Source organism: Myotis myotis, unplaced genomic scaffold (assembly GCF_014108235.1).
Source record: "Myotis myotis isolate mMyoMyo1 unplaced genomic scaffold, mMyoMyo1.p scaffold_m19_p_8, whole genome shotgun sequence".
NCBI lineage: Eukaryota > Metazoa > Chordata > Mammalia > Chiroptera > Vespertilionidae > Myotis > Myotis myotis.
Genome location: NW_023416390.1, coordinates 55,543,847 through 55,663,736, shown reverse-complemented (window position 1 = coordinate 55,663,736; position 119,890 = coordinate 55,543,847). Strand labels below are relative to the sequence as shown.

At 40.4% G+C, this 119,890-nt stretch overlaps 1 protein-coding gene across 3 annotated transcripts; it reads right to left on the bottom strand.

Moving 5' to 3' along the window:
* Positions 1–290: 290 nt before the first annotated feature.
* On the bottom strand, positions 291–113,295 carry PLA2R1 (phospholipase A2 receptor 1). 3 transcript variants are annotated; one of them, XM_036319998.1, is made up of 30 exons: positions 112,975–113,295; positions 92,789–93,169; positions 90,178–90,351; positions 75,620–75,793; positions 71,416–71,529; positions 70,657–70,800; positions 65,125–65,319; positions 63,575–63,732; positions 60,701–60,799; positions 57,073–57,185; positions 47,714–47,883; positions 36,554–36,756; positions 34,545–34,690; positions 29,943–30,027; positions 27,403–27,535; positions 26,797–26,832; positions 26,172–26,329; positions 23,388–23,452; positions 22,284–22,387; positions 20,289–20,428; positions 14,271–14,388; positions 13,481–13,611; positions 12,981–13,128; positions 9,618–9,856; positions 7,900–8,068; positions 6,036–6,176; positions 4,733–4,849; positions 3,317–3,493; positions 2,522–2,554; positions 291–2,394 (listed from the first exon to the last, which is right to left on the bottom strand). In XM_036319998.1, the coding sequence occupies exons 1-30, from the start codon at positions 113,057–113,059 to the stop codon at positions 2,177–2,179; spliced, it is 4,368 nt and encodes a 1,455-aa protein (XP_036175891.1). In that variant the 5' UTR covers positions 113,060–113,295; the 3' UTR covers positions 291–2,176. The 3 variants fall into 3 exon arrangements, with proteins under 3 accessions (XP_036175891.1, XP_036175892.1, XP_036175893.1); XM_036319999.1 differs by lacking the exon at positions 112,975–113,295 and adding an exon at positions 102,426–102,742; XM_036320000.1 differs by lacking the exons at positions 90,178–90,351; positions 92,789–93,169; positions 112,975–113,295 and adding an exon at positions 75,360–75,434 and having other exon boundaries at positions 75,620–75,660.
* Between the last annotated feature and the right edge of the window lie 6,595 nt (positions 113,296–119,890).

Sequence of the window (119,890 nt, the reverse complement as noted above, 5' to 3'; positions counted from 1 at the left end):
AATAACTGATTTTTTAAAGAGGGGGCACATTAATTATGCATAAATGTGTTTGTAACCCTGCTACTTTTTTCTTTTCAGGCTATAGCTGTGAAATCAATTTCAGATTAAAAATAGATATGGAAAAATATTTATTAAAGTGCACATATATGAATAAAACATACTTCGGTACTTTCTATTTTTGAACTTGCAGGATTCAGTATCAAAGTACAGAGCATTGACAAGCAGTATAGTTTCTTTCTGCAGAACCACTTTACGAATGACATACTTGGTCAGCTTGTTATGTGTGACTATTCCACTTCAACATAGCTTGACTGGAAGGATAATTGATTAGCTTTTTTTTTTTTTTTTTACCAAGTCCATTGAAAAGACCAGAACAGAACTTTAATTTCACTTCATAAATTGTTATATTGGGCTTTTATAGCATCTGGTTAGTTCAAGCCAATCATTCTTTTGAGTCATAAATATAAAACTGTCACATAATATAATATCTTTAAAAAAATGAAGTCTTAAAACTTATAAAACTTATGGAAGCTGATTGTTCCAGTGTATAAACTACACACACAACAGTAGCAAAGAGCTGCTTTGGGAAGCTGTATTTACTGTTTCAAGCTATGGGGACTTCATTCTGAGGGCATGCTCTTCAGATGTATTTCTAATGATGATGGTTTGCCACTTGGAAATGTATTCATACCTTCTCCCGGAGCTCCACCTTGTGACTAGTGGCCACCAGCTTTGAGGCAGTTGGTTGTAATAACTAAAATGCACACTCTAGGAAGACCCTGATAACCCCCAGTTTTTCTCTATCATGGGACCTTACTGAATATTCATAACCACCTGATATTTTCTGCTCCTGCATTTCTTTACTGGTTTACTGTCCACTTTCCTTCATTAGAAAAGAAGTGCCCTGAAAACAGAGATCTCATGGACATGCTTACCCCAGTACCTCCAGTTTGTAGAGTGGCACTTGGTTCTTAATAGAAATTCAATAAACATTTATGGAATGAGTAAACCCTTAAATATTGATGGTGAAGTCATGTTTCTTTATAAGAAATTAATGAAGGAAGATAAAAAGCAGTGATTTTAAATTTATGGACAGTGGCATGCTTTTAATCATTATTTACCGACTGCACTTACTAGTTCAACACAATGGAGATGGTTCCCCAGAACCACAGTTTACCAAACAGAACACTCCAAATAAACTCACTTAAATAGCAAAGGGGTCTAATTACTGCTGAAGAATAATTTACCTAGTACTGCTCAACATATTCTTGAGCCTGGTTCTAATGGGACTATAATTCAGATCTTCAATTTTTCCCCTTTAAATTCAAGTTACATTTTATATTTTTTTGGTTGTTAGGGGTGTTAAATATTATTTTATACCTTTAGTTTTTAATAAAATCCATGAGTTTTAACAGAGTTAGGATCTCAATAAATTCCTTTTAAGCTTATCTCTAAGATATTTTTAACTATCAAACTTAGTCATCACTTAATGGAATATTTTGGGCCACATTGTGTGGTTGTTTATGAAAGCACACTGCTAACCAAGATTTTACTATTTAAAGAAAAGTAAATTTTCTTCTCCTTTGGTTTGAGAAGTCAGAAGTAATAAAAATGAGTCACCTGAAGTATTAGGTTAGAGCCCAGAACCTGTGACTTTTAAGCTTAGAAATCAGTACTTTCCAAACCCTGCTGTTAAAACTGATTGGATTAAAAAGATTGCATTAAAAACAAAGAAGAAACCTCTCCGAAGGTTTTTCCTTTTCCTATCACATATAAGTTTATGGCTTTACATTTTGTTTTACTTCCTCTCTTTTCATGGAATGAAAGTGGTTAAATGTCTAAATAGCTGAGTTTTAAAATTCCCCCAAAAATATTTGGTAGAAACAGTAATGCAAAAACTGTAATTAACATTGGTTTGAGAGTTTTTGAGAAGGAGTTTCTTTTAATAGTTCTTGTTTTCAGAATAATAACCATTGTGTAATTTTCCCTTTGAAAGAATAGGTCATAGTTGCGGGAAATGAATAAATCAACACCCTTCTAATTTGGTTATAATTCACTTTGAGATTATCATGTTTAGTGACACAATTCACAGTATAATGGCATCTGGTCTGTAAAGAAAAATACAGACAGGCTCTCCTTGAGGTCTTCTTTACTCGCCCACATGACTGTGGCTTCCTCACTGTTGGTCATTTTTCTCAAGATCTGAAATGAGAATATTTTCTTCCAAATGTCCTGCACTGAAGTTGGTTGTGGGATAGTAAGGATTCCGAAACTCCACAAGTCTCCTGAAGGCACCACTCCTGTGCTTGTTTATGTAGAAGGCAAGTGTGGAAATGGCCAAAATTGCTATCAGTGTCAGCGCTACTGCCAATGGTACGATGCTGTGACTTGGTCCTGAAAGAAGATGAAAAAAAGGGAAAACTTCAATGGCAATGAAGTACAATAGACACCCTCACATAGTTACTTTCTATTTTATTACTTCTAAGAAAAATCAAAATGTTCTCTACTGCTCCAAACATACCTTTTCCTGGATGTTCCTTTGCCATGCGAATATCTAAAATTAAATATAAAAGAAAATGAGATGAAGTTTTTCTTTTAAGTCAGTAAAATGATGTCATTGTTTGTAGCAGAGCTCAGCAAACTATGGCCCATGGGTTAAATCTGGGCTTCTGTTTTTATAAGTAACTAGAGGCCTGGTGCACAAAATTCGTGCAGGGGAGGGGTGTTCAGCTCAGCCTGCACCCTCTCACAATGTGGGACCCCTTGGGGCAGTCAGACATCCCTCTCTCAATCCGGGATCACTGGCTCCTAACTGCTGGCCTGCCTGCCTGGCTGATCGCCCCTAACTGCCTCTGCCTCAGCCCCTGCCACCGTGGCTTTGTCCGGAAGGTCTGTTTGGCTGTCCAGTCTAATTAGCATATTACACTTTTATTAGTATAGATGTTTCATTGGAAGTCAGCCACATTTCATTTCCTCATTGTGTGTGGCTGTTTCATGCTACAGTGGCAGCAGGACCGAGACCATATGGCCCCCAGAGCCTGAAATAGTTCTATCTAGACCTTTACAGGAAAAGTTTGCTGACCCCTGATTTACAGTAATCATTGTTAGTGCTTACAAACACATACATTGCCTTTTTTAAGCCAAAGAATTCCCATTCAGTCTCAGCACTGTGCATTTTGTTTGCAATAAAAATGTGAATAAACTATATCTGTACTCCCTGAATACTTGGATTTTAAAAGCTTTAGATGCTAAATAGGTGGGTCAATATTACATAGGGTGGAATCAAAATGAAGAATCACCCTCTGACTTTACCCACCTGCCTCCAGTTTACATATAAATCCTTTTTTTTCTTGACACCGGGATAACTGCCACACTCCTTCGGGGATCCTCAGGGCAACACACAGAGGAGGTTTGATGTGGTCCATCTCTGGCTTCCGAATGCCCCAGTTTGATTGGTCTGTGGGAGTTCCATCAAACCACTTCATGGTTTTATCTGTGGAAAAATTGCCGATTTTAAAATGACTATTGGTTATCTAACCTACGAAGACTGGAATAAACCATAAAAAGCAGCCCCTAAATTTAATGAGATTCTCTCCTTATCTGGAGCTTTTAACTCAGTAAATACAGTTATGAACTCAACATCACAAGGTAGGTATTAGTTAACTTGCCTTGTGAACAACTCTCGATTCATTTTAACTTAGTTCCAATTTAGTTCACCAAGGATTTCATGTTTGCTAACGTAAGTGTGGGTTTTGAAATATTTCTTATCATTATAAGCAACTTAAAGAAATCATTTAATAAACTAAACTAATAACATAGAAAAAATCCTTTGAAGTCCTAACATCTATGTCATTACAAAATGGCTCAATTTCTAAAAGAATTTTACAGTGAGTTTCTTTAAATAGCAAGCCAGTGGTATACCAAAGGGCGGGGCCATGGGAGAGTCCATCCATGTGTAGGAAATGAAGAGGTGCATTGTCCAAAAAGGATTTAAAATCAACAATAAAACTAACTAAAAGTCAGGCAGCTTTTTATCATCACGTGCTAGAAATTCTAAATGATGTCAGTGACTGAAATAATACTGCTTGCCAGGGTAGACCCACCCTCTACTTTGGCACACCACTTCTTTTATAGGATCTAAGCTGTCCCTGCCACTTAAAATAATTGTATTCACATGTGCTTTCAATAACCATCGTTTAAATAAAGGAAAAAACACTATGCTCTCATTTGAATATAAACTTTGGTTGTTATGGGTAGCAAATAATTTTAATAGCATAATTCATCACTGAAACATTAAACAAATTTAATACTATTTATTTTTCAATGCTTTTATGACTACTAAAATGATTAAATCATCAGACAAAAAAATTAGATTGCTTACTAAATGTTACCATCACACTCTATTGTGCTTTTTAACACCCAGGAACCTGGGGTATTTTCAAATGAATATGGTTTGGTGTCTATGACTCAGTCTGTGAACCTAAAGATCCAGTCAAGCATCTTCATGCAGATAAACTTGTTTGTTTTCATTTGGGGTTATTTCACAGGAAAGGATAGTATAGAGAAAAGGGTTAGCAATGTTTTTTTGGAAGAAATGGCTTTAACACTTGTGCTATTTTTCACAGCCACTCTATTCAAGGAGAGTTTTCTGGTTTGTAGAGGCCATTTTCACCAGCCTTGACCACCATGTGCCTATTTTTGCTCTCTCCTCTTTTCTACACCAATTACTTACTGTCATCGTCAAACTGAGCATTCAGCCAAACCATCTGGACAGAAGAAACAAAAACAGAGAGCTCTTCTAGGAGAAATGAATTTTCAGCCTCATCCTTGATTGTTAAAAGACTAGATCCTGTAAAAGACAAACAGCAAATGAACAAGTACTTGTGTTCACATGTAAATACAATTTTAAAAATGTTTCCCATACCATAATTTGTAAAGCTCAGGCTCTGAAAAGTGAAAATTTCCAGTGTATGTAAGTGATTTTTGTTGAAAAATGTTAAAGCAAAACCACATTTATTAAGAGAAACAAGCTTTAATCTCAGAAGTAAAAGCATAGAATATTAATTTTAGGGAACATAAAAAATCTGTAATTCAAAAGCATTCACATAGTTACTTTCTATTTTATTACTTCTAAGAAAAATCAAAATGTTCTCTATTGCTCCAAACATGCCTTTTCTTAGATGTTCCTTTACCAAAAGAACATTTTGTTTGGGAGAGGAGGGAAGTAGAGTATTCTGAGACATCATCTTAAGTTTTATACTGGACATTTAATCCTATATAATAAAAGCCTAATATGCTAACTGTCCGGTCTACTGGTTGGCTGTTCAACCAATCAAAGCATAATATGCTAATGATATGCTAAGGATGCTCAACCACTCGCTATAATGTGCACTGACCACCAGGGGGCAGACAGTTGACCAGTCACTATGATGTGCACTGACCACCAGGGGGAAGATGCTCAATGCAGGAACTGGCCTCTGGTGGTCAGTGCACTCCCACAAGGGGAGCACCACTCAGCCAGAAGCCGGGCTCACGGCTGGCGAGCACAGTGGCAGTGGTGGGAGCCTCTCCCACCTCCGCTGCAGGCAGGCAGTAAGAAGCGAGGGGTTCCGGACTGTGAGAGCCCCGGACTGCGAGAGGGATGTCTGACATCCCCTGGGGCTCCCGGACTACAAGAGGGTACAGGCTGGGCTGAGGGACTGCACCTGTGCACAAATTCATGCACTGGGCCTCTAGTTTCATACATGAACCATCCTCCAAATAAATGCAATACTATTTATTTTTTCAGTGTTTTTATTGCTGCTAAAATCACTAAATCATCAGAAAAAAATTAGATTGTTTACTAAAATATCATGAAGGAACACATTGACATAGCCCATGGACACAGACAATAGTGTGGTGAGGGCCTGGGGTGGGGCGGGAGCCGGGTGGAGGGGTTAAAGGGGGTAACAGGGGGACATATGTAATACTCCCAAAAATAAAATTTAAAAAAGAAGGAACACATTGAAAGTATGTTACCATCACAAAAGAATTACCTTCCTTTTTGCAAAATTCATGAGCAGCTTCAAAACTCATACTGTCTAGGACCGTAGAAAAACTGTAGCAATTACTTTTGAATTTTATCCAGGGAATAGATGTTTCAGAGCACAGCTCTGGGTGTCCAAATGGTCTTGTTTCTATAAACAAAAATCAGTTATGATTTCAGTGTGGTGACCGAGTTGAGATGAGTATTGCATTACATTCTATGAAAGACCAAGATAAATATATGTAATGAGATTTTCATGGTAATAGTTGGAAGAGTGGTTTAATATACATGATTACAAAACCAGGACTGGTTTATAGCATTTCTGGCAGAAATAACCTTTACCTGCACATCACAGGGTATAGAGGCTTAGTCTGGGTGCTGCCTGGGTGAGGTGGCTGACTTTCATGTTTACCATTAATATCACATTGAGGGATATGATTCTTAGAAATACTGGCAGCTGAAAGAAGCTGGCAAAAGGCAATTCCAAAGGCAATGTACAAAATTTATTACATGCAGTGCTGCATATTATAGATTTAGCAAATCCTTACCTGCTAATCAACCTATTAGAGAAAATAATGCATTCAATAGTGTATCATATAACATCACATCAGATCACATAACACAGGGAAATTTGGGGTGGACTTTGCTTCAGAGGGCTAGCACAAGAGTCAGGCACGTCACGCTGAGATCCTAGGTAGATGGCTGTGGGCCTGATATGTAACCTCCCTATACTTTGGTTTCTTTATCTACACAAGAGATCTAACAACATCTTTCTTACAGCTTGAGAAGTTCAAGTGAGATAGTGCCCGATGTTTCTAAAGCACTCAATAAATGCAGTGTTGTTGAAAGGGAAGGCTAACTCTTATGGTGTTTTAGAAGCAGGATTGGCTTTTCCAAAGTATATGACTTTCAGCCTGAATTATTTTGATCTGAAGGTACATAATGTGCACTCTATTTGACTTATCATATCCAGAATGTAAAAAGTAAGTGCACTTTTACTAAATGAGAGATTCAAAAAGAGACCAACTAGTCTTAAGGACTCTATATACACTGCAGCAATCAAGGGAACGAGGATCTGGTGTGATGGATAAACATCACACCAGAAAGCAAGGAAACTTGTCTGCTATTATTGGGGCTGTTGATGGACATCTGTGAGATCTTCAAGAAGCTATTTAATGTTCTGAATTTGTTTCATCTTTAAAATAAAGTTCACTTGGCCTGGCCTAGCCAGGTGAACTTTAAGTATAATGAGATGTTATTATCATCTTAACATTTATATATATATATATCTGTGTGTGAGATATAGACATAAATATCATTGCTATTATTATCACAATAACTCTAGGATCCTATTTATTGTTGACTTACACATAAATCCCCAATCTGGCATTCAAGGTCGTTGATTCTCCTAACCCGCATTTCTAACTGATTTCATACCTCTCCCTTAACCATAATTTGTGATGTAGGAAAATCTCAATATCAGCTCTGCCTTATACATGCTCAGTACTTCCTTCCTTCCATGTCTTTGCCCAACCTTCTCTGCTCAAAATGTCCCACCATTACCTCGTTTATATCCCACCAATTCTTCAAGGGAAATCTCCACAGTTAAGTCCTTCAAGAAGTCTTTCTACATTTTCCAAGTGGATATGATGTGTTCTTTTCTTGCTAACCCCCACAACACTTGCTACCTCTCATATTGTTTGGTAGCCCTGCCTTGTATAACAGTTATTTGTCTGTACATCACCTACCAGACCAAAGGCTTCTTGAGGCAGACACTCCTTACTACTCTTCCTCCTAGCTCCTGCTTAGCACACTGCCTGGCATGCAGTAGGTGCACAGTACATATGTTTTTAGTTGAATAGAATTGAACCTACCAGCAGGTACATGACAAATGGCTCCTTGCAGAAATGTCTCACAGGCTGTGATACTCCAGAACCCACTGGTGTCAGCAAAACCACAGTCACCCAGGAAGGATGGCTCATCCTCTTTCCAAAAAGTGAAGGAGGATTTGGCGCCATCTAACCACTCAAAACTGAGACCATCCTGTGGAGGGAAACGGAGCCATCATTTCCTTGCCAAGACCGCTGTTTGGGCATCACCCAATGCTGTGTGGGCATCCCTCACTCCATACACAGATTTGTATTTCCACATCTTAGATTTCTATTTCAGGGGGTCTAGGACAGCTTGTGCATATGGCCTGACAAAAAAGAACATCTGCCTGAGAGATGTCTTCTTTAGTTTTGGGGCATCCTTGGCTCCCTGCCACCGTAATTTCCCAGCAAGCAATCAGAGTGAAGTTGGATCAATACCTTGTTCTTTACACCAAAATAAATTTCAGAATGATCAAAGATTCAAACATAAAATTGAACATACAGGAGTGCTAAAGAAAACTTGGCTACATATTTTATAGTCCTAGTGTGGGAAAAATCTCTCCAAGTCTGATAGAAAATCCAGAGGCCATAAAGCAAAAATCGACTACATAAGTTAAAACATTCTGCAGTATGAAAACACAGTCAGCCATAAACACCATCCTTTTACCTATCTCACTGGCAAGGATTAACATTTTGAGATACCCAGTGTTGGCAAAGATGTGAAAAAACTAGATATTTTCATACACTAATGTTGGCATGTAAATTGCAGGGACTACTTGTTACAATTCAAAGTGTACTGAGCAACTTCATTTCTGGGAACTCATCCTACCTGCACAGGATATTTGTTGTGCATTGTTTGTTATTGTGAAAACTGGGATGAACCCAGCTATCCATTCAGGGGAGAATTGTTTAATAAAGTGTGATGTATCCTTACATGTGTTAGATTTTTATATACTGACATTGAAAGCTGTACAAGGTATATTAAATAAAAAAGCAAGTTTAAAGATATAGCATATCTAGCAAGTTCTCATTTATATTTAAAAAACAATATACATGTTCATCCATTACATTTACATATATGTGCCTGTGCAGAAAATTTCTAAATGACACACCGGAAATGGTTAACAGTGATTGACTTTGGGGAGTAGCACTAGAGGTCAGGATAGAATTGATTTACTTTCACTAATTTGAGTGTGTGATTATTTTTATTAAAGACAAAAGGAAACTTAAAAAAAAACACCCCACCTTACTCTCCAAACTACATTCCCAGAGGAGAAAAATAACCTACATGGTAAATGTCAAGGGATACTGAAGTTATTAATGGCCAACTTTCTAAACAGGAAGCATGATTTGTTTTTCTTGGGAATTTCTTAAATGCAACAAATTACCCAAATAAAGGTGCTTGAGTGTAGGATGTGTTCCAGTGCATGAGGAAGCATCTTGAAATTTCTCAGAAAATTTCATAGAAATTTTGAAGGGCATTTATTTACAGAAACTAGGCAAGTGGATATTTACTCTAAGAAGGTGTCCATATTTTGTGGTCACAGGCTGCTCATAAGGTTGGTCAGTAGTTACTGCATAAACCAATGGCCTAAATGTTACATTTACTATTACTTCTGGGGAAATTTTTTTCTGTGCTAATTTCAGTGGCTTGCCTCCTGAGGAAGTAGATGTGAAACGAGGTGAGGTGAGGATTGTCCAAGGGGTCTGAGGACACGTACATCTGCACTGAACAGTCCAATCCAGTGGGCATGTCCTAGCCGGTTGAGGATAACAGTGAGGAAGGACTGGTGATACTGATCTGTAATGCTGGCCAGTTCCGCTCCGTGCAGCATGCAGGCTCTCATTGCTGTGTACCACGACATATTTGCACTGATTATTTTATAAGTTTTGTTTCCATAGTCTAAGATGTTGGGGATGGGATACATATCAGATGTATTTACACCATGTCCAGAAGTATCTAGAACAAGAACAACAACGAAGATCATTTGCAGCATCTGGAGGAGGCAGGGGGAGGCAAAGCTTAGCATGGGAACCTGTCACAATGGTCCATGCTGTTGTTAACAGCAGTGTTTTTCTTCTCAGAACGGACGTCTTCAAACCAAGGACACTACCTGAAAGCACAGGTGATGCTAAAGAATTCAAACACTTAGGACATTTAATGAATGAGTTTCTTTAAAAATATAAACATATAATAAATGTCATTTCTAGAAGGTTTCCCATTTGAACATTTTTTGTCAAACTGACCACGCTGGTGGAAGGCATGAGACCAAGGTAGGTTTCCTTCTGCTGGCTCTCCTCGTTCGGCCTAACACATGTGCTCCTGCAGAACTTGATACTTACAAGAGAATATTGGCATATGCCACGTCATCATATACTGCACTGCAGACATAATTTACAAGTGAGCATTCTTAAATATAACACTTTATTAAACTTTTCAGACTGTATGATCGTTATCATGTTTAATGTTTACATGTATACATACATAAAGAAGCTTAAAAATTAATTAACACTTAGAAATACAGCCTAGCAGGCATGACTCAGTGGTTGAGTGTCTACCTATGAACCAGGAGGTCACAGTTTGATTCCTTGGAAGTCAGTGGTTCTGCTTTCTACTTCTGAGATCTTTTTTAGGAAGAGATAATTTTATTTATTTTTAAAAATATATTTTTATTAATTTCAAAAAGGAAGGGAGAGAAACATCAGTGATGAGAGAGAATCATCCATCGGCTGCCTCCTGCATGCCCCACACTAGGGATCGAGCCTGCCTTTTTGTTCTGTATCATATTATGTGCTTGATAGGCTAAATTTTGAGAACTTAAAATACAAAAACAAGGTAAGGGTTTCTTAAGTGTCTGATCTAAAGTGGCTTGGATTTCTTTCTCTACACTGGTTTCACTCCATTTGGGCTTGAAAAGGAGCATGATAAGGTGTGACTCAACTCTAGTCCTGACCCTACATGGCTAAGAAACCTTGGGAAATTAGTTAATCTCTTAAAACTTCACATTTATAGTCTGTAAGGTTAGTAAGACTTCCTAAGAGGGGTGTGGGTAGAATTCATTGAGATTTCTACAAGGAGCACTTACTCTGGTACCTGGGATATAGTAGGCACTCAATAAATGTTGTTGCTTCTTCTCCCCTCTCCTCCTGTTGTCACAATATTCCAAATAAAAATGACAAAGTGGGACTTCAACTTTTACCTGAAAATGTTACCTCAATGCATGTTGTAAAACCAAAGTGAAATTAACCAAGTAAATTGTGATGGACCACACTTTTATCATCTGTTGTTGTTTTTTTCTTTCTTTCTTTTTTTGCTAGAAGTCTGTATGAAGTGTAAGGTTATTTATATAAAACCAAATATCTATTTTAAAATTTTAACAGTTAGTAAAGTTAAAATGACTAAAATTTCTTGTATATGTGATCCAAGCACCCATTTAACTGTGCTCCCCCACTAATGTTATACATCTGTATTTTCACCTATATGAATTTCTCCTTATGTAGTTAATTCCATCAGGTTTCAAAACATAAGTGACTTTGAGCAACCTGATTTTGCCACTCATTTCTGTGAAAAAGAAATTGGAAACCAAGTTCCAAATTGGGGGTGTTGACTTTGCCCTTGACTCTTTTTATTCAGACATTTTATCTTTCGTGCAGATAAAATTTGAGTAATCACTGTAGACTATAAGAATTTGAGTAGTTGAATAATATGGTTTGGAAATAACAATAAAGAGAGTCATTATTTATTAAACATATATAACCCAATATATACAGAGAGCCTGTGAAATAGTTTTATTCCATTTAATAGATGCAGAAGTAAAAGTTCAGAGAAGAAAAGAAACTTGACTGACCATTTATTTACAGAGGTAGGGCAGGAACCCAGAGCGGTGTGAGCTCCAGTGCCCACGCTCTCCACCACCACTACCCTATGCTACCTCCAAAAGAACATATACATTGTTCACCCCCAAATATCAAAGAGAGAAAGTGGTCAGGAGTACATTTCTAGAAGAGATCAAACTCAAGGTCATGGAATGAAATAACTGTATTTAATTTGAGTGCGTTACTTATCTTTTCTGATCCTCAAGTTCCTCATTTGTAAAATGGGGAGACTTTTATCTACTTCCTAGATTCGTCATGAGGATTTTATGACATAATGCAGATAAAGCCAAGGCACAGCGCCAGGTACATCATAAGTATGCAAAGACATGGCATATTGGAATTATTTCTCTCCCTGCAAGACTCTGCTCTTCTCATAATACTCTTGCTATAACTGATCTGGTATTTTCTTTCAGTTCCCAACCACTATTGTGATTAAGTGATACCGGTGAACCCAGGAAACAGGGTTTCCCTGGAGCTGCTTTTCCAAGGATGGGTTAATAATTAACATCATTAAAGGGTCCAAATGTATGAAACAGTAAGAGTTATAATTCCTATTGCAAGTAAGCATATATACTAGGTTACCCAGAGTTCCACACAGCTCCAGACACAAAGCATGGCCTTCTAGGGTTGCATAGTACAGGGAAACCTAGCCCTCAGTGAAAGCATGAGCTATGAGCTATTGTTGTTGTCCTCACTTACAAGGCATTCACACTGTTCATGGACCCCATTGGCTACTTGTGGTAGTATGGTTTTGTTACTTCACACCACAAGTCATTGGGTGTTATCACCATCAGATCGAGAAACGTGCTGCATGCCATGTTTAGTTACAAAGACCATTTTTGGCATTCCAAGACAGGAGTAAGTATTGAGTTGGTTTCTTTCCTTGATTCTTTTCCAGCATTTAGCAATCCTTTTAATTGCCTGAACAGACATATAATCCAAGAACAAAGCAATAATACCTTTTAATATGACCAAATGGATGCCTAAACTTGGCTGTCACTCATGTGGTCTTTGCAGTCTGTAGAACCCCACTAGAGGGCATAATCCTGGGTTAGCGAAATTAAAAGACTATATGTGTATAAATCTCAAAAAATCAGTGTCTGGCACTGTTAAGCTATGAAACTGTCAGTTATACAGCATGTAAAACAAAATGGAAAAGAAGAGTGAACCATATAAATGAAAGGAATAAAGAAGCAAACATTTCTTACCCTGCATTTTCTCACAAACAAACCCATAACCTTCTTTTCCACAGTCTTCAAAATACCATTTTCCAGTGAAATGAAAATTAGCATTACTTGACAGCAAAGCACAGAGAGGAATGTGCTTTTGAACTTCGGTGGTGTTATGACTTGGAATCTAAAAGAATAGATTTTTCTTAAAGGTAACATATAACATTATCATAACACCGACATTTTTATTAAGGACATAATTTTAAAAATTCAAACACCATTTTTCTTTTGTTTGCATTTAATAAATCTGTTCACAGATCACTTCATAACCTAAGACATAAATAATTCTTGTGATGAGTAAAGTAATTACATTTATGGAACATGTGAAAATTATATATTGCATTATTAAAATGAATATATTAACAATTGACTAATAAAAATTTATGCCTATAAAATATAGGAGGTATAAAAAAACTTTAGTAAACAAGTCTTGAGCAAAATCTCTTGCCAATTTCTAAAAAATAAATCTTAACACTTACATTTATTATATCAATTGGAGACCAGTTAGAATATACCACACGCTTTCCACTTAGCCATTTTTCATAATCATCATTTTGTAGCCCTATCCACACATCAGTGGTCTGTCCATAAAGATTCATAGTAATGAAAGCTGAAAAATAAGCATACATTATAAATTTCAATGCTATATAATCCATTTGGGTAATCAGCCAATTCTGTTTATAGCTATGATTTTATTTAAATGACAGTAAGACGTAATTACTAGTCAATTGTCAGAATTTGTTATTTTGTCCTTATTAAGGTAATGCAGGCTTTCACTTTTGTTTCTGTTTAAATTGACAGAAATTAGCTGGTGAAGCCTGGGATTTCATCGTATCATTAACAAAACAATTTCCAATGTTCATTCAATGCCTTTCTTAACAAAAGAGAATTTATTTCCTATATTTATACTAAGTATATAATTCCCTAAGTATCTAATAAAAGCATATAGGTGAATCTAAAGGAATCTAAAAAATTATGCCATGCAATTATAATAGATTTTATCTCAGATTATTTTGGTCCTTTGAAATACAGATCAGATCTATCTATGTCTTTATTCTCTTTACTATGACTGGTGAGACAAAAGGTTCCAAACCAACAGTTTATAGGCAATGCAGTGCATGAACTTTTATAGATGTCATGATCTAAACTTTATAGGTAAGAAGGAAAAATTCATGAAAATACTGATTTGGAAATGTTAGTATTTTGGGGGAATAGTTTAATAAATACTTGAATAAAAATAGTTATTTTTGCCTGATGAACATTGACTACCTTGCTCCAGCTTGTTTTCAATGGTGACCAGTGTCCCCCCTTCTTCAACACAGAAATCTTGAGCAGACGTCCAGTTCTTCTGATCACTTGGGTCTTTGGGGATTTTCACCAAAAGGCACTATAAAAAATGTCAACAAAACAAAACAAAAACCTCCATTCATTTCCATATTTTTATAATGAATTAAAAATTTCCCAAAGATACCATGGATCAGCCTTGAAAATTCTTTATACATATATACATATATGTATATATATGTATATATGTATATATATATATATATATATATATATATATACTTTTTTTGCTCAGAAATGACTTTTTTTTTTAATCCTTTGAGCTGCTCCAAGGTGTGAAAATAAAACAAAGAGGACCAGCTTTCCGGGGAAGTGAATGCCTACCTTGCACTAGCATCAGGCAGGAACAGAAGCAAGGATGTGTTTTGTCCTGCAGGATATCAGAACAATGTCTTCTGCTCACTGAGAAATAGTATTCCTTCTAAAAATAAACCAGCCTGACTGCAAAGTGTAGTGTGGCAGATTTCATCTGAATCTGGCTAATATTGGCTTAGTTCAGTTTCAATGGCAAATACGCTTCCTCACTTGAAGTGAGAGAGAAATACTAGGGAGTCAAAACTACATTAGTATTTAAATTCACTATGAACTTGGAATCAGCCATGTGGTCAGCAAGTGCACAAGGAAGAGCCAGAAAAAACAAAACAAAACATGAGTCCAGTGGGAGGAGAAGCTAGGGCAGGACCTAGGGAGCCCAGGAAGAAGACACAAGGAGAGGGTGGTCAACATTGCTAAATGGGACACAAAAGGAAGGCTGTGGGATTTGGCAGTGAGAAGTGATCGTTGCTCATGAGAGACTCAGTCGTGGTGTAGCAGGGGTTACTCATTACAGGAAGAGAAATGGAGCAGTAACTACTCTAGGAAGAGAAATGGGAGTTGAAGAAAAACTTCCCACTCCCAAAGCTCAGTAAAACTTAAACATGTTAGTAGGCCAGATGGAGTCAGTGGGGGAGGAAGGGGTATGGGGGGGAGGGGGAGGGAGAGAGAAGAAAGGATATAACAACAGATCAGGCTAAGTTCCAGAGAAGTCAGGATAGACTTTATGCAAAGGGTACTCCATCGGGATAGTCTCTCATCAATGAACATAAACAACTCTGGTTATTAATAGGTCAGATTTCAAGATCTTGCCATTGAGAAAATCTCAACTACAAGATAATTCTAGGGTACCATGGAAGCCTGCCCTTGAGAGAGCTTCCTTCCCCAGCCTCCTCTGGGATGACATCCTTACCCATTTTTCCTTAATTTCTAAGTTTGTCTGCCTCCCATACCTTCCCCTGCCATAAATTCCTTCAAAAGCAGAGACTAAATGTTGTCCTTCTTTGAACATCACAACAAAGAAGGTCACCAATTAATATGTATGGAATGAAATACAACCCAATAGAATTTGAAATTGCTGTCAAATGACATTGTGAGATATTCTAGATTTAGTCCAGTGGCTGTCAATTGGGGCCACTTTGTCCCTCAGGGGATATTTTGATAATGTCTGGAGACATTTTTGGTGTCACATCTCAAAGTGGGGGGACTGCTATAGGCGACTAGTGAGTAGAGATCAGGGAGGCTGCCAAACATTCTATAATGCACAGGTCAGTCCCCCAGAACAAAGAATCGTCCAGCCCCGAATGCCAGTAGTGCCTCTGTAATTCTTTTCAGGACTCGGTCTGATCCTGTCACTCTTTAGTGCAAACCCTTCAGTGATTTCACACTGCTTAGTATAAAAAGCCTGAAGTTGAGTTACCAACTAAGAGAGGAAGTAAGTACATTTTCAATTCTGGCTTCCTTTACCTTGTTTGCTTCACAAAGAAACAGAATTGGTTATAAAAGATTTTAATTTTACAACAGCTGCCCTTTTATCTATTTCCTTCATTTTTCCTCTTTCCTATAATTACAAATTCCAAAGAGAGGCACATACTAATTATTAGGAAGTCTTATCATTTAATGTGAATTCACCTTGTGTTCAGATAGTCACACTAATGAACCATTCATAAATACCAACGAACCTCATAGGTTCAGTTAGCTCAGTAAATCTCTCCAGAAAACACACACACACACACACACACACACACACACACTCACACACACACACTCTCACACACACTCTCCCCTCTTCCTTCTTCTTTCCCCCCAATATTGGCTTCAGTCAAGCTTGACTGTGGCACATTGCCAGGACTTCATTGTTTCTAAAAATATGACATATTTACTAACACGCTTCAAAATGGTGTCATAATAATTAAAGCAGACCAGCAAGATGAAGTACAGCATCCTTAATTTTAAATTGTTTATTTGCTTGCTAATTTACAAAATGTGGTCAAGTTGAATGGATCTCTGATTATGACTGTGAATGAAGGATATCCTCCTGTATTCCAAACAAGTTTTGAACATAAAGTTCTCTTTTGTTTCAAAGTCATTTCCAGCTTAAAATCTGAAAATAGAATTCATGCTCCACCTGCCAAACTCGGTGCCTTCCCAATGTGCTGACTGACATTGAATGGCCCGGTCAGTGCTACATTTATACCAGCCTAAACCTGGAGTCTTCCTCACTCTCCCACTCCATCATCCCTTCAATCCTATCACTTGGAAATCTCATTTCTCAGAGTCCCCCACCATTCCCACTGCCCCACATTCTTTATCACCATCATCTTAGTTCAAGCTACTAATAATCTCTTGCCTGGACTACTGTAATAGCTTCCTAACTGCCCTTACCGTTCTAACTCCTCTTCCATTCTATATTGGCACTGTAGCTTGAGTGATTCTTCTCAAAATTCAGTCCTGATCATATCCTTCTTTGGTTAAAGCCCTTCAAGGATTTCCCATTGCTCTTAGAATAAAAACCAGAAACTCTCAGGTGATATAACCCTTGCCTACTTCTTTTATCTCCCCTCTCATATTCAGGATCTCTATGCTTCCTTCAATTTCTTAACTATGTCACATCCCCTATCACCACAGCACCTTAGCACATGCTGTTCCCCCTACTTCTAATGCTCCCTGTCCTTCAGACCACTTCAGTCAGGTCCTCCTATTATACATTTTATAGAACTTTGTAACACTTGTTCATCATACATGTCACAACTTTAAATTATACAGTATTTACCTGATTGATTCATTACTGCTTATTCCCCCTCAAAGCTATAAGCCCCCAAAGAGAAGGGATTGTTTATATTTTTCCTAACCATTGACTTACCAATATCCAATATAGTTAAATGAATGAATGAATAAAATGCTGCGAATTTGAATAAATTTTTTTAAAAAGAGGAGTGTTTTTTAAGGCTATGTTGTGCATGAAATAAAACACTAGCAAATTCCAAACTAGGTGGCTCAAGACAGCTATTACCACTCAATTCAGGTCCTTGAATAAAAATATATAAATAGAAGCACAAAAGTTAATCTAACAGAGAGAGAGAGAGAGAGAGAGAGAGAGAGAGAGAGAGAGAGAGAAAGAGAGAGAGAGAGAGAGAGAGAGAGAGAATTTCTTCCTCCTACAGTTCTGCTGTGACAAGTCTCTTAGATGAACCACTCCTCCGGGGGTAATCCCTGGTCAAGCCTCTTTTATACCATCAAACACAGAGGAAATAATTTGTAAACATTAGAAAAGGAGCTTAACTTCTGGTATCTCAGTTTTAAAACTCTAAAAGGTGGCCCTTAATCAACCAAGTTTCTTTTTTCTTAGAAATAACCAATAGAAATTAATCCTAGGAAGATGACAAACAAAAAATAAAGTTCGATGGGACATAATATATTGCAACTCATTCAGAACTGTGATGTGGGCAATGCTTGTTATTGCTGTCTCCCAGTTTTCCTTCTGTAGCTTTAAAAAAATTAATCAGGGGGACCATGCCCACGGGGCTTTCCACTCCTCTCAGCTATCAATCAACTTTTCTAATAATCTGATAAAGTCACTATTCCAATGTGTAGATGGCAGACGAGTCAATCTCAGAAATGTTTCTCTTAAACAAAATAAAGGGAAGTGTTAAGGCAAATGTGAGCAAGCCTCTTGTGGTGGGATTTTAGCCATTCATATGCAGGGTAAGGCACTGTAGGGTGGGGAGGCACACTTGGGGGCCTGAGCCCTCGCTCTGTAAAAGGTCACCTTCATGTGAAGCCTGCTGTGATGGTTTCCTTAGTAATCAAATCCTCTGAATGACTGGAAGACCAAATTGTACTACTGTTGCATTGCTGGGCAAGTGTTGGCTACACATTAGAATAACTAAAGAAGATTTTAAAAAATACTGATACCTGGATCCCATGCCGATCAATTAAATCAGAATCTTTAGAGTGTCACCTGCACCTGGATATTTTGTAAAAGCTCACCTGCTGAGCCTAAATATAGGATCAGGGGCGTGAATCCATAATCTAGCTGTTAGTTCTCAATAAAGGCTTTTTTTTTTTTTTTAAAGATTCTGAGCTATGTGAAGGAGTTTTAATCCTGCTTCACAGACAGCTTTGGAAAGCCCCTCTCCTCTCATACTTTGCTCATGCCCCTTTCTATTCATTTCGAAGGAAGTATTTGCTTGCTCTTTGCCCTGGGTCTGCTCCACTGTCATGCTACCAGGCCCATGTATGTGTCTGCATACTCCCTGTGCCTACACACGAGGAAACATGGAATAGAGCTAAGCCGTTTGGCTAAAAATATTTGGGGAAAGATAATAGCCAAGTACTGAACCAAAAGGAACCGTTGTGATTTATTTCTCTAATGCCAAGAATTTGAATCGCAATTAACATCCTCTTTTATTCATGGGAGGAATGATGAGTTAGTAACAAAAACAGTTGTGTTCATGTTTTGGGGTTGGTCACTGTCTGTATACAAAAATGTGATATTTAGACAAGAGAAGCTTTTTTTTGTACCTGTTCTCTAAGACCACTGCCAGGATGCACTTGTTATAATAGTAGCAAAAAAACTAGCAGCTACAAGAATTAACTATAAGTGGATCAAAACCTAAGTATAAGAGCTTTTTTAGAGAAAAAATATGACACCAAATGCAAAAAAGAAAAATTAGATAAATTAGACTTTAAAAACTATGCACTTAAAAATGGTGAAGATGGTATATTCTACATGACATGAATTTTACCCCAATTTAAAAATATCAGTGGGTGCTCAATTAATGTGTCTAACATCCAAATGGCCCCATTTCACAAATTAACAATGAGAGGAAGATCACAAAGGAGAGAGAATGCCCTGCCAATACAACTGAACAGACAGATTAACAATTGGCTGTCGATGAGCAAAGAGCAAACATTTATAATTTGGGATGCATTTTAATGACTTTCACCTAAGGCCTATAAAGTTATTTTATTATAAAACGTTAGGAGTGGAGAGGAAGTCTCAGCCTTAATTGGAGGCCACATCAGAAATAATAAATCTGGTTTACAATATCCCCACTAACAATTCAAAAATTTTTCAGCTCTGCATGGAAGCACCTGCTTTATGAGGCTCACGATCACATTGACTGAGCTATATTATTAGTGGGTCAATGTGATCGTGAGCCTCATAAAGCAGGTGGAGCTCTCTGCAGGGACGTGTCCAGGCAGGGAAGACACAAGAAGGGCATGACGCAGCCTGGGCCCCCTGAAGTTAGTTGACAACTCATTGGGAGCAGGATCTGGATGTACACATGCACACATGTGCGCGCAGGCACACACACACACACACACACACACACACACACACTTTCAGGGGTCACACTGGCATACAGCATAATGAGTGACGGAATATACAAACACTGAATATACAAACGAAGGGTGGTGTCAAGGCTGTTTCTCACAAACACTTCTTATCCCAAGGGGGTTATTCCTAAATGGAAAACTTCTCAAATCTCTTGAAAGTTGTGACAAAAATATTCCAGGTCCAGTGGACAAATCATGGGTTTTCAAAGCCACACCCACTTTTTGATGACTTTCTAGAATTGATATCTACAAAAGGGAAACAAAGGCAACTTTTGAAAGTAAGTTTACCTTATAGTTTAAATACAGCCATCCTTTGGGACACAGTCCGTGCTGCTTCGGTGTATCTTTCTCTTTCTCTATGGGCCAAAACCTTTTTCGCTTACAGATGCTGGGCATAGAAACTGAACACTCTTCACTAGCCCAGAGTCCTGGAGGGGAAAACGGGTTAGAAATGACTAGAACCAAGGGTAACGTTCTCTACTGATCAGTATTTTTATGACTGCCTCAGTTTATCAAAGGTTGTTTTTTAAATCTAGAAGCTGAACTCAATTTAACTACGAATCATAAAGTTCTCTAGTGACCAAAGCTAATTGGTCAAGGGGCAAAAATCAGTAATTCTAATTCAATAATGCAAATGCAAAAATATCTAAACAAATACTGCAGTTGAAATCATAGAACTGATTAAAGTTCTAAGAGTATTTGGCTTCATTGGGAAAATAATATTTTGTAGAGTACTGCCTTTGTTTTAAAATATTCAACTTCAATGTAAAGAGAGAAAAAAGACTCTAAAACAATAGATGATCATTTCTACTTTATAATTTGTTCGAAAATATAATAATGTAGAAAAAGTAACTCACAAACCTCTAAGAAAGGAGCACTTCTTAACACTGACTGTTAAACAAAATAGGCTCACATCTAGACATACCCGCAGGAAACGTATCCCCAAAGTCCTTAGCCTCCTGGAAGATGTTTTTGAATTTAGAAGAGCTATATTTTCAGAGAAGATTATAGAATGTATTTCATTAGCATTCAAGCTATAATTTCAGAACAGAGCAAGGATGCATGGAAATTGCAAGGGCAGATTCAGTGTTCTATGTGAGAGATATAAGCCAAAAATATGCTGGCATTTTGAAGGCGGGGCTGGAACGCTATTTTAAATGCAGATTAGCTGCTATACCCCCAGAATCACAAAACAGCCTTTCTTGTAGGCTGTTGTGACACCTGCTGGCAAAAGCGAGCCGATTAACCACATGGTTTTTCTTTTCCTGACTTTTCTGTAGATGCCCTTGCATCAAGGATTGCTTTCCGTATTCATCCTGCTCCTGACTTTGGGCACAGGTTTGTTATGGATCTGTTAGAGTCGGGAACATCATTACCTTTTACTGGATAAAAAGAGCGGGGTGGATGTAAGTGGGCAATCTATCCAAATAACACTGTACTGATGAGTAGAATTTAAAAAAGGTCTTCAACATAAATATAGTTCTAAATCCCACTTGCAAACAGTTGGCGTTCTAAAGCAAGCAACAGTTAATGCCAGGTATTTTTTCCTTATTTTATTTTATTTATTTTTAAATTTATTTATTTATTATTCATAGTATTACAGATATCTCCCATTTCCACCCCCCTTGCCTTCCCTCCTCGCAGCCCCTACCCACTGCCCAGGTCTTCATTACCCTATTGCCCGTGTCCATGGGCTATATATATAAGTATATAAGTTCTTTGGTTTACCTTTTCTCTTTCCCCCAACCCCACACCGAGGTATGTCAGTCTGTTCCATGCCTCCCTGCTTCAGGTCTTATTTTGTTGGTCAATTCATTTGCCAGTTGTTTTTTTTTAAGGAATACTGAATTGAATGAAATTTTTTCTTAAATGGGAAATTGGCAGTAAATTTCTCAGAGATTAAAGATCTGGCCAATTATAAATCGGATACTAGAAAAAGATTAAAAAAAAATGGGCTCATATTGAAATTTCATAGAGAACAGTATTTGGCACACATATTTTTGACCCACTTTCAAAGGACTCATTTTTGATGCTTTTTTATTTAGTTCATGAGGAAGGCCTTATCTGGATGTCAATTAATTTCAAGAACATGAATTCATGGAATAAGCTGTGGGAATGGCTGTTCTTAAACCTGAAGATGAATGAACTTGAACACATTAAATTCAAAAGCAAAACAACCAAACAAAACTTCCTCACTGAGCTAATGCAATGAAAGAGAGATGTCATGCCTCCTGAAAATTATCAGTTTGTATTATAAACCTAGGAATAGATGAATGAAATAACCTGTTGTGGATGAAATGAAGACACATCTCTGGCTGTGGTTATTCTTAGGCCCTTCTCTTTCTTTGTCCCAGTTCTGATATATTAGGGGTGCTCCATCTCTCCAGCTGTAGGAAAATTAAAAATCTTAAGGTCTCCTCTCATTCTGCATTTTCAGGCTTCAATACCATTCTTGGATATATATATATATATTCTCCTATATAATAAAAGGGTAATATGCAATCCTATATAATAAAAGGGTAATATGCAAATTGACCCTAACAGCAGAATGACTGGGAATGACTAGTGACTATGACACACACTGACCACAAGGGGGCAGATGCTCATTGCAGGAACTGGCCCCGGTGGTCAGTGTGCTCCCACAGGGGGAGCTCTGCTCAGCTACAAGCCAGGCTGATGGCTGCCAGTACAGGAGTGATGGCAGGAGCCTCTCCCGCCTCCTCAGCAGCACTAAGGATGTCCGACTGCAGCTTAGGCCTGCTCCCCGCTGGCAAGTGGACATCCCCCAAGGGCTCCCAGGCTGCCAGAGGGATGTCTGACTGCCAGTTTAGGCCTGATCCCCCAGGAAGCGGGCCTAAGCCAGCAGGTGGACATCCCCCGAGGGGTCCCAGACTGCAAGAGGACACAGGCTGGGCTGAGGGACGCCCCCCCCCCCCCCCCCCGTGCACAAATTTTTGTGCACCGGGCCATATATATATATATCCTCACCCAGGATATGTTTTTATTAATTTTAGAGAGAGGAAGGGTGAGAGAGAGAGAGAGACAGAAACATTGATGTGAGAGAGAAACATCGATCCATTGTCTCTCCTATGCATCTGGACTGGGGATTGAACACGCAATCTAGATATGTGCCCTGACTGAGAATAGAACTCGCATAGTGTATGGGAGGACACTCCAACCAATGGAACCACCTGGTCAGGGCTGAAGGCATAACATTTTATTAAATTAAAAGAGATACTCATGTGTTAGGTTAGGGAAAACGAAATTTATAAGCTAAAGATAATGCTTGAAGGCTACTCAACAAATTGATCACTAAGATCTAGCCCAATCATCTGGCAAATAAAATCTATCAAACAAAATTAAATGCTAATTAATCTAGGTCCATACCGGAATTCACCATTGGCTCTTTCGTCTCGAAGTCCAATCCACCAATTTACACCATACTTTGACAACTATTTTTTAAAAAAAGGAAAGTGTCAGCATTTATTCTACTTGTTTTCCCTTTCCATTAGTAAGATTAATGGAGTTGCTGGTAATAGCTTTCTATTCTTCAGTATTTTACCCAATTATCTAAAGAAGAGTACACTAAGGCCTACCATCTTGAGAAAACCTGAAGCTGTATTATTCTAAGATATTTCCTCCTCATTTTGAAGGAAATTGGAATCAAATATTGAATATTCATACAACATGCAATATCTTAATTGCAAAGTTTCCTATGTATTTAAAAGTAAATTTTCTCTCAGAATAGGGATTTAAAAAGCAATATGGTAAAGTGAAATACAATGTCAATTCCTTTTTCTTGCTAAGAATTTAGTGGTTTATCTTCTCAGTGATTTATGAAATTTTCATTAGTGAGCCTATAGAAGCTCATTGTATATGTCACTCTATTTGAAAAACAATTCAAAAGACATCAATAGAGGAAAGATTTTGAAATTGAGGGATTAGTCTGAGTATTAGCACCCTCCCCTCTCCAATCATGTAGTGAGACATAATATAAGACAAAAGAATACTAGAGAATTTCCAGTGTTTGACAACTAAAATATCATCCTTTATATGTTTTTTTAATCTTACGCTATTATTTATCATACAGATCTCAGTACAACAAAATCCAAACACATGCACACATATGCACATGCACACACAAACACGTTAGAACGGGTGTAATACAATGGGGCCTTGACTTACGAGTTTAATTCGTTCCGTGATGGAGCTCGTAACTCAAATTACTCATATGTCAAATCATAAAGTGAACGAGTGAGACCTGTGATGCTAGGCTGATGTTGTGGCTTTCACTGTGAGGTTCGCTGCACCAACTAGCGGTGGGGTATCTGAAGCTGGCTCGTAACCCGAATTTTAGCTCGCAACTCAAAGCAAAAAATTGGCCAAGAGACGGCTCGTATCTCGAAAAACTCGTTAGTCGGGACACTCGTAAATCAAGGCCCCACTGTACTAGACTTATGACCCAGGAAATTGAAACTCCCTCCTCAATTATAAAAGAAGAAGAGGCAGTAAGGATTTCTCTGAGACTTCTAAATCAATATACTTTATTGTTTTGTGTGCTGTGTGTGTAAAATGTAACTCAATTTTATATGCTAAAAACTTATTTTAAAGGCATATATTTAAATTTGCACTTCCATTTATTCTATAAAAACTTGAGAATACACGTCAAGATATATAAATGAATTTCAGGTCATTATAAAACAGTACCTCATATCTCGCTAACATTCTAATTTATAAACAGGTATTTTTACTCCTTAAACAGCATGGCTATCTGCCATATCAGCAATTTGAGGACAATGCAAGATGGAGCGAGGATAATTTTGTATCCCTGAGGTGTTGTTTCATGGACGTATGCATCCAGGCTGAATTCAGATCCCATTGTCAGGCTCTGCAATGGGTCCACTGAGACTGGCTGTGAACTCGGTGGGAGACCCATGACACTTTCATTCACTCTAAAGAGGCCTCATGTGCCACAACAGTGGAAATCACGGCCTGATTGCTCACTGCCCCAATTAAGGGCCTTTAAAGAGCAATTGTAACTACTGCATCTTAAGTGGCATGTTTATTACCACCTCAGTGATAGCAGGGTGATCCTCCACATGGCACGTCATAACCTGTGATATGGAAGAGAACTTCACAGGACAAGCTAAAAATCCAACACGAAAAATGGCTGTTTTAAATTTTAGCATATGTATACAACCCAATTGAAGACATTAATATTCTTCGTATTAAAGAATATAAAAATGTGATATGCTGATTTCTAATTAGCTAGGTCCTCAAAAGAGTAAGTACAGTCTTTTTCTATCTTAAGTTGAAATGGAAAACCACACCTTACCATTTTCTGTATATTGCGACTTTTCAAACTTAAAAAATATTATACTCTTATAAGTAAAAATATTGTACTGTTGTAACTTTTAAAATTTTTTTATTTTGTTATCATTTTTAATCCTCACATGAGGATATGCTTATTGATTTTAGGGAGAGGAAGGGAGAGCGAGAGAAACATTGATGTGAGAGAGAAACAACCTTCCTTATGCACCCTGACCGGGGATCAGTCCTGCAAACTGGGGACGTGTCCTGCCTGGGAATTGACCCTGCAACCTTTCCGTACATGGGATGACACTCCAACCATTGAACCACCCAGCTGGGGCTGTACTGCTGTAACTTTAAAACAGCCACGTATTTCCCAGATACTCGTTGCCCCACATTTGTGCTTTATTTTCCTCCACGCCATTTACCCATTCATCTTTTTATAGAACTCTGTGTGATTCTATTAACTTGTATTGATTACAGTCTTTCCCCCCAAACTAGACCGTAATCTCCAAAAGGGCAGGAGTTTTGGTCTATTTTAATCACTGATAGAACCTCAGTTCCTAGTAGAATAGACTCTGAATAAATATGTGTTGAATGAACCTCATAAAAGCAATAACACTCCACTCATTCACTATTGTTGCTAGTAATGAATAAAAGGGGTGAAATGACTGACCAACATTGTAAACCCGTGCTTTTCATTATTTTCTCTTTATCTCTGTAACAGGGAAAAACCAATTCTCAAAAATCTAAGGCTTTTAATGAAAGTTAATAAATGTCTGAAGTCAAAGTTAAAAAATCCCCCAAGGACAGAAGAAGGAGCTGGCTCTAAATTTCTTATGGTTAAATGGATTCAAGTACCGCTCTTATTTTGCTGAGGGTGAATTCTTGCTCATGTGCAGAATGAATTGTGAGGAGATCACCGCCCAGCCAGCCACAGACAAACTCCAAGTCGGACCATTCGGAGGCATAGGTATGGAAAAGGTACTCTGCATCCTGATAAAAGAGCCAGGGTTCATCTGAAAGAAAAATAAACAATGCAAATAATGCAGAAAGTATTGACCAATATAGTGCAGCCTTAAATAAGATAGGCCATAATGAACCCCAAATTCATAATTTGGTTACTCAGCATTGAAAAAATTGTGTGTTTAAATAAGTATATTTAAACATACATGAATGAATATATAACTTGCTCACTTTTCTAGTTCTGTCTCATATAAGAAACTTTCATTTGTATTCAAAGGTCTGGGATAGATGCATATTTCAAAATCACAGGCACTGAAAATGGAGTTAAGCTATGATATTGGTCATTAATCATATTTAATAACATTTATCAATTTGATTATTTACCGATTATTTGTTAATTTGAACAAATTAGTCCTAGATTGACTAAGAAAAGAGGCTCAACTGCCGAACTGTAATAATACAGTAATGGTATATAGTAGCACATAATTCAAAGTTCAAGAACTGCCAGGATAGTTCTTACCGTACTGGTACCAGGGGGGAATCTTGGGTTTCACATCTGTAAAGAGAAAGCAAACCACCCTGAGTAACCACTCTTCACAGACGTGCTACCTCTGACTTATTTCAGCTCTAAACACAATATTTTGTACTCTGTCTTTTGAAAGACTGTTTAAAAACCAAGTACGTTGTGCTATTTGAAATATGGTTAGTTCTCATAATTGAGGAGGAAGCTCTGCTTACAGATGGAAGGATGTGAACACTTGCTGAGGGCCTACTGTGTGTCACACACTATTCTAGGTGCTTTCACTCACTCATTTGACAAGTAATTTTGTTTGATTGTAATGTCACCATGGCATTTCTTCCAGATTGTACTCGCAAAACACAATATGATATAGTCAGTTATCCTCACTTCCTATTAATTAACTTAGCATACTGCACTAGTGTCATTTTTAAAAACGTCCCCTATGATTTGTTCTTTGCTAAAATAGTGCAGTTTGGTTCATCATGAAGGGTACTGGTTGTGATCCAAGATACTCGCATTTAAGATCCCTGTAACTCTTCACTTGGGAAAATGCTATATATTTTTTAAAAAGCAAACATATAGTAAATATCTGGTTACTATTTTTACCTCTTGGAATTTTGCATATCCATTCGCGCTTGGAACCACAGTGCGAGGGCAGCAATGTTTTATTTGCTTTATAAACAGCACAGTTTCTGGTATTATCTCCAAAATAAGTATTGTCTAAAAATGAAGAGACAACCTGCAGCAGATGAAGTTCATTATTCCTTAATGACGATTCCCCCACAAAAAGTTTCAAAAGATCATAAAAGGCACTCTTGTAAAGAAACTGCGGAAGACTCCTGGGGGAAGCTCTAGAAAGGTCTGGATATGATTCCAGTTAAAGGTTGTCCCCCAATTGTGAAGAACAAGTGAATCCAATTTTAGAAATTTTTCTTAAGGATGATCTTTTCTTAAAAAGAGGCATGCTACTCCTTTCTCCAGATGAGCAAAGCAGACGCATGCTTCTTTCTGAACTTGCACTATTTCCTCACTAGCAGGATTAGGCTAGCTACCGTGGGATCCTGAATAAACCTCTTAAGAAGCTCAGGGACTTGTCAGATTTGGGTCTCACCTTGGGTGTAGATTGTTTTGTACAGACACTAAGCTTTTAGTTTCTAATCACTAAATTCTAAGTCACCACTAGCTTGAATCAGGAAACGATCCAACACTTCCCATGAATTATCACACAACAGGGGTATTCAAGAAAGACTCAACACTTTCAATGATTTAATGACTATCTGGTAGAAGAGTGGATGAACCAGAAGTGAAATTAGGGTGAAATTTTGGGGAAAAAGAGGATGCTTTGAAATCACTTGTACTCCTCTTCAAACATGTACACAGTCATGCAACAGTTCAACTAACTTAAACATATGTGAGCTCTGACTCAGAGAACAGCATGAGGTCGAATATTCATTGTATCTAGTGGGGAGTGAGGAAGGACTCAGTGTCCTGCTTCATGGCTTTGTCTCCTTTATTCTGAACCAAATTGTCTATTTCTCTCCTATTACCAATGAGTTTGTTTTACTAAAATGAAATGGAGTGTTCTCAATCTCTATGGAACACACATCATTAAATTTTTTTTATTGTTGACAGTATTACAGGTGTCTTTCATTTTCTCCCTTTTTGTCCCTTCCACACAACCCCCACCCCACTCCAGGCCTTCCCCATACTACTGTCTGAGTCCATGGGCTATGCATATATGCACATATGTTCTTTTTAATCTCTTCCTGTTCCCCAGTACCCCTGCCCCCTGCCCACTGAGATCTGTTATTCTGTTCCATGTTTTTAAACGCTATATTGACATTAATCACCCAATGTCAGGTTGGGGTCAGATCAATCCTCTTATGCCCCTTCTGCTTTCTGGGCCTGTTTCTTCATCAGCAAAATAGATGGGTGGGGCTGGGTGATCTTTAAGATCTCTTCCCACTCTCTGGTCCTGATGCCCTTTTTAAAGAAGCAGTACATGGGTGGAAACTTTAATTTTTTAACCAGCATGCCTTTATTATTTTCTTCTCACTGTAAGTGTATAGCTTTTCCACAGATCTCTTTCTTGACACAAATTTGAATGCTCTCTCTGTTGTGGATGTAGAGTTCCTATTTCTCTATTGATCGTTACTATTTCAAAGTTTAGCTACTGGTATGTTGCCAACTAGGAAACTTTATAATATTGTGGCTTTGGAGGCAGGCAACCCATGTACCAGTGCTGGCTCTCCTATGTATTATTTTAGGCAAACTAGTTAATCATTTCAGTCCTCACTGCATTGAATTGTTGTAAGGATGGAATGAGACCCTGCAGGCAGGACTGCACTCAGCTCAGAACTTAGAAGGGAGTTATAGCTCAATAAACAGGAGCTGCAGCAAATGCTCGCTATAGGCTATTGCTAGCCTCTCCATTTCACAGGTGCAGAGAACAACTTGATTCTGCCTGTGCCCTTGGATGGACCCCATTTCAGTCTGGGATACTGCTTCTGTTTTTCCCCCCTATCCTCTTGAGAAAAATGTGAACATTCCTCATTGAACCCAAAAAAATACGTAGTGGTAAGTCCCCCCTTTCCTTTACACAGGCTTTTATAAGTATGAAGCTGACGAAAAGCAAGTCTTTCTTTCTCTTTCCTAATGATTCGTTCTGGCTGAGAAGGAGGTGATATTTTTAAGACTGGCATTTCCGTCCTTTTAGAAGGAGATAAAATGAAACTGGCTCTTTTCCTTGTGACATGGATGAGGGTCCTGCATTCACACACTAAGGAGACGAGCAGGAGAAGGAGGGAGGGGTAAAGGAAGCCTGGCATTGTTTCAAAGAACAGTGGCTTCTTTGCTGGGGACTCTTCACATGGTAGATGGTGTGAGGACCTTTCTGGAGATTTTGATCCTTTTCAGGATAAGCTCCTACAAAACTATCTGGCCTCACAACTAGCCGGCTGGCCAAGGTTTCCCAGGCATTCCTGAAATAACTCTTCTGGCATGAAGGTCTAGCGTAGTTTCTGGTTTGGGTCTGAGTCATGGGAAATAGGGTCACTATTTCCAGGTTCATTTGCTTGATCTATCAAGTGGCTCCAAGGCCACCTGTTTTGAATTCACTGCCTTTTCTCTGGGTCGGAAAGACTTACAGGGGTTCCATCGGACCACTCCCAAGAGCCAGCGTTCAAGGGATTTCTTTTATTAAATCCGATCCAGAACTGCCTTTCCTCTGTCCTGTGAAGAGAAGAAAGAGACAATTGGCCTTCCCCATTGAATTCACCACGGTATGAAAAAGGCTCAAGTCAGTACTGATGCGGGCAGGAAGCAGCTGATGCTGCGGGCCGGGTTGATCAAGTCAAGTAAACATGTACAGAGCATGTCCCATGTGCAAAACCTGAGGTCTGAGATGAACTGAGAGAAGAGTTAGCCTCGCTTCCCATTCCTCTTGGTCTGTGCTGTGCTCATCGGTGATGTGCAGCTGGGGGAGAAGCCAGCCCCTGTTGAGAACATGGCGTTCTCATGTTCGTTTGGAAGGGCAACACCCTTCAATCAGGCCCGGAACACATGAGAGCCAAGTTGGTAAGAGATGTTGGACTTCGCTCTACTGGACTATTTATACTACTTTGAGATGCTTTGATTTGTGGCTCTTTTGTCACACGCTCATGTATTCTCTGAAGGTTCATGGCCATCACTCCTGTTTAATAAAAGGCACACGGCATGTTTGGGGTTTTTGTTCAGATCCCAACAGAAATGTTTCCACAGCGAATCAGCCTGAGGCATGGGGGGTTAGCTTCAGCAGTCACCTCTGGGTTAGACATGGCGAGAAGCCCCACAGAGAACCATCTTACTTCCTATAAGGCGGAGGACAAACATGTCACACCCCAGAGGATTCAAGCAAGCAAACAAGCAAGCAAGCAAGCAATAAAGCATGATTGTACAATGAGCCATCTCACTATGCTCATGTTCTGAGAACAGTGTTGGAGAATTCAAGATTTATCAGTTCAAAAGTCACGACAGGAGCTGTATTTTCCTTATGCAGAGATGCTCTATGCTGGAGCCCCTTTCTCAGATATTCCAGCTCCCCTGCCTGAATGACACAAAAGAAAGTAAACTGTGACTGAGAAAACCTGAGGTCACTGGGGCTGGGAGGTGGGGGTTGGGGGGGCACCTCGGCCATGATTATGTTTTAGGTTTAAGACAGTGGGAAACTGAGGCGGCTGCCTTACCTTTATGCCAGTCATATTACCATATTTTCCCATGTATAAGATGCCCCCATGTATAAGACCCCCCCCCACTTTTCCAACCCAAAATTAAGAAATCAACATTTTAAACATTTTGCTGGTTTTCCTCTTAAGGCCTTCTTCTTTTTTGGCATCTTAAGGAGTTGTTCTCCCTGTTTTCTCCGCTGTCTGATCATACACTCAGTGGGAGGAGGTCCAAATTGTCTCTCTGCAGCTCTATTTCCATGCTCTTGTGCATAGCTGATCACATTCAGTTTGAATTTTGCAGAGTAAGACAATCACCTACCAGTATTTATCTTTTTATTTTTTGACATCTTTATGGGCTCAGAACACTCAGGTCCCTGTTGCATCTACGCACTCTACACTTTCACCTCCAATTATGGCATCAGCTGATGTCAGTAACAATAAGGCTCATGATTGGAGGAAGCCTGTTTGAAAAGGTATGGGCAGCTAAGCATCCTCATGGCTCCCTCCTCGGCTGACTTCCCTGTATAAGACGCCCCTCGATTTTCAGTCTAACAATTTTAGAAAAAAATAGTGTCTTATACATGGAAAAATATGGTAATCTCCTTGTCCTAGGCTGGAAGTCTACACTACCCTCCCTGTATGGAGAACTTCTTATTCCTTTCCTCACTGAATTCAGCATTCTATAATTTTTCTGCTATATACTGGCTCCTAGAACTGGTATTTATTTTCTCTCCATCAATTTCTAAACTGGTATAATTTCTAATAATGTCATATAATAATATAAAAATAAAATAGAAACAGAAAAGCAGTGCCCGGGAAGGGGAAGTATATATGCTAACAATGAGAACTGGTTTATTTGCTGTAACTAAGCATCAGATTTGGCTGAACTCCCTGGCAGTCAGGGCAAAAGTAAAACATATATTGCATAACTTTTGTGATTAGATGTTGAAAATCAATAACTTACTAAGTGCTTGGCACTAAATTCATCTAGAAATTCCAAGCATGAGAACTTATGTAAATAGAAATGATATTTGATCTTACAGCAAACGTGGATCTTACAGTTTGCATGTGGTTGTTTCACACAGCAAAGCTCACTGTGTAAGTACTAGTATGCATGTGTATTTTGCAATTGGCTAAAGTCATGAAGCAAAGTTGCAACTTAGAACAACAGAGACTATCACATATCCCTTGAATCTGTGGCCCCCACCCCTGGCTAACAATTCAGTTCACCAGGAAGTTTCTTGAACTTTTCTTCAACCTCAGAGAATCTGATTCAGCAGCTCTGGTGTGAGACAGAGGGCTCTGTGTTAAAAGGTGTCCCAGAGAGTGTGATAATCAGCAGGTTTGGGAATCCTGGTCTCAGGTCAGCGTTTCCTGCAGAGACTAGGAATTCTATGGGAGGTTGATAAGTGTTTTAAAAACACACACAATAGTTTTGTGGTCAGAGGAAGTGCTTCCGTCTAGAAGCCTTTACAATATTAATGTATGTGGCAAATTTCCAAGATTGTACTTTGCTTTGCAAACATATTTAACCACAAGATCTGCCTCCTCCCCTCCCCAGAGTACTCTATAACACACACATTGAGGAGAGTGTCAGACTCCTACTTTTAAGGCCATTTTTAGATTTTGGAGATGAATAACTTATTAGATATTACATATTAACCTTCCTATGGCAGCGATGTTCAATCCTTTTCATCTCCTGGTACACATAATTACTGAGATTCTGTGGCACACCAATATATATTTCGCCAATCTAACAAAAAATAAGTACAATTTTTGTTCATTCACACTGGACGGCTATTGTTGTGCTGGCTGTTGTCATTTTTTAATTTGACAATCTAAGGGAAAAGAGGTCAGTGCCCCTGACTAGTCAGGTATTGCATATTTTAAAAATTCTTGTGGCACACCAATGTGCCGTGGCTGAAAATCACTGTCTTATGGGATTGCCCCAAAGGAAACTTATAAAGAAGGTTAGGATGTTCCTCAAAAAACAGTTCTGGACTTTCTCTGCGACTCAGGCAAGTGTTTCATAGACACTCCAGATTTCCAGAGCTTGGAGCAGAGTAGCTGGTGTTAACTTGTTTTCATTAAATATACGTATAGAGCAGTGATGGTGAACCTTTTGAGCTCAGCGTGTCAGTATTTTGAAAAACCCTAACTTAACTCTGGTGCCGTGTCACATATAGAAATTTTTTGATATTTGCAACCATAGTAAAACAAAGATTTATATTTTTGATATTTATTTTATATATTTAAATGCCATTTAACAAAGGAAAATCAACCAAAAAATGAGTTCGCGTGTCACCTCTGACACACGTGTCATAGGTTCGCCATCACTGGTATAGAGCCATGGAGGCCTGACCCCCACTTAGTCCACAACATCCTTGGGGGCAGGATTTTGTCTGTCATGCCTATTAGATTCTCAAGTCTGCTGTGCATATAACAGTGCCCTTTCCATAGAAGATATGCCCAAAATGTGTGCTGACTGACAAGAATATTCTAGAGAAAGAGGCCAAGAGCTGGGAAGACTCACTAAAAGAGAACATGGTGGCTGTCTTCAAATATTTGAAAATAGGTTAGACTTGATCTGTGTTGCTCTGGCTTACTAGAAAGTTGATCTTTGAAACCAGCCTTTTAGGGGGTGATAAATGGTGATGGAAGGAGACTTGACTTGGGGTGGTGAATGCACAGTACAATATACAGATGATGTACTGTAGATTTGTATACCTGAAACCTGTATAATTTTATTAACCAATGTCACCCCAATAAATTCAATGAAAAAAAAAGAAGGAAACCAGCCTTTAACAATGGAATGGGCTTTCTTTCTCCCAAGGAGCACTCTGAAACTGAAAGGCATCATGCAGACAGTACATGACCCCAGGGATGAAGTAGAAGGAATTCCCGCATGTGGGTGGAAGGTAGCTCAAGATCACTCATGCTTCCTTCCAATTTAAAAGTAACTTTCTAACTCTATGGAATTCAAGCATTCTGTAAATTTGCAAGATGGACGCAGATAAGTGAACACGTTTCCTCAAATGTAAAATAAGGGTTGGATTAGAATTTATTTTTTTTAATCAGTGGGACTTTGATTTTTTCAAACAAAATCTTACATGGACTTTGATTATATACAGAATAACTAGACGTGGAGTTGGTTGTAGCTGCTCTGGTGAGTCAGTGAGCAAGGAACCAGGAGCTCTGCCTACTAGGCCCCTTCCTGGTCCTCAGTCAGCACTTTGAAAATCACTGAGCTAGAAAATTTCTGAGTTTGGCAGAGAAGCTCTAAAATTCTGATTTTAGGCACAGAAAAGATTTCAAATATCAAAACAATGTCACTTTGTTCTTTGTTTTATGGAATGAGAACTTGGTGCAATATACATATAAAATTATATGTATATATTTTTCTTTCATATCCAGAAACGAATAGGTTTTAGGCTTAAAACAACTTGAGATTTTAAACTAATATTAGGGATACTCATTCCTAAGTAGCCATTACTGGGAGACAGAACATTTGACTGTAATTTTCAAAAATTAACAAGTATTTACCGATTAAATTTTGAATGTAAAAGCTTATTCACAAAATTCTCTTCCTCGATATGGGCAAAGCTTGCAAGATGAGCTCCAAATTCTTCACAAAATGCTTCAGCTTCTCCCCATGTTCTTTTCATCAATACTTTTTCACTATGAAATACCTGAATAGTAAAAGAAAAAAGAGTTGACCCTGTCACTGAAAGGGTAAGGCTATTTGATTCTGGACACGGAAATAATAGTAATATAATTGTTGTCATTATTCTTTATTAAAGCTTGAGCCAGTAGGAAGAAATAGCATTTATTGAATTAGAATGTGTCTATTGTAAAACCATTATCTCATTTTATTCTCACAACTTTATGAGTATATAATAAACTGTTTTTATCAATAAGCTGCTTGAGGATTCTTTTTTTTCTCCTAAATTTCCTGTGACTTGTCCCTTACTAAATGTTTGTCAAGAGATGAGGAGAGTCAGACTAAGACAGATTACAAATTTCAGGTCACACAGCTACGAACAGCAGAGCTAGGATTAGACCCAATACTCCCTGCTTCCAGAGCTCACGGATTTCTGTCCCTCCAGATTGCCTTCTGACAAATTAGAATTGGCTGAATGATCATGAATCTGGCTGACCCATGGCAAGAAATGAAAAATGAGACCTGGGACCTAGGGCAGGTCTAATTCTAGGGTCTTTGGGTCTTAGTTGTGCCTAAATTCTCTGCTGTTTCTCAACTGTCTTTTTTTTTTTTTTTTTTTTTTTTTTTTTTTTAGACGTCCTCACAGTAACAGGAAGAAGTCAGTCAAATGGAGGGTCTGCTTTTGATTTTATTTAAGATCAAGGATGAGGGATCTAAGACCCAGAGCTCTGGATCCAGTGCCTCTGCAACCCCCTCATTTTTAACTGCCCAATACTAAGCCTGAGCCCCTGGTGCCAGCCCTCATGAGGCTCTGATCTGCTGAGACCAGAAGGAATAGGTTTCCCAGTCCTGTGGACCATAGCACAGCCTTTCCATCTTTTAAATTATTTGTCAAAACTCACCTCCTTTGGGAACCTTTTCTCAAATCACTTTAAATTAATAAATCCTACCATCATGCCCATCAAACACACCAGACATTTGCTGACGTGTTAGGATAATAGATAGTAGAAAAAGGAGTTCCAAGATCAGGAGTTTATTCCAACTCTGTCAATACATAGTTGTGATCTTGGGTAAATCACTTCATCTCGCTAGCGTCAACTTACTCCTTTCTAAGGTTCAACTTATTGCTCTGTGAGGTCACTTCTAGGCCTATTATTGCATGAAATTAATGTAGGATTATACACATGAATATTTAAATTGAGTGCATTGACAGGTATTTCATGCCATCTATAGATATGCAATATCTCTAGAGAGAGAAGCCATCTTCATTATGCTTTGCAAATGCCCACATACCAGAAAAGAGCTTTCTCCCTTGATTTTGGAAATCTCTATTTATAAAATGGACCAAAGACAAAACCATCAAACAAAAACATCCAATTTCAAAAATACATATTTCTGACAAGAAGATTGTAGGTGCTGATTTAAATCTAAGATCTAAAGCTGCTTTGCAAAAAGTCATTTCTTCAACATTTATTTATATACACACACATACATATCAACTGTGTGCATTAATTTGTTTTATCTTTAGGTGTCTGGCAAGCTGCAAAGCTATCCGTAGCAGCAGGATAGTAGTACAGTATTCTGTAATGAGGACTTCATTCATTTGTTTACACATGATATGGAATTACATCATTTTCATACCCAGAACAATAGTGACTGGGAACGCGATATCAATCCTTTTGAGGAGGACTTCAGTGTCACCAGGGATACGTCATTCTTTTATCTTAAAAATTATTTTGAACTACAAATGAAATGATAGAGACAGTTAACAAATATTAACCAAGCACCTCTGTGTGCCAAACACTGTTCTGGAATAAAGAATTTTGGATACATGGACAAAATTGAAATAATGTTGGTCCAATTGAGAATGCCCATGTAACCTTGACCTCACCTTGAAGCAGCTGGCCAGGCCCGGCTCTGACTCCCAGCTTAAATAGCAGGGGTGAAAAGGCCATCTCTCTTCATGCTCAGTTTTCTCCCGGCTTTCCACTGGCTGCTTGCACAGGGACATTGCTTTAAAGTGCGTACAGTCCTTCACTTCCCAGCGGCCAGGTGGACTCCTTCCTCGCATGACAACACAGCCACCACTGTAGCCTAAAGCAGAAAGCAACACTTTTAACACCATTCGACTGGAACACTTTGTGCTCAGAAGACCTCTTTAGAGTGTTGAATAATTGACATCTCAAAATGAAGTACCCAGACAAGAACAGTAAAGGTGAAAAAGAATGCTTTATTGGCATAATTATCTCATTTCTCATCCTCCCAGGAGAAAAGAATAGAAGATGGAAAAGTGAGAGAAGAGAGACGATGAAGTTTGAAATTTGGACATTTTGAGCTCAGATGGCAAATGATGGAAAACTAGGAGCTGTTCCAACTTGAAACTGAAATATCTCCCATCTCATCAAACACCAACATCCCTCTACATTGAATTATTGAATTTTGAACTGTGCAGAAAACAAGTTTAATTCACCATTTCTTGAGTATGTATGCATGTTGTGCTTGGAAATGCTATTGTGACAAATCAACAATGAAAAATGTATAGTGTATATCCTCTGAGAAGTAGGTTGAGCAGGAAATAATATGTGAGTGATGGATTCAAGGTATTTGCAAGGGACACAACAGAAAACCAAACTGTAAACCATGGTAGAGTAGAGAGAATGAGATAAATTCTAAAGCAGGGTGAAACTCTGGGGGCAGGAGTAGGGGCAGACTTGAGGAAAAGGAAAAGGCCTTCTAGTTATGGACAAAACTGCATTTTATTATTATTTGTATGTTTGAACATCTTGAAAAATAAAACATTTTCCCCCATAGAAATAATTTCTAAGTTAAGATCCTCAAAGTTGTCATCAAATCCACATAACTCATAAGCCAAAAAGTACACTTCGAATTTCAGTGTATCGTAGAAGATAATCCCATTCCAAAAACAAAATAAAAACAGAGAAAGAGTGAGCTTTTGTTTTTAAATCCAGAGTGATCATCTAATTAATTAAATCAACATTCAACAACAAGAAAATGGTGCATCTACAAGTATATACCAGGCTAGGCTGTATGTGAGCTGTGAGAGACAGAAGGATAACACAACACAAAACAAACAAAACCCAATTCTTAATTTAGTGTGAGGCACGGACTCATAAGCGCTTAATTGCAGGCAACATAATGTGGGAAGTGCTATAGGAACCGTGTATCCAGATTTCCGTGGGAGACTTCAGAAGGATGGTGGAATCTGCCTCGGAGTATCAGTAAAAATTTGCAGAAAGTAACGTCTGAGTTGAGCTTTGAAGGATGAGAAAGAGAAAAGAATTTTCAAGGAGTGCTTATATAAAAAAAGCAACTGATTATAGATGAAGCATCTGAAGACTTATGATGACTCTGGATCTAAAGGAGCTTTTAAAAAATGTAGTCACTCAGTACTAGATATTTGTCTTGCTTAATTTCCCTTCAGAAGGAGTGGTTTCATTTTTTTAGATACAGGGGAATTACCTTTGGTTGTTTTATGCTGACAGAAAGACTCAAGAGAGGGAAAAAGGAAGAGCGTGAGAAGAAAAAAGACAAGCTGTACAAAGAACTTCTCCTGAAGGAACGGGAGAGTGTAAACTGGAGAAAAAATAAGGGAGCTAAAGAACAACTGCTTGTGTCTTCAACAATCCTGGGTGCACGCTGGGTAGAACAGTAACAAGGCAGCACCCATTTGCAAGAAGCTCACAGTCCTGTGTGTGTGCACACTGACGTATCAAACAGACCTGCAAAGGTGAAAATGACGCGTCTTAAACAAGGAAACATAATTAGTATGACTCACACAGAATAAAAGCAAGTCAAGAGAAAGTTGGTCCATAGGAAGGCCATTAGTGGGTTCCATTGACTAGAACAGCTAGTTAGTGTTAAAGATGGCATGTTGGGGGCCAAAGAGGAGAGGTTATAGCATATAACCACAACCTCCCGTGTGTGCAGCCTTGCAGTACTGCTGAACACAGTTTCAAAATGCAGCTCAAAATCTAGCAGGGTCATGAGCAATAAAGGAGATGCCGCATGCTCTGTATGATGAAATTCTGATAAAACTGAACTGTGGAATCCACACGGAAGCTCAAAGTCTTACACTCATAGGGCTGCTCTGGTGAAAGAGGAAGGGACCCATGCACTCCCACCTGTTTCCTCCATCCTTCCTTTCCCAGCAGCCTTTGACTTGGAGCCGTAGGTCTAACAGGGGTGGGCAAACTTTTTGACTCGAGGGCCACAATGGGTTCTTAAACTGGACTGGAGGGCCGGAACAAAAGCATGGATGGAGTGTTTGTGTGAACTAATATAAATTCAAAGTAAACATCATTACATAAAAGGGTACGGTCTTTTTTTTTTTTTTAGTTTTATTCATTTCAAACGGGCTGGATCAGGCCCGCGGGCCATAGTCTGCCCACGGCTGGTAGGGGGTCTAGTCCCAGCACAAACATTTAGTAACTCAAAACTTAAACAGGTTATATTCATCACACAAAAAAGCTTATCTAGAATATGGGGATAATCATCTCTTTTCTTCTCGTGGGTTTGAATGAAAATGAAATGAAACGATGTTTTAAAAGGCACCCCCAAAATATCAAGGGCTACACCCACCCCTAAGATTTTGCTTAGAGGTTCTTATTTTGGCTGTTTTCCATAAAAAGCTGGAATTTTGTGGCATGAGTTCTGCCTGCAGGTTCAAAGAATTTTTATAAAGCTTGAATCAGCAAGTTTAAAATGTAATGTACTGTTTTGTTGGCCTTGCATTTTGCCTTATTTCCCCCATCAGACAGTGATTAAATAGCTTTGGGTTTGGATACTATGGATACTCAACTCATCTTCATTAGTGGAGAAGAGATGTCTGTGAATGGCTATGAAGATGCGTAGTGCTTCAGGAGTGTTACTGCTATTCTAAAGCGGTTAACTTAATGGAACATTTGACCCAAATTTTAGAATCTCAGCCCCAAAGAAGCAGTAAAGTGGTGTAATAACGGGAGACTGGGCTAAGGCAGGTATAAACTGAATTTATAATCACATATTGTGGGGATGCTTGCAAAGCCAAAAAATAAGGGTAGGGTGTGGGAAAGAGAAGAGGTGGTTTTTCTCCCAGAGAAATTGTTCTGAAATTCAACAACTCGTTTGCTTCTCCCTTTGGAGAAGAAAAACTATCACCCTATTCCAAAGTGGCGAAGCTCACATTTAAACTCATTCTCCTAACCTGTCTTACCCTCCCTCAAGCCCTCCTCCCCCACTCCCTTCCTCAAACACAAATGGAAAATCTTCCAGTCTTTTAAGAAATTCCAGTTCACCATTCCAGTCTCTTCCATTTGGCAAAGCTCTCTCACCATGTAAGATGAACTGAGCTGGGAAAGGCTCCGCGTTCCTCCTCTCTGGCCAAATACCTCAGAGCCAGGAGGGAACTGTAGCTGGGCCTTCTCTATCTATCTATCTATCTATCTATCTATCTATCTATCTATCTATCTTTGTTTTTTAAATTTTTTATTGTTAAAAGTGTTACATATGTCCCCTTTTGTCTCCCATTGACCCCTTATAGCTCGCGGCCCCCCCCCCCCACTGCCCCAGGCCTCCACCACCCTATTGTCTGTGTCCATGGGTTATGCATATATGCATACAAGTTCTTTGGTTGATCTCTTCCCACTCACCCATCCACCCCTGTCTTCCCTCTGAGATTCGACATGGAAAAAAGTGAAGCCTCTGGGACAGGGAAGGCATTCTGTCTATCTGCCTGATACTGTGCTAGACATTTTATATGGTCCGTTCTCAGTTGAACTTCAAAAACTATCTGAGGCAGATATTAGTATTTGCAGTTTGCAAATGGAAAACCGGAGGCACAGAGGCTTATTAACTTGCCTAAGTCTACATAGTTAATGAGAACTTGTTCTAGAATTTCAAAGCAGATTTATTTGAATCTACTATGAGACAGTGTTAAGGTACAGCGTAGGTGGGAATTCAATAAGTAGTTGTTGAATGAAAGACAGAATCTTCCCCTCAGATAATGTGCCTCCATTTCCATGGAGCTCCCTCTCATGCCCCTGGCCATGTTCTCTTCTTTGTGTGGCAACAGCATTTACCTGAATATCTATGACCACATCTTTACCTTGTATGACAGTTACTCATATCTTATATAATAAAAGCCTAATATGCTAAGTATCTGGTCATCCAGTTGGCCGTTCAACCAATCAAAACATAATATGCTAATGATATGCTAAGGCTACTCAACTGCTCACTATGACGTGCACTGACCACCAGGGGGCAGATGCTCTGATCAGTAGGTTAGCTTGCTGCTGGGGTCCAGCTGATCAGGACTGAGCAAGATGAGCCGGACACACCCTGGAGCCCTCCCACGGTCCCTCCCAGGCTGGCCAACCTCCTGCTTCCCTCCCTGGCCCTGATCATGCACTGGGGGGTTCCCTTAGCCTGGCCTGTGTCCTCTCGCAATCCAGGATCCTTTGGGAGATGTTGGAGAGCCGGTTTCGGCCTAATCCCACAGGCCAGGCCAAGGGACTCCACTGGTGCACGAATTCATGCACCAGGCCTCTAGTAATTATATAACGCACCAAAGGGTTCTCAGATTGAGCTTGTTGTCACTTATGTGGTAGTTGTTTCAGACTTCTGAGGAACCTTATAGTGGATTGGCCTATCTATCGGCTGATTGGGCATGCTTTTTACTACTCCTCTCTCTGAGCAAGAAAACAGATCAGCCTTCCTTTACTGAGACCCATTTTCCTGGTCACTGGCAGATTTCCCCTGACTTGGGACAGTTGGGGTAAATGTGCCCTGGCGTTATCCCACGTGCATGAAATATGCCTGTTCTGCAGGGGCATCTAGATCTAGAAACACAAAGCCGTTGTCACAGAGCTGGGTTTGGGATGGATGCAAAATAGTGATTTCAAAGGGTTACATAGATGTACAGACATCTATGAAACTCTGTGTAACTTGGGAAAGCATTTTTGAATGTCCTAGCTAGTGCGGACTTATTTGTTTTCTTTCACTATTGAGCAGCCTCCATTTACATTGAATCTTTAATCAAAGTCCAAAGTCCATTTTAGTTTCAATGCATTAGCATCGCCCTAAATGAGAAAGGCCCTATTTGTCATTTTCCCTTTAATTAATGGCACTAGTTAATAAGGCTCAAAACTGTTTTCTGAATAGTTACTTCTCTCAAAATACCAACTACCACAGAGTCTCTTTGTTGCTGTTGTTTGTTTTAATAAAAACCTCAGAATTTCCTAGTGCTTTGAGAACAGGGAATTTTGGCATGAAAAAAAAGGAATGCATACATAAAACAGGTTAATCAAAAACCCTTGTAGTCCTGAATTCAAGTTGAAAATATCAGTTTGAACTTGAGAATTATTTCATCACAAACCAACAAGCAGTGAGCACTCCTATGGGTGGATTGTGATACTGAAATAATACCATTTCCCATTAAGATGAACCAGGGTTCCTTGATGAAATGGATGTTTCTAGATCCAGATCAGCAATCTACATCTTCTCAGACCAGATAGCAAGATAGCATGAAGACTACCAATGTTATATTAAAAGGACTCAGGAGGTAGTGCTTGAGATTTTCATTTTCATTAAAAAAATATAACAATTGCAGTGGATTAAAACATATCAAACATATTTAAAACCCTTACTTCATGGTAATGCTTAAAAAACTGGTCACTAGTCTAGCTGGTTTTGCTCAATGGATAGAGCATCGGCCTGTGGACTGGGTATGATAATGGTCAAGGGCACATGCCTGGGTTTCGGGCTCAATCCCCAGTGTGGGGCATGCAGGAGACAACCGATCAATGATTCTCGCTCATCATTGATGTTTCTATCACTCTCCCTCTCCCACCCTCTCAGAAATCAATGAAAAAACTAGTCACTGTTGCAGGATGCTTATAAGCAAATAATCATTTAAAAAACTAGTAAAGGGAAGGAATTAAGCATTTATTCTGTCTTTCTTGTGAAAACTGTGTCACAAAGTAACAAAAATATTGATTGAAAGAAATGACACCTTTGTAAAACTGTATTCCCTCCCCCAGCTACCAGTGAAAAAACCCTTCATGGATCAATGGCATCAATAAATACAAAAGTAAGAGGCAGGGCCAAGGAAGAGGGAAACCTAGAAATTAAAAGGGATTTTAGGAGACTTATCAACCAATTGCAATGTGTGGAAGTTTCCAGAATCCCAATTCAAACAAACTGTAAAATACATTATATAATATTTATGGGTCCTTTAGAAATTTGAACATGGAAGATTTGTTATGAATTGTAGTTAATTACTTTTAGGTATGATAATTGTATTATATTCATTTTTTAAAAAAGAAGTCTTTATCTTTTAGAGATAATACTAAAATATTTATGGATGAAACAATATAACCCCCGAGATTTGCTATGAAACAACATGGGAAGTGGGGGAGTGGGTGGGGATATAGGTGAAACAAGATGGACCATGAGTTGAGAGTTGATGACACCGGGTGATGGGTATATGGTGGGTCATTATACTACATGGAGAACATAGCGCAAAGTTGAAAAAGTGGCACAATTGTGATTCCACTACAGATTGACTATTTTGATACTCTGACATAGGAGAGAATCTTGGTTGAGTTTATAGAAAGGCTGCAGGCTTCCTACTCAGGGGTCAATTTATATAGTAAGTCTGGGCTGGATTAAGATTTTGACATGGGGACTAAGCTAAGGAGTGTGTGTGTGTGAGACAGGAAGGAAAAATTATTTAGGATGGTGTTTCTGCGAGCTGCAACTTAAAAGAAAAAAGGAAACACAGGGGCTCTTATATTGCTATTTTCTTCCAAAAAGGATTTACATTTTCATCTTATTCAGAGACAATTGACTCAGTGTCAATCAGCAGGAGCTGCCAAACTGAGCATCATGGTATTATTTTTGCTTCAGGGAAAAGAGAAAAAAAGTAGTGCCACTCAAATTATAGCAGAAACTCATGAATGACAAGGAGCTCTGCTTCAGTTCCAGCTTTTAGACATCCAAATATGCCCCAAGGAAGGTAACATTAAAAACCAAGAATTTTGTCTACTCAAAATGTATTAATTTATTTTGACAGGTATAGACATTCTTAAATTCCAAAGTATATTAGAAATGATACCTGAGCTTTTTTTTTTCTTCAGTAAAAGTATGACATGGAACTTTATTAATCTCTGCATTTTAATACTATTCATAGGTCTGTAGAATGAGGAGGTTGTTTATTAAGTGAACTGGGATGTTTCTTGTTTAGAGCTATGCAAAGTCTCCAGTTACTACATAAATTTTCTAAACTGATGTGTACACACTCAAAAAATCTTGTCTTAACTTCATCTGGCATACATCTTTAAAAAGTACCATTTTATAAAACAATAATAAGCTGTATATTTGAGAGTATTTTAAGTTCACAGGAAAACAGTGGCAAGTACAACTTTATTTATGCCCCCTGCCCCCACATACACAAACCACCCCCTATTGACATCCCATACCACAATGGTATATCTGTTAAAATCCATAAACCTATATTGACACACCATTATCACCCAAAGTCCATAGTTTAAATCAGGGTTCACTCTTGGTGTTGAACATTCTATGGGTTTGAACAGAAATATAAAGACATATGTCCACCATCTGTCCCTTCCCACTAACCCCGGGCAACCACTCATCTTTTAATGGTCCTATAGGTTTGCCTTTTCCAGAATATCATATGGTTGAAATCACACAGTATGTAGCCTTTTCAGATTGGCTTTTTCCCCTTAGCAATATGCATTTAAGTTTCCTTCACTTCTTTTCATTGCTTGATAGCTCATTTCTTTTTAGCACTAAATAGCATGCCATTGTCTGGATGTACCACAGTGTGATTATCCACTCACCTACTGAAGGATGCCTTGCTTGCTTATCAGTTTTGGCAATCCATGTGTTGTTTTTAGTGTGAACCTGTTTCCAATTCATTTGGGTAAGTAGCAAGGAGTATGATTGCTGGATCGTATAGTAAGAGTATGTTTAGTTCTGTAAGAAACTGACAAACTCTTCAAAAGTGGCTGTACCATGGAACAGGCTAATGAATCTCAGAGGGAAGTGGTAGGGGTTGGGGGGTGGGAAAGAGATTAACCAAAGAACTTATATGCATAACCCACAGGCACAGACAATAGTTTGGTGAAGGCCTGGGTGTGGGTGGAGGGGTGGAGGGGGTTACCCGGGAAAAAGAGGGACATCTATAATACTTTAAACAAAAAAGATAAATTTAAAAAATAAAACATATGCAAAAATAAAAGGAAAGTGGCTGAACCATTTTGCATTCCCACCAGCAATGTGTGAGATATTCCTGTTGCTCCACATCCTCATCAGCATTTTGTGTGGTCAGTGTTTTGGATCTTGGTCCTTCTAATAGGTGTGCAGTGATATATCATTGTTTTGATTTGCAATTTCCTAATGACATATGTTAAACATTTTCATATGCTTACTTGCTATCTATATATCTACTTTAACTTAGGCCTTTTGTCCATTTTTAAATTGGATTCTTTATTTTCTTGTTGAGTTTTAAGATTTCTTTCTATATTTTGGATAAGTCTTTTATCAAATGTGATTTCAGCAAATACTTTCTCCCAGTGTGTGGTTTGTATTCTCATTTTCTTGATATTATTTTTATCAAACAGAAATTTTTAGTTTTAATGAAGTCCAGCTCATCAATTATTTATTTCATGCATTGTGACTTTGTTGTTGTATCTAAAAAGTCTTTGCATACCCAAGGTCATCTAGGTTTTTTTTTAATTTGCTTTCCTCTGGAAGTGTTATAGCTTTGCATGTTGTATTTAGGTCTATAATCCATTTTGAGTTAATTTCTGTATAGGGTGTAAGGTCTAAGTTGTATATAATATTTCTTATTACCTTTTTAATGTCCGTGGAATCTGTAGTGATGTCCCCTCTTTTATTTATAATATTTGTGTCTTCTCTCTTCTTATTTAGTGAGCCTGATTAGGGGCTTCTCAATTTCATTAATATTTTCAAAGAATCAGCTTTTGATTTTACTGATTTTCTAGTTTCAATGCCATTGATTAAGCTGTAATTCTTTTTTCCTGAATACTTTGCATTTAATTTGTTCTTCTTTTTTCTAGTTTCCTAAAGTTAAAGTTTAGATTATTGCTTTGATCTTTCTTTTCTAATATATGCATTCAATGCTAAATTTCCCTCTACACCAGTGGTTCTCAACCTGTGGGTCGCGACCCCTTTGGAAAACACATATATAATTACATATTGTTTTTGTGATTAATCACTATGCTTTAATTATGTTCAATTTGTAACAATGAAATTGGGGGTCACCACAACATGAGGAACTGTATTAAAGGGTTGCGGCATTAGGAAGGTTGAGAATCACTGCTCTATACACTGTTTTCTCTGCACCTCACAAATTTTAATAAATTGTATTTTCATTTTCACTTAGTTTAAAATATTTTAAAATTTCTCTTAAAATTTGTTTTTTTGACCCATGTGTTATTTAGAAGTGTACGATTTAATCTCCAAGTATTTGGAGATTTTCCAGCTATCTTTCTGCTATTGATGTCTACTTTAATTCCACTGTGGTCTGAGAGCAAAAAGTGTATGACTTCTATTCTTTTTAAAGTTGGAAAGGTGTGTTTTATGGCCCAAATGTGGTATGTCTTGGTGAATGTTCCATGTGAGTTTGAGGAGAATGTGTAATCTGCTATTGCTGTATGTTATAATCTATAGATGTCAATTATATCTAGTTGATTGATGGTGCTGTTGAGTTCAACTTGGTCCTTACTGATTTTCTGCCTGCTGGATCTGTCCATTCTCGTAGAGGAGTGTTAAAGTCTCTGACTATAATAATAGATTTATCTATTTCTCCTTGCAGTTCTATCAGTTTTCCCTCCTGTATTTTGTCACTCGGTTGTTAGGTGGAAACACATTAAAGATCGTTTTGTCTTAGAGTACCGACTCTTTTATCATTATGTAATGTCCCTTTTATCACTGAAAAATTTCCTTGTTCTGAAATCTGTTCTGTCTGAAATTAACACAGCTATTTCTGCCTCTTTTGATTAATGTTAGCATTTCTTTACCCTTTTACTTCTAATATATGTGCCTTTACATTTAAAATGGGTTTCTTGTAGACAACATATAGTTGTGTATTTTTTTGATCCATTCTGATAATCTCCATCTTTAGTATATTTAGCCCTTTGACTAATATTTGATATCATAGTTATTATTATAACAGTATTTCTCTTTCCTCAGGGAAGAACCTGAAGTCGCTAACCCATTTCCTCCAAATACAAATCTAGAGATAACCTACTGCCTATGTCTATTGGAACAGCCTTGATTCAGATCCGTAAGCTAGAAAGGGACCGAGTCACTCAAATAAGAATTCACACTAATAGAAAGAGGTGTTGAGCTTAGGTTGGTAACTTAAGCTTAATACAATGGCTTTAGGCTTATTCCACAGGGGCTAGTTCAGGTGTAGGTTGTGGCTAAAGCCATTAGCTTCTCTGGAACTGGCTAACCTGGCAGTTTCGTGCTTTGGGATCCAGAGCTGAGCACACCTGAGTGAACTGATAGAGCTGCGACTCTGGAATCCTGATAAGATACCACAGAGTCCACAGAGGAGATGGACTAGCAAGAATGTTACCTAAGTAATGGGTCAAGCTTCTTCAGCAAGTCACAGGGCAGTGATTGTGAACTGATGAAAGGCGCCCACATGTGGGCATTTACGGTGCCTATTCACTGTGAAGTATCAGGAACTATTCTCAACTAAGCCCCTGGGATTATTGGACAGAATTTAAGAGGGAGAAATTGGACTTCTGCTAATAAAGGCACATTCGGCCTTGAGCAATGAATTACACCTTGAACACGTCAAATGACTCGTATGGATTAGACTTTTAAAAATGACCGGCCATATGTCACCCCCTGAGGAACTGTGGTAATTGTTTTGGTTGATTTATGCATTAAGAAAACATTAAGGAAGAATCACAGGAGGTGGATCAAAGGCTAGGAATAATTTGGAGCAAAGGAAACAGGAGGGAACAGTGGTGTCGCAGTCCCCTCTACTCACGAGGCTGATGGGCATTCCAGTGTGTGTACCGCACCGGCTCAGACATCTGCCCTGCTGTCTTCCAGGTATATTCTCCTGTGTCATTCTGGTCTTGGAGAGCTATCCAAAAATAACTGTCTTTTGTTTTTACCACACTACTGATCAGACTGGTAATAAAAGCCTGTTCAAACCTTAAAAAGGGGGAAAGGAAATGGTTATATAATGTAAGTTTCTGGGCAATTAAAAATGCCATTAAAACATCACAAAGTGCACAGAATGGCACCAGAATAAACATTTGTCATGAATTCTTTAGAACACGGAGCAGAAAAATACCCAAAGACCCTGGACTTCATTCATAAATGCAAAATGTCAGTGTAATTCTCAGAAATACATGCATGAGGAGAATTTGACTCTTACAGACAGGGCTTCATTCTTTCTTTCAAGGACTAGAGTTTAGCTCCAGTTTCGAAGTATAGGTGGTAAAGCCATGAAGCCAGCAATAATACATTTTTTTGGTACAATATGTGCCTTACTTTGCAATCACACTCCATGCAGCACACCCCAACCCATAATGTGCGTGAGATGAGGGGTGACCAGAGGGGAGAAGGAAGGATATTATGCTTTTCTGGGTGAGCATCTGCCAGCAGAGCTCACATGCTCCCACTCTGCACACTTGCCTGGTGAGAACGAGACAGAGATTGGAGTAGCAATTTTATGTCTCCCAAATCAGTTTTTCACAGGTACGTGGAGTCCTTGACTTATTCAAAGGTGTTCAGATATGCAAATTCACTGAAGATAAATTTAAAACCCTAGAAATGAACCCAAGGAAGTGCAGCCAGCAGCATTTCCTCCAAACAGCTGAATGAGTTAGTGTTCATTGATTGGTGGCAAAGCTCCCTACCCAACCCAAATGAATCAGAAGCAGAATCTAGGAAACTTGTCTATATGCTTTCACATGACTGCCTAAAAGAAAGATGTGTTAAAATTTAACCAGCATTGAAATTTTAAGCGAAGTTGGAAGCTATCTTGAAAAGTTTATTTTCAGTACATATAACGTTCTGAAGAAACATTTCAAACAGGGCTGATTTTTGGACAGACTTGCTGAGTCAGCGGGAAAGGAAAGGCCGGATGAAATTACCCAGGAAACCTAACAAGAAAGCAAATTAGACTTTTTCATCCAATTTTGCGTTTTTTCCTGACCATGCATCCTTAACTTGCACAGGGAAGCAAAAGCAATGGGGCCATTTAAGAATTGAGGAGTCTCAAAGGAAATAGGGGAGCAAGGAAAATGACACAAAGGAGTAACATTTTAAACTGCCTGATGAACGTCCCTAGCAGCAGTTAGAGGTCTTAGTTGTCCATGATCCTCATCTTGGCCGAGCACATGGATTTCATCACGCTTTAGTAAATTTCTTCTGCAGGTACCAGCACACATTTCAAATTGGAAACGTTCTTTTGTAACCAGATCGCAGTGGGCAGAACCTTTTGTAAAGGTGCTTCAAAAGGAAGGAGGGTGAAGCTAAATATTGAGTCACGTCATTAACATGCCCAGTGCCTAAAACTGCTGTGCTAGGAAGCCAGCAAGGCACTGCACCATGGAAGCTGTGGCCAGGACACCATTCACTGTGCTGGTTCTAAGAACCCAAGGGACATTGCTGGTTCTTCCATTAGCTTGTACCATGACATCTATCAGATAATGGAGAGAAATAACATTGTCTGTGAACTTGGACGTTAGTATCGTTATTCATGACAACATTTTGCTTTTGTCCCTTGCCGGTTGTAGATTTATTTAGTCCACTCTGGTTTGCTATTTTTATCTCCATTTATCATTGCTTAAAACAATAGAAACCTTCCGCTTTTTAATTGGCAAGCATATTTTTTGAAAGTAGTTGCATATAATTTTCATACATTAAATCCTAGAACCTTCAAATCAAAACAGGATTCTAGTTTTCTCAGTCTAGTTTAGAAGATGGCATTGTTAATAAAGAAATTCAGCAAACAGATCTTTTTTTAAGCCATATAGTCTAAGAAATTAACTCTGGATAACAGCATGCAATCTCTTGAGTGTCTATTATGCAACTGGTAAAGAAACAAGAGAACGTTTTATAACAGTGATGGTGAACCTTTTGAGCTCGGCGTGTCAGCATTCTGAAAAACCCAAACTTAACTCTGGTGCCGTGTCACATATAGAAATTTTTTGATATTTGCAACCATAGTAAAACAAAGACTTCTATTGTTGATATTTATTTTATATATTTAAATGTCATTTAACAAAGAAAAATCAACCAAAAAAATGAGTTCGCGTGTCACCTCTGACACGCGTGTCATAGGTTCGCCATCACTGTTTTATAATCTTTACCACTCTACGTGGCTCCAAACACTAAAAGGGTTGCAAAACCTCTACCTTTACAGTAATAGAGCAGACGACCTTTTAAAGTCTTTCCTGGCCTTGTGTTTTAGAATTCCTCATTTGCAAATATTCCAGGGCTTTATGAAATCTGGCCTTTTTGGTTGTTTTCACTGAAGTTGTTTAATGCAAATGTCATGATTTAAGGAACAAAAAATAACCATATGTACATGGTTTTATATTATTATTGAGCCAGGATAAAATGTTATCTCTAAGGAATTCAGTAAACATTTTTTTGGTTATTCTTATAAAAGCAACACAAATGATAAAATATTTAACTTGTGTGTATTTACTTATAAAATCAAATTTTATAGGAAAATAATTCTTAGAATCAGAAAGAAATTAATTTTCCAATCAGATCCTTTAAAAAGTTAAGAAATCAAATGTGTGTTTTTAGTGTAAGCAAGAAAAATATATCTTAAACTTCCATCAGTTTAAGAAAATTGTTGCTCATGTTGCTAAACATTAAATTTTAACTTAAAAATGCATTTGAAAAAAAAGTTCTCATCACAAGAAAAAAATGCATTTGAAGATAGCAATACACAGTTTTTGCATATACTGACCAATGTTTTTATTTAAAAATAAACATTTTGCATTTCAAAAGTATATACTTCAAAAGGAGGTATTTTTTTTAACTCAAATCACTAATTGAACATTACATTTTTTTCATCAGGTTAGCCAGTGATATGTAGCTGAAAAAAAGATGTTTCTTGTCTGTGAACAACACAGTACTTAGCAGACAGCAATACTGTAATGATTGCATTTGTATTACCTAAAAAAAGAGATTGAAAAAGTAATACATTGGAAGTAGCTTCACTAGAGAGCTATTTCAGTTAAAAAACAAAACAAACCCCAAACACCGCATAATAGGATTGGGTTAGAAAGGACTCAGTTTTGAACTGAGTAATTGCAATTGGATTTCTCCCAATAATACAACAATTAACATTTTAAATGGCATTTTAAAATAAGTGACTCTATTGTTGAACTAATATAAATAAAGAGTAGAAATAGAATATCAGTAGATTTGAAATGGAAGACACACATCATGATCATTATTGCCAGAAGTTTCTGGTGGCATTCCTCAAGAACTAGCAATGTTAAGTTTTTGAATATTGTTTCTTGCAAAAAGCTAGAAGAGAAATACAGACGTAGAAAATACACAAGAACAAACCCCAGAGGAGCAAGCACCACACTATTAATGGCAATTACCTCTGGGGAGCAGAGTAGGATTGGTTGGGAGGGGAGAATAGTAGAGGTGAAGGGGCACTTTCACTTTTTAGTCTACATTCTTCTGGTTTGCTTGAATTTGTATCAATGAGAATGTTTTTATTGTGTAACTTGAAAAGGGATGATAATTAAAATATGGTTTAGAAAGAAAGTTAACTGCATTGTACAAAAATCAGAACTAATAAACAAATTCTGTAAAGTTGTCAACACACAGAAATCAGTTGCATTTTTATATACTAACAATGAACAAGCTGAAAAGAAAAACCACAAACAAATCCGTTTATAATAGCATCAAAAAGACTGAAATACTTGGGAATAATCCTAACCAAGGAGATGAAAGAGTTGTATATTGAAAAATACAACATATTGCTGAAGGAAATTAAAGAAGACACAATTAGATGGAAAGTCATCCCATTAATTGGAAGACTTATTCTTAAAATAGACATACCATCCAAAGCAATCTATAGATTGAATGTAATCTCTATCAAGATATATATGTATATATATATATATTGCACAAGTAGAAAATTCCATTTTAACGTTCATATAAAATTTCAAGGGACTCTGAATAGCAAAAACAAAGATAAAAAGAAGAACAAAGTTGGAGCTCTCACATTTCCTGACTTTAAAACTTACTAAAAAGTACAGTAATCAAAATGGTGTGGTACTGGCATAAAGAAAGACATAGAAACCAATGAAACAGAATACAGGACCCAGAAATAAACCCTCATGTATATGGTCAAATGGTTTTTGACAAAGGTGCCAAGACAGTAAGGGAAAGGGCAATATTTTCAGCAAGGATTCAGGGGAAACTAGGTTTCCACTTGCAAAAGAATAAAATTGGACTCTTATACCATTTACAAAAATTAATTCAAAGTGGATCAAAGACCTAAATGTAAGAGCTAAAACTAAAAAACTCTTAGAAGAAAACATGAGAAAATGTCATGACACTGCATTTGGCAATGACTTTTTGGCTATGACACCAAATGCAGAGCTAACAAGTAAGAACTAGATAAGTTGGACTTAAAAACTTTTGCACATCAAAGGGCACTATCAACAGAGTGAAAAGGCAACCCACAGAATAGAAAAAAAATTTGCAAATTATGTATCTGATGAGGAATTACTACCTAGAATATTTAAAGAAATCCTACAACTCAGTAACAGAGAACAATAAAAAAAATTGGGCAAAGGACTTGAATAAACATTTCTTTAAAGAAGATATACAGATAATAATAAGCACATGGAAGATGCTCAATATCATTATTACAAACATGCAAGTCAAAATCACAGTGAAAGACCACTTCATAGACATTAAGATGTCTATGAACAAAAATAGAGACAGAGAAGCATCGAACAGACCATCAAACCTCAGAGGGAAGGTAGGGGAGGGGTGGGGAGAGGAAAAGAGATCAACCAAAGGACTTGTATGCATGCATGTAAGCATAACCAATGGACACAGACAGTAGGGGGCGAGGCCATGTGGCGGGGGGTGGGAGCAGCTGGGAGAGGTCATTGGGGGAAATAGGAGACGTATGTAATACTTTCAATAATAAAGAATTTAAATTAAAAAAAAATAACAGAAAAGAACAAGTGTGGCCAGGATGCAAAGGAATTGGAACCCTTATGCACTGCTGGGAATTAAAATGGTGAAATGGTGCAGCTAAAAATGAGTATAACTGTTCCTCAAAAAATTAAAAATCAATTCATCATATGAAACAAAATGTACCCAGTTTCTTAGTATATTACCCAAAATAATTGAAAGCAGGGATTTAAAAGATATTTGTACATTCATATTCACAGCAGCATTATTCACAATAGCCAAAAGGTAAAAGCATCTTATGTCTATTGATGGATGAATGGATAAACAAAATGTGGTGTATCCTTACTATAGAATATTATTCAACCTTAAAAGGAAGGAAATTCTAGCACATGCTCCAAGAAGGATTAACTTGCAGGATATTAGGCTAAGGCAGCCGTAGGCAAACTACAGCCCGCAGGCCGGATCTGGCCCATTTGAAATGAATAAAACTAAAAGAAAAAAAAGACCGTACCCTTTTATGTAATGATGTTTACTTTGAATTTATATTAGTTCACACAAACACTCCATCCATGCTTTTGTTCCGGTCCTCTGGTCCAGTTTAAGAACCCATTGTGGCCCTCAAGTCAAAAAGTTTGCCCACCCCTGGGCTAAGGGCAATAAGCCAGGCACAAAAGGGCAACTACTGAGTGATTCTACTTACCTAGGGTAGTCAACCTCAGACAGAGAAATAGGATGGTGGTAGCCAGAGGCTGGAGGCCAGTGAGAATGGAGAGTTATTGTTTAATGGGTACAGAATTCAGTTTGGGAAGATGAAAATGTTCTGATGAAAATGGATGGTGGTGATGATTGCACAATAATATGACTGTAGTTAACGCCACTGAACTGCACACTTGAAAATTGTTAAAATTATAACTTTTACATTATGTATATTTTACCACAATAAAAAAAGTTAACTGTAAATATGTCTGGGAGATACAGTGGTTGAAGAAAAATAACAGAGCTGTAAATATGCTTGAAAATAATGCACATTTAAACTTAGGAGAAAATGATATATTGCAGGATTTCTCACTTTTGGCAAAATTCACAAAATTGAATGGCATTTGGATTATTTTGTACTAAATATTCCATGACTGATCGATTCAAGATTTAGATACACATGCATTTAGGCAATTATCCATGGTAACTTTGGAACGCAAGCTCTGCATTCATGCTCTGTCAGGAAGCAAAGTGGCCAGACTTTAAAAATTTGGTAACAGTTAACAAGCAAATAAAATTCTGTTATTCAGCAATAGGGGTCTGTTTTTCTTTCCTTCTTATTCCACAAAGTGTTAAAAGTTCTAGATCAGGAGCAGTTACCGGATAACAAAAGAAAGAAGTAATTTGTAGCAGGTGGCTCTAATTGTGCCTATCAAACCTGTCGCTCAGTTGTGCAGAAGAGTGGAAAATCAATTAGCAACTACAAGCTTGGGTACTGGTGAGTGACAGGAGTGCCTTAACTCAAAGGGGAATCAGTAATAGAAGAAGATGATTACCCAGGCTGCTAGTGGACACTCCTGGATCTGGAGGGACTTTCCATTGCCAAACATTCTCAGACAAATTTTGCTGTGAAAAATATCTGAACATGTATTGTCACTCAAAGAGCCGTGCTGTGTAAGCTTTTATATCTTACCTGTTGGGGTCTGAATGAATAAAGTTCAGGAGTATGAGGCCCTTCCTTCCCCCACTCTGCATGTCCCATGTTGGAGTCACTGCTTTGGATGTAGACATGTTTACAGAGCAGTGCACATGTATGTTACCTGCCTGGGACAGACTCACTGGGGTGAACCTGTGGTAAGGCGGGGAGGTTGGCTGGGGGCTGAGTAGCACGCCAGCACAAGGTCACCTGGGCAGCCCTCGGAGGTCAAGGCTAAGACAGAAACAAGCATACCTGTGCCATACTTCTGCTTTAGAGTTGGACCCCACATTAGCATTGGCTACTGAATACAGTTAATCAAAGAAAAATTTTAAAATATTCACAGCATACTCTTATATTCAGCTCTGGAGGAAATAAAACAGTAGTATTTTCCTAAACACTTTCTATCATTTGTATGAAAGTCCTCAAAGGTGTTTAGAAAACGGAGTACTCGAACTCTAACAGACCTGCCTTACCCTGGCTCACTTTGGCACTATGGGTAATCTGTAATGTCACTTCGAGTTTATCCATTTATGATGTTATCCTACATTCTTTACTTGTTTTACATACCTATTTTCTATTTCTTCAGCTGCTGGCCTGCAAGTAGCACCACGATTATACCACGCCTTTCCTTTATTTGCTATAACCTACCAATATGAGCACCTCTCACAAAATAGGTATCTACACTAATAAAAGACAAAGATGCTAATTGACCATACTTTCGCTATGCCCACCAGTCAATCAGAGCAACTATATGCAAATTAACCCAACCAAGATGGCGGTTAATTTGCATATACCGGCTGGGAGTGAAGTCTGAAGACAACGTAGAAGGAAGCCAAGCACTGCAAAAAGGAGCAAAGTAGAGGCGGCAGAGACAGGAACAGAGCCAAGGTGGTGGAGGTGGGAGGCGGGAGCGGAGCCGGGGCACAGCGGGCGGAGGGTGGTGGGCAGCAGCAGGAGGCAGCGGGAAGCGGGAGGGAGCTGAGACGGCAGAGGCGGGGGCGAAGCCCTATTCTTGCAGGAATCTTCCTGCAACGGGCCTCTAGTTCAATAAGTAATTTTCTAACAAACTCTTGACTATTGGATTTTAACAAAGTCAGATAACATATGAAAAATAGTTAACACAGTACCAAGTATATGACAGGCACTCAATAAACATTACACACATACACACACACACACACACACACACACACACACACAGAAAGAATAAGACATTTTAAAAAGGTCAGACAATTATACTTATTTTCTTCAGTGAAGACATCATTAATTAAAAAATAATTAGCAAAAGAGCATAGTTTTTTTGGTCAGGCCCCTGAATAAAGTCCTATATTGACTCTGACTGGAAGCCTTCCAATCCAAGGTACTCTTAAAACCTTTTTAGGGAATTAACAAATTGAGGATAAAGGCTTTTTCCTGGCCTGGGAAGGAGAAAGGTAGAACTAAAAACAACACAAGCTCATCAAAGGCAGAGCTATCCTCCACAGAAAGCATCTCCTGAGCATAAATTGTTTCACCAGGCAATTTATTTTGCCAATAAAACCATTGTCCTATTTTCTAATATTTATGGGTATTTAAAAATTTTTTTAATTCTCATCCAAGGATACATTTTTATTTTAGAGAGAGAGGAAAGGAGGGGGAAAGGGAGGGAGAGGCAGGAGAGGGAGAGAGAGAGAAACAGTTGCCTCCCATTCACACCTCAACCAAGGATCGAACCGGCAACCTAGGTAATGTGCCCTGACCAGGAAATGAACTCACAACCTTTCTGGTATACCAGACAATGCTCTAACCAAGTCACTCAGCCAGTGCTCATAGGTATTTTAAAGGCAATGCCTGCCTGGGTAAAAAAGAAAGTGACTTGCTTTGCAGGTGCTATAGTTTTTTCATGGAACTACTTTTGTCTTCAGCAGGGAGGAGTCAGTTTTGCAGCCCTCACTGTCCTTCTGATATGATAGTGACATTGAGGCCACTTCTGCCTTTGGTGCATTTATTCTCTGTGACACATCGTAGCACACTGTGAATTATACAGAGTGTCAAAAGAGCACGGTTTCTCTGTTGGCATTGAGAAGACACCTGTGCACTGAGGTGTCTAACTCTAAACAAACAGACCTAAGACATAATGGGCAAGCATTTGAATATTTGAAACCTCCACAGTTTAGTTATACTTACTTTTGTTCTAAGAGAAAAAAAAAACACGTGACTCACACACATTAAATTTTTAAAAAATTAATGCTAACTAGCATATTTATTTTTCTATTACAAAGAGAAGATAAAATCTAAATGCAACTGAATATATTAGCAAAGTTAGATAATAGATAAATCTTTATGGAAAGTAAAAGGTCACCTTAATTTACTCAAAAATCAATTGAGGAGTAACATCCTATGACTTAAATTCATCTCAACCAATAATTTAATACACTATTGTATAGTACACTTAGATTTTGATCAGTTACTTATTATGGCTAGGTTTTATCGTTCCAAGGGCCCTCACATCAAAGCACAGTCATGTTTCTGGCAGGAAGTTTCTATGTTACCTGTTTGTAACGGTCACAAGTGCAGGAGGACAGTAATACCCACTGGCGGCGTGGTTGAAGTTTCGAAGTTCTGTGTCAATTTTGTAACAGAACCCTCCATGTCTCTCCCATCCCTTAAAAGAGAAAAAGGAAAATAACCTGATTTGGTTAAATAGAAAAAATATCTTTTTTATATATTCATATATATGTATATACATATATTTCAGAGAGGACGGGAGAGATAAGAGGGAATCATTGATTGGCTGCCTCCTATGTGCCCCACTGAGTCACACCCAGCTGGTTTTTGTATATTCATATTTACTACATACCCCACTATCTTCTCTGACCCACTCAGAACTCAAAACTTGAACTTTGTCTTGACAGATTTGTATTCATTCTATCTGGTAATGCTATTAGCTACAGCCACTTTTAGATTTATTTAATTCTTAAACCCTACATGTTTTAATTAACTTAAAACATAAAACCTTAAATGGAAATAAAGGGACACTTTCTCAAGATTCTGTCTCTTACACACACACACACACACACACACACACACACACACACGGAGAGAGGGAGGGAGGGAGGGAGCAAGAGAGATAAAAAAAAATATAGAATTTCACACAAATACAAATGGCTCCTACAGGCTAGTAGAAATTAAGAGTGTTGCATTTGAAGACAGAAAGCATGGGCTTGAATCCAGGCTCTACCCCCAAGCGACGTTATTTGATCTCTCCATGTCTTAGTTTTCTCCTCTGTAAAACGGGGCAATCATAGTTTCTATGGGGCTTTTGTGAGAATCAAAGGAGACAATGTAGGCAGAGGCCTCGGAATAGAGACAGGAACTCAGCAAAGAGGACACATGTACCTGGATCACAGTGTATATTTTCCAAACTTCTTTCATACTGCTTTCCATGTTATACCACTGAGAGTCACTGAGGTTAGGGACCTGGGTAAAGTCACAGACTCATGGACAAGCTGACCTGGAACCCAATTCTGGGGCAACCTAGGATGGCCTTGCTGGCTGGATCATCATGCACCCCGATGGAAATTGGCCAGAATATATATATTTTTGGTAAAGATTATTCCTAAATCAATTGGTTAGCTTTCTAGAGAGAAAGCAATTGTGCTTTGGCACTCAGGCAAAATTGACCAACATGTGTTTCATGACTCAGCCCTGGGAGCAATGAAGGGTGCTCTATTATTTAAAATCATATGATACAGGGGACGTACATTCATTAGTCTTCCATATTTCAACTGAATTATTTTAGTTATTTTTCCTTCAACATTATAAAATCACATCATTTATAGCTATTTTCGCCAGTTTTAAAACACACTTCATTCTATGCCATACCAATGCTTGCCAGAATTTGATCAGCTATACAACGATTCCTGCTATATTCTCAGTCTTGCAGTGAATTCAATAAAACTTATTTTAGAAATCAGCAATTTTAGTTCAAAACATATTGCTCAATGAGGTGGGTTACAGGAGTTCCACATCCAACCAGCCAGGATGCGCGCTGAAGTCACTCCCTTAATGTTGCTCCCCAACCTTATCTGCGGGGGTCACAACCCCGGCCAGAGCCCCTCCTGGGTCACACCAGGCAGGTTAGGCTGCCTTGGTGCTTGGGAAGGACAGGTAGCGGAAGCCTGACAATTTGACCTTTCTCACAAAGTATTCTTTCTTCATTGGTAGTTTTTAGATCACAGGCTGCTTAGCAAAACAAAAAATCCAAGAACCGAACAGGCTAAAAAAATGTGGCATAGCAATAACCAGAAAAACAAAGGCTCTTTACTGTAAGCCTTTGTGCACATAATGGAGTGGGAAGAATAACTGATTGTATCCATGACTATCCTTTGTCCATGAGGTACCATTTAATTTTAAGTGAAATGGTGACAACACTGAAATAATTGCTCATACTGTGCCATCCCCCAAAAAGTGACTCAGAGGGAAAAATAAACCTTTTCTTTGCTTTGAAATTATCAAGAATTATTTTATAAATTAGTTTTGTATGTGCAGACTGCTTAGAGAATTACATCGAAGCCATTGTCAAAAAGAAAGGCGCCTTTTGAAACCATACCCATAGACTGATGGTGCATAAAGTATTTAATGGGAATTTTGCCCTGAATTTGAGAACTGGGTCTGAACTCTGAATCTTTACATACTGGTGGTGCTGGCCAAGAAAGGATGATAGGGTACAAAGTTCGAATAGAACATCACTTCTGTTCCTGCTGCGTAAGAAGCTAGTTACCCTTTCTACACAAAACATGTTGAGTTGCCTTAAAAGACACAGTGAGATAAAATTTTTTCAATATTTCTGTTTATGGAGATTAAATCAGTGATCAATTATCACTAATTCAGGAATTATAATCATTAGATAAAATGTTCAGCAACCTGTCAGCTATGGCATGTGTATGTTCAGTTAGAGTATGAAGAGTCATATATTTATGCACTGATTAATAAATCAAATGCAGTATCTAGAGAGATGGATTACTGTTCAAGTGGTACATAAATAATTGGATTAGAAAAGAAAATAATTCAAGCACAATTGTATAAAACCCCAGTTTGGGAAAATTTTGATATTCATACAATCTAAAAATCTCCAATATTTAAATCTAAATTCTTGCGTGTGTGTGTGTGTGTGTGTGTGTGTGTGAGAGAGAGAGAGAGAGAGAGAGAGAGAGAGAGGACATGAGAAGCTATATTGAGGACACTGATAGGTATTTTTTTTTTTAAATATATTTTATTGATTTTTCACAGAGAGGAAGGGAGAGAGATAGAGAGTTAGAAACATCGATGAGAGAGAAACATCGGTCAGCTGCCTCCTGCACATCTCCCACTGAGGATGTGCCCGCAACCCAGGTACATGCCCTTGACCGGAATCGAACCTGGGACCCTTCAGTCCGCAGGCTGACGCTCTATCCACTGAGCCAAACCGGTTTCGGCCACTGATAGGTATTTTTTTTGGTAACTTTTCTGCAGGATAGTATATGTATTTTAAAAAATTTAAAACATAATTTTCTACCTTGTAAATTTAAATCTAAATATTAAGTGTTGTTGATTAAAGTACTGAAAATGCTTTATTACTTAAAATACAAAAGTATTTTTATTATCCCGTTCCCAACTAATAAGTATATTGTGAGCATGCACTTCTCTCCCTTATTGTATCTGGTCAAATACTTCAGTTTAAGAAAAGTGAACAGGAAAGCAAGCGTTTGGATGCAGAAGTTCACTTTCTGGCTCAAAGGAAGGCATGTGCTTTCACTCTGACATCCCATAGGAAGCCTATGAAACCCCCAGGAGACAGGGCATTGCGTGTACAGATGGTATAATAGTATCATTTACATTTATTTTATCTCAAAAGAAAAGTAGTCTTATGTTGAAGATGCTGGCAAGCAACCCTCGCAGAGCTATAAATCCTCCCCGTGACTCTAGCTGATAATTGTCTGGTTTGTTAAAAGTAGCCCACACTCAGAACAAAAAAGAGGAGGGAAGGAGGGTAACAAACGAGGGAGGAAGGGAAGGGAAAGAGAGGGAGGAGGGAGTGAGGCAGGAGAGAGAGGGAGAGGGGTTCACTCTAAGTCAATGGGAATACATTTTTCTATTATGAAGGCCCTGCACCTACATCACAAGGTTAATGGCACTTACCTCTGGACAGCCTGATTCAGCGTCGGAGACCACGTGGCCTGCTTTCTCACAAATGTAAGGAAGTGCCTCTTCACAGTGTTTAACTTTCCAGTGTCCTTCCTAGGGGGAAAGTATTACAAGACGAATGAATGCACCCCATTACTGATGCTGATAGGCAACACCCATATTCTGAATAAAAATATGACTAATAATAAGTGTTTCCGGATGGAGAAATGTGTTAGGATCTCGTGCTGTCATTAGAAAGGACTGCCTCTCTCTGCATATGAGTGAGAGGCCCTGCTCGCTGCAGTGTGTAAACAGCCGCAAGGCATGCAGTCCTGATCGGTGGGCCGAGGGGAGCAGCCACAAATATTCCTGTGTGCCAGGCTTCATGTTGAGTGACTTTCATATATTATCTCAGTGTTCCTGTGAGGTACGCCTCACTCCCATTTAAGAGATTAGGTTTAATACTTTGCAGAAGGACCTGTAGGCAGGAAAAACTGGAGCGGAGCTAGGACTTAGTACCAGGTTCAGCTGGCTTTACATTAAGCTGCTTTCAACTTTTCTTTGGAAAAGATGGGTGAGAGCAGTAATTCTCCACTTCTAGCGTGTTCCAGAATTATACGGAGGGGTTACTAAAACGCAGATGGCTGGGCCCCATGAGCAGTGTCTCATTCAGTAAGTCAGGCAGGGCCTGCGAATTCACATTTCTAACAAATGTTCAGGTGATGCTGACGCTGTCGGTGTGGGGGCCAACCACGCGGATGGAGCTGAGCTCTTGCGCTCACGAGAATGCTGCTTCCCCTCTAACCACTTCTAAGTGGGAGTACAACTGCTAACAGATTGCGATTTTATCCTCCTTTCCAAAGAATTTTTAATTTTAAGCCAAGTCAGACTGATAGGCTCAAACCATAGAATTCAGACTTTAGGTGGTACCTCGGGCAGGCTGAGTTTTAGGGGAACATGGAGCCCTTCCATGACCCTACGACACATCCTCTGGAGAGGCTGACACCGTCACCTGTAAGAGCAGCCTGAGCCCCCCCATGGCGTCTTCAGCTACAGGAGAGCGGAAGGCACACTGTGGTTGCTTAATGACTATTGGATGGATGGATGGATGAATGGTTTCCTAGGTTCTCATATTCAAATTTGGGCTTCCACCCTGCTCAGGTAACTTGTTCATCATAATAATTATATTCATATTGAGTTCTACTTCAAGGGAATAAATGTTACTTTTTATACATCTACTGTTTAAGGAGCTACTGAGCTGACAAAAAAGGGGGCCACAAAAAGCACACTTACAGCAGCCCTATCCTGACCGACCCTGTGATATTAGCCCCTACCTTTATTCTCTGAAAAATAATTTCTCTGTCCAAATGTTGGCTCCCGTTCTGTGAACATGCTAAGTGAAATGCCCATGTTTGTCAAATAAAACGGGAGAATGTCAGTAGGAAATGAAGGTCATCTCTGTTATATCAAAACTAATGAACCAACAGAGCACCGAATGTTGTAGAATAAATGGTGGTGGCTTTCAGTGGAGTCAGAGCCAGGACAAACACTGAGAGAGCCCTGTGACTCCAAGACCCTGCCTTGCCGCTGTAATTGCAACGGCACCTATCCGGGGCAGCCTTTAAGGGTAAAACAGTAAAACACGTGCTGAGAAACTGCCTGTGTCTGATTGGCACAATTCCTTTGTCGAGTTATTTAAGGACATGGATGAAAGTGCTTTCTGGAGGAAATAGATATGGGGTGATCTGAAAGAGTGAGGATGCCCACCAAATCCCAATAACCTAAACTCAGCCAGTAAGTTCAGCAGCTAGCTGATCAAGAGAGTAACTCTTATGCTAAACACATAAGAAGCCCTTCAAATGGCTTGGGATTAAACTAATTCTGCATAATCAGATGTTTTAGATAAAAGAGAAGCTAGAGAATAAGGATATGTGTGATGTTAAGGTCACTGGGGCCATTATATTCATCTGAAGAAAAGAGCAAGATTTTCCATTGGTGCACAATGTTCAGAGGTGGCACACACTGTTAAAAGCCTTTTATGTTAAGAAGATAATGGAGCTTAAAAGTCATGACTCTCCAGAGTAATCTCTCAACACCTCAGTCCTCTCTAGTTTCATCTCCCTAGACAACGGCACCACCTCCGCCAAGATGCTGGTGGCTCAGGCTACAAATTTCCCTCTCCCGCACCCCCACATCTCATTTAGCAACCATTCCTGTCTTCAGGACCCTTGGATCTGTCTGCTGTCTCCACATTCACTACACGAATTCAACCATGGAATAGCCTCCAAACTGTTTTCTCTGCTTCCATTTCATCCCGCCCCAATCTGTTCTCTATGTAGCAGCCAGTTACTGTTAAAAATGTAAATTAGATCTTGCCCTCCATTTCCTTGAAGCTTGAGAGTGTTCCGATCCTGGATCCATAAGCTGCCCATTTTTGCATCCCTCTAGCTCCAACTCCTGCCACTCCCTCACCCTTCACACCTTCTCACCACACTGGCCTTTCAGATTGTCAGACGTGGCAAGCCTTGGCCTGCCTCCGGGCTTTTGCATGAACCACCCTGCCTGGAGTGTTATTCTCCCTGCTCTTCAAGAGGGTTTTGTTGTTGTTCTTTAAGTCCCAGCTTACATGTTACGTCTTCAGAGTCCCATCGCTGTCAATTCCGCCTGAAATAGCTGCGCCAACCATCATGTCACCCATTTCCTCAGAGCCATCGTGACAACTGTCATCACCCTGTTTTCCCTGTGGGTACATGGTTACTGGCCAGCAAGGAAGCTCCATGAGGAAGCTCCATGTGCCCATCTGGGTCTCTGCCACAGCCCAAGTCCTGGTGCAGGCGGCCCTCAATACAAGTCCAGCAAAGGGAGCATTGAACAAACAAATAAACTTACAGATTTCTCAGCTGAGACACATAACTGGCTTCTATTTGGAAAAATTCGGGGCTCAAGTGCATGCCAATTAGTAAAGGTGACTGAAGAGCCATTAGACCATTCAAAGGAAACTGGAGTTTTATTGCTGCTCAAACCAATCCATGTTTCGGATGCATTTTCTGTAAGAGATAAACATAAATTACTTACAGGAATCCTATTATATGCAAAGGCAATATTGCACTGGGGCTATTACCAAAACATATCACTTTGCAAGTGATTTCTTTATGTGATGAAACCTGTTTAAGTCTTGGTGAAAATACCGGCTTAAACTTTCCCCCTACACTGTGCTAGTTGATCTGCTAGACACAGGCCTTCGATGTGAGGCAGAGTGGGAGTTACAGCCAATGCCAGGACAAACAAGTCAGACTGCTGGGACTCTAGATCCTGCTGCGACTCTAGGTCCTGCTGGGACTATAGGTCCTGCTGCTGGAAGGAAAGTAGATCTGGAAAGTTTGTTTTTGTTTCTACCTAGAGAAAGGAAAAACAGGAAGGTCTATTGGATTAGGAAAAGGGCACACACAAAATGACTTTTAATGGTAGTTGAGCTTTTTGATACATTTCTCTTTCTTTCTTTCTTTCTTTCTTTCTTTCTTTCTTTCTTTCTTTCTTTTCTTTTCTTTCTTTTTTTTTTCTCTTTTTTTTTTCTTTCTTTTTTCTTTTTCTTGCCATGGGAAAAAGGAGCAGAAACTCTTAAAAGCATGGAAATGGGAGCAATGGGGTTTCCCTAAATAGAAATAAAATGAGACAGCCCAAGTAGGATGAAAAGACCCCATGTGGCTGAGAGATATGCCCAAGTGCCGCTATTGATATGGAGGCAGCCACAGGATTCTTTAAACCCCAGTGGGAAGGGTGAGGAGAAATGACAGAGACAGATTTTGTTTTCATCCTAAACTGAAATCTAACTTGAAAAGTTCCTCAGAATAGAGTCTGGAGGTTTTTTTGATTTAAAACATTTACTCTAAGTCAGTGATTTTAATATTTCCTGGCAGAATTCTATATTAAATACATGACATAGATAGAGGCAGATCTGCTTTGATGAACTAAAGCTGGGTGGAGGCCTAGCAACTTGGAACTCCTAAATATGTCACAAAGCTTGAAAACCACCACATGAAATAAATGATCTATATTCACTGGCTAAAGTTATTAAATCCAATTATCTTTCTAAGCAATTCCTTTTATTGCTTAGATTATATGACCACAGCACATTACTGCTATCCAGTGGCCATAGAGCTAAATTATAGGTTTAGGGTTTTTTATTAGAAGTTTCAAGAAATAACATTTGCCCCTTTAAAAAATATATAAGAATATCTAATATATCTGGCATATGTGAGATGTGACAGAGTTTCTGAGCATGTACTTTGTTAAAATCCAATGAATTTGCACTTCTGGGTATTATTTAGAAACTTCAGATATACCAGGTATGTGTGCTTTTAAGCGCTTTTAAGTAGCTTAATTTAGAAGTTACTATATTATATTTCATACCTCTTAAATCAAAGACATTTGACACTCACCATCTCCAAGGAGGTTTACAAGTAACTCCACCTTCGCTAATGAAGCTATGTCTATCAATGCACTGTTATTAGACTGGCAAGAACGCAAAGCCTCAGTCCAGGTCTTTCCTTCTTTCTGAAGTTTATAGCAGTTCTGATTGTGGGGACTCCAGCCAGGCTCACAGTGGGTAGCATAATATTTCCAAGCATCTTTTTCTTTTTAAAACAACAACATAAACAAAAACAATTTCATTTCCCACATTTAAAAAACATTACTCATTGCTCTTGATATAAATATTATTTTTAATGTAAGAATAAATATAAGTGATGACATCAAAATATGATTAAAATTTTGAGAAACAGAATCGAGGATCTGGGGAAAGAACCAAGATGGCGGCATAGGTTAACGCAGAAGTTTGCTGCCCTGAACAACTACTTCAAAAGTGAAACTAAAAGACGGAACGGACATCACCCAGAACCACAGGAACGCTGGCTGAGTGGAAGTCCTACAACTAGGAGGAAAGAGAAACGCATACGGACACTCAGAGGAGGCGCAGTGCTGAAGTCAAATTCTGAGGTGCGGAGTGTGCGGAGCGGGCTGGCGGCGGAGGGCGCGGTTGGCGTTTTCAATCGGGAGGGAGTTGCAGACTCTGAGCTCCAGATCCGGGCGAGTCTTTAGCGACCCAGACTCAAATGGGAGAAGCGGGACTGTCTGGCTTCGGTCAGAGCGAGTGCAGCTTTCTCTCTGAGCTTTGCAGCGGGTGCTGGGACTCAAAGAGGCAGAGCCCCTGGGGACAGGACTGAGAGCCTCCATAACTGCTCTCTCCAGGCCACCTTGTTGATCCTGTGCGACCCGCCCCGCCCAAGCCCTGCACAGAGGCATTTGCCGGGTAGCCTCAGGCAAAGGCTAGATTAGCACCTCCCTAGAGGACAGAAGTTCTCTCACTGCTGACACAGCTGATTCTCATAGCCACTTGGCCTGGAGGTCAAACCCTCCCTGGTATTAGCTACAACAATCAAGGTTTAACTATAAGACTGTGAACAAAGACCACTAGGGGGTGCACCAAGGAAGCATAACAAAATGCGGAGACAAAGAAACAGGACAAAATTGTCAATGGAAGATATAGAGTTCAGAACCACACTTTTAAGGTCTCTCAAGAACTGTTTAGAAGCCGCTGATAAACTTAATGAGATCTACAAGAAAACTAATGAGACCCTCGATGTTATATTGGGGAACCAACTAGAAATTAAGCATACACGGACTGAAATAACGAATATTATACAGACTCCCGACAGCAGACCAGAGGAGCGCAAGAATCAAGTCAATGATTTGAAATGCGAGGAAGCAAAAAACACCCAACCGGAAAAGCAAAATGAAAAAAGAATCCAAAAATGCGAGGATAGTGTAAGGAGCCTCTGGGACAGCTTCAAGCGTACCAACATCAGAATTATAGGGATGCCAGAAGATGAGAGAGAGCAAGATATTGAAAACCTATTTGAAGGAATAATGACAGAAAACTTCCCCCACCTGGTTAAAGAAATGGACTTACAGGTCCAAGAAGCGCGGAGAACCCCCAAAAAAAGGAATCCAAAGAGGACCACACCAAGACACATCATAATTAAAATGCCAAGAGCAAAAGACAAAGAGAGAATCTTAAAAGCAGCAAGAGAAAGAAACTCAGTTACCTACAAGGGAATACCCATACGACTGTCAGCTGATTTCTCAACAGAAACTTTGCAGGCCAGAAGGGAGTGGCAAGAAATATTCAAAGTGATGAATGCCAAGAACCTACAACCAAGATTACTTTATCCAGCAAAGCTATCATTCAGAATTGAAGGTCAGATAAAGAGCTTCACAGATAAGGAAAAGCTAAAGGAGTTCATCACCACCAAACCAGGATTATATGAAATGCTGAAAGGTATCCTTTAAGAAGAGGAAGAGGAAGAAAAAGGTAAAGATACAAATTATGAACAACAAATACACATCTATCAACAAGTGAATCTAAGAATCAAGTGAATAAATAATCTGATGAACAGAATGAACTGGTGATTATAATAGAATCAGGGACATAGAAAGGGAATGGACTGACTATTCTTGGGGGGGAAAGGGGTGTGGGAGATGTGGGAAGAGACTGGACAAAAATCGTGCACCTATGGATGAGGACAGTGGGTGGGGAGTGAGGGCGGAGGGTGGGGCGGGAACTGGGAGGAGGGGAGTTATGGGGGGAAAAAAGAGGAACAAATGTAATAATCTGAACAACAAAGATTTAATTAAAAACAAAAATTTTGAGAAACAGAAAAGTGAAACAATAACATAAATTATAGGATTCCAGGTCTTCATAGTTGAGAAGGATCCAACCTATGACCCAGACCTAATGGATCTTAGTGCTTCATTTTCCAGATGTGATTTCTAAGGCACAAAGAAGTAAGGAGACTTGGCAAAGGTCATGTAGCCAAAGCTGAGAGTCAGGGCTAGGTATGAAATTGACCAGGTATAGTTCTCCATTTAAAAAACATATTTTCACACTGAAAAAGGTCTGTTATGAACCATAATTTAAATTACATTTTATGTACAGTATGTGGGTGGGGATAGATATTTATCCTGGGCTGAAGAGAGTCAGAAGTTCTGGCCAATTCCTCTAGAGCAGAGATGACAAGTAGCTTTCATCTCGAGGGTCAGTGTGAGTGCCCGTGGCATCCCTCTGGATTCTTAGGAACTCTGGGTTAGAAGTTAAGGAAAATGGTGTCATGCTGCTTTGAGATTGGAGGGGAAGGCAAGTTTGAACTCTTTTCTTCCAGGAGCTTGCCCCCAACCTGGTGATAGCATCTTTATTTTATTTTATTAATCACAACTGAGTGCCTCCTTTATGCACTAATTTAATTAGTTGCAATTCCACTGCAGTATGGGAAATGACATTCTTTTAAAATTGCTTTTAGGGCCCTAGCTGATTTGGCTCAGTGGATAGAGCGTCCACCTGAATTGAACCAGGACCCTGTGGATGGAAGGGTCCTCTTGGTTCGATTCAGGTCAAGGACACATACCCCATTTGCAGGCTCGTCCCCAGCCGGGCCCCTGTGGGGCACGTATGGGAGGCAACGAATCGATATTTCTCTCTGTCTTTCCCTCTCTCTTCCACTCTCTCTTAAAAAAAATCAATGGAAAAAATATTCTTGGGTGAGGATTGAAAAAAACAGAAAAGAAAAAAAATTCTTTTAGGGCTCTGACAGCAATTAGCACCACAGCTGAAGCATGTGGATCATTTAGGTATCATCTACCCAAGTGGTTTTCAACCTAAAAAAATAATGTCACAGACCCTCTTTTAAAAATGGGACCTTGCGCTTCACTCAAAAGGTATGATAAAAAGATAAAACAGGAGCTTCTCCAAAGAACTTTTATCATATATACACAACCCATGGACACAGACAACAATGTGGGTAAGGCCTGGGGCGGGAGGGCAGGGGCGGTCCAGAAGGGGTCAACGGGAAACAAAAGGAGACATATGTAATACTTTCAACAATAAATATTTTTAAAAAACTAAAATAAACAAACAAAACAAAAACAGGAGCTTCTCTGATTGAAGCACAGGTGGACTCAAGCAAAGAACCTGGGGATCCTGGAACTCAGTTTGAAACGCTGGAATGGATCATCACAAGGACTTGAACTTGAAGCGACAATTACGAATCCAAACAAATTTAGCTTAACTGCCCTCATTTCTGGTTTCTGGCCTCAGTTAGTAGATCAGGGGAGTAGATAAAACAAGAAAAAAAGGGCAGTAGACGGGAGTGCAAGAGGCCATAAGAATGAACAAATAAAGAAGGAAGAAATGGAGAAAGGAAAATGATAGGAAGAGAAGGAAGGTATGAGCAATTCAGCACATTATTGAAACAATGCAAATTATCTCTACATAAAACAAAGGCACAATGCTTCTTCTATCCCAACCCCATATTCTACAATACCCTGAGACTTAGCTATGTACAGGAAATTAAGAAAGTTAAAGCCTAGTTGTAAGGAATAATATTTTTAAATGATAATTCAGCTTATTATTTTAAATCTAGAGTTGTTTCTGATTATTCTGGTAATGATTCTTTTAACAGTGGTTAGGTTTTATCTCTGCTTTTAAGTTAAGACATTAATTCCTACAGAAACTAAAAAGAGGTAATAGACCTTAAACAGACAGAAATAATTGGATGTCCAGGTACTAGATTGTAATAAGGTAGTATTCAAGTTACACCTAAAAGTTTTGTATATTATTTCAGAAGGAGGATGTCTTACTATTTAGAGATATAGAGTGTGATAGGAAATCAATGAAGCAAAGAATTTTCTAAAACTGTTTTCTAACTTATATTTAATTTCTAGGGCAACTATCAATAAAACTCAAAATTTGAAAAGGAAGCATTTTTTTTTCAAATCCAGAATAATTAAGAATGCACATTTTTTAAAAAGAGAGGAAGAAAATGCTTAGGCTTTCAAATGCTTAGGTTACTCTGCTTTAGTTTTTTTCTTTTAATATATTTTTATTGTTTTCAGAGAGGAAGGGAAAGGATGAGAGAGAGAGAAACATCGCTGATGAGAGAATCATTGATCGGCTGCCTCCTGCACGCCCCCCACTGAGGACCGAGCCTGAAACCTGGGCATATGCCCCTGACCAGAATCGGACCCAGGACCTTGAGTCCACAGGCTGACGCTCTATCCACTGAGCCAAACCAGCCAGGGCTCTGCTTTAGTTTTTAGTAAAAACCTAAATGCATGTGTTAAATTCATGGTGCCTTTAGAACAAGCATGTCAAACTCAAAGGCTAACACGGGCCAAATAAACAAGGTTTAAGTGTATGTGGGCCACAAAAAACCCCCAAAAGCTTCAATTTTCATAGAAACGTAGGTTTATTTCGATAAAGACATGCTGAATACAAAGGGCTGAAATAAATGAGTAATCGTTAACATAAAACAATAGAACATTTTAATAAAAATTAATATATTTTCTTGAATATTAACATACCAGACACTGAATAACTACACAAATTAATAAGCAAATAAACCTATTTTTTTTGTTCTCCGAAAGCAAAATATTTCCTGCCGCGCACACCAAACAAGTCAGTCCAAGACTAATGATGTGGCGATCAGCTGCTAAAATACTCGCTGCTAGTATTAGTGGGGAGAAATGGTGTGCCGGTGGTAAGGTGAGTACGGGAAATGAATGCAACACGATTATAGTGATCAGTCATTAGCGAACGTTGTAGTTCGTTATTAATAATGATTTACAACAGAATGTTGTAAAAATTGAGATATGAAATTTTTGTTAAAACGTTTCTTACATACCGTTATATTGGCGGGGCCAATATATTTGTTGTGGGCTGCATACGGCCCGTGGGCCGGGAGATTGATGTGCTTGCTTTAGAATAACAAATATTATCTTGTTATACATTTTTATTCCTACAAATACAAAACCAGCCTTAGCTAAGTTTAAATTAGGAGTTATTAGCAAAAATGGAGGACTTTGACTATATTGAAAGGACAAGTAAGCAATTCATAAGAATTCAAAATGAAAACACTTACCCACTACCTCATGATCAGTGTGGTTCAGGTATTTTTTACAGACGTAAGGTAAGGTGGCCTCACAGTCCCGAACTCTCCAGGCATTTGGCAAAAATGGATTAAATGTCCCACAGCGATATTCAACAAATGGCTCAAAACTTATTTCTGAAAATACAGTGTTTGTGTATTTCATGTTAGAAGCAAAAGCAGTTACTTTAACCTATATTGAAATGTAGTGTTAGCATCAAGGAGACAACCCTTCTCTTTGACATATATGGTAAATCCTTTAAGACCTTATATTTATGATTTTTGCAGTTGAAGTCCAGACATGACAATGAAATGATTTCCCAAAGTTGGCAATAGTGGATTTTATTGCTTTAAAGCGGAGAAATGTTTTGCTCTTTGTGGCTATTTTTAAAACAGCTGACTAGATTCTTGGCTCTGACCCAGATCCTCTTGCAACCTGGGCTAAACATACAGCTTACCTTTTGGGCCTCCATTTTCTTGTCTGGAAAAGCCTTACAGGAATTAAGTCAGGCTTAACATTTGTTGTAAACCACTTTCAAAAGAATTTTCACATGTCATATGGGGGTAAGTGCTAAGTGATATTTTCAAATAATCTACTTAACATGTTTAAATATTAGTTATTTTTACCTGAGAGTTAATTTTGAATACTCTCTATGCAATTGTTTTAACAGCACATATATACGTGGGAGATACTGCTGTCCCAGGCTACGGGATGACCCCACCTGTTGAAGGTAAATCAAACGCTGCGGGTACCTGGGTTCCAGTTCAGGTGGCTGAGCGGGGTTCTGTCGGACCACTGCCAGCCAGCATTTTCATCCAGCTGGTTCAGGCCCATCCACACCTCCACTGCTTCACCCCTTAAGTGCTCTGAAATGAAGAGAAATTAATTTTTAAAAGATCAATGTTACACTTCTTGTTTTTCTATTCCTGGAGCACAGTCATAAATTAACTCCAGTCAATGACAGAAAGGGTTTAAGAGCTACTAACCCCACTCTGTGCTTCAGAGTAAAGCAGCCAGCTTTGTCCAGCTGGCGTGGCTCAGTGATTGAGCACCGACCTATGAACCAGGAGGTCACGGTTGGGACCCCAGTCAGGGCACATGCCCGGGTTGCAGACTAGGTCCCCAGTCAGGGGCATGCAGGAGGCAGCCAATCAATGACTCTCTCATCATTCACGTTTCTCTCTCTCTCTCTCTCTCTCTCTCTCTCTCTCTCTCTCTCTCTCTCTCCCTTCCTCTCTGAAATCAATAAAAACATTAAAAAAAAAAGAAGCCGGCTTTCCTCGTCTTGAGAAATAATCAGTCTCCTGGAGGCTCACCGACTGAGAAGTGTGTAGGCATCTAGCGATGCTGCCTCTCAGTGGGTGTCAATCCATCCGAGTGCATGATTACGACTTCGAGACCATTTCATTTGTGTGCACTTAGGGTTACAGAGGGTGAGGGGGAAGTGGCCAGGGCCACTCCCGGAAAGGCTTTCTTTGCTCCACATGTGACTGGAGACTTCAGCTTGCAGCCTCAGGACTCCAGCCGAGGAGTCTAGATCCAAGTGAGCAGAGGGCCCAGAGGGATCCGTAGCAGGTTGGAGCCGAAGGGCCATGCATGAAGCAAGTGATTCTTCAACTTGGGGTGAGAAGTGTTTCGGTCCGGCTGGCTCTGTGGCCCCTGCTCCTTCCTAACCACCGCGCACAGCCCCTCAGGTTTTAATTCGACACCATTTTGGTTATAAATGTTATGAATAGACATGTGCATTGGCATGCTTGTGCAGAAGAATATGGTTATCGAAATTGAAGAATTAATGGAAATCTTTCTTGTTTTTTTCTTTTTGTGCACTTGAATTTTTAAAAATTATTCTAGAATAAACAGTACTACTTGTACTATAAAATGTGGGGGGGGGGGAGACAGTGTGAGAAACATTTAGTGAAAGTGGCTAATTTTGTGACACTTCCAAATATTGCCACTTAATCTTATTTATTTATGTAACATTGGTTAATATAGTATATAAATTTTAGGTGTACAACATTACAATTTGATCTCTGTCTGTTATTGCATGCTCACCACCAAAAGTCTAGTTTTCATCCATCATCCATATTTTACCTTCTTTTCCCATTTAATCTTTTCATCTATGAAAGTGAGCCTTGTTCTCTCATGGCTCATCTGCTTTGGAACCCAATTCATTTTGCACCAGATGTAGGAGCCGAGCCCGAGACCGAGACAGATAAGAGTTGTAAATAGAGCGGCTACATGCCCCAATTTGCCTTGAAAACTCAAGGTCTATGTTATGTTGTTAGCTCCAGAATAATGATGAATCACAGTTGCTTTTGCCCTCAAAAGAGTCACAGTCTGGATGATCCATTGTACAGTCACCCAGGTTATAGGAGTCAGTGTATTCACTTAACAAGGCTGCAGCATCCTCCGTGGTTGGACATTTCAATATAATATTGAGCAACTGGAAGAATTTAACACGATTAGGAAAGAGAAAAAGGTGCTTTATAATTTTGAGAGCCCAGACATCACTAAACAGAAATAGCATAACATTCATGGGCCCTGCCCTTCCAAATTCCTGAGGCGTTAACGCGGAGTCTCTTCCTAATGCTGATTAGTTCAGTCCTTTCAATGTCGTTGTTTGATTAAGTCATATACTGATGTCAGCGGGCAGAATGGAAGATGGATGGACAAGATGGAGAAATTTTCACATTTCATATGGTATAAGTGCCAAGTCATATTTTCAAATAATCTACTTAAAATACTTAAATATTAGTTATTCTTACTAGAGTTCATTTTGAATACTCTCTGTGCAATTGTTTTAACAATATACATAAAAAGTCATAGTGTAATTTATTATCTTGTTTAAAAGTACCCAAACAGTCTATTTTACTTTAAGACTAAATTGATTCATAATTTTATAGTAGCAAACTCAAACCTAAATTCCTTTGGCTACCTCTTGGCACTTGTGAAAGTCTAGGTAATTCCATATACCATAGTTAGTGTTCATCAGCGATAGTAGCCTATTCTCATCATTAAAAAAACACCTTGATCAGAACAGGCTTCCCCATTTACGAACAGACTTCTGTTTTCCTAAACAATCCCCAGTCTAATTATAGAATTGTGGTATTTAAATAAAAATCTCTGACATATTTTTTTAATATATTTTATTGATTTTTTACAGAGAGGAAGGGAGAGGGATAGAGAGCTAGAAACATCGATGAGAGAGAAACATTGATCAGCTGCCTCTTGCATACCCCCAACTGGGGATGTGCCCGCAACCAAAGTACATGCCCTTGGCCGGAATTGAACCCAAGACCCTTCAGTCCGCAGGCCGACGCTCTATCCACTGAGCCAAACCGGTCAGGGCTCTCTGACATATTTTTAAATTGTTATTTAAGTTTGATGAGCAAGTCCAAACCCTCTTATTAGAAATACTGACAGTGAAGACAGGTAACAATTGTAATTCATACGTGGTATGCAAAATTTGCTATGAAAATCATTACAGTCTAACAATGACTTTGGAAATGGTGTTTTTTCTAGAATGTGATTCACTCAAATCAGTTTCAATGATGATTTCTCACTTTTCCATGTCTGTGGGGAAAGGAGCAGGCATGCATTTTTCTTGCATTTGTTACGAACTTTCTGGAAGATATTAATGACTTCCCCAAACCTTAAAACATGCTTCCACCTCCACCCAGTGAATCTACTTCTACATAGAGAAATAATTAGGGATCTATACACAAAGGTATGTGCAGGTGTGGTTTATAATAGCAACAAATAAATAAAACAAAGTAAATAATTGTATCTATCTCTTCCTATCTATGTATATCTATGTTTATAGAGATGTACAGATGTTCATTATATTAAGATAAATAAAATAAGTATAACACCAAACTGTGTGCATGGTACTTACATGGTTAACACACGAATGCTTGTTGTGTGTACCAGGCACTTTTTTAGGATTTCGCATGCATTATAACATGTAATCATATCAACAAGAGGTAAGCATTATTATTAATTCCATTTGATAGATAGAAGGAAGTGGAGGCACTTGCTTAGGTAGCTTTGCTAGTAACTGGTAGAAGTGGGATTCAAACCCAAGCAGGTGGCTCTCTGGTCCCTGCTCCTAACCTTAGAGTTAATAGAGATGCTTCCTATTTTTATTCAATACAATTTTTCAGAGATACTATGTATATATGCATACATTTATGTGTTAGCTAAAATACATGGTTCTATCTGGATTGTGGAATTATGGGAGACTTGTTTTTCTTTCTGTATACATGAAATTTTAAATTTATTCCAGAATAGAAAAACATCTATTACATATGCAATAAAATCTGAAAAAAGTGTCAGTCACTTTTAATGAAAGTGATTAATTTTGTGACACTTTCAGATGTTTCCAATTTTTTTAAAAGCTGTTTGTACATATACACAAACACATTTAGTCTTTAAGGAGAAGAGAGAGAGAGTTTAGGTGATAGGTGAAACACAAGACCCAGCTCATTATCACAACTCGTTTGACATCTTATATTATTCTCTTATACTATTAGTGACCATGTGTGTGCTTTTGCTTTTCCAACTAAATTTTAAGTTCTTTGGAATCCATCAGGCCTACCACATACCTGCACACAGTGAGTAACAGGAAAGATTTTACTTAATGAATGACTAATGGGAACTGAATGGCTAAGATCTCTAGCAGAGCAGGGATTTGTACCTCAGTGTCCAAGTCTCCCAGTCCACTTGCTTTAGCTGCAAGCTCTGAGTCCCTTGCTGGGGCCTCAGCTCTCTTCTACAAGGGCGAGAAAATAAGGAACACTGGGTGCCAAATGGAATGGCCTGGGTGTGAGTTTGGACCATATTAATAAAAGAAAAATATTTTTCATGGAACTCCCCCCCCATCCCCCGAATTTTTGCATAGGTGGACATAATTGTTAACCATCACTTAAATTGTATCCATATCAATGTCATACTTACTCCTGATGAAACTTTCTTCAGCTTCATCTGCAACACTTAGTAAAGCACCACCTTGCATCTGGCATGACACATGTGCCTCGCTCCAGGAGAGAGAAGAAAGCAGGTTGAATTGGTAGCAAATGTGCGAATTGAGATCCTTCTCCCAAACAGCGTCGCAACCCATCCCTGCAGATGCTGGAAACAAAAGCCATCAGACCATTAGCTGCAATCTTTTTTCTCTATAGGGCAATATACTGCTAAGGGGAATTTGAAATGGAGTGATTCCAAACTGCAGCCTCTAAAACTTCTGTACCTTATTGATTCCTGATTAGGTCTCTAGGATGAAATCTGCATTTTGTATCCCATTGGTACTTTATGGTTATACTCTTTCAAGATTTAAAGGAACTTCTAGAAATTATCAATAAAGAAGCTCTGATCCTTTCTGGGAAAAGAAGAGATGCCATTTTTAAGAGAAGGAGATAGAAGTGAAGGATTTATGAAAATAACATCTGAGTTCTTTAAAAAGTAGTCATTTAGAACTTTATACTGAACGCTGTGTGACTGTAAAGGTTTATTTGAGGTAGATGCAAGTGTGATTTCAAAAGGCTTCCCCCCCAAAACCAAAATGTTAGAGGAAATGAAAGGGATACAGTTGAAATATGAGTTTAGAGAGAACACAGTTTTCACACAAACACTGAGAACAGGAAAACTGATATTTAATTTTATAAAGTTCTTTCAGCCAAAAGGAAGAGAAGCAAAATCTACTTGTAAAACATTGACCAACGATTGCATAGTATGTTTAAAAGTAAATTTAATGAAGTATGAAATGTGGATCTGAAATCTGAAATTTATTGAAAATGAAGACCCAATTTGGATGCTTTTGCTAAAGGTTTAAATCAAAACCCAAGGTGAACTAAGCAGCTATAATAATCACCTGAAATCAAACTCAGCCAAAGAATTTCACAAGGTAGAAAATGTGGCCCACGCTACAGCATCAGTGTAAGTGATGGACGGCAATCTGCTAAAACCTAGGACAATCTTTCCGCAAGTGTGAGCCACAGAATAATACAACTTCAGGAGCTAGCTCCCCAGGGAAACCGGGACCTCATGCCTGTGTGTGTAGCCTTCTCGGATAAATTCATAATGTACATTAGCATCTTAAAGGCCCCAAGAAGTAAAGGAAGAGCTTAAGTTTAATTCAGTGTACTTCAAACTTATTTGACAATGGAGTCTTTCTTGTTTGTTTTCTTTTTCCCACTGTAATAGATATCCTCGTGAATGTGGAAAGTTTGTTCCATGTCTGTTTGCCACATGCACTCCCCAGAACTGTGTTGGTTAACCATAAGTTATCAAAGCACTTATACATCCAAGGTTGTCTGAAGAGTTTCTTGACTGATACATGTATTTACAGAAAGATGCAAGGTTGTAGGAGGGTAGAAAACAAGGCAATCACCAAGTAAAACTGAAGAGAAAGGAAGGACATTTTCAGGCACCATCGTGCCCAGGTGGCTGAATTTTCTGAGTCCTTAGAGATTGTTTTCAGTTAAAATACTAGGCCATCCCCAGCTGGACAGCACACTCTGCATTATCAGACAGGGGTTCACCCTGTGACAGCTGAGGCTATGAGGGAGGAGCAGGAGGACATTTACAATGAAAGTGTGTGTAACCATCATTTAGCCAGCTTGTCAAAAAACTGCAGATTCTTTGTTTTCTGAGTCAGGAGGTCAGGAACTCGCATGAAACACATGCCTGATTTTCAGGCAGATGGTGCATGAAGCAAACACCAGCTTAAAAGAAAAAATTTAAAGCACTTCCCAGGAGGGCACACATGAGTAGCCTTCCGTACTAGAAGGTTAGTAAGATGTGAGAAGGGGAGTTGTAGGGAGAGGATCTCAGAAGTCCTGTGAATAGGACAGAGACATCCCCTACCCCAGAGAGGTGGGGGGTCGGGGGAGATTCCCCAACAAGTCTTAATTATAAGCCTCCAGGCTGCAGCATATCATGATAAGAAAAGGTCTAGAGTCTAGAGGACACTTCAATTGATCTTATCCTAGTTTTGTCCTTTCAACGAGATAGAGATGGAGCTATGTGGACACAGCCTTTTGTAGTAACCTGATTGAATTCTATATCTTAAAGTTTAAGGCTTAAACAGTTAAGTGAGAGGCTTGCTAATGATGCCGTGTGTGCACAAATGACATAGCTCAGTTTTCTTCGATTTCCCTTGGTTTTGGATTATCTGTGCAAATCCTTAAGTTTAATCAAAAGGAAATTTCCCCAATCAAATGTTTGCAACAGGTGCCCATATTCTAACAAGTTCATTTGGTTTTAACCAAACGCTAAGAATTTGTTCTTCTGTACAGGAAGACACGGTCCTTTCTCCGCTTCTCTACGTGGGCTGTGTACCAGTCACTCCATGAATCTTACTGGGAGGTTGCACTGTAACAAGTGTTATGGAAATGCCACCCTGGACAGGGTGCTGTGATGTGCTACCCTGCTCTCCCTTCAGGATTGAAGGCCTTATTTCCCCAGATGCCAGGAAAGACCTCCTGACATTAAGCCTTCTTCAAGGACTGCCTTGGCTGAAGAGTTTCTTTGCCTGATGTCACTCTCCCTTCCCAAAGGCAGCGGGCTAACCATGATTGGTCTGTGCAAGGCAATAAGTCCCCTCTCTTCCCAACAGGGGGCACATCCACCTTGAGAACACCTCAGAGGGTCAGTCAGGCCTGCATTCTGATCTTACTCTCTTCCCTTCCTTTCCACAGGTGTTGATCCTGAGAACAACCCCCCAACAAACCTCCTGAAGGTTACTCTCTGCCTCAGAGACTGCTCCCTGGGGATCCACTTGGCACAGACCTCCATCTTGGCCTAGGGTCCTTGCATCTATTTATTGTTAGCCTTTTGCTTCTTCGTATATAATCTCCCTTTCCAAGTCACTGAAAATGCAAGATTGAAGGCTGGCGTCTAAGCCATATTTATCTTGGAACATTCAAATATAAGGGCTAGAATTATGTTATATTTCTTTGCACCTTTGGTTGTCTTTATATGATCCCTTGAGGGAAGCAACTATGTTGTGTATATATCTTTGAATCTCCTACTATTTGGGGGGAAATCACCAAAATCTTTTGCAAGATGTTATAAATAGGTGATTTTCCTCCTTTCAAAACACACCTCTTTTGCAATGAACTGAGGTATATGTATTTCTGTCAGCACTGATTTTATCGTAGATTATTACTGAGATGTAGCCACTCCTCCTTGTCTATTAATGTGTCTTGTTTTTCTCCCCTAAGGACACAGCTTTGCCATTGTCCCTGGTGTATTATCTTGTTCCTGAGCTTAGGGAGAAAACATTCAGCCTTTTATCATTAAGTATGTTGTTTGCGGGGTTTTGATTTTTTTTAAATAGATTCTCCTTATCACTTAAGGACATTCCCTTCTGTTCCTAGGGATTTTGTGTGTGTGTGTGTGTGTGTGTGTGTGTGTGTGTGTGTGTGTGCTCATGAAGGTATGGAAATTTTGTCAAATTTTTTCTGTATCAGTAGATGATCAGGTGGTTTTTTGACCTTTATCCTATTGATATGGGTATTACATTAATTGATTTCCAACTTTAAGCCAATCTTGCATTCTTGGGATAAATTCCTCTTGGTCATAGTGTACAACAATTCTTTTTATATGTTGTTGAGTTCTGTTTGCTATACTTTGTTGAGGGTTTTTGCATTGATATTCATACGAAATGTTGGTCTGTAGCTTTCTTTTCTTGTAATATCCTTGTCTGGTTTTGGTATCAGGGTAATAGTGGTCTCATAGAATGAATTGGACAGTGTTCCCTCCTTTTCCATTTTCCCATTTACCCTTTAATCCGCTCAATCTGGCAACTGGAAGATATCTTGTCAAGGCCATCAATGACTTCCAAATTGCCAAATCCAGCAAACACTTCCTTTCAGACCTTGTCAAACCAGGCCCTTCAGCAGCATTTGAGCACCCTCCCTCTCCTTGCCAATATACTCTATTTTCTTGACTTCACATGCCTGGTGACCCTTCTACCTCTTTGGCCACCTCTTCTCCGTCTCCTTTACTGGTTCTACTTAAACTAAATAGGTTTTAAGACTTGGCCCTGAGTCTCCTTCCTTTTTATTTTATACATGCTCTAGACTATTTCACTCATTCCCATAAACCCTTCCCTATAACTTTCAAATGTATAAGACACCTTTATGTCTAACTGCCTAGTCCACATTTTCACAGGCTTGAGTCACATATAACATGTCCCAACCTGAATGCTTGGTTTTCTCTTCCAAATCTGTATCTGCAATGAACTTATCTATGCATATCAGAAAGCTGCATTCCTAATTAACATCCCACTTTCCCCTTTATCCTCCAAATCTGTCCTTACTAATTTGAGTCCAACTCCTTGTTAAAAACCTACAAGTATATTTTTAAACCTGACCATAAGCAATTACAAAGGCTTTACCTGGCATGCCTCATGGGGGAAAGCTGTCCTCCCCACACCAGACTTCATACATAGACAAGTTCAAGGGCACTCAAATAATTCCAGAGGTTGATATCCTAAAAATATATCAAACTAACTGCATGACTTTCCAGCTGTGTATGATATGCAACCAAGAGGGGCTAGTATGACACAAATTGCCCTGAAAGTAACCCTCAGAGATTCCTATACAGGGATGTGCAAAAGTAGGATTGTATGGAAAATAATACAATAATTAATAAATAATAATACAAGAGTAAGCTGTGTTTTGTGTACTCACAACTGCAAACCTACTGTTGCCTGCCATTCTTGTTCCTGAAGATCTATAGTGACAGATGTTTGATCACACCTTTCACTGCTAGTGTGTTTGTGTGTTTATTAATGCTACCCATAAATTTTACTCTCTTACTATCAACTTTTTAAAGAAGGCAGCATCATTTTATATTGGGATACAGAAGTACAAATCTTTATTCCACTCACTCTTTTCTGTCTTACCCATTTGTTGACCCCACTGAAAGAGCTATCAGTTCACTCAAATTTCAGTCTCTAACACATCACTTTGAGTTATGTTGGGCAGAAATACTACGTCAAAACCCAAACTCTGCACAGGAACCAAAAAGAACAAGAAAGGAAGAACACTGGTGCTGTAATTCAGCACTGTACAAATAAACGTGCTCTCTGCTGGTCGTGGTAAAGGCCAGGAGAGCTGGAATCTGGCAGGCTGTAAGGCAGAGGAAGCTTTGAGCTGTAGGAAGCTGAGCAAATAGACAGTCTCGTGAGTGAGAAGCCCAGAGCATCACTAAATCATAATTGGCTAAAAGTGACAAAGGATGGTGACAGTGTTCTTTGCAGAACCTCAAGGAGAATATTGTAGTTTTTAAAAAAGTCCCACCCTATCCAGATAGGCTCAGTAGATAGAGCATCGGCCAAAGGGTTCCGGGTTCGATTCCGGTCAAAGGCACATACCTCGGTTGCATGCAGGAGGTAACCAATTGATGTGTCTCTCTCACATTGATGCTTCTCTGTCTCTCTGTCTCTTCCCTTCCCCTCTCTAAAAAATCAATGGAAAAATATCGTCTGGTGAGGATTACCCCCCCCCCCCCCCTGCAAAAAGTCCCTACTATTAGGATCATGTGAAATATATGTTAAATTTTTTCGTATTGGTTTATTTTTAATAAGGAAATTTATTAGGGATGGAAATGGAAAGAGAAGCTGATACAAACTATATGAAACATCTAATGCAAGAATCCAAGGAATGTAGGATTACATGCACATATACCTGCATACAAGCATTCAGATTCAGATAGAAAAGGCTGATGATCTGACAGTATTTTCAGTATGAAATACTTTCATGTTGGTTGTTAAGCTGCTGTCCTGAGCTGCTTGAGTGTCCTTGGCTGCCCTAGTCTCCTTTGCACTTCCCTCTCCCCCTCACCTCCTCACAATCCAGCAGCTAATGGGTTAATACCAGCAGCAGGAGTCTGAGACTCCTAACTCCCACCTGAAGGTCTCCACTCAGACTGGTCAATAGCCCATTCCATATTGGTTGTTTAATGTCTTAAGACCACCCTAGTATCTTGAGGTATGTTGCATAGAATTACCTCCATATTATTTTTGACTGATGAAGAATTATCTGCAGCAGGATCACCCTGGGCACTTGTCAAAAATGCAGATGCTTGGGTACCACACACTGAACCCACTGTGTCTCTGGGAGGGGGCTAGGATATGCATTTTTGAGTCTCCCCCAGGTGGTTCTAGAGACTATCATATCAACTATATAGTCTGCATTTTCTAGCACAGAGCAAATCAGTCTTACATCTAGATGCCAAGTTCTTTGAAGGGAGGGTCTTAAGTCCTAATACTCTTGGTATTCACTACTGTGCTTACCTAGTTTAGTGCTGTTGACAGACAATAAAGAGGAAGGGTCATTGGTTCAGAAGTGCATGCTGAAAGAGTAAGTTAGGTTTGATGATGACGATGATGATGATGATGATGATGATGATGATGATGGCTTATCATGTGCCAGGTCCTATGGTAAGTGCCTTAGATTCATCCTAATAGTACTCCTATTCTCTCCATTTTGTGGCAGGAAACTGAGACTTAAGATCTCATCATTGGGAGGAAGGACTCCAATATTGGTCTGTCTGATTTCAAAGCCTAAACTCTTTCTTTTTTTTTTTTTTATTATTAGTTAAGGTATTACAAATGTGTCCTCATCCCCCCCATTAACCCCCAACCTCCCCCCCACACACACTCATGCTCCCATCCCCCTGTTGTCCATGTCCATTGGTATGGCTTATATACACGTATACAAGTCCTTCGGTTGATCTCTTCCCCTTACCCCCGCCCTCCCCTACTTTTCTTCTGGGGATTGATAGCCTGATTACTGTTTCTCAGTCTTTGAGTCTGTCCCTTTTCATCAGTCTATGTTGTTCTCTATAATCCACAAATGAGTGAGATCATGTGGTATTTATCTTTCTCTGACTGGCTTATTTCACTTAGCATAATGCTCTCCAGTTCCATCCATGCTGTTGCAAAAGGCAAGAGTTCCTTTTTTTTTACCGCAGCATAGTATTCCATTGTGTATATGTACCACAGTTTTCTAATCCACTCATCTGCTGATGGGCACTTAGGCTGTTTCCAAATCTTAGCTATGGTGAATTGTGCTGCTATGAACATAGGGGTGCATATATCCTTTCTGATTGGCGTTTCTGGTTTCTTGGGATATATTCCTAGTAGTGGGATCACTGGGTCAAATGGGAGTTCCATTTTTAGTCTTCTGAGGTAGCTCCATACTGTTCTCCACAGTGGCTGCACCAGTCTGCATTCCCACCAGCAGTGCAGAAGGGTTCCTTTTTCTCCACATCCTCTCCAACACTTGTTGTTTGTTGATCTGTTGATGATAGCCATTCTGACAGGTGTGAGATGATAACGCATTGTTGTTTTGATTTGCATCTCTCGTATAATTAGTGACTTTGAGCAGGTTTTCATATGTCTTTCGGCCTTCTGTATGTCCTCTTTCAAAAAGTGTCTATCTAGGTCCGTTGCCCATTTTTTTATTGGATTGTTTATCTTCCTTTTGTTAAGTTTCATGAGATCCCTGTAAATGTTGGAAATTAAACCCTTATCGGTGGTATCATTGGCAAATATGTTCTCCCATGTAGTGGGTCTTGTTGTTGTTTTGTTGATGGTTTCCTTTGCTGTGCAAAAGCTTTTTATTTTGATGTAGTCCCATTTGTTTATTTTCTCTTTAGTTTCCATTGCCCTAGGAGCATTATCAGAGAAGAAATTTCTTCGGCATATGTTTGCGATTTCGCTGCCTGTGGATTCCTCTAGTATTTTTATGGTTTCCCGTCTTACGTTTAAGTCTTTTATCCATTTTGAGTTTATTTTTGTGTATGGTGTGAGTTGGTGATCTAGTTTCATCCTTTTGCATGTATCTGTCCAATTTTCCCAACACCATTTATTGAAAAGACTGTCTTGACTCCATTGTATGCTCTTGCCTCCTTTGTCGAATATTAATTGGGCATAGTGGTTTGGGTTGATTTCTGGGGTCTCTATTCTATTCCATTGATCTATATGTCTGTTCTTGTGCCAGTACCAAGCTGTTTTAAGAACAGTGGCTTTGTAATACAGTTTGATATCTGGTATTGAGATCCCACCTACTTTGTTCTTTCTCAGGATTGCTGCAGCTATTCGGGGTCTTTTTTTATTCCAGATGAATTTTTGGAACGTTCGTTCTAGATCTGTGAAATATGCTGTTGGTAATTTAATGGGGATTGCATTGAATCTATAAATTGCTTTGGGTAGTATGGACATTTTGATGATGTTGATTCTACCAATCCATGAACACGGTATATTCTTCCATCTGTTTATGTCTTCCTCTATCTCTTTTTTCAGTGTCCTGTAGTTTTCAGCATATAAGTCTTTTACCTCCTTAGTTAAGTTTATTCCTAGGTATTTTAATTTTTTTGGTGCAATGGTAAATGGGATTGCTTCTGTAGTTTCACTTTCTGTAAGTTCACTATTGGTGTAAAGAAATGCCATGGATTTCTTAGCATTAATTTTGTATCCTGCTACATTGCCGAATTCATTTATTAAGTCTAATAATTTTTTGATGGAGTCTTTAGGGTTCTGTATGTACAGTATCATGTCATCTGCAAATAAGGACAGTTTTACTTCTTCTTTTCCAATCTGGATGCCTTTTATTTCTTCTTCGTGTCTGATCGCAATGGCTAGTACTTCCAGTACTATGTTGAACAGGAGTGGTGAGAGGGGGCATCCCTGTCTTGTTCCTGTTTTTAGGGGGAATGGTTTTAGTTTTTGCCCATTGATTATGATGTTGGCTGTGGGTTTGTCATATATGGCTTTTATTATGTTGAGGTATGATCCCTCAATTCCTATCTTGCTGAGAGTTTTTATCAAGAAAGGGTGTTGGATTTTGTCAAATGCTTTTTCCGCATCAATTGATATGACTATGTGGTTTTTCTCTCTCAATTTGTTTATGTGATGTATCACATTTATTGATTTGCGGATATTGTACCATCCTTGCATCCTTGGGATAAATCCTACTTGGTCATGGTGTATGATCTTTTTGATGTACTGCTGGATCCGATTTGCTAGGATTTTGTTGAGGATTTTGGCATCTATGTTCATGAGGGATATTGGCCTGTAATTCTCTTTCATTGTATTGTCTTTATCTGGTTTTGGGATTAGGGTGATGTTGGCTTCATAGAATGAGCTGGGAAGTGCTCCTTCCTCTTGGATCTTTTGACATAGTCTGAGGAGGATAGGTTTTAGGTCTTCCTTGAATGTTTGGTAAAACTCCCCTGTGAAGCCATCTGGCCCCGGGCTTTTTGCTGGAAGCTTTTTGATTACTGCTTCGATTTCCTCCATAGTTATTGGCCTATTGAGATTTTTAGATTCTTCCTGGTTAAGTTTTGGAAGGTTGTATTTATCTAGGAATATGTCCATTTCCTCCAGGTTGTCTAGTGTGTTGGAGTAGAGTTGTTCATAGTATTTTCTAACAATCCTTTGTATTTCTATGGGGTCTGTTGTTATTTCTCCTCTTTCATTTCTGATTTTGTTTATTTGGGTCCTCTCTCTTTGTTTCTTGGTGAGCCTGGCTAGAGGTGTATCAATCTTGTTTATCCTTTCAAAGAACCAGCTCTTGGTTTTGTTGATCTTTTGTATTGTTTTTTTGGTCTCTATGTCGTTTATCTCCGCTCTGATCTTTGTTATTTCCTTCCTTCTGCTTACAGTGGGCTTTTTTTGTTGCTCTCTTTCTAATTCTTCGAGTTGTAGAGTTAGGTCATTTATTCTCATTGTTTCTTGTTTCTTGCAGTAGCCTTGTAGAGCTATGAACTTCCCTCTCAAGACTGCTTTTGCTGTGTCCCATAGGTTTTGGATTGTTGTGTTTTCATTGTCATTTGTTGCCATGATGTTTTTTATTTCTTCTTTGATCTCACTGGTGACCCAGTCGTTGTTTAATAGCATGCTATTTAGTCTCCATGTGTTTGATTTTTTTGGATTGTTTTTGTTGTAGTTGATTTCCAGTTTTATGCCTTTGTGATCTGAGAAGATACTTGATATGATTTCAATTTTCTTGAATTTGAAGAGACTTTGTCTGTGACCCAATATATGGTCTATCTTTGAAGATGACAAATGTGCACCCGAGGAGAATGTATATTCTGTGACTTTGGGGTGAAATGTTCTGAAGATGTCAATTAATTCCATCTGATCTAGTGAGTCATTTAGGATTGATGTCTCTTTGCTGAGTTTCTGTTTAGAGGATTTGTCCAGTGGAGATAATGGGGTGTTAAGATCCCCTACTATGATTGTATTGCTGTCAATCTCTCCCTTGATCTTCTCCAGAAGATTTCTTACGTATTTGGGTGCTCCTATATTGGGTGCATATATATTTACCAGAGTTATTTCTTCTTGTTGGACTGCTCCCTTTAGTATTATGAAGTGGCCTTCTTGATCTCTTTTTATGTCCTTCACTTTGAGATCTAATTTGTCAGATATAAGTATTGCTACCCCGGCTTTTTTTTCACTTCCATTGGCCTGAAAAACCTTTTTCCATCCCTTCACCATCAGTCTGTGTGCGCCTTTTTTTGTGAGGTGGGTTTCCTGTAGACAGCAGATATATGGGTCATGTTTTCTTATCCACTCATTTACCCTATGCCTTTTGACTGGGGAATTTAATCCATTTACATTTAAAGTTATTATTGATAGAAACTTGTTAGTCGCCATTTTTGTTCTTTACCGCTGCGTTCCTTCTCTGTTTCCTGTTTTTTCTATTTACAGCAGACCCTGTAGCATTTCTTGCATTGCTGGTTTGGTTGTAATAAACTCCCGTAGACCGTTTTTGTCTGCGAAGCTCCTGATTTGACCCTCAATTTTGATTGATAGCCTCGCTGGGTATAGTATTCTTGGATTCAGACCCTTCCTTTGCATGACTTTGTATATTTCATTCCATTCCCTTCTTGCCTGATGTGTTTCTGTTGAGAAATCGGTCGCTAGTCTGATGGGGGATCCTTTGTAGGTAACTTTCTGTCTCTCTCTGGCTGCTTTTAAGATTCTTGCTTTGTCGTTGGTGTTTGCCAATTTAATTATTATGTGCCTTGGTGTCGGTCTTTTCGGGTTCATTTTGTTTGGGACTCTGTGAGCTTCTTGGATTTGTGTGAGTTTTTTCCTCCCTATATCCGGGAAATTTTCTGTTACTATTTTTTCAAACAGGTTTTCTATTCCTTGCTCAGTTTCCTCTCCTTCTGGCACCCCTATTATTCGGATGTTGTTTCGTTTAGCATTGTCCCAGAGTTCTCTTAGGCTCTCCTCCTGCTTTTTAATTTTTTTTTCTAGAAGCTGTTCTGTTTGGGTATTTTTTTCTACCTTGTCTTCTAGCTCGCTGATGCGGTCCTCTGCTTCTTCTAGTCTACTGTTGATGCTTTCTATTGAGTTCTTTATGGCAGTGATGTCGTTTTTCATTTCTTCTTGGTTTCTCTTCATTTCCTCTTGGTTCTTCTTCATTTCCTCTTGGTTCCTACACATATTGTTGAATTGGTCTTCCATTTTTTTCATCCACCTTATGACCATTACTCTGAATTCTTTCTCTGACAGGTTGCTTGCCTCCATTGCCTCCATTTCGTTTACTTCCTTTTCTGATGATGCCTGTTTTTCTCTCATATTTGGGTTGGTTCTTTGTTTCACCATGATTTCTCTTCTCAAGGTGTTTGGTTATGTAGTTCTCTCTCTGCTGCGCTGATTCAAAGGCACAAAATACAACACAACAAGGCACAACGTACAAGGCAACAAACTAAATGCATTCACGATATTAATAACCCCAAATAAAGGTGACCCCCCGAGCGAATAGAATTAGGGGATATAGAAGAAAAAAGAGAAAAAGATTAAAGAGAAAAATAAAAAACAAAAAGGAGTGCCGAAATGAGATTGGGAAAAGGGAGAGAAGAAAAAAAACAAAAATACAAAAAAAAAAAAAAAAAAGTTAGAGAATGAAATAGAGGTGGGGAAGAGGCTATTTGTATGGGGAGAGCGAGGGATTGGAAATTAGATATATAAGTAGAGTGAAATTTAGACAGTGGTTAGAAAGAAGGAATAGGTAAAATCCAAAGCAGGAATAGGGTAAGAGAAACAGGACAACAAAAGGGGAAAAGTGAGGAAGAGAGTTTTGGCTTAAGGGTAAATGTGAGCTAGAGAGAAATGATGCTAAAGGAACGATGAAAATAGTGTGTATAACACTAATCCCAAAATAAAATAAAGAAAAATTAAAAAAATAATAAAAAATAAAATGACACTTGAAAAAATGGTAAAAGGATAGCAATAATACTGGTTAAAACAATGTAGTAATTAAAAAGGTAAAATCAAGTGATGAAAAAAATAAAAAAATAAATAAAATAGGTTCTTAATGAAATGGTGAAAAAAGAATTTAAAAAATAATATATATATATATATATATATATATATATATATATATATATATATAAAATATTCGGAAGTGAAGGTGCTTCAGATCTTCCACTCTTCTTTTTGGCACGCCTCAGTCCTGCCAGGCATTCAGGGGAGTGTTGAACTTCCCTGGATACACTGTCCCTCCATGCGGTAAACCATAGACCTGATTTTAAGGCAGCTTGTATTTGTTTACCAGACTGCCTTTATTTGTGATCGTAGAAGAGACAGTTCGTGGCTCTGCCTCTGGGTGGCAGTGTGTCTGGATTGACCTCCGAGGCTATAAGTCCTCTCTATCAGTAGGGTTTTTTTGTTTTTTGTTTTTTTTTCCTCTATGGTATTGGGAACTGATTCAGGAAAGACCACTGCCCAGAGCTGGTTCCTTGCCACTGCCCGCTGTTTCCCAGGCTCCCCAAAAAGAACTTTCCCCTACAGGCTCTGTGAATGACCCCAACTGGGGAATCCCATGCACTGGGTTTAATAATCAAATGCACGGATCTAAGGGGAACTGTAACAATAGCCTGATAGTTGTGCGAATTCGCAAGCCTCCACCTTCCAGGTCTGCGCACAGTCTCCGCGCGCAGTCTCCGAGCGCTCACTCGCCCCTGGCACCAAGCAGCCAGCAGATTGGCAAAGTCCAAGGCTGCTCCCTTACATCCAGTCCAGCTATGGGCTCATTTTTCGCGTTCCCTTCTGCCAGCAGCCCTGTGGGGCCCCTTCCCCACTCGCGGGTCACGCTGGTCCCAACGGCTGCAGACTCTGTGGGGCGCAGATTCCGCCCCGCGCGCGCGCGAGCTCGGTCCTCCCTCCAACCCGAACTTCAAACCGCACCTTTAGGGGATGTCCAACCTTTCCGTGAGAAGAAGCAGTGCTCGTCTGAGTTCAGGCAGTGACGCTGCTTGAGATCCCTTGTTTCCAGGGTAGTAGCTGGTCTCTGGATGCCGGCAACAACCACCCAAGATGGCGCAGTCTCCACTGCTTAGCTGGCGCACCACTAGAGGCTTCAGCCGCAGTCTCCAACCGTCCTTTTTTTCCTGGGGGTTCTCGGTCTTTCCTAGCTGCAGACAGTCTCTCAGCTGAAAATCCTCTGCCTATTCGGGCTGCATGTTACCCGTTTCAGCTGCTCACCCTTATCTGCTCCAGGACAAGGCACAGGACACGTCCGTTTATACCGCCGCCATTTTTCCTCCCCCCCTAAACTCTTTCTTATTCCCTAAGCCATACTGGCTCTTAGGTCACAAAAACAATTCTACAGATAACTCATCTATCAGATTATTTGGAGTTAATCTCGTCAATTTTCTTTTGTTTCAAATTTATCTGCTGTATTTTATTACATGTGGGGAGGGGAAGGTAGACATAGAAGATGAGGAGATTATAAAAGCTATACTCTGACTTGCCGGTCCCAAGGTGAAGGAAATTGAATATAGAAAGTAGAAGACATATATAAATATTACCCAATACTTAGTAACTATTGTAAACATTTTATGTAAATAAAATAAATTAGTAAAGCACTAACTGATAAAAAAATGTTAGAATATTGCAACTGTCACTGGACCTTGAAAGTCAGGTTAAGAAAGGAAAAGATTTTGAGGTTATACCTGGAAATCGAGTAATAAGAAAAGGGAACCAAGATGAGAACACATAGTGGAGGAATAATGAGAACAACTGCCATTTTAGAAAGATCGTCAAGGGCCCAGCTGATGCCTGGACTTGATGACGGCAAGACAAGCAGCCTGGACTTGGAGAAATGAAGACACCTCATGAAAGAGAGTGGACTGAAGGATAACTGAGCTTCATACACGCGCAGGTTTGTTTTAAGTATTTTGCCAGAAGCTGGGGTTAATGAGATCACAGAGTATGATCATTTGATTCTGGTTAAAGCGTTCTTATACACTAAGCTTAATGAAGAATGGCTAATTAACATCTTTTGAACGTAAGGAAAAAGGAATAGACATCAGGATTGTCCTTTCAAGGCAAAAAACAAACACAAAATCAAGTCTGGATAAATGGAATCAGAGTGCTTATTCAGACTTCAGTATATCAATCCCTGTGCTTTTCTTTAGAATCAGATAACTTCCCAATCATCTTTGATTCATGCATGACATAGGGGGAAGAGGAGATTCACTCTTACTGGGATCCGGGCAAAACCCCCACTTTTCGTCTCTTTCATAGCGGCTGGTCGTGGCACACCACAGTAAGTTGTCTTCCCGCCCTTCCCGGGTGCATTCGTGATGCCACTGGTGGTTATACTGGAAGGGAAACATGCATGGTGTCCCGTGGGCATTCCCTTTGAGTGTATACAAATCTAGGAGAAGAAAAGGACAAAGTCAAATAAGTATTATGCCAGCTTCATCTTTGGAAACTGTCCTAGAGTGAACGCATTTTTCTCATAACTGAAAACCTACAGTGGGCAAAACTCCTGCTAGACCAGAGAACCCTCAGGACTCCACTGTCCAGTGAGTGTAAATGTGCAAGGCTGAGTGCGGGTTCACAATGGTGTGTGTACATACTTATCTCCTTGGGTATTCACTATGGCAGCAAGCACATTTGTGAAAGGATGAGAAGGAAAACTGAATGGAGATTTTACTTTAAAATATCACCTATATCAGTGATCAGTATCTGAAATTCAAGAGCTTCACAGGCCTTCATTAATTTATTCATCCAACAAATATTTATTGAGCACTTAATGTGCTGAGCACTGAGGATATAACAGTGAACAAACTGGCAAAAGTTCCCTTTCATAAGGAGTTTCTGTTCATAAGGGGGAGACAAAAAGAAAACAAATACACAAGTAAACATAATTTCAGGTAGTGATAAGTAGCATGATGAAAAACAAGATAGGGTAGGAAGACAGAATGACTGTGTGTGTGTGTGTGTGTGAGAGAGAGAGAGAGAGAGAGTGAGGGAGGGAGGGAGAGAAGGGGCACTATTTTGGATCAGGTGGTTAGTGAAGGCCTCTATGAATAAGAACTGGGTGAAGCAAAGGTACCAGTATTTGGAAAAGGGTTATCTGGCAGAAGGAACAGCAAATATGAAGAACTTGCAACAAGACTTGTGTGGGATGAATGCAGAGGGCCACGAAGGAGGGATGGGAGGTGGGGGCAGGGAAGTGGAGAGTGTCAGCTCACAGAGGCCCGCTCTGCCACGTTATGAACTTTGCCCTTTACTCTGAGTGTAGTGGGAAGTCACTATTGGGTTTTGGATGAGAAAGTCTCATGACCAGATTTCCATTTTTAAAGAAAATCTGGGTGCCGTATGACAAACAGAACCCATGCAGGGAGGGGGCAAAGAGGGGCAACTAGCTGGGAGGCCTCTACAGCAATCTTGGAGACATGGCAGTGCCAAGGTACCTGCTGGCCGCTTTCCCAGAGCCTTTCAATAACCAGTCATCCTTGGCCTGAAGCAGGAAAGGACAGCTTTTCATGACTCACCTGGGGCTCTCTGTGGTGAGGGGATCAGGGCCACCCTTGAGTCACTAGGTCCTGGAGGGAAAGGCTGGCTGTGGAGACACCCACCCCTTTCCCACATTGGCAGGGCTGGACTGAACTCACCCTGAAACTTCAGCCCTAGAAGTTAAGGCTCTTTGGAGACTACCGGTATTTGGGACACATCCTCTTGTTTCAGTCCTGCCTTCTACTCCCTCTTCCCTGCATGCACTGTGAGTGTGGGGTGTATAGCTAAAATGTTAACATAAAGCCAAATGTCATGTTCTCCCTCAGATCTGTAGATTGTTGGGAGAGCTGGTTTGTAGCACTTGCTTCATTGTAGTGAGTCCTGAAAATAGCTTGCTTTTAGCTCCGTCTTGTTACTCATTTCTTGGAGATACCTGAGAAAGTCCTGACGGGGGTTTTAGGAGTTCCTTGCTCTGCTCCCTAGGACAGGTATAGAGTTCTTAGAAAGATTTGTCCTTATTAAGGCATAATTCTGAGCACCATGAGGGAAGGGACCACATCTGTCTTGTTGGCCTTTTAAAGCAAATGCCTGGCCCTGGGCCTGAGAAACAGTCAGTATTTAATAAATGCGTGACAGAAGATGAATGGATGGATGAGAGAATGAAGAGCACTACCAAACAAAACCTGAGAAACGGGTTTAGGGTGTCCACATTTAACATGCTGCTTGCTTTTATTTATTTATTTTTTCATTTGTTTATTTAAAAATGCCAAATATTACAGAACTGTAAACAATGACCCTCCCCTCAAAAAACAACATTATTTTCCATTTCCTAGCACACACCAAATAACCTAACAACAGTCTGTCTTTAAATGTCTCTTAATGTGACATCACATGGATGCCAGCAAGGCACTGGAGGCACTACGTGGCCTGCAGACACACTCCATCCCTGGGACTAAGTGTCTGCAACAAGAGAAATAGTGGCAGGAGAGGTTCTTATACTCATCCCGTCAAGTCAGCAACTTCAAAGACCTTTCCTTCCACCTTAATTTTCTCTTGTCCTCCTCTGCTTTCTCCCCTTTCCATTGATTCCTAAAGGGAAGTGTTTTCTCCCCTGATAACTTTAACTTCTGAGAAATTCTGCTTCTTTAGGAGAATTTAGCAAGTCCCAAGACTCCAGTCATTTTTTACATTAAGTGAGTAAGCAACTACAAAGTATTTAGCAGAAGTCCCTTGAAGGTCTGGATGCTGTGTACCTCTTTCATATAATATACTATTTTACAAATCTTAACTTATGCAAACTTTCTAAATATATCATCTCATGAGTACTCTGGTTTATATATTTTTTTTACCTTTGTGCAGATATTCACAAATGCCTCCACCGCCTGGCATGTAGGCAATCCACTTATGAAGGTTTTTCCAGGAGGCCACCAGCGTGTTGTCCTTCACCTGCACCATGTACTGCAGCGGGCCGGTGATCACCTTCCTGTTACAGTGCCACCTCAAGGAAACGTGGATCGAATCACACTCATAGATGCCCAATGGCTGCTCTGGATCAGATAAATTCAGGCCCAGGCAACCGCTGCCTCCTATGTTAAAGAGGCCGTGGTTGGAAACCCATTTCCACATCATGTACTTGTTTGGTGGTTTGCAGTTCTCCAGGGTCAGTACAGATTTGCCTGCTTGAATGCATTTCTTGAGGCTCTCACTTTGGATAACAAATATTCCTTTATCTGAAAGAGCAAAATAGAAGATATGGTATGGGTCTTTCATATATAATTACCTAGTATCATGAGGATGTGTAAGTTGTGAAACGTCACAATTGGCAGTCGTTTTGAACAGATCTGGAGTTGATGGGTGGGGTCCACCAGGAAGGTTTGTTTGCTCAAAACAGAGGAGTTTCTTGGGAAGCATAAATGGGTTCGTTAGAGCTCATGGGGGACCTCTGACCTACCATCAAAACCTCCACGGCCCTACAGTAACAAAGGCTACCTCTTAGTCCACTCAAGAATGTTCTGATAAAGAAGGAGCTTTCCACAACTGGATAGAGAGGAGGCATTGGGAACAACACTCAGGGCTAAAGGGGAGGGCTGTGGGTGCCCAGAAGTATGGTGACACTTTGGTTTTCTCCAGACAACTGCCTGTATGTTAGGAACATGGCAGCTGAATCAAGAGCCACAGAAATAGAAATTTCTACCATTAAATTCCTGCTGAAAACCCAAAAGACAGAGACAAAGTGCTGCTTTGTGTCTTGATACAAGATGCCATGCTGGTGAGAAAAAAATGCTTCTCCATGTTTGCTGTCTGTGCTAGATCTATCAGGAGTAGAACAGTGGGGACCTTTGCTATGGGGATGGCCTCTTTGTAGAAGCAGCCTTGTTGGGTGGGACCGGTGGGAGCAGATAGATGCCAGAACACTAGCTGAGGCCACACACCTAGCTACACAAAAGGTGTAAGAGCACCACGTTGGCAGCAAAGGCACACAGGCCACATAGAGAAGTGCCAAAAGTAGTCATTTTGTGATAGAGCTTTGAACTTCCAACTCCCCGGAGCAGAAAGAGGGATCTGGGTGAGTTCTCTGAGAAAAGCTGATAGGGCCTAGAAAATACCTATTATAAACTAGAGGCCCAGTGCATGGAGTTGTGCACTGGTGGGATTCCTCAGTGTAGCCTGCAGGGATCGGGCCAAAACCGGCAGCCCAATGCCATCTGCCACTCCTGTTCATCCCTGCTCCACTGTGCCTGCTGCCACCTCCACTTGGTAGGGTTGCTGCTGCTCCACTGCAGTCTCCGAGCTGTGGCAGCCAGCTGTGAGCCCTGCATCTGGTGCCCATCAGTCAGCTGAGCAGCGCTCCCATTGTGGGAGCACACTGACCACCAGGGGGCAGCTCCTGCGTTGAGCATCTGCCCCCTGGTGGTCAATGCGCATCACAGCGACTGGTCAACTGGTCGTTCAGTCGCTTAGGCTTTTATATATATAGACCAGAGGTCCAGTGCATGAAGTCGTGCACAGGTGGGGTCCCTGGGCCTGGCCTGTGAGATCAGACCAAAACTGGCTCCCTGACATCCCCTCAGGGGTCCTGGATTGCGAGAGGGCACAGGCCAGGCTGAGGGACCCCATTGGTGCACAATTGGGGCTGGGGAGAGACCGCAGGAGGGCTCCAGGGTGTATCTGGCCTATCTTGCTCAGTCCCAATTGGCCGGACCTCAGCAGCAAGCTAATCTATTGGTCAGAGCGCCTGCCCCCTGGTGGTCAGTGCATGTCATAGCGAGCAGTTGAGCAGCCTTAGCAATCATTAGCATATTATGCTTTGATTGGTTGAATGGCAGACCGGATGACTGGACACTTAGCATATTAGGCTTTTATTATATAGGATAACAATTATGGACTTGTCCTCCTGAAGGTGGAAATCATATCTAACTTTTTTAGTCTAAGCATGGCCACTCCTGAGCATGGTGATTAAACATGCTGGCAGGTGCTGCTTAGGCCCTGGTTGCTGAGGTCACTCAGCCCAGTGTCTGGTCAGGTCCAAGGGCTCTTTTGTTCTCTCATTAGCTAGGTTCTTCTCTTATATGTTACTTCCTGTCCAATCTTCTAATATCTGAAGGGACATTATCAGGTTCCCTTAAAATAGCTGCAGAGTACTGCAAGTCGTGTCATGTAGCCATGGGATAGCAGGGACAGGCAGATGTCTTCTAGCAACTTGGAACAGTGTAGAATGAGCCTCCTCACATGGGAATTATGCTTTTTTCATTCTTTTTTTTTTTTAGTGAAAGTTCTGTTTTCTTTTTCAAAGTTACTGAGGCTGAGAGAAGCTGATTTACAATAATGAAAATCACTTAACACATTGTTAAAACGGCTGTCAATGTATACATGAAAGTTAACTTCATTTAATAATCTGATAATCCCACTTATAAATATACATTTAAGGAGTTGAATTGTTGTCAGAAAATTGCTTTGATCACCAGACATCAGAGCAAAAGAGAAGGGAGTGTGTAGTGCAGTCTCAGAGAGAGAATGAGTGGTTTTAGGGAGATTTCATTTAGATCAGGAAATTTGTTTTCCTAATGAAGGCCATGTCTGTATGGTTATTAGTGATAGTCATTCAAGATCAAATCTGCCTCTTGCCAATGTGATATGGATTCTGATAATTAACCTTGTCTGCAACTCTCCTTTTCACCTTTTCATGCCTGGATAGAATGTTCACCTTCATTTTCATTGTAATCTACTAATTACTTTCTAGCCCAGAGTTCCACTCATTTTTTTTCCTAAAGGATAACTTTTTACTATAATTGTTCTGTAGTTTGGCTTCTATCTAATATATATGTTGGAATATACCCAGCTCTGCAACTTACTGGCTGAACTTCAGCCCTCTGGGTTTGCTTATATTCCTAAGATCGGTGGCTAGGCTACCTCGCTAGTGGACGAGAGCTATGGATCAGGCAGACTTGCCACAGACAAGCCTTGTAACTTTGGGCAAATGTCTTGATTTCTGTAAGCCTCACCTTTCCTCTGTGAACTGGAAATATATCTCATAGGAATGTTAAGAGTATTCCAATAAAAGCTACATGCAAAAGAATAAAAATAGACTACTGTTTGTCCCTTATATACAAAAATTCACTTAAAATGGATCAAAGACCTAATTATAAGGCCTGGAACAATAAATTACATAGAAGAAAACATAAGGACTAAACTTATGGACCTGGGTCTTAGAGAGGATCTTATTAATTTGACCCCAAAGGTAAGGGAAGTAAAGGCAAAAATAAATGAATGGGACTGTATTGAGCTGAAAAATTTCTGCACAGCAAAAGAAACTACCAACAAAACAGAAAGACAACCAACAGAATGGAAGAAGATACTTGCAAACAATAGCTCTGACAAGAGGTTAATATCCGAAGTATATAAAGAACTCATACAACTCATTACCACACAGACAAACAATCAAATTAAAAAATGGGCAGAGAGCCCTGGCTGGTTTGGCTCAGGGTCTTAGGTTTGACTCCCAGTCAAGGGCATGCACCTGGGTTGCAGGTTTGATCCCTGCCCCCGCCAGGGTATGTGCCGGAGGCAACCAATCGATGTGTCTCTTTCACATCAATGTTTCTCTCTCTCTCTCTCTCTCTCTCTCTCTCTCTCTCTCTCTCTCTCTCCCTCTCCCTCTCCCTCTCCCTCTCCCTCTCCCTCTCCCTCTCCCTCTCCCTCTCTCCCCTTCTCCTTTCCACTGTCTCTAAAAATCAATGGGGGAAAAATATCAGTGAGAATTAACAACAACCAAAAAAAGGGCAGAGGACCTGAACAGACACTTCATCCATGAAAACATACAAGTGGCTAACAGATATATGAAAAGATGCTCGACTTCACTAGGTATTAGAGAAATACAAATCAAAACTGCAGTGAGATACCACCTGTTAGAATGGCTATTAACAAGACGAGTAATAACAAGTGTTGGAGAGGTTGTGGAGAAAAAGGAACCCTCATTCACTGTGAACTGGTATAGCCACTATGGAAACCAGTATGGAGGTTCCTCAAAAAACTACAAATAAAGGAACCTCAGTTGGTTGGAGCATTGTCCCGTACATCAAAAACATTGGAGGTTCGATCCCTGGTGGGGATGTGTAGGGGACACAATCGATTGGTGTTTTGCCGGAAGCCAATTCCAGCATGTCATAATTGCAAGAGTTTTATCAAAAGGTTGATGGAACTTGAGGACTCAACAAGGGCTAAGTCACATATGTTGTCACCTATTGGGAATGGCTGAAGGGATTTCCCCAAACCTGAGAAGGGATGATTGCTTGCTGCCAGACAGCTCAGGGCATCTTAATCTACATGTTATTGCCTCCTACTGGCCAAACACCTGAACAGCCGTAGGCAATTCCCCATTCTGACAATGCTTGTGTATATGGAAACTCTACCCTTTGAAGTGTATATCTCTGCCTCGCCTCAGGACAATTTATGTTAATAAAAAGCATGGGGTCCTGAGATGAAGAGATCTTAGTTTTCTTGAGCTAGGCTCCTCTGACCCCCATATGTCTTTCAAAATTATATTTCGTCTCTGGACTCATACTTAAGTTATACACAGCCCCTTCTCCAGATTGCTTAACCCTTCTTAATGCTGGAACATGAACCCCGGCAATGTTTCTCCCTCACAGCTATGTCTCTCTCACTCTCCTTTCCCCTCTCTCTAAAAATCAATAAATATATCCTTGGGTGAGCTTAAAAAACCCCTCTTCTGGGCATTTACCCCCAAAATTTGAAAACACTTATTCACAAAGATGCATGCATCCTTGTTTCACTGCAGCATTATTCATAGGATCCAAGACATGGAAATAACCAAGGTGTCCTTCAGTAGAGGATTGGATAAAGAATATGTGGTACAATGGATTACGACTCAGCCATAAGAAATGATAAAATACTGCCATTTGTAACAACATGAATGGGTCTTGAGAATATCATGCTAAGGGAAGTAAGTTAGGCAGAGAAAGATTTCATATGATTTCATTCTAATCCATGCAAAGCATGCCACACACTACCTCGTCATGGGAAGGCCTCAGTAATGTGAGTTGTTGTCATTATTATCCCTCTGGCTTCCTGATTCTTGATCTGTAGACCCAGCTATAGATTTAGTTGAACACCTATAGAGTGCTAATCTGAGCACCCCCCAAAGACTTCTCTTCTTATATCATTAGAACAAAAGCTCATTTTTACTTTAGCTTCTGTAGCATACAGTGGGTGCAGAAGTATTAGTTTCAAACAATCCTTAAATACCAAGATATCACTTTCATGGAGGAAACATATTCTTCAAACCACCAGATAACAAAATTGTTGTCTTGGTTGTTCTACTATATGTGCAACTGTGATTTAAATCTTCGTTCATCTTTTACACTATCTATTTGTAAAGTCTATATTGCAGCACTTTTGTAGGGAAGAGAGAAACATATGATGTCAACAAGCAGTTGATGGGTGTGGTTTGTAAGTGGATATGGAAATTAAATATCAATAACATTTGGGGTGAATAATGTTTTTAAACATGCAAATTATGAAGTGTTAAGAGAAAAGGAGTGGTAGAATCAGAACGTCTGTAGTTACTCCAGTGATCATAAAAATACCTTTCCAAAGTAGAAGGTATTAGACAAACAACCTTGACACTCAGCTTTGGGCTGCTATTACCTTTCCATGCCCAGCTGCCTTTAGAAAGTAGCTTTGGAAAAATTCTTCAGAATGTATCAGAACAAGTAGCTCTGGCTTATCAATAACAATAACCCTGTCATCTCTAAAAGAATACTATGTCAGTTGAGTTAAAAAATGACCCAAGCCCACTTTCCCATTCAACTATAAGAGAATCTGGTCCTAGCAGCATTCTTCTCCATAAATTCACTGAAGAGAAAACAATTGTTTTCAAATGAGCTATGGGAAGACCCAACCTAGGTATTAATATTCTGATCATCATTATATGCATATGTGGGTTTTCCGAAACAAAAACATAATGTGAAAATAAGCCACTATCCTTAGTGTCTGTATCCAGATTTCAAAAAGAATGAAAATCAAATGCGGGCGGAATCAAGATTGATTATATATGTCAAGGACATCAGTTCTGCTTGAACACTGATTAAGTGATTAATGAAGTACTGCCAGAATTACTAAATCTCTTTGCAGTAAATGTTATTACTTCCCTTCATAATTATAAGTTTAGGGGGAGAAAGTGGACTGAATCACTAGAAGAAATTTATAAACTAAATTTCATCCTTTTTTCCTAAATAAAATCCTTGGAAGTCAGTGGTTCTGCTGTCTACTTCTGAGACCTTTTTTTAGGAAAAGATGATTTAATTTAATTTTTAAAAAAATAAATTGATTTCAGAGATGGAGAGGGAGAGAGAGATAGAAACATCAGTGATGAGAGAGAATCATCCATCAATTATCTCCTGCACACCCTTTACTGGGGATTGAGCCCACAACCTGGGCATGTGTCCTGACTCAGAATCAAACTGTGACCTCCTGATTCTTGGGTCGACACTCAACTCCTAAGCCACACTGGCCAGTGCTGGAAGGAATATGGACGTGGCAGAGAAGACTAACTTTACCCATAAATGCAGACCCATGAACTTCAGACTGGATGGAGCTGTAAAGCTTATTTAATTGAATCATCCCCCCCCCCCCAAATTAATTTTGCCTTAGAAGTTTTATACCCATATATTCAGTGAGGACCATATAGGTCTATGCATAGCTTTCCTTACACACATTCATTAATAACCCAGAAAGAAGACAATGAACTGCTATGGGTCATTGCAATTTAAAGTAAGAGATTTGTAATTTCAAGCAAACATTTATTGAGTGCCTGATATGGCATGTGTTAGGAGCCCTGCAGATAAAAGAGTATATATGTCATAGTGTTTGCCTTCAAGGAACTGATGTTCTCCTTGGGAGTATTTCATAAAATGTACAGAAATACAGAAGCCAAGATGGCAGCATAGGTTAACGCTGGAGATTGCTGCCTCGAACAACCACTTCAAAAAACAACTAAAAGACAGAACGGACATCATCCAGGAAGGCTGGCTGAGTGGAAATTCTACAACTAGGAGGAAAGAGAATATCATACCCAGACTCAGAGGAGGCGCAGTGCTGAAGTGAAATACTCAGGTGCGGAGTGTGCGCGGAGCGGGCTGGCGGCGGAGGGCGTGGTTGTTGTTTTCAATTGGGAGGGAGTTTCACACTCTGAGCTCCAGATCCAGGCAAGTCTCTAGGGAACCAGACTCAAACGGGAGAAGCGGGACTGTCTGGCTTCGGTCAGAACTTGAAGGCAGCTCTCTCTCCGAGGTTTGCAGCGGTTGCTGGGACTCTGTGAGGCAGAGCCCCTAGGGACGGGACTGAGAGCAGCCATAACTGCTCGCTCCGCCCGCCCTGTTTGATCCCCTGCGACCCACTCCGCCCAAGCCCTGCCCAGAGCCATTTGCTGGATAGCCTCAGGCAAACGCTAGATTAGCACCGCCCTAGAGATCCAGCACAGAAGCTCTCCCACTGCAGACACAGTGGACTCTCATAGCCAGTTAGCCTGGAGGTCAAATCACCCCCCGGTATTGCTGACAACAATCAAGGCTTAACTACAACAAGAGTGCGCACAAAGACCACTAGGGGGTGCACCAAGAAAGCATAAAAAATGTGGAGACAAAGAAACAGGACAAAACTGTCAATGGAGGATATTGAGTTCAGAACCACACTTTTAAGGTCTCTCAAGAACTGTCTAGAAGCCGCCGATAAATGTAGTGAGATCCTCAAGAAATCTAATGAGACCCTCGATGTTGTGATAAAGAACCAACTAGAAATTAAGCATACACTGACTGAAATAATGAATATTATACAGACTCCCGACAGCAGACCAGAGGAGCGCAAGAATCAAGTCAAAGATTCGAAATGCGAAGAAGCAAAAAACACCCAACTGGAAAAGCAAAATGAAAAAAGAATCCGAAAATACGAAGATAGTGTAAGGAGCCTCTGGGACAGCTTCAAGCGTACCAACATCAGAATTATAGGGGTGCAAGAAGAAGAGAGAGAGCAAGATATTGAAAACCTATTTGAAGAAATAACGACAGAAAACTTCCCCCACCTGGTGAAAGAAATAGACTTACAGGTCCAGGAAGCACAGAGAACCCCAAACAAAAAGAATCCAAAGAGGACCATACCAAGACACATCATAATTAAAATGCCAAGAGCAAAAGACAAAGAGAGAATCTTAAAAGCAGCAAGAGAAAGAAACTCAGTTACCTACAAGGGAGTACCCATGCGACTGTCAGCTGATTTCTCAACAGAAACTTTGCAGGCCAGAAGGGAGTGGCAAGAAATATTCAAAGTGATGAATACCAAGAACCTACAACCAAGATTACTTTAACCAGCAAAGCTATCATTCAGAACTGAAGGTCACATAACGAGCTTCACAGATAAGAAAAAGCTAAAGGAGTTCATCACCACCAAACCAGTATTATATGAAATGCTGAAAGGTATCCTTTAAGAAGAGGAAGAAGAAAAAGGTAAAGATACAAATTATGAACAACAAACATGCATCTATCAACAAGTGAATCTAAGAATCAAGCGAATAAATAATCTGGTGATCATAATAGACTCAGGGACATAGAAAGGGAATGGACTGACTATTCCTGGGGGGGAAAGGGGTGTGGTAGATGCGGGAAGAGACTGGACAAAAATCGTGCACCTATGGATGAGGACAGTGGGTGGGGAGTGAGGGCGGAGGGTGGGGCGGGAACTGGAAGGAGGGGAGTTATGGGGGAAAAAAAGAGGAACAAATGTAATAATCTGAACAATAAAGATTTAATTTAAAAAAATGTACAGAAATAACTTAAAGTATATTTTGACATGACAGGTATAAACACAATGTTGTAGAATCCAGGGGCAGAAGGGATCAGTTTGACTAAGAAGATCAAAAAAATCTCTCTCTCTCTCTCTCTCTCTCTCTCTCTCTCTCTCTCTCTCTCTCTCTCTCTCTCTCTCTCTCTCACACACACACACACACACACACACACATACACACACACACACTTTCATTCAACAAACATTATTTATTAGGGATCTAACATTTTTCACACATGGAAGTACATTGCTGAACTAGACTAGCATGGATGCCTGTCCTTGTTGTAGACAGAGTTTAGGATGGTGGAAGAAGTCTATGGATGGAGAGGTGACGTGTCAGGTAAGGGGGCATTCTGGACAGAACAAAACCCACCAAAGTTCAGAGGTGATAAAAATAATCAGCTGTAGGATGTCGAGAGCCTAGCTATATACAAGACTTTAATAGTTGTAGAATACGAAGTTAGAAAGAGATGGTTTGGGGTAATTTTACAAATAATTTTATTCAGAAATTTGTATGTTACTCTTCAGATGAAAGGGAGATTTTGGAACAAGAGAAGGCATGACCGAGGCTGTGGTGTGGAATACAAATATGGGTGGTGAATCACTCAACAAAAACATTTACTGAGTACCTACTGTGTGCCCAACGTTGTTTTAGGAGTTGAGAATATAAGCGTAAAGGCAAATGTCCAGGTTCTGGCCCCAGAGGAGTTCTCATTCAGGTGAGATGGGACAGTCCATGAGTGGAACTGGAGAACAGTCTTGGGACTACTGCTATGATCTAGCAAGGGAGACAGAAGGTATCAACTCAACTGGTGGTGATGAGAAAGGAAGGAGGGAATGGTTAGAGTCCAGCCACCAGAGAGAGAATTCACAGGGGGAATAAATGACAGGATTTGGTGATCAGTGGAATGTAAGGATTCTGGGAAAATCCAGAATGACTTGTTTTCTGGCTTCACGTATTTGATTGGTTGCCAAATGCCTGCCAATCCCTAAGATACTGTGAGGTTGGAGTCTAGAGCCTGGGACTACTATTATAGCTTGATCCATGTGTTGAAGCAGTGTCAACAGGGCCCCGGGGAGGTTTCTCTTGAGGCCCTCCCACTTCACCCTCTGCATCCCTCTCGTCACCTCCACCTGCTGGTGGTGGCCTCTTCTGCTTTACCCAGCTCTTCTTTTAGAACTGGCTGAAAGTTTGAAGTGTTAAGTAAATAGCTATGGCTTGAAGGATTAAGCCTTGATGAGGTGTCTGTACATTTAACCAAAAAAACACTTTCAACAAACAAAACAACCATTCCTAAAGGCATACTCTCTTTTAGGCAAGCAAAGGGCTTTCTGATATTCAATAAATTACGTGATGACAGTGGCCATCGAACCCAATACACACATAACGTTGGCCTCTGTGCTGCTTCACGTTAAGGAGACTGGAAGGAAACATTCAAGTGCACGGCTCACACCATGTGCAATGTTTAAGACAAGCTATTCGGAAGCCACAGCTTGCCAAGTGCAATCTAATTTCAATCTCCTCCGCCATTCCCCTGGGTTTAAACCTCTTCCACTCCATCCACTCACACAGCTGGTGCAGGGCTCACCCACCTCATGCCTGGTATCATGTCCCGAATCTGCCCAGTTCCTTGCTGTTCTGACAGTATTTCAGTTTCGGAATGGAAGGGGTCCAATCTGTAACCCATGTAAAGGTGAGCAGCTTCTCTCTGGAGACGGACTGACCTTTTTCAGCTGCACAAATGTGGGTCTGTGCCTTCTCGGGAACAATGGCTTCAGATCAATCGTGTTCCTGACATTACTCTGTAGCAGGAAGGGATGTTGTAATTGGCCGAATCAATTCCCATTCATGGCTGAACGATGCAGAAAATCTGGATTCTTAACAGGACTTTCCAAACCAATAAGCAAGGAATGTCTGATGCTTGCTGCACGTACATTGCACTTGAAAGAACAAAGTGAAAAGTGTGCCTGCCCTTCGTGGTCCTCTCTAAGTGAGTATTTGCTTTTATCCTAGACCATCTGAGGTTTGGTGTTTGTCTCTTAACAACCTGACAGCTCCTAACAAAGCCTGTGCCTTCGTAATCAATTGCCTTCCATTAACCAACTAAAAGGTGCAGTGCATTCTAAAATATCTCTCCTTCCAGCCTCAGAACTTCCTTCTGTTTCCCTACCCGAGCATTGTCCTTGACTTAGAGCCTTCTTCATTCTCCTGCAGCTTCTGAACATGGATAATCACCACCTCCACAGGCCGGTGGACCCCTCTTGCTAAATCTCTTTATGTGTCCTTTCCCCCTTTCTCTCTAATCTCCCCAAATTGTGGTTTCAAGTTCCGTGAGGCATACAATACTCCTCTCACAGGAGGGGGAAAATGAAACCCAACTTAATCAGCTCCACCAGGCTCCGGTTTTGTGAGTATTCAAATTGCCTGTTACCAACCCCTGTGTGAAGTGGATTAACCCTTTCAGACTGAACTCGCCACTCCCTGCCATTCTCCTTCACGCCCCTGTGTCTCCTTCGCTGTCCATCTCATTTAGCAGTAGTGCCCCTTGCAGAAAATCTTATTATGGCTTTAGAAGTTCTTGGGTGTATCTGTATCTTACCAATCAAATTTTAAGCTGAGTCGCACACATGTTTCTTCTTTTTGGCTTTTCGTTTATTTCTCCACCATTTTGCCTTTATATTGAACTCTGAAGTACCTAGCAGACATTGCCAGTGTAAATATCCTTACTGACAGCAGCCATGTTATCTTACAGGCTGTGTTGATGACATACCACCTCAGTCACCAGGGAGCCTCGTTCATTACAAAGAGCAAGTTATGACAAGACACACTAAGACAGAACTTTCTTACACTTCCCTCACAGACACCAGCATGTGGAAGCCCTGGGGGAATATGATCTAAGGACTTGGCCATCAAAACAAACAAACAGAAAAGAACTCCACCAACAACAAAACAACGCTGGGAAAGATGGGACGTCATTGACAGCATGTTTATAAGGACTAGCCATTTTAACTGCTTTGAGAATATACCCAATGAAGACAAGTATACAGTTACTTAAGTGGGAGACAGAAGTGAAAACAAAACGATGTTTTAATGGTAAATATGTCCTCCGTCCCTGCCATTTGCACGGGCTGCCATAACAAAGTACCACAGACTGAGTGGCTTAGACCACAGGAACGACTGTCTCATAGAGCTGGAGGCTATAAGTCAAAAATCAAGGTGCTGGCAGCGTTGACTCCTTCTCAGCATAGGAGGGAGGGATCTGTTCCAGGCCTGCCTCCCTGGCTTATCGACAGATGGCTATCTCCTCCCTGTGTTTCTTTAAGTCATCTGCCCTCTATGCATATTTCCATCTAAATTCCCCTTCTTTGGGAGGACATCATCTTATTAAATTAGGGCCCACCCTAATCACTTTATTGTAACGTGATTACCTCTGTAAAGATCCTATCTCCAAATAAGGTTTCATTATGAGGTATTGAGGAGTGAGGACTTCAACATACACATTTTGAGGGGGATACCATTGAACCCATAACTGGCCCCATGCTTCCTATTCAGGCTGGCTGCCTAATTTGCAGGGCCCCGCGTAAAATGAAAATTCAGACCCTGGCCGGGACAGGGAAGTTGAGTCCATCTACATTTCCCATGAGCATGTGAGTGATTGCAGCTTCCATGCCAGAAAGCGCAGGGGACACATTCAGTGCCTGGCTTGGGAATGGGCGATAGGTTTGCGCTTAGTCCCCACTGAACATAGAGAGGTGCTGCCAGCGCAGGGGGGCAGCGGCTGCCTTGCTCTGCCCTTAAATGCCAATGGCCATCCACTCCTAGACCCTGGGCCTCCAGTCCTCAACCCTAATGCAACCTGATTGCCAGGTAGGTGGAGGATAGGAATATGAAGGGGGAGGCTGAAAACCCATCCAGGGAAGTAGGGGCTGAGCTTGAGGTATATTTAAGCCCCTGGCTCGTGCTCCATTGCCTCATGAGACTTCATGCCCAGAGCACAAATTCAAAGATAAAAATGTTTAAGAATTCCAAGACCCCAAACCACAGAGCATTAACCTCCCAAGTTCAAGGCCCTCCTGAGCATGAGTCCCTAGGATACTGCCCAGGTTACATGCCCATAAAGCCCACCCTGTTGTTATTTGTACAAGGCTAACACGATAGGAAAAAGACTGTGGAAAACTGCAGAACATTTCTTTCAGGGTAGAGCTGCTTGAAGGTAGAGAGCATCTGCCTTGCTTTCCCCATTTGCACAATGGGTTTAAAATTAGTGCTGGCCTCATCCGGATCCTGATAATGATTACTTCAATCCTTATGGGCACTTTATAAATATCAATAAGAAAAAAAGCAAATCTTAACTCTGAACACAAAATAGCAGTGAAATAGGACAAATATTATAGTTAAATAATCACTTAGAATTTCCTGTTTATATTTTCATAATTGAAAAGGAAAGTTCTCAGACTCATAGATACAGAGATCAGACTGATGGCTGCCAGAGGGGAGGGGGTTTGGGAGCCTTGGTGAAAAAGGTGAAGAGATTAAGAAGTAAAAATTGGTAGTCACAGAATAGTCATGGGGATGTAAAGTATATCACAGAGAATATAGTCAATAATACTGTATTGTAATAAGTGTCGGTGCTAGGTAGGTACTTGAAATATTGGAAAATCACTTTGTAGAGTATATGATTGTCTAACCACTCTGCGTACACCTGAAACCAATACAAAATAAATTTTAAAAAAGAAAAGGGAAGTTCCCAAGAGCAGAATGCCAAACACCAGAAACAGTGAACATTTTTTATTAGCATATTTCTTTGGAACTGTGGTAGTCTGGAAAGTGCCATAAATTAAGAAGTCATGTGGACACACACACAGGAACCTCTTGCTGTTTTGTTTAGCTCTGTTTCATAAGAACCGAATTTATAGAAATTATAATAATATATCTCCATTTTTATAAAATATTCTTCTCCAAGTGTTTATAAGGTGTTTTGTTTGTTTTATAAACTGTAATATTTCCTTTGATCAATTAAAAATATAATTTATGTTCCTAGGTTTGAATTGAAACATCTCTTCAAAGCCTTCTAAGGATAATTTCTAAAAGAAAATGGGCGCAAAGGTCTATACATGTTTCAAGTATGTTACATTAATTGATCATAAGAGGATTCATCACAGAGGGATGAGTTCACAAGAGGCAAAAAAAAAAAAAAAAAAGGAATTATTTCTTCAGAAAACCTGACATAAATAAGCAAATTGTTAGGTCAAGGAAGGGGAGCTGAGGGGACAACTGAGCTCTCTGTGTGGCTCAACCTTTCCAGTCATTGGCTTGGAATCCCCATTGTGTGGTATCAGTTACTGCGCCAGCCAACAATAGGAAAAGAGGTTAGGAGCTTAATGAGAAATTGTAAAAAGACCTAGGAAAACTGGAAGTCCATTCTGACTCTCAGAAGCTCAGAGGAAAGGAGCCAGTGAGAGAAGCTGAGATGAGAATTGCATGAAGTGGAAGAGGCTCTGAGAGATGACCAACAGAGATGGGAGAAACAAAGGCAAATGGCTGGAGTGATTGATGGTCAGGACGGGCAGTTAAACCAGTATCTGACATGCTTTCACTTCAACTCCAACTCCCCAGAGTTTAGGAATCACCTAGAAAAATAAAAAGCAATCAAAAGCTCTGCACATTTTTGCTTTATGAACTATTCACTCCCACATGTGGGAAGTACTGGTTTGGAAAAGGAGGAGCTGCAGAGAGAGTAAGAGACTTGCCTCCAGCTCCTCTTGCCACAAAATTAAATCACACGCTGCCTTCAAACATCAGGATGACCTATTTAATAGAGTCACAAGGCTATCCAAGAGTTCTTTGCATTAGTGTTTAAGTGGCTGGTTCCTATAGATTGCTCATTACTTCACCCTCCTTGATCAGTAAAAGAAGAGTATGTATTAACAGTACTTGAGTTTGGTGAGGATTCAGTGTGTTAATATATGTAAAAGAGCACATAGTAACCAGTCCCCAAATGTTAGATATTATTAGGGGCAGTAGAGAGGAGCCTTTTCACCTTTGCATTAGGAATTGAAGCTACGGGGAAAATCTCAGGGTAAGGACTTCTCCCCACTGCTGACTCCAGGTGGTGTCTCTCATCACCCTCCTTCAGAAACCTCTCCCAGGTGGCACCCTGTCTTTCCTTCCTCGACCCTGAGATGTACCACCCTGAACCTCTTCCTCACATTCACTATGTGACACCAGCAGATTCTCCGTTGTCCTCCCCACCCCAAAGCCTTTAACTTGCACACAGATGACCCAACACTCTGTCCTGGTGTTATCTCCACTGCAGGTTGTAGCCCATTGAATGGGTCATGAGGTCAATTTAATGACGAGCATTACAAAACAAAAGAGAAGGGAAGAGAGTAGCAAAGCAGCTGCACATCCTATTACGTAAGGACATTTTTTTGAGGAAACTTTTTTCAGACATGGATGTCTGTACTGCCCTGGACGCTTGTTTCCTCAACCTCTGCTCTGAGGACCTGCTCTCCACTTCAGCGACCACTCCTACAACCAACCCTTGGCTCTGGTCACTGCTGAGAACGCATCTACCTCCACAACTCCTTAGTTCCATTGTATAGTCTACCCCTCTGATTCTGCCATTTCTCCTGTCTCCTAACTTTCAGTGAGTCTATCATTTTTTATTTTCTTCCTCTTTACCCCATAAAAGTCTTAATGCAAACTATCTGCTCCTTAATATTTCTACTGGGACTGACTCTTTAGCTTGGGTCATCAGCGTCTTTTTTCATGGGAAATTGCGTTAACCTTCCAGATGGTCTTTTTGCTGCTCCTCAAATTACCCTTTTCATGTCCCTAACTGACCATGCCATTCCTAAACCTAAAAGTGTGATCTGGTTTCCCTTTGTCCAAACTCACAAGCCCCTTCTCAGCAGTACCCAATCACCAATAAGATTTTCCCCCCTTTAAGCATAGTCTCTCCAACCAAACTCTTCATTCCTCGTCTCTCTCTATACTGTATATGCTTCCAAATATAGACATGTCACAGCTTCCTGTCCTGCCATGACCCTATTCTGGGGGTCTACTCATCCACAGGACCTGTTGGGGCAGCATCCCTGTGTGCACCTCACACCCCTACATGGCCTAACAGCCATGAGAAGGCCTCTGATTCCAGGGACTGGCCAGCCAGCTGTGACCAGTGTGCCAGATTCCTCTCCCATGAAATTAAGGAACTCTTCCCAGGATGCTGTGGGAACTACACATGAAAAGTCCTGCAAATTGAAGCAGAAAAAACTAGTTCACAGAAGGAGGACCAAACAGGGACCATCAAGCAGCCCCTGAGAGAAAGAAAGAAAAAATATTGGTTCATTCCAGTGGCTCGTTTTTGGTTTCCCAGAAGCCTTGGGTCCCCTTGAGATCTTGGCACCCTTATATCCAGCCCCTGCCCGAGTGACCTTCAGAGCCCGCTTTCCTCCATCCAAAAGAGCCCAGACTAGAACTTTCAGCCCATTGAACTCCTGCCACCCACAGCGATTCTATACCTTTGCACATACTCTGCTTTCCTGGAAATGTTCTAGCTCCTTTTCACATGTGGCAACTATTTACTTACTCTTCAGCAAAACAAATACCCTATTGTGAGTTCCCAGTCCCTCAGGTCAATTCCTCCTCTGCATCCCTTCAGCACTTTGCTCATTCCTTATTATCATAACACCCACTGCACTGTTTTGAAATTGCTTATGTTTCAGTATCTGTCTCTGGACTCTCAGCCTCTTGGGAACAGTATCTGATCCTGACCATATTTTTGTCTCCCCGATCTGTGGGTGAGTGGAAGATTCTGCTGGTTCCCTGCCCTCACTGCTGACCCTGGAGGCCACTCACCTGGCACAGTTCTCATTTACTTCGCCTGACTTTCTGTGACTCCCTGCCTGACAGAACTCCGTGCAGTCCAGAGCGCCAGGAGATTAGTGACCCAGGAGGGACTCCCCATCAATGACGGGTGGGGGTGGTAGATGAATGTGTGTGCTTCCTGCCCCTCACTGGGTCCGTCAGAAGGACTTTTGGGAAATTGAAGCCCAGTTACCTATAATGGCTTTCTTCTCTTCCCTGTCTCATTTCCTCACTCCTTCACCATGCCTTTTAGAGTCACCTCCCAAGTAAATTACTCGCATCCAAATAAATACACATCTCAGTGATTGCTTTTGGATGAACCTAAACCAACACAGGGAGATGAAGCACATCGTGCTTGACAGACAGAGAATGAACAACTGAGGCCTCCAGCTCCTTGCCCCTCTTCCCATTGGCATAGGATGTTGAAAGACACCCCCACCCTCTCCACCCAGTTTAGTCTTTTCTCCAGATAAGACCCACGGTCAAGTCCTTGGACCTCACGCTCATCAGCACTTCACTTTCCTTGGTCACTGGCCAGTCAGAAGAGCCTACCTTGGCCATTCCCAACAACTGATACAGCCATGGGCTCCCTCCACTTTGGCCTCTGGGAAGCTGAATGTTACAGAGGAAACTCTCCTTGTTGGTTGGGGCCATTTCACAGATATAATTTTCAGCCTTCAATATAGCATCAAAATCTGTTTACCTGTCCCCCAATTCATTTCCTTTAGCAACCTCCACAGAGACCAAGCCCACCTTTCCCAGGACGCCCCACTTCCTTCTTCACGCTTTCTACTGTCCTCCGAAGGTATGGGGTACTTGAGTAAGTAGCATCCAGTTGCAGCACTTGTTAGAAGAAAAGGTTCTGATTCCAGAACTACAATAAAGCCCCTTAGAATAATCAATGAGAGGCCAGAAGACAGACTGCAGACATGCCAAGTAAGGTGCTGCGCTCAGGGCAATAAATAATTGCTACCAGCTGCCAACCTGTCAAAATGGTCCGGACTGGCCAGAGGAAGAGGGCGTTATGGTGAAACTGAAACAAAAGAACAACTCCTAAGTATTATTATTTAGGATCATTTTTATATATGAGTAAACTGAGAGGTTAAGTAACTTCCCCAAGGTCACAGAGCTGGTAAACAGTAGTGCCAGGATTTGAACCCAGGCAGTCTGATTCCTAGAGCCCATGAATTTAACTACTACACGACACTGCATCTACTTATTTTTAGTGAAAAATCATTGACAAGTCAGCACAAGACCATCAATTGTCTGCCTCCCCATCCCCCGAAAGGCCGGGATGCTTATAACACATATCAGAACGATCAATAATACATATCAAACAATTCAGACAAAAAAATACTATGTGCATAATCCTCCTTGCATTATTACATATCATGTATTAGTGGATATGGAACTGAAATAGGTGCATATTTTTTTCCTAGTTAATCTGTGGAAGCCAATCATGGCTAAAAGCAAGTCAGTGTGGTGCATTGAACACAACGGTAAACTGAGACACTCCAAAACAGCTATACCTCAGCTTCCATGCCTGAAAAATGGATGGCTAGAGGAGACAATGTGTCAGGTCCCTTCCAGTGCTAAGATTTTGGTTTTTCCATTTGTGTATAGGCAGGAAAAACTTGATTTCAAAACTGTCTAGATTATACTTGAAATTTCACTGATGTGGGTGATTGGAGTCCAGGAGGGGAGCCTTTTTGAGGATTGGGACACTCAATCCCACATAATCTCTGTGCTCCTTAGAATGCCAGAGGCAGCATTTTCATATCTGAAGAATCTCCGTGCCAACTGTGTCATATGCTAACTGTCACCTGGAGCGTATAGGAAGTAGCAGGTGGTCTGGCTTCAGAACGTCCTTGAGTACTAAAGAGAAGGCACTGCTTAGAAACCTCTCGGGCCAGGATTTGGGTCGGCTACATATAGAAAGGCTTAGCCCATCTGTGCTAAACCCTTCTCAGAGGATCACAGCGCATTCTCTCTCTGTGGCTGGGTTCCAGCTCCTGTCCCAGGGGCTGCTGCTGCCCCGTCCCAGGTACCTATGCTCAGGCAAAGCCCACACTTTAAAACGGAGTAAGTACCGCACAGTAAACTCTTAGTGGCCACGGATCACACCACAGGTCAGATGTGCATCCACAGAAGCATTTTTACTTTGACCCAGGAGGGAAGAGGCCTCCTTCCTTTGGCCACTTTGGAATAAGAACTGCTCGACCTGCTCCTGACAATGCCTCCTGGGAGTGCTAGAGAATACAATTCAGAAAAGACACTTCAAAAATGCACACACGAGGTGTTGAGAGGGAGAACAACGAAGGTAGCCATGGATGACAGCTTGTTTTACCCCCTCTCCGAACTTACCCCCAAAGGCAGAGCGGATGGAGGCCGCCCCAGGCTCCCACTGGCTGGTTGAACTTCCCCCTGCGTCCCTTCACAGGGAGCCTCCGCTTTCGGATGCTGTCTTCTCTGCTGCTGAGGCAGCCCGTGCAGTTATTCACTAATGGGGCCCCTGCAGGACAGCCTCTTTACACATCCCTTTACCAATCTTACGTATAGTCGGTGCTCAACAAATGTTAGGTGAACTGACCCGTGTGTGCGCACATGTGTTGCAGGTGGGGTGGGAGGCGGGTTACTTTGAAAGAACTCTCCATCCCTGGGGTGCCACGGGCCTTATCAAGGGTCTCCCTTAATCCTCAGCCGGCCTATGGATAGCGCAGACCCCATTGTCCATAACGGGGGGAAAATGAGGACAAAACGGCAACTTGCTCCAGTTCCCACAGCTGATCAGGACCACAGGGGCGCCTCTCCCCCATCAGGTCTGAGAGGAGATAACAGGGAAGATTAAGCTTTTTTCTCCCCCACTGGGGGCCGCTCCACAAGTGGCGGCGCACACCCAGAGCACTAGCTTTGGGAGGGGACAAAATGGAACATCTTTTTGCCCTCATTTATTTATCCGAGAGATGCTCCTCCCGAATAAACAATTCTCGGAAGCTGACGTTCTGAACCGCCTCCTAACCTCCTCTGCCAGGCTCCCGCGCGCGGCCGGAGTTGAGCAGAATTGCCTGCAAGCCCAGGCCCCGCCCCTCCTTGCTCCCAGGGCTGAAGCCTGGAGGATGTGGCGCGAGGAAGGGGGGTGCGGGACTCCGAGGAAGGGGTGCAGGGCTTGCTCAGACTGCAGATAGGAGGCCACCAGGTAACTCGGCGTCCCTGGCTGCCCTCGCTCGCCGCCCAGGTTCGCCCTTTCTCCACTCCCTTGCCTACCCCAGCCCCGACGTGCCGATCTGGTCCCTCCACCCAGGGTACACTCACCCTGCCACTCGGGAACCGGCTCGGGAGAAGGAGCCGCCGGCGCTCCCAGCAACAGCAGCAGCAGCAGCGACCACAGCAGCAGCATCGCTAACCACTAGGCTCGCCGGGCGCCCAGTGCCTCTGCCTCGGGGTGGAGGGGTGGGGGGGGGGTGGGGGGGTGCCAGCGCCTCGGCCCCAGAGCCTGGCCCTGCGGCGCGGGAGGCGGAAACTCAGAACCTTCGCGCTCCACCCCTCCCGAGGGTCTCACCAGCGCTGTGCCCCCGAGAGTCACTCCCGGGGCTCCGGGCTGGGAGACTGGAAAGCCGCTGAGGCTTTCACCGCCCTACCCACTCTGGCTCCTAAAAGGAGAAGGAGGAGGAGGAGGGGGTGGACCATCAGCCCATCCCAGAAATTCCTGCCTGTGGGGTGGGGGGAGGGGTGGGAAGGGAGGGAGGCTGCCCTGTGCACGCTCCTCCAGCTTCCAGCGTGGCGGGGTGGGGGTGGGGGAAAAGTGCGGGGTCGGGGCGGGAGGGGGCCTATAAATTAGTTGAGAATCTCTGGGACAGGAAGTCTGACATCTGGGTTTGCAAAACGCCCCGATTCTGGTAAACACTGCGGGTTTGGCAGCAGGCAGCTTGGTGTAAACCAAACTGCTCCGTGAACCCGGGCTCATTAGGGGCTCTCTGGACCCCCCTCCCCTGGAACGTGGACAGCTGTCGATCTCTGAGGCTCAGTGCGCGGGGTCTGCATGCTCCTTACTGCAGAGTACCCCAAGGTTCTTCCAATCTTGAGCTCCTTTCCGTTTTAAAAACAACTTTCCCCTTCCATTTCCTTGGGTCTCCCATTCCAGCAAAAAAGCTGGGTTATCTATCCCACGTTTGGGCTGTTGTCCCATTATCTCATTTTATAACTGAGAAAACTCATCCAGAAAGGCAAAGTGATTTGCTCTAGGTTACTCCTTAATCTAGCAAAAGTTACTCCTTAAACTGCTAAGAAGGAAAACCCTGACTAGATTGTAGTCCTAACTGCAGTCTTTCAAATAACCAGCAGAACACAAGAAACATTTGATATATGTGAGACCTTTCCGAACAGGATCTTGACATTAGTGATTAAAATATGAGAAGAAAGCAAGCAAAGGAAGCTTTTATAAAGCAGATAAAATGGTGCGATCTTGGAGGACCTTGCGTTTCTCAGCTGATGTTTTTTAGCAACACTGTCTTAGATTTAATTCTGCATCTCCCTCCATTCACATGTTGAAGCACCAATCCCCCAGTGTGATTGTATTTGCAGATCAGGCCTTTAGGACTTAATTAAGGTTAAATGAGGTTGCAAGGGTGGGGTGCTAGATAGGACCAGTGGCCTTATAAGAAGAGATAGAGCAATCTTTCCACCTGCAGGCACCAAGGAAAGGCCCCTTGAGGACAAAATGAGAAGGTGGCCATCTGCAACCCAGAAATAGGACCCTTATCAAAAATCTTGATCTTGGACTTTCCAGCCGCCAGAACTGTGAGAAATAAATTTCCGTTGTTTAAACCACCCAGTCTAGGCCTGGCCAGCATGGCTCAGTGGTTGAGCATCGACCTAGGAACCAGGAGGTCACAGTTCAATTCCCGGTCAGAGCACATGCCTGGGTTGCACCTCGATCCCCAGTGTAGGGCACACAGGAGGCAGCCAATCAGTGATGTTTCTCTCTCTCTCTCTCTCTCTCTCTCTCTCTCTCTCTCTCTCTCTCTCTCTTCTTTCCTCTCTGACATAAAAAAATATATATTTTAAAAATAAATAAATAAAAAATAAACCACCCATTCTAGGATATTTTATCATGGTAGGCCAAGCAGACTAATACACTGCCGTAGCCTGGCTCCCCAGAAAGCAGAACTTGGGGTGAGACCTCTGGGAAGGTGTGGAGTTAAAGATCAGAGTGAAATAGGAAAGAAGGGAATGTCTCTGTTGTGGCCACTACAGTAGCAACATGTGCACAGACCTGCAGTAACCTCAGCAGGCCTCAACACTGTCTGCCCTGTAGGCTCACTGTCCCTGCTGGTTAAGGGAAACCAAGGGTTATTCACTACTCTGCACATTTCCATGGCAGTGCTGAACTTCAAGCATGGTCCCCTGTCTTGGCATTCATGAAGCTCCAGGGACAGCAACAGTGGGAACAGCAACAGGTGCAGGAACAGGTGCAGGAACAGGTGCAGAGGTGAAGTGCTGTCAGGTTGCTCCAGAGGGAACTGAGGGAAGTGTGTGCAGGGCTGGCTGCCACAGAGGTGGCTGGACTAAGAGGTGTGGCTGAGAGGATGTATGAGACTCCAGTGTGTGTCCCTAGTCAATAGCATATCATTTTTTTTATTTTAACTTTTTTTTATTGCTTAGAATACTACAAAGAGTAGTACATTTGTCTCCTTTTTTTCCCCCTTGACCTTCCCCCAGCCTCTCCTACCCCCCAGTGTCTTGTGTCCATCGGTTAAGCTTATATGCATGCATGCAAGTCCTTTGATTGATCTCTTACCCCCAATAGCACATCATTTTATACAGAAGGCAACATCCCTGCCTGAATACACGTTGAAAAGGGATGCTTTCCAATACCAAACGATATAGACTTCAAGCACAAAGTATTTAGCAATCTCTCCCATGGCCTCAGCACTACATTGTGTGCTATGGGAATATCCCCGAAGTAGATGATTCAGCTCTGTCCGAGTGGGCTGGCATCCACTGCAGCACCAGGTGCAATCCACGTGGCATCATTAGGTAGTACAGTGCAACACTGAGGTTCATCTTTGGTGAGGTGCAGTGTAGTGAGGGTCAAAAGGAGAGAGGCAGGAGGATCTAGAGGGGTCACACAGGGTTAGATGTGCTCAGATAGGGTGGAGGAGGGGTTTGGGAAGAAGAGGTTATTCCAGGATGGGAAGAAGTTGTGAGGAAAAATACAAAAGTCGGAATGAGAAATGTTTTTATGGGAGACAGAGAGTAGGCGGGCCTGGCTGGAGCAAAGGGCAGGCATTGGGGCACTCTGATGAATGAGGGTGGCTACAGGACACTGGGCTACCTCCCACTGGCTGTGGGATCTGGCTGAAATAGTCACCTGTTATGAGATTCAGTTTTATCTTCTAAATAATGAAAAAAAGAAAAAGCCTTCCCTGATCCACAGCAGATAATATTCTGAAGTAGCAGTGCTAGGAATATAAGCAGGATAAAGAGGGGGAAGGAACCAAGCCATATTTTATCTCCAGAGCAATTAGTGTAATGAACAAAGGCGATGACAGCTTCCTGGCCTACTCACATCACATTTCCTATTCAGTGGTGGGAAGACTCAGAAAAAGCACTCATTTCCATTTCTTCCGGAAGTGTTGCAGCTCTGGAAATTTGTGGCAGAGAGCCTTTCAGCCTTCAGGAAAATGATCCTCCCCCATAACCCAGTCCTGTGTGTGTTTCAGATTTATGAAGCAGGGGATGTAATGGTTAAAAGAGCCCCTCTGCCACCTACCAGCAGGTGGCTTAGCCACCCTTAGCCTCAGTTTCCTTCTGTGTAAAATGTAAATGGTGGTGTTTGTTTCATAGAGTCACTGTATTAAATGAGATACGTTTGTGCGGTGCTTGGCATAGAGTCTGGTGTATTGTCAGCACTCATTCCTGGGAGCTGTGAGTGTGTGGGAAGGGAGCGGGGCAGCAAAGAGAAGAGCAACAGAGAGCTCAGAATCACATGCTACAGAGCACTGTCCTTTTGGAATGTCCCCTGACCCAGCTATGAGCAGGCCACCAGAGCTCTGCGCCTGCGTGCCTTTGTACGCCTTTCCATGACTCAATTTGTCATTTTAAATTGGAATTTGTTATTTCATTATACCTCTCACTTGAATGTGAGTCCCTTGAGAAACCAAATATATTTTCCTTCTCTTTGAATCCCCAGGGCAGCAAAGTTCCTGGCCTTAGTAAGTTCTCAAAAAGTCCCTACTGAATGAATAAATAAATGAAGAAAAGAATGGGCTTGAAAGGAGTATAGTGTTTCTAATCATTTGAAACTGAAGAAAGATATTAGAAACCCGAGTCATGTTGAATGAAATCACTGAAGACATTTTAGAGATTTAAAACTCAATGTATGGGTTATAGTGAGGGTCAAAATTAACAATTTTTGTGTGTGTGCACTATAGGAATCGGGGTCTCAGCAAGAAAGGATTTATTATTAAGGTTTAATGAAAAAAACTGTTTACAAGGGAATGAACAGAGTGAAGGGTACCAAGCAGGATGGTGAAGACCTAATTTCTAACCAAGTGTAGGAAACTGTCATTACTACACTGGGTGTGAAGGATCAAGGGCAGGGAACAGTTACAGGAGCCTCATGACAGTTGTACCTATGGGACAAGGAACACTGGACAGGACAGGAGAACAGTAACTACTACCAAACTGAAGCCTGTCAGGGAAGAAACTGAGAGAATAAATAGCCTTTCCTGTCTTCTCCTGCCCTTTGACCTCTTCCCATTAGCTGAACCCAGCCAGAAGTCAGTGGGCAAGGAGTCCCCAGAAGTCAGCTCGCAGAGCACAGAACAGGGTGGAGAGCTATGGACAGTCAGTCTGGAGAGACAAGCAGAGAATAGTCAGCCTTCTATCAATCTTTGTACTTGTGCAGAGGATCCAACAAAGAACAGGACATAATGAGTCTTTGCCTATGGTCACAGAGTTTAGAGTCCAGTGGGAGAAACAAACAGGTAGTCAAACAATTATACTACTAATAGAGTAAAATGCCATAATAAAATACCACAACTAGGTGGCTTAAAACAACAGAAATTTATTCTCTCACAATTGTGTAGGCCATAAGTTCAAATTCAAGGTGTCAGCAGAATTGATTCCTTCTTGAGACTCTGAGGGAGAATCTGCCCCATGCCTCTCTCTCTCCTAATTTCTGATGTTGCTGGCAATCTTTGGCACTACTTGGCTCATAGCTACATCACTACAGTCTCTGTCTCCATTGTCACATGGCCTTCTTCCCTGTATATCTCTCTGTGTTTTCACATGCCCATCTTTTTTTTTTTTAATTTATTTATTGGCTAAAGTTTTACATATGTCTCCTTTTTCCCCACTTGACCGCCCCCCCCCCAAGCCATTCCCACCCCAGGCAAGCTCCCACAGCCCCAGTGTCTGTGTCCATTGGTTATGCTAATATCACATGGCCTTCTTATAAGGACATTAGCCATTGGGTTTAAGTCCCACGCTAACCCAGTATGACTTGATTATAACTAATTATACCCCAAAAGACCCTATTTCCAAATAAATCACATTCTGAAGTTCCAGGTGGACATGGATTTTGAAGGACACTATTTAATCCAGTACAATGACCATCTGATCCAGCCATTCCACTCCTATATATTTACGGGAGAAAAATGCAAGCATAGTCCATACAAGATTTGTACATGGATGTTTATAACAGCTTTATTTGTAATAGCCAAAACTGAAAACAACTCAGATGCCTGTCAAGGGATGATGGATAAATTTAGGGGTATCCATACAATGCAATTCTACTCAGTAATAAAAAGCAGTGCACTATGAATGCATGCAACAACACAGCTGCATCTTGAAATAATGCTGAGTGAAGGAAACTAGACCAAAAAAAAGAATATATATTTTATAATTCATTTGTATAAAATTCTGGGAAGTATAAACTAATCTATGGTGACAAAATGTAGATTAGTTGTTTACCGAAAGGGGATTAGAATGGGGGTAGTGGGAGGAAAGGTACTTGAGAAATGCTTGTAGCAGAGATATTAGGTATTGGGGTAAGGAATTCTGGGAGCATTGAAATTAAATGAAAACCTGGGGGTAGGCCCAAAATCCTGTGTAAAATCTTTATGCTAAAGCCAACAGAAAGCCACTAAGGGATGTCATTGTGACCAGATTTATATGTTACATTTTGAAGAAAATGTTCCTGCCATAGTATGGAGAATGGATTGCAGGGGAACAATTCTTAAGAATTAGAAGGCAGGTGCAGGAGTCCAGATACAGAAATGGACCTTATGTGGACTACAAAGGAGACAGTGGAAGGTTGGGAGAAGTGAATACACAGCGTGAGATGTTCAGGAGGAAGGATCATCAAGACTCCGTGTTTGACCAAGTATGTTGGGGAGAAAGAGAGGAATCCCAAGAATGATGTCTCACTGGGCTCCACCCAATGAGAAAAAGTTTGGGGGAGGAGTAGGATTTGAGTTTTTGATGTGTAGAGGCTTATGGGACATCCAGGTGGAAATGTCAGGGGGCTGTTGTATATATGGGTATCAGCAGCAGAAACAGGATGGGAGTAGAGATTTGAAGCATATACTGGTATGTGGTTGATAATTAAAGCCACGGGAATAGATGTGATTGTTATAGTTGAGAGAGAAGGTGTGAAAAGAATCTGATGGGCAAGTGGGGGTTTGCAAAGAGGAATCTGGGGCCAGACTGTCAGTTTCAGATCCTGGCTTTGTCCCTCACTAGTGTGTGACTTCGGTGAGTTGCATGACCTCCATGTACCTTCATTGCCTCATCTGCACAATTGGCATAAGAATAGTGCAATTTCATTGACTTGTTTTGGAGATAAAATGAATTAATAGCTGAAAAGTGCTTGGAACGGTGACTGACACAGTAAATATTCAGCAAAGGTAGTTTTTATTATTAATTGTTATTACTTAAAACAAATAAAACATATTTTGGGGGAAAACAAAGAATGGGTATTGATTTTGTTTCTTGCTGGGTGGAGAGAAAAGCCATATTCTTGTCTCATTTCTTTTTAGTAGCTGCCATTTAAGAGAGGCTTGCTATGTGCCAGCTTTGCTCCCTGTGTAGTGGTTAAGAGAATTAGACTACCTGGGTGGGAATCTGTTCTGTAACTATGCCAAGTCACTACACCTCTGCCAGTCAGTTTTCTTTCTGTAAAGTGGAATAATAAGAGTGTCCACCTGACCTTGCAGCATTATGA

Excerpts from the sequence above, each read along its gene's own strand:
- PLA2R1 (XM_036319998.1), bottom strand. The coding sequence starts at position 113,059 with ATGCTGCTGCTGTGGTCGCTGCTGCTGCTGCTGTTGCTGGGAGCGCCG. Across the intron at positions 47,884-57,072 it reads CTTGTGACCGTTACAAACAG|GTTTGAACAGGCTTTTATTA; the intron begins GTAACATAGAAA and ends CCCCTTTTTAAG. Across the intron at positions 13,129-13,480 it reads CTCCAATTGATATAATAAAT|ATTCCAAGTCATAACACCAC; the intron begins GTAAGTGTTAAG and ends CTATTCTTTTAG.